This window comes from Mauremys mutica, chromosome 22 (assembly GCF_020497125.1).
Source record: "Mauremys mutica isolate MM-2020 ecotype Southern chromosome 22, ASM2049712v1, whole genome shotgun sequence".
Taxonomy (NCBI): Eukaryota; Metazoa; Chordata; order Testudines; family Geoemydidae; genus Mauremys; species Mauremys mutica.
In genome coordinates, this window is record NC_059093.1 from 1,616,931 (window position 1) to 1,725,321 (window position 108,391).

The window sequence follows — 108,391 nt, forward strand, 5'->3', positions numbered from 1 at the left end:
ACACCTTTGGGGGCGTTACTGAGGGCAAGGAGCCGACATCCTTATGTGTCATCGGGACCTGCTCCGAACAGAGTTACACGGTACAGGGCTTCAAACATTAGCGCTCTCTCTGGCTGCCCCTGGTGGCGCTGCGTGGGTGCTGTGAGGGGGCAAGGAGATGGTATGGAAAAGGCTAGTGTAGACACACCTCTAATGGCCACGGAAGCCAGACCAGGGGATGTATCATAGCATCAGGGGCACAGAGACCAGTTCACAATCTCCTCTCGCAGCCCGTTCCTGTATCTGGCTTTGCTCCTTCTCCCAGCAGATATGCCCAGGCTCCAGCCCCAGCTGGCTGGGGAAATCCAGCTCAGATTCTTCTTTTTTCCTGGAAATTCATTATTTAAAGGCTTCAGGTAACTATGACTATGTTGGACTTGCACTACATGTAATGAGATGCTATTTGTAGCTAGTGGACATTTTATTTATGTCATCTTCTTTCGAAAGAGCACTCAGGGCTTCTCTTTAACCAGCAGTGCCTGGGGCATGGTCCTGATCAGACATGCCGAGCCAGCGAAGGGTTAGACAGGAGACATTGCAGATTAAGAACTGACTCTTCCCATAAGCTTCCAGCCAGGCCCGGCCGCCCCCATTGGCCCAGGGTGGCTGTCTGTGATACTAACACTGTGAATTGCCTGTATTGCGAGTACAGACAGGGGAGCTAAACTCCTGGCTTTCAGCCCTCTGGACACTGCGCAGGCCAGGGGCGGCTCTATGTTTTTTGCTGCCCCAAGCACAGCAGTCAGGCGGCTTTCGGCAGTGCACCTGCGGGCGGTCCGCGGTCACGTGGATTCAGTGGTGTTTCTGTGGGTGATCTGCCAGTCCCGCGGCTTTGGCGCACTGGCTGCCGAATTGCCGCCGAAACCGTGGGACTGGCGGACCTCCTGCAGGCATGCCGCCAAAGGTTGCCTGACTGCCACCCTCATGGCGACTGGCAGGCTGCCCCCCGTGGCTTCCGCCCCCTGTAGCTTCCGCCCCAGGCACACGCTTGCTGCGCTGGTGCCTGGAGCCGCCCCTGGTGCAGGCTGTTGGAGATTAATAAAAGTACTGCAAGAGTCAGAGTTTAAGGCCAGAAGGAACCACCAGATCATCTAGTCACCTCCAGTATGTGACAGGCCACCAGCACCACCCAGCACCCGCACGCTGAACCCAACAACTGAAATAAGACCAAGGTATTACAGCCCTCAGGAAACTAGACTATTACATGCCACGGGCAGCGAACAGGAGGGACTGAAGTGCACCAGTGCCCAAGGCCTCTGCAATGGCAGGGAAATGGGATACACACAGATAATTCTGGCAAGTGACCCGCATCCACACTCTGCAGAAGGCGAACCCCCGCCACAAGGTGCTTGCCAATCTGACCCAGGGGAACATTCCTTCCTGACCCCTGCTATAGGGATCAGTTAGACCCTGAGCGTGTGAGCAGGAACCAGCCAGCTGAGCACCTGACAGAGGATGCTCAACGCCACCTCAGAGCCCCGGCCCTCCCTGTTCTATATCCTACCTCCAGCCATGGCCACCCTTGATGCATCAGAGGAAGGAGATAAAACAAACAACAATATCCAGAATATAGTGGAAGTGGGGGGAAATCCCTTCCTGACCCTTGCAGGTGGCCAGCTGAAGCCCTGAAGCATGAGCTTTTAGGCACATGAGACATAAACTGGAAGTAAGCCCCAGGACGGCTGAGCCCCACCCCGACCACCACAAGCAAACCTGTCATACAATCACACTCATAAATTTGTCCAGCTCTTTCTTAAAACTAATCCAGTTGTTTCCTCCAACAACTCCTATTGGGAGGCAGTCCAGAACCTCACCTCTCTGATGGTAAGAAAGCTTATAATTTCCAGCCTGCGTTTGTTCATGGCCAGTTTATATCCATTTTGTTTCTGTACCAGCACTGTCCTTTAGCTTAAATTGCTCTCAGTCTCTCTGGTATTCACCTCCCTAATGTATTTATAGAGAGCAATCACATCCTCTCGGAGCCTTCTTTTTTCTAGGCTAAACAAGCCGAGCTCTTCCAGGCTCCTCTCATAAGACAGATCCTCCATTCCCCTCATCATCCTTGTAGCTCTTCTTCACACCTGTTCTAGTTTAAATTCTTCTTTCTTGAGCATGGGTGATCAGCACTGTGTGCAGGACTCCAGAGGAGGTCTCACCAGTCTTGTGCAATACTCTTCTAGCTCTACTGGAAATGCCTCACCTGATACAGCCTCACATCACATTTGCCTTTTTCAAAGCCGCCTCACACTGGTGGCTCATAGCCATCCTGGGATTGACCTTGTGATGGGGTGTGTAGCCCGCACAGGCCCTGAAGGGGTTAATGTGGGCCTGAGAGGCCAATTAATGTACCTGGTTGGAGAGAACAGTTAATTGATGGTGAAGCCAGCTGGGGAGGGGCTGGGTCATAGTCATTATAAAGCCAGGAAGTTTGCAGTAGGAAGGAGCTGTATGATGAGGCTGCTGCATCAAACATCAGCCGAAGACAAAGACAGGGGTTGCAGTCACTCTGCGGGGAACAGAAGAGGTGGAAGCAGCCTAGGGAGGTACCAAGGTGTCAGGAGGAGACTTTAACTGCCAGCTATAGGGTCCCTGGGATGGACCCCAGCGTAGAGGGAGGGCCTGAGCTCCCCTGCCAGCCTCTGAGGCATGTGGGGTCAAACCCAGGGTGGTAAGGGGTGTGAGACCCATGAGACAGAGGCAGGACTTGCTGTAAGGTCATTGGACTAGCGCTTGCTTGGCCTCTTTGTTAGACTGAAGTGTGATCTACAAAGGGCCACGTTGTGGGAAGAGAGGCCACCGCAATGATGGAGTGACGGTCAGCAGGGGGTGCCATACAGCGAGGCAGCTGCTATGCCACTCCTGGCCCCAAGGAGACCTCGCTCTGGTGGTGAGTGAGCACCTTTACCCTCACACCCCTGCACTGACGAGCCCCCAACTCGTAGCAGCAATTCTTACAGTTACGCCCCAAGTGCCTGACCTTGTGCATCCCATTTCTGCCCCCCCGCAGGCCCTCCAGACTTCCCACTGCAATATGCTCATCCTCCTCGGATCCTCCCACCGTGGTATGATCAGCAAACTTTGTTAGCATGTGCCCACTTCTTGGGCCGAGGCCATGAATGCAAATATTGAATCAGCTGGGTCCCAACACCGTTCCTTGAGGAACTGCCCCAGCAACCCCCTCCAGTCTGATCATTCACCTTTCAGCACACCCCCTGCCCTCGTCCCCTTTACGGTTCTTGTACTGATGGTCTCTGACAGACTGGGTGAGTGTCAGGTGATGGGGTCAAAGGCTGGCAGTGAGAGGACACACTACTGTCAGTCATTAGGCCCAGATTGTCAAAGGTCACTGATTCTGGGAGCCCAGTTTGAGGCCTCCTTGGGCTTGGCTGTCAGAGGTGCTGCGCACCCACAGCTCCCATTAATCTCAGCTGGAGCTGTGGGTGCTCAGCACCTGACGGGTGGCACCCCAGACCAGGGTCTGCTTTGGAACTGGAAAGAGCTATATGGATGCTATCTATTAAGGGATAGAGAGCCCTGTTGGACTCTGGGGCGGGAAGCAACTCAGAGTAGAACGAGGAAGAGAACCCCGGAGTCCTGCTTTACAATTCCCTGATTTCATCACAAGACCCTGCTCCCGTTTGAAAATGATTCATGTGGCTGATCCCATGTGGAGTTCCTCCGACCTGCGCTTGCTAAGTGAGCAAAGAGACACACCCTAGCACTGGAAATGTATGGCTGAGTCCCACCCACCTCTCAGGAAATACAGGAAGAGCAGGCCTTGACTTTCACGGTCTGCAGAAAAGGTTAATTAATGTTGGGGCTTTTGTGCTTCTCCCTCAAAGTGTGAATGAAACACTTAAGGGCTGGCCAACAAGGGCTGCTGCCCAGGAACAGAAGCTGAGAGGGGGTGAGGAGTGGGTTAATCATCTGCCATTGTCCAGCCTTCTCTGAAGGCTCTTTGTTGGGTTTGAAATTCAGTCTCTTGACTAGTCATTGTCTCATAATCTGCCTTGCACTCTATCTGTGGGACATGCCCTGCCTGCTGGAGACCTGCCTGGACACAGTGCCAGGGTTTCCCTACTCTGTTTTAAAGGACCTTTAATGTCTCAGTCAAAGGCTATGGAGTCCAGTTGCTTCAAGGAGCAGGGAACCAGGAATGAGGATTCCTGGGCTCTGTTCCCAGCCATGGGAGGGCAGCAGGGCTGACTTTTTTGAGCAGGAGCTGATGGGTTATCTGCATGGACATTAAAGATTCCACTGGGCAGTATTCATAAGAAGAGAAGGGGTCTTGCACCAGGATCCTAGGTCAAAACATCCCATCCTTCCCACTACTGTGTTCCTAGCTGCTACACCACACCCCAGAGGTGGCTGGATTTCTGTGGTGCTGTCTTTATAGGGTTTGTAAAGTGCTTGGATGTAAGGTGCTATAGAAATATAACCCACCACTGATAATCAAGGCACTAGTATGTTTTTCTTTCTCTAGAAAGAAAAAGCTAGAAAAAGCTACATTTCCAGGGACATGGTGCAAAAGCATCAATTCCCAAAGGGAGCGTGGCCTCTAAGAGACGTTGTCACGGATTATCTCATGCTGTCCACACCGTGGTTCTGTTCCTGCCCTGCCCAGTGCTCCTCCGTGAACCCCAACATCTACACTGAACCACTACCCTGGGATCCCCATGGGTCAGCACCCCCCAAAACGGGAAGCCAGAGTGTCTGTGGAATAGGAGTGGACTAGCTGCCTCTGCCTGGCAAAAGTGAAGGGTTAAAAACAGATGCCTGTTGCCAAACTGCTGCAAGTTCAGGCCTGAGTTCAAGCCACATTCCTCCTCACAGTAATTCTAGACCAACCTGCAGAGATATCAGGAGCCTAGGTGCTGGGGGTTCTGCAGAACAAACACGAATGATAACGACTGGCCCCCTCTGGCACGTCCTGTCCCATGAGGTGTCCCTGCAGTAAGCAGCTCACCCACTAGGCTGGTCGCTCCAGGTTGGGGCAGGGCGGCAGGTGTGTTCAGTTCCCCTGCTGCTGCCTAGCTGTGAATTGATGACTTGGGTCTGCAAGAACAAACTTGCATGCACATGGGTAAAGCTGGGCCTCTTCCTATGCCCTGGCACACACTTCCTCACACTGGGGAGGGCTATGCAACACCTATCAAATTTCCTCCTCTGGCACAACACCCTGGGCACAGCTGTGAGGCCCTGCATGGGGGCTGCTGAGGAGAGCCATACGTGTACCTGAGACAGACACAGAGCTGGAAGGGCTCCTGGGGACTGCACCTCAAACAGCAGGTGGGGCACAGCCTGCCCTCTCTGACCCAGTAGCGAGCGGAGCATGTTTAGGGTCATAAATAACCCTTGGCACTAATATAGCATCTTTCCTCCAGGGATCTCCAGGCATTTCACAAATAGTAATCAACTCCCACAATCCCCAGAGGCAAGTCAACATGATCTCCCACTGGAGAGGGGAAACTGAGGCACAGAGGAGGGGAGTGGCTTCCCTAGGTCATACCCTCAGCTGCAGTGCAGGAAATAGGACCCAGGAGTTTTAGTGCCTGGCCCCTTGCTCTAAGCAGTAGATGTGCTCTCCATAGTGCATTGGAGCTAGGGAAAGGGTTTCCCTGTTGCCGGTTGTCATCTTTCCTGCCCTGTTTCTGCTCATGCTCATTTTCATTTCACCTTCTCCAAGGCCTTGCAGAAACTTTCCCCCAGCTTTGCAGCTCATTATAAAATCACTACTCTGTATTTCACTTGAGTTCTCTTGAAAATGACTCCCTTTCCACTTCCTATGGCAAACAGGAGCCAAGCCATTTTCATGGACCCTTTGCCTTCCAGCTTGCTTCTGCCCAAAACACTCCTGTGCGCTCTGTCCCAGGACATAACTCGTGGCTGTTGTGTGTGTGATGCAGCTGTTCAGCCACACACCACCTTCAGCACATTTTCTGACAGTGACCTAAACTGAGTGTTTGCACTGCAGCAAGGATGGTGGCAGGAAACAAATGTCCCATCATACAAACAAACAAAAAACCACCAATAAATGTGGTTTGTAGAAGTGAGAGAAAGGGAGAGAATATTCTCAGAATAGCAACTGAGGGAAGTCTGGTGACATGCTGTGCAGAGTGGACTGGACAGGGACGGGGCTCTTTGAACTAGAAATGTACTCTGCTTTTGGACTGAGGACCTCTAGACCAGCTATGCTGTTGGTCTGCAGAGAGCAGCTGGGCACACGATGCTGGGATTCTCCCTTTGGTTCCAGATGTTCAGTTTCACAAAAGGTTCAGTCATTTCCAGCAAGGATGCTTGGGGATGTTGATGGGGAGGTGTCCCCAAGAGAACCTCTTGATGAGGATGTGGTTCCTACTATGGAAAAATCTGAGAGCCCCTGCTCCAGCCCTCTCATTATCAGCCTGCCTAGTCTCCTGTCTCTTGCCTCTAGTGCTGTCCTTTTGGGGAATGAGTACGTTATGGCACAGGCACCAGGCGGGCAAGGTTTCCCTCATGCTGCCTCTGGCAATGTGCCAGAGCACTGAGTTAAAGGGGCTCCCCCCTGGAGCGAGAGGGGAGTTTGGTCTCACGGTCCATTCAGTCCTGTGCCTGTCAGCAAGTCAGTGCCAGTCGTGACTGAGATTTCCTCCTGCCGTATGCAGGACTGGGCACTGGGAACTGGACTGAGACATCCAATTGACTTCACACAGGCTGTAGAACATCAGACAGTAACAACTTCTGGTCCCAACCGCTGTGAGCTGGAAAGTGATTTACATTTCTCTAATACTGACAAGGGGGGAATTAGTGTTTGTGTCTGTCACGCTTCCTTGAGATGTTGCTGGGAAAAAAATCTCTTCCTGTTACCTTGTGTTTGTTGAGTGCCAGGGAAGGATGCCAGAGCCCTGTCCATGCAAGCCCTGGGCTGGGGTGGTTTGGAAAATGGTGTAATCTCTGGTTTAATGAGAACGCTTTTGGCTAAGGATCTCAAAGCCCTTTACAAACATTAACGAACTCAGCTTCACAGCCCCTAGTACAAAAGTTTGAGAACCAGAGGCCTAGTGGGATGGGTACACATAGACCCGTTTTGTAGAGGGACCCAATCCCTCTGAGCAAAAGGAACAGTGGCAGGTCTTGCGGGGCTCTGTATTGCTGCCATGGAGACTGCACCCTGTATATTGACTCTGCTTTGCCAGGGACGCGCTCTCCTGCTCTATGCTGTATGTAAATATCCTGGGGCAGACTTTCTTCTAGGAGCAATCTGCCTAAGAAAACAAAACAACAACCAAAAAAAAATAAGAGGGCTGGTTCCCAGTGGGAGGAGGAGGGAAGCTGGGCGGAGTGATGATTGCTACACAGAGGGGAAAGGAAAATCCGCCTGGTTTGTGCACAGAGGTGTGGTGGCTCCACTTTTAGTTCCCAGGCTGGGGCCACTCTGGGAGTGACTCAGGCAGGAGCAGCACCCCGTGTTGAGAGCCTGCCCTGGCAGGGAGGGAAGGGCAGGACAAGGAGTTCTCGCTAGTGGCGTGTCTGGCTGTAGAACTCCTGGGAGCTCCCTTCTCCCCCAGTTCGGAGAAGTTCCCTTATCTCCCTGCTCAGTCTCTGGACTATGGACTTGCCTCCCCCTGTGCATGGCCCCAGCTGGATGGGGGCTGTGCTCTTCCTTGGAGGACAGCTCCTAGGTAAGGAATTATGCGGGCATTTCCCCCCTTGGCCTCAACTGCCTCCTTTGCTTTACCCTCCTGTTCTTCCCGTTCCCTCCCTCCTAAAGTCAGGGCCTGTAGAATTCTGGCATTTCTTCCCGTGGCTGGGTGTCTTTTGGGGCTGATTTTGCTGAGAGCTACATGGGGTGACTGTGCTTATGGACACAGGTCCTGGACAAACAGGTTCAGGTGTGTTCCAGCTAGAGACGGAGGCCTGAGCATTCTGAGATCGGGTTACACGCTCTTTCCTCTCCTCTGGCCTCTCAGTCCCTGCCCCAGCCAGGACAGAGGACTTTACGCTTTGAATTGCCCTGCTGCTTTCACCACTTTTGTTAAAAAGAGGATTATTAAAGAGACAGGTCAGGTTTCAGATCCACTGCAGCAATGTAACTCTGGAATAGATACCTCGACTTCAGTGGAATTTTACAGGGTTTACATTCGCATAAGAGATCCAGAATTTGGTACATAGACCCTGGTTTTACATTGCTTCTGTCACTTCACTTCCAGCACTCGTGCATGCACACAGGCTTTTCTGTGATCTGTTGTGAAAAACATTTACACTTATTACAGCCCAAGTTTGCATTAAGGTGTTTTTTCAAAATGGTGGTTTTCACTTTGTTGCGAAAACTGATCTTTGCCAAAAAGAGATTAGCAAATGCAAAACCATGAACAAATCTTTGAGGTGTTCCTTCTTTTGAATGAGGTCCTGGTTTCAAGAAGAGGAACATCGCTGTGAAATGGCATGGGATTTTTTAGGCAATTGAGTGAGGAGGCTGCCAAGAGCACAGATTCCAGGGTTTTGAATTACATGCTGGATATTTCAGAGCCCCACCAGATTCTGCCGAATACGGTAGCGTAGAGGGTAACAGGAAACAAGCCCATAAGGCAAGGTGAGTCTGGGTGACCAGCTGCAGGTAAAGGCCGTTGCTGTGTGAAGCCCGCTGAGTTGTGCTGTATGGGCATTCCGGGTGCGTAACGCCTCTTTCCCTCAGCTCTAGTCTCGCCCATCTCTGGGCATTTTCCCATGCTGCCCACTTTGGGGGGGAGGAGTCTCTGTTCCTCCTCACAAGCCACTGTCTGCCCTCACTCAAACCCTCTTCTTCCAAGGTGCCCATAACAAGAGTGTATCATTGTTACGTAAAGATGTAAAGCAAACTCAACCCCCCCGAACCCCGGACTTCTGGATTCCCCAGTCTGTCACAGCATTGCCAACCACATGCATGTCAGGCCTCGGGGAGAAGATCAGAAGTTTGGGGTGCTTTTACCTGCCTTCTGGTGCTGGGGCAGAAGGGATGGTGTTTGTCAGGCTTCTCTCTGAAACCACAAGGGCTGGAAACTTTTCTTGTCAATGAAAGCCGAGATTTTCAGGTAATAACCTGATTCCAGCAGTTGGGCCTTTTCCAGAAACCGCCCCCCCCCATGTATAATGAGCCTTGAAATAACATTTCAAGAGTTGGCAGCACCGTGTCCTGCCTGCTCAGGGTCTGTCCTTTGTGTTCTCCGGGGCAGGGACTGACTTTCTTTGTACCCTGTGCAGGGCAGAGCATAGTGTTGGCACTACATGAATTTAAGACGGGAGTAACAATGGCCCCACAGTTCTCTCACATTTCCCCCAATGCTGTGTGTGCTGTGTCCTCAAGCGATGGGATAAATCGGAGGCGGGGGTTGATGTCAGCCTTAACCCGGAGTTTCCTGATTGGTTTCATTGATGTCACCCTGCTGTCAGGGAGGTGTATTTAGGGAAGGGGTCTATTACAGGAGTAGGTGGGCGAGGTTCACGGCCTGCAATATGCAGGAGGTGTCTGAGTGACCAGTCACTAAAGTCCTCTCTCCATGGGCCAAAAACGGTGGTTTTTTGCTTTTTCAATTGTTAAGCTAAACCTATTGAGCTAACTCAAGTGCAATCTCCCTTAACACCTCTATTGACATAGCTTAACCCTTTTAGCTTTGATTCTAGCAACTAGCTTGATTAGATTTTGATATCACACTGGTGTAAATTAGAAGTAATGTCACTTGGGCCTGGTCTACGCTTAAGGGTTAGGTCAGCATAGCTCCAGTGCTCCAGGCTATGGAAAAATTCACATACCTGAGCACTGTGCAATACAGACCTAACCCCGGTGTAGATGTGGCTAGGTCATGAATGGTGTGGAGAAAGTGAATAGGAAAGTGTTCTTTACCCCTTCACATAACACAAGAACCAGCTGTCATGCGATGAAATGAATAGGCAGCAGGCTGAAAACAAACATAAGGAAGTACTAATTCACACAATGCACAGTCAACCTGTGGAACTCCTTGCTGTGGGATGTTGTGAAGGCCAAAAATATAACTGAGTTCAAAAAGGAATGACATAATATCAATGAGGATCATTTTATCGATGGCTACTAGCTAAGATGGTCAGGGTCACAGCCCCACACTCCAGGTGTCCCTAAGCCTCTGACTGCTAGAAGCTGGGACTAGACAACAGGGGTTGGATCACTCAATAATTGCTCTGTTCTGTTCATTCCCTTTGAAGCACCTGACACTGGCCACTGTTGGAAGACCAGATAGTAGGTTAAATGGACAATTGGTTGGATCCAATATGGCCATTCTTATGTTCTTAGGTAAGCGGAAGAATTCTTCTGTTGACTTAGCTGAATGATGGAAAACCCTCCTGTCATTGTAGGAGGTGCCTCCTACCACGTCGCTGCGGTGCTGTAGCTGTGGAGCGGTAGTTCATGTAGTGTAGACATAGTGAGGCTGTGTCTACACCACAAACATTACAGTGGCACAGCTGCTGTAGTGCGGACAGTTGCTACAGCAACAGAAGGGGTTTTCTGTCACTGTACTGACGCCATCCCCTTGAGATGCAGTTGCAAGATCAATGGAACAATTCTTCTGTAGACCTTCTTTTAAAATGTCTGTCATGGAGTTGCAGTGCTGTATATTGGTGCTCCGCAAACAGATGCTGTGCACACACACAAGTCTCTCTGACTTTAGGCACTGCTGGGCGAGCATTGTTGTCTATAAATGTGGAAAAAGGGACCATTTCCAGTGCTCTCAACTACAGCAGCCCATGCCTCTTCAGTACAAAGCACTGGGGACCCAAAGCCATGTCTGGATCAAGCTCTCCTGCATTCCCGTACAGAAGTGCCGCCAAGCCCTACCCAAGGACAGAGGGAACCCTGAAGTCATCCTTGTGCAGTGTTTGTGTATCAGCTGATTAAGTCTGTGAAGCACTTTGGGATCCTTCAGGTTCCATACACACAAGATCATTGTCAATTAAATCTATCCCTTGGTGTAATTTATTAACAGGAGCTGATAGGGCAGGCACTAGCCCAGATTGAGTGGACAGGGCTTCTGGTTTTTGTTTTTAACTGATAAACTTTGATAAAAGACCCCTGACACACACACAATGAAACTGGTGTTTATTCACAAACATGGAAACACACTGGAAATGGTTACCTGTATCTAGAGGCAGTTACTTGTATCTACTTGTATTACTTGTTACTTGTATTAATGGGCAGCAGGTTTAAAACAAATAAAAGGAATTTCTTCTTCATGCAGCGCACAGTCAACCTGTGGAACTCCTCGCCTGAGGAGATTGTGAAGGCTAGCACTGTAATAGGGTTTAAAAGACAACTAGATAAATTCATGGTGGCTAAGTCCATAAATGGCTATTAGCCAGGATGGGTAAGGAATGGTGTCCCTAGCCTCTGTTTGTCAGAGGGTGGAGCTGGATGGCAGGAGAGAGATCACTTGATCATTACCTGTTAGGTTCACTCCCTCTGGGACACCTGGCATTGGTCACGGTCGTAGACAGGATACTGGGCAGGATCAGGGCCGGTACTACCATTAAGGCGAACGAGGTGGTTGCCTAGGGTGCCAAGATTTGGGGGCGCCAAAAAGCGGTGCCCCCAATTTTTTTTACAGCGGTTCCTCCCCGAGCGCGTGTTTGCTGCTCCACTTCTCCCGCCTCCCAGGCTTGCAATCAGCTGTTTGGCGCCGCAAGCCTGGGAGGAGAATTAGAGCGGGGCAGCGTGCTCGGGGAGGATGTGGAGCAGAGGTGAGCTGGGGTCGGGAGGTGCTGCACGGCTCCCGGGGGCAGGGGGGGAGCTGCCGCGGGGGTGGGGGCGCTTCAGGGTGGAGGGGGGGTGGGGTGGGGAGCTGCCGCAGGGCTGGAGGAGGGGGCGGGGGGACGCAAGGCGGAAGTTTCGCCTAGGGAACGAAACTTCCTTGCACCGGCCCTGGGCAGGATGGACCTTTGGTCTGACCCAGTACGGCCGTTCTTATGTGAGGGCTCGTCTGCACAGTAGGGTAGTGCGCTCTACACAGGGGTGCTTTCTAAAGAACATCAGTGTGTTGCACATCATTAGACCCTGCCGGGGCACACTAAAGGTTTCCTAGTGTGCTTTAATGTAATGCTGTTTAACTGTATTAAATTAAAGTGCACTAGGGAACATTACAAAGATTACTGGTTATAGTATATACACACTAAGAGAGCCCTGAAACCCCTCCCCGCAATTTTTGGACATCTACATAAAACTCAAATTGCTAAAAATACGCCCCCCCATGAAATTAATAAGCCCCCCAAAACAGAAGCCCTAAGTGTGGACCAGAAAGGGTGAGGCGCTATCTTCTAGACTGTACCTGCTTTTTAAAATTTCCATCCCCTGTTTTTCCTGCAGCACTCTGGCCTGTGGCAGCTGTGGAAGTTCACACTTCCAGGGAAGTAGAGGCTCTGAATGGGACCAATGTGCGCTTAAAATGCACCTTTACCAGCTCCAGCCCTGTTAGCCAGCGTGTGACGGTGACCTGGAACTTCCGGCCCCAGGGAATGAACTCTCCTGAGTCTGTAAGTGGGACCTTTATGCTCCAGTTGAGCGATAAGGTATTGCTCATACAAGCCTCTCCCCATGCATAGAATCTGCTGCAGTGGGAGTGTAACAAACAATAGAGGGCGTGAGTGTGGGTGGGGACTACAGATTAGCAGAGGCATGTGGGGTAGGTGACTCTGACTAATCCCCTCTGCAGTGAATGTTGGTTTCAGGTCCTATCTTTGCTGGCCATCGAACCTGGCTGGAGGAACCATTTTTAGGTCGCTCCGGCGTGTATGGTTAAACACCGGGGGCAAGCGCAGCTGCACCTGCTCACATCGCAGCCTGCTTTGGTCCTGTGTCCCTGCCGAAGTCACAGGTCTGGCTTGTGACTTTGCCTGGCCCACAGTGGGAGGGGAAGTACGTCAGCAAGGGCCATGGTTCAATGCACGTAACACTGCTTCAGCACTGGTGTCAGGAGAGGGCCAGCCTGACCTGGTGTGCCCCAGGAGGGATCCCCCCCAGGGGTCAGACGGCCTCTGAGCTCTGCTGGGAGTGGCTGACGCAGCACAGCTCCTGCCCGCCTGAGCCATGCACCTTCTCCAGCCTGTGCTAGCTTGGGGCCTTGCTGGCTCCCTACAGGCCCCTGGTGGATGTGAAGTTGCAGCTGCTTTCAGAGGTGAGAAAATGGGGTCAGGGTGCAGGGCACCTGCAGCCACGGTGAAGGAGATATCAACAGGGGAGGGAGAATTTAAGGGGGACGTATCCCCTCAGTCCCATCCCACCATCAGGGCCGGCTCCAGGGTTTTTGCCGCCCCAAGCATCCCCTCCCATGCAAAAAAAAAAGCCGCGGGAGCTCTACTGCCGCCGCTTCAGTCTTCGACGGCGGGTTCTTCGCTCCAAGAGGGAGTGAGGGACTTGCCGCCGAAGAGCCGGACGTGCCACCCCTTCCCCGTGGCCGCCCCAAGCACCTGCTTGCTGGGCTGGTGCCTGGAGCCGGCCCTGCCCACCATGCTTGTCGAGGCTTCTTTGCATGGCTGCTTTCCATCCATGCTGCCTCTCTTGCCCCCCAGCCTGAGATGGAGACACCAGGATCACTGTCCTGCCCGTATTATAAATGCTTTGAGCACTTGCAGAATGGGCTTGAGCACAATTCCAGACAGGCAGGTTCCTCCTCTGCAGGGCAGGCGCAGCCTCACGCTGCACAGTAATGATGAAGCTTCCTCTCACTCTGACCCTCTAGGTGCTCTACTACTATGAGGAGCCCTATCCCCCAACCAGTGGGCGGTTTAAAGAGCGAGTCACCTGGGACGGGAACATCGACCGGAACGATGCTTCCATCGTCGTCTGGAACTTGAATCCCACTGACAATGGGACGTTCACTTGCCAGGTGAAGAACCCGCCAGATGTTGATGGCACGATTGGCGAAATCCAACTCCGTGTTGTGCAGCAAGGTACGTGGCCTGGGGCACTGTCGTGGTCAATATGAAGGTAGCTGTACAGGGAACTGGCACAAGGGGATGATCTCCCCCCATGTGTGGGGGAATGCACGAAGGGAAAGGGATTACCAAGGTATCAGGAAAGTAAATTAATGCAATAAGGGATGTGGGTGAGGGAGTTCCCGACTCCAAGCCCCCCTCTCTTTCACCTGTTTCTCTTCTGTGCAGTGCATTTCTCGGAAATCCACATCCTGGCTCTGGTTATAGGGTCTGCCTGTGCTCTGATGATCATTGTGGTGATAATGGTAGTTGTCTGGCGACACTATCGGAACAGACGAGGGCAAGAGAAGAGCATTGAGATGGTGGAGACAGAACTGTAAGGACAGGGGCTTCTGGGAAACCTCAAAATGTCTTCGTAGGGGTCTGGCCAGTGCCTAGTATGGGGCAGCCAGGAGTCTCTAGTGCAAAACCTACCATCAACTGGCAATAATGGGCCCCTTTGTTGGTAGTCACACCAGGGAGCTCACAGAGTAAATGAGCTCCTCTTACCCCTGGAGCGGGTCCATCAAGTCAGGATAGAAGCCAAGTGTGGCGGTGTCTGTGTGGGGGAAGCCTGCTCTGCGTGTTCTAAGGGTAAGCACAGCAGTGGAGTGGTGGCAGAGGATATGACCTGTGTGATTAGGAGAAACACTAGCTTCTGTTTGCTAAACCAAGGGGTACATCAAACACTCATTACTTTCTGATCAAGTGTAACTACAGCTCTGAATGAATTTAACTAGCTTCTTTGCTAGAAGGGAGCAGGAAAGCTTTACAGCCACTTAGAACAGAACAGCTACAGGTTGGTAGGAAGGCTCAGTTTCAGAATGCTGTGAAAATGAGCCGGTGGCCACAGCATTTGCTTGTCTCATGGCTATCAAGATATTCTGTAGTTAAAGGTTTCAGGGCTTGCCTACATTCGAAACTCCAAAGCGCTGCCGCGGGAGCGTTTTGAAGTGCGAGTGTGGTTGCGGCGCCAGCGCTGGGAGAAAGCTCTCCCAGCGCTGCAGGTACTCCACCTCCCCAAGGGGATTAGCTTACAGCACTGGGGCACTGTTTACACTGGGGCTTTACAGCGCTGTAACTGGCTGCGCTCAGGGGGGGTGTTGTTTCACACCCCTGAGCGAAGAAGTTGCAGCGCTGTAAAGCACCAGTGTAGCCAAGGCCTCAGAGTGGGAGCCGTGTTCGTCTGTATCAGCAAAAACAACGAGGAGTCCTTTTCATGGGCTATAATATATATTCTGCTTACTGTATTTTTCACTTCATGCATCTGAAGAAGTGGGTTTTAGCCAGGGCCGGCTCTAGACCCCAGCGCGCCAAGCGCGCACTTGGGGCGGTATGCCGCCGGGAGGGAGGCAGGCGGCTGCGGTGGACCTCCCGCAGGCATGCCTGCAGATGCTCCCCCGAAGCCGTGGGACCAGCGGACCTTCCACAGGCACGTCTGCAGGAGGTCCACCCGAGCCGCGGGACCGGCGACTGCCAGAGCGCCTCCCGCAGCGTGCCGCCCTGCTTGGGGCGGCGAAATTCCTAGAGCCGCCCCTGGTTTTAGCCCATGAAAGCTTATGCCCAAATACATTTGTTAGGCTCTAAGGTGCCACAAGGATTCCTCATTGTTTCTGTAGTTAAAGGCATTGCAGCTGGGTGATGTGTTGGGGTTTAGTGAGCAGTTTGTAGGGGGACCAGAGTGAAGGCTGAATGCAGAACAGACAATGTTACGGGTAATGGCATTAAAAGACTAGATCACAATGGAGCCATTGTCCAAAAGGTTTAGATGGTGAAAGTGGGGCAGTGATTGGGACCGTGTCTAACCAGTTGTGATTGAGCTACTGTGCAATTTACAGGAACATACAGCTATGTTGTAGCCTAAACACATGTAACTAACTAATGTAATGAACTTGCCATGCAAATAAAGGAGCCTACAGGAAACCATGTCTTCTAGTGTATAGAGTTAACGTACCCTGTGCACTCCCCGGCTGGCTAGCCAGCTGGGGCACCTTGGCAGATGCGTTGGGAAAAAATTTGGGGCACCAGTGGAGATGAGTGCTGTTCTGTATCTCCAGGGGTTGTTGACTACATCCCCGCTATTCACCTCCATCCCTCTGGACCTTTGGGTGGGTCATGTACTGCTACAACTGGTATTTTCTTTTCCAGCCAAACACAAGCTGGTGTTTAGCAGAGTGCAAATGGGTCAAAGATGCATCAAGGGGGCTGCTGTGCTGACGGTGGGACTGAGGGATGAGTGTCACCTATTCAGGGATACCGCTGGGGAAGGGGTCACAGCCAATTAAAATCCAAATGATAGATTCTCCCTTCTGCCCTAGTGCAGACCCCAGGAGCTGTCTGTGGACCTTCCACTTAACAGGCTTATGGACAGGGAGTCTAGTTTTCAGTGATAAACCCCCCAGAATTCTCCTATTTAAAAAAAATATAAAAATCCGTACTTTTCTGTGCTTACAATGAAACGCCCTGGGCAGCGGGGCTCCTGCTGTCACTTCACTAAAATTTAATTAATAGTTTTTATTTTTTTTTAAATGTAAAAACTAGAGATTGTTTTAAAAACAAACAAACAAACCAAACTTCATGTTTTTCCAAGGCAAATGGATTTCTAGAATCCCTGCTTATTACCTCCTTGTGACTCAGAACCCAGGGCAGCTGGGCAGGGGGTCTGATGGCTGCTTTTGGCTTTTCTAGAACAGAAAAGGAGAAGCTGAAGAGTACAGAAGAGAAGGTAGCTGTCCCGTTAGAAGACTAAGGCTCTCTGACTAAAGAGCACATACAGTGCAGGTAAGTGCTTTCCAACAGCTTTCTGACCCGCTGCAGGTTTTGAAGAGGGTTTTTTACGTGGCTGTTCCATGGCCTGTGTGAAATGAGTGGGTAAGTCTCAGGTAAGTGCCTAGCGGACAGGTCATGGTATCCACATTACAAAAACTGCTACTGCCGTAGTCACCGTTAGTACTGACTGGCTTCCTCGTTGGCAGCCTCAGAGACAGAACAAGGACTGAATGGGTCATGGAGACAACTTCCCTCTCAACCCTACAGGAGGCTTCTCCAGGTCAGGGTTGATGCTCATTGGTAAGGAAGCTTGAACAGTTGCTACCCAGTATGTAGCTGTTTTGTGGATAAATAAGAGTGCCATTTTCATCTATGCTTTTAGATTCACTTTGTCTTCCTTGTTTTAAGGCCACTCCAGGAAGAACATTCCTGCTGCTACTAATAGGCTCTGCTGGTGCATTCATACATCATTTTACCTTCCCACTTCTTGATATTGTCATCTGCCTTCACTATTTTAAGGCCCAAGAATGTTGTAGTAATATGTTGTCTTTTTTCCTTCCCGTAGCTTCTCCCCTGCAGAAGTTTCAGAAGCAGGTGGCTAATCTTGTGATTTCAGACGTTAGAACAAAGCTGAATTACAGATGTCTGATGCTGCAACTGTGGTATCCCTGTTCACCTTAACATTTGTGCCACGGCAAGATGGTGGGATTAAAATAAGTGTGAGATCTTATTTCCTGCCATTGAAACAATGCAGGGGAAACTTGGCCTATCAACAGTGAAGTTGTCTTTGGTCTTCAGTCCAGATGTAGCTATTGGAGAAATGTACGTCCTTTGCAGAATTTCATTTGATTCACTCTGTTGAAGAAGAAAAATCCCAAATTCAAAGATTCAGGAACAGATTTTTCAAAATTCTCATCTTGGCCTGTGGAAGAACTTTGGAAAAAATGCCTTTAATTTTTTTGAACTGTTTTTTCCTGTTTTTCCTTCCCTCCTTTACAAAACAACCCCCTCGCCCGCCACCATATTTGTAGAAAAGAAAAGGGGGGGGGGGAAGAATGATAGTCTCTCTGAATGAAAATGGGCAATGGTTAACCCATTCCTATTGCAAACTGTCTGTGCTTGCAACACTCTGATTGGTTCTTGCTTTAATTCTTAAATTTGGTTTGCACTATTTTTCCTCTCTCAAAGAAGCTCTTTAAATCTTTCTAAAAAGAAGAATGATGAGACGGTTTGATCACAGGGACAGCTTATTGCAAGAACGGGGTTTTGATCCCATTGTTACGCGAAGTGGAAAGTGTTACAGTTTTGGACTGTGTGGCCGTTTCTTTGGCTGGAATTGTATTTAGAAGTGGATGCATTTTTCAGTTTGACTTTTGACATTTTAGGTGACTTAGTGTGTCTGAAAGTGACAGACTGAGAACCCTGCCTATTATCAGCTGCAGTGTGGGCAGATTCTATGGTGGTCTCTGCCCATTCCTATTCTACTGATGCACCAAAATCCTGACTTCCCTTTGCTGATTCAGACCTGGTCCCCCCCTCCACTGATTTCTATTGATTCATCTCAGTCCTGACCTTCAGCACCCCTTGTTGTTTCCCAGGACCTAGGCACAGTTTGCAGATGCCCCTCAACTTTGGCTTGCAACAGTCACTTCTGTTCCAGCCTAGAGTTTCTCCTAAATAAACACTACCAGCTGTGCCTAATCACAGTACAGTTTTATTTCATATCAAAGTTCGATGGCTTGGTTCCATTGTATCAAGATTCTGGGAGGTCCAAAGCAGCACTGATACCTCTCAGTGATGCAAGTAGCTCTCTTTTAGATATGCAAATTGCTGCACAAGGAATTTGTCTCAATGCTAATTACTGCTCCAGGTTACTAGTAGCACATCTTCTTATTAAATATGTGGTGAGCACATCAGATTCAGTGCTGCTGCAAATCTCAGTTTAAAATCAAGAACACAAATCAATACCTCAGAGCTGTTTCTGTATTTAATTGGCAATAACTCAAAATATGAGCTTGTTTGTTTAACAAGTATTTTTGTTTTTATGGCCCTGCCTGTGAAATGCTTACTATATTATCTCAGTTCATTTGTTTTCTTTTCTTATCATGGGTATCATAAATAAATTTGTTTTGTGGACATTCAGAAGCTATGACAGTATAACTACCACAATGTAAGCCTAGGGAAACTGCAAACCAGCCTGTCCTCAACACAGTTGTTCTGGTTTTTGACACAATGGAATAGGTGCCCCCATATCATGACAATGAGTAATTATTTGGATAAAAGAGGAGTTTAACATGCGCCCCTAAGTGACTGAATGATAACATTTTGTTGCAATATAAGTATGTTTGTGTGCAGCACAATGCTGTGGCACTGGAATGCGTATAAGGAGCAGCAACTAATGCAGAAATGAATTGCGAACAGCTTCTTCCTGCTGTAGCTGCTGCTCTTCTCTCAGATCTTATACCCTTTCAGGTGCAGACACATATGCCCTCATTGAACAACCCTAAATTGGAACTGAGATCCACATACAATTCCAGCAGGATTCCAAGGAGGAACATTCCAAAGCGGTCCTGCAAAGCTCCCACTGACTTCAGTGAAAGAAGGATTGGAGCAGTTGGGGAAGGAGCATATTTGTACAGTGTCCAGTCTCACTTCAAACTAAACACAAAACATTGGACACAAGACCTTAATATAGGTAAACCCAGCTTATCCAAACTCCAAATTTCACTTGACCCAAAATTTGTTTCTGTCCTCCAAGGCCCCAAATCATATAGAGGGTCTAGTGCAAGTCACAGCTATGGAGTCTGTACTGTTACTATTTTGAATCTTCAAATGAACTGGCTGCAGGTTAAATTGAATTATCAGACACTGCTGTGCTGTGGAAACCCACATCCTATAGTTCAACATACCATCCGTATTCAGCTACCCATTTTAGTAGCAATTTTTAGAGCAGTATTCCTTCATTCTGTGTTTTATAGTTTCTCTACTTCCTCTTCTGCAAACATAATTGTCTAATTCTGCATGTCAATTTCAAGGCCCTGATCCTGCCAGCTGTTCTGCTTGGGCAGACCCCTTCAATAGAGAGGAGACCCATTTACTTCAACAGGGTTCTGGTTGGGTGCAGGAGTCTGCTCACATGGAACAACTTGTAGGATCAAGACTCATGGGAAGTATCTAGATGATGTGCATGAGCATTTTTATACTAGTCAAACAGCTGCTTAGTTATAGACAAGTTTGATATTTTAATTTTTTTGCTGTAAAACTTGTTTCAGCACAGACAAACTACAGTAAGTAAGGGGCTGTGTCCCATCTGTGCAGACAGGTATTCTTTTGTACTGTAACTTATTTTAAATGAGCTTTTCAAGTCATTGTATGTAAATAAACCATTTTTAGTATTAAAGCATGTCCTACTTGCCTGTTGTTTTTTAATTGAAAAACTAGACGGTTTACTGTACAAGTTCATTATGGCAAGAAAACGATGGATGCCACAATACATAGTGGAGAGACAAGGTGGCTAAGATAAATATATTTTATTGGACCGACTTCTGTTGGTGAGAGACAAGAGTCCAATAAAAGATTACCTCACCCAGCTTGTCTCTCTAATATCTTGGGACCAGCATGCTACAATTACACTGCATAGTGCATATGTTTAGTATGAACTTTCCACAATGCCAGAAGAAAGTGTTTTTTTACAAGACTCTACCATAGATAGACCTTGAACTGAATGATTTTCTTTGGGAGACTGGACTAGTTAACTGTGCAGAGCACTGACATGCAGGAGTCCCTGGCTTGCTTGCTTATAGGAGGCAGAAATGCATTAATTTCCTTTGGAAGGGAGCACTTTGCTTTGCTCAGTAATGATCCCTTTCGTAAGTGGTGATTGTGATAGGCACCTGGGGCCACCATACCAGACTGGGCTGTTCCTGTATAGTAATTTTCCAGAGCTCAGTTGAAAGTTGATGGCCAAGGGCATCTCTCAGCTACTTCCTGTGTCTATTACCATGTGCTGACTTGCACAGTGCCTCCTATATCAGGACCAGCTTCTTATCCGCTAAGTAACCTTCCTCAGACCCCTTTGTATAATACACTTACTTTGCAGGGCCTTCCTGCTGATATCCAGTCCTGACAGAGTGCACTCATTAGGTCTTCCTGCGACTGATGGGCTGAAAAAGGCACAAACTAAAACTCTTGGACTGGGTTCTAGAACAAGTCTATAACAGGGTGGTTCTGAAGGAAGGGTGGCTTGAGGCATGAGATTAGAAAGCTACTGACCCTCAAATACTTAAATAAATTGAACTCCCAAGGGAAGGTGGTGCAGGTTTAGGGCAAACAGATCTTCAAAATAGTATTGTAAGGCCTAGGCAAATTAAGTGATTATCAATACATGTAGAATCTATCTACCTACCTTGCTTAATCTCAGAATCCAGCTAGTGCTATTTTATTTGATGAGTGGGGAAGGTAGATGCTACATTTCTCCTTATCTTCCCTCCCTACTCATATGCCCTGCCTCCTGGCAAATCTTCCTCTAGAATCCAGCAGTCAAGCTCCAATGTTTGCAAAGACTAGGTTACTTGTGAGGGATACCTGAGCACATTTATTTTGCTGTCAGTGACTGCCATCTCATGGAAGTAAGTAAATCCAGAGGCATCTTTAAAGAAATACTGTTTGCCTTTCATCTCACTGTATCCATTTCAATCCAACATTCCTTTCCTGTCCTACCTACCTTACCAGTTGCATTACAAACTGGTTTATCCTAGATGCTTTCTCATTTGAATCATAGCTACACGCTGTCCAGCATATAATAATTTCCTCTGCTGAGGACCCAAACTAATTTATAACTTTATGTCCCTAGTTTTGAGAACACCAGCTGCACCTCAGAATATATTTCTGCACAGGGAAAGGCACAGTTTATTGTACATGGTTGCCACTTGTTTTGTGCTTGTGAGAGGCTCAAAAATCAGCTTTGGAGGCCTATGAAAACACATCATATTGTGACACTACATTGCCAGATGACATTTTGATGCAGTGATGTCATTTAATGAAACTATGCAATGAGGTTTTTGACACAATGCAGTCAATGCCCCCACCTCATGATGGTGAGAAAGCGTTGGATAAAAGAAGAGTATTAACGCACTAACCTAAGGGTATGTCTACACTACGAAATCAGGTCAATTTTATAGCAGTCGATTTTTAGAAATCGATTTTATACAGCCAATTGCGTATGTCCACACTAAGCGCATTAAGCTGGCAGAGTGTGTCCTTGCTACTGTGGCTAGCATTGACTGTGGGTAGCTATCTCACAGTTCCCACAGTATCCACCACCCATTGGAATCCTGGGCTAAGCTCCCAATGCTTGATGGAACAAAAACATTGTCGCAGGTGGTTTTGGGTACATGTTATCAGTCGTCCCTCCCTCCATGAAAGCGATGGCAGACAATCATTTTGTGCCTTTTTTCCTGGGTTTCCCATGCAGATGCCATACCACAGCAAGCATGAGCAAGTACAGAATGGTGGTAGAATGTGCCTTTGGACATTTAAAAGCTTGCTGGCACTGTTGGTCAGACCTTGGTGCAACCAACATTCCCATTGTTATTGCTGCTTGCTGTGTGCTCCATAATATCTGTGAGAGTAAGGGGGAGACGTTTATGGTGGGGTGGGACATTGTAGCAAGTCACCTGGTGTCCGATTTTGAGCAGCCACACACCAGTGCGATTAGAAGAGCACAGCAAGGCGCACTGTGCATCAGAGTGGCTTTGAAAACCAGTTTCATGACTGGTCAGGCTTCGATGTGACAGTTGTGTGTGTTTCTCCTTGATGCAAACCTGTCCCCTTTGTTGATTTTAATTCCCTGTAAGCCAACCACCCTCCCCCTTCGAAATAAAGTAACTATTGTTTTGAAACCATGCAGTCTTTCTTTATTAATTAAAAAATATATGAGATAATGGACAAGGTAGCCAGGGTGGGGTGGGAGAGGAGGGAAGGCCAATGCCGCATTGCTTATTGTAGCCACGCTAAAAATTAAACTGTTTGAATGACAGCCTTCTGTTGCTTGGGCCATCCTCTGGAGTGGAGTGGCTGGGTGCCCAGAGCCTCCCCCCGTCCCGCGTTCTTGGGTGTCTGGGTGAGGAGGCTGTGGAACATGGGGAAGAGGGTAGGTTCTTATACAGCAGGGGTCTGTGCTCTTGTTGGCTTTCCTGCAGCTCCAACAGATGCTTCATCATGCCTGTTTGCTCCCCGCAACAGATGCTTCATCACGTCCATTGGCCTCAGCATCGTGTCCTGTCTCTGATCTTCGCACTCACTTAATTCTTTCCTGGCCTCTGCCACTGAATGCCTCCGTGCATTAAGCTGTGCCCTATCAGTGCGGGAGGACTGCATGAACTCGGAAAACACGTCATCGCGAGTGCATTTTTTTGCCTTTTAATCTGCAATAACCTCAGGGGCGGAGATGATAGGGGGAGCATAGAAACATTCTGCGCTCTAAGATCCTGGGGGGACTGCATGATCACCTGTGCTGCTGAGTTCACCACGCTGACCAAACAGGAAACTAAATTAAAAAGTTCCCGGGGCTTTTCCTGTGCACCTGGCTAGTGCATCGGAGTGCAAAGTGCTGTCCAGAGCGGTCACAATGGAGCACTCTGGGATAGCTCCCAGAGGCCAATACCGTCGATTTGCGTCTGCACTACCCCAAATTCGACCCAGCAAGGTCGATTTTAGCGCTACTCCCCTTGCCGGGGAGGAGTACAGAAGTCAATTTTAAGAGCCCTTTAGGTCGACGGAATGGGGTTGCTTGTGTAGACGCATTCATTATAAAATTGACCTAACGCGGCTAAATTCGACCTAACCCTGTAGTGTAGACCAGGGCTAAGTCACGGAACGAGACGCTTTAGTTGCAACATAATGACTGTGTACAGCACAAAGACGTCCTGGCGTGGGCTGTGTGTCATCGCACTGACAATGATGTTGTGAGGCAATGTTGTGTTACGTCTGGAGATGGGTCCCCCGCCTCGAACTTCCGGCTACTTGGCTGGGGGCAGCTGCCCCCGTCCCTACCAGGGACCAGCCCAGAGCCCGGGGTGTCTGGGCACATGCTCCGAGGCGTGACGATGTCCTGCTGGGGTGAGGGAGCCCCTGGCCAGCACTATCGGGGGCTTGTACGTGGGTGGTGGTGCTGCCCCTTCCCCCCCCGCCCCGCAAAGAGCCGGTGCTGGGTAAGGAGAGGGCAGAGCTGGGGCCAGGCCCATTGCCATGGAAACATCCTGAGCGGCCATCTTGGGCCTGCACGCCCGGCCCTTCGGGGCGCCTCACTTCCGGTTTGGCCTCACCTGGGCCTTGCCCTCCCTTCCGCCAGGTAGGCCCGTGCTGGCTGCGCCGTAAACACCGCGAGCGGCTGCCGGGATGCGGGGCCGGGCGGCCGGCGGCCTCCTGCTTCTGTACGGTGAGCGCGGGCCGGGGTCGGGGCCGCCTCTTCCGGCTGGGGGTCCGGGCGGGTCTGCGGGGCTGGGGCAGGAGGACCGGGGTTATTGGGGAACTGGTGGTGGGGCTGGGGGTTATGGGGAACTGGGGGTGACTCTGGGATTGGGGGTGATTGGGGCCCTGGGGAACTGGGGGTGACTCAGTGGGGTTGGGGGTGGATGGGGGTCCAGAGGAACGGGGTAATTGGGGGAGCTGGTGGTGACTGAGCGGCTGGGGGCAGATGGGGGGCCCAGAGGAACTGGGGGTGACTCTGTGGTGTTGGGGGTGGATGGGGGAACTGGGGTGACTCTGTGGGGCTGGGGGTGGATGGGGGAACTGGGGTGACTCTGTGGGGCTGGGGGTGGATGGGGGAACTGGGGAACTGGGGGTGGGTCTGTGGGATTGGAGGTGATTGGGGCCATAGGGAACTGTGGGTGACTCTGGGGTTGGGGGTAATTGGGGACCTGGGGGTGACTCTGTGGGTTTGGGGGGTGATTGGGGAACTGGGGGTGACTGATGGGGCCCTGGGGAACTGGGGGTGACTCTGTGGGGCTGGGGGTGGATGGGGGTCCAGAGGAACTGGGGGTGACTGTGGGATTGGGGGTGTTGGGGGGTGGATGAGGAGTCGGGGGACCAGGAGTGAGTCTGTGAGATTGGGGATGATGGGGTGGAACTGGGGGAGGTCTGTAGGACTGGGGGTTGTGGATGGAGGGCCATGGTGACCTGTGGGGTTGGGGCTGTGTCTAGTGGTCCAGGTTGGAGGTGGAAAGACCAGACATGGGGGCAGGGGCCGGACTGGTGGGACAGATTAAAGGGGTTTGGTTGAGGCATGCAGGAATTTGGGAGGGGTGTGTCTATGGGATTAATTGAAAGAGGATTACATGTGGGGTTGGCAGCATGTTTAGGGGCAGCTGATGGAGGGTATGTCTGTGGTTTGTACTTTTAGGGGGTTCTGTTTTGGTGGAGGGTGGGACTAGTCCCCCCAGACCCCCCATTGTTTTAGGGGCAGAGAGGGTATGGGGGCAGTTAAAGAGAAGAGGGAGACATTTGGGGTGGGGAGCATAAGTAGCTTCAGATGGGGTGTCCCAGAAGTGATTGAGTAACAGTGACCCAGCTGCACCCCAGCAAGCTTTCTGAGTCACCCGGACACACCAGTTCCCAGCTCGGATCCATCAGCAGTAGGTGGGGGCGAGTGAGGGCCTTGCATCAGGTGCAGCCTTAGCATTTGAAATGGTGCATAAGTGCCGTTGAAATGTCCAGGCTTTGTCTAGGGAGCAGAGCTTCCCCTGATGCCTGTGTTTGGGCCCTGGCTCTACACACACCATCATTTAGAGGTATTTGTAGCAATAGAAATGGATACGGGGTTGGGGAGCACTAGAATGGGAGTCAGGCCATCTGGGTTCGATCCTTGACTCTGTCAATGACTTGTTTGGGCAAATCACTTCACCTGTCTGGGCCTCAGTTTCCTCATCTGTAAACTGTGCCGAGTGATTCCCATTCACCTTTGTATAGCTCTTAGAGATGTTTGCATGAAAAGTGCTATATGGTCTAAGTGTTAATTTTTAGTGTCTTCTGATGACTCGTTACTACTTCACACAACAGTCAACCTGTGGAACTCATCACTGGGAATGTTGCTAAAAGTATAAGAAGATTAAAAAAAGAGGTAGATAAGTTCATGGAGGACAGGTCCATCGATGGCTATTAGCCTGGATGGTCAGGGATGCAACCCCATGCTCTGAGTGACCCTAGCCTCTGAGTGCCAGAAGCTGGGGGTGGATGACAGGGGATGGATCACTTGATGATTGCTTGTTCTGTTCATTCCCTCTGAAGTACCTGGCATTGGCCACTGTCAGAAGACGGGATACTGGGCTGCATGGACCATTAGTCTGAGCCAGTAATGCCATTCTTATCTTCTTACTGTTTTTATGATGATGAAACAAATCCCTTTTTGAGTACTTTGATAAACTCACTTGCCAGTGGTTTTTCCCCATCAGACTTTCTGAGACCCTGGCTACAATTCTTGACAGTTGTGACTTTTTCCCACCTCCCTTCGCTTCCTTCGCTCTAAAATGGAGGCAGTTGGGCTAAGACTTGTTTACATTTGTGGAAAAAATACTGTAATTTGTTTTCAGGTCTCCGTATTTTGTATTTATTACTGCACAACACTTCTGTAATGCCATAAACTTACATAGCGCTTTACAAACTTAAGAAGCAGCATGTTTTCAGCACCAAAGAGCTTACAAAATAAAGAAGACAGGCATGAGCAAATGCAGGACAGAACTTCAGGAGAGGGACTGTATGTTGATTTATTAATGAGAAGAAGAGCCCTGAAGTTGGCACTTTTGATCTTCTCTCTGGTCCAGTTGTGTTCGATTACCTACTCTTTGACTTGTTTATCCCCATAACTGGGTAATGGAGGGCTTTGGCAGTGACCTCCGAACAAATACTCTGTTTGTGAGCTAAGGATGAAACAGTGCTGAATTCCTGCCACCATTAGAGGAATCCCCGGGTCTGCAGTCCCTGCATATCTTGGAGTTGGGTGGGTGCAAGGGGATGGGATAGATGTATGTGCAGATTCAGACAGCCATCAGTTCTTCACTGGGGCAGCTTTGCTATCTCACTTGTGTCCCTTACAAAAATTCCCTTCTAATCTTTCTCTTTGGGGCTTGTTTCCTCAGGTGTCTGCAATGCTCTTTCATTGGAAATTAACGTGGATCCTGAAGTACAAGCTTTTGTTGATGAGCAGGTGACCCTGAAATGCTCATTCAGATCCTTGTCTCCCATAACTCAGAAGCTGACTGTAGACTGGACTTACCAGCCCCTCACAGGTGGTCATATGGAGACAGTAAGTGCTTGCAGATGAGTGTCCCAAAGAATTTTTCTTGCAGCTGGGCAGAAGCTTGAAGATCCCATGGCATTTTGTGTAAAAAGTCGGTGTTCGTGTCAGTGTGCTTCTCTGCTGTGTGGTGGGCTCGTCGGTTGTCACCCTCCACTCCAGAGGTGGCTGCATTTCAGTGCTGCTGTATATACATTGGTTGAATTTCTTTAAAATCCTTTGGGCCGAATGGTACCATGTAAATGCCAAGTATTATAACCCTAAGAGATGACTGTCCCATTGCACACTAGACAGCCATATAAATGCACTGGGGATCATGTGGTTTGGAAAGCTCCCCGTGCAGAATGTACTGTGGCAGCTTTGCCATGTGGCAGAATGCAGGTATAATTTATCTTGGAGTGGCAGTGGTGTGTGTGGAGAGCCAGTCTGCAGGCATTGATGATGACAGATGGTCCTAAAGGATTTATGGGCTCTTACCAGTTATTGTTGGCAGTGGTATGAAATCCAGTCACAGGTGCATAGATGTAAAATACATTCATAAATGGCTCATTCTCTGTGTAAATCATCAGTGATTTCCTCTGCTCAGCTGAGGTTGAGCTCTTGGGAATGGTAGGTTGCAGCTGGAAGGAAGTAGTGGTGTCTGTGTGAAATAGGCTCTGGTAAGTCCCCTGTTGCCAGCCAGCAGGAGTGAACTGAAGGGAAGTTAGCACTATTGTGTGAACTAAAGTCAGATCTGCTGAGCTGCAGCATTCAGTTAATGCCATGCCTGTGACAGGGTTCCAGTGCTTTACAGGGAGCAGGGGAAGGGAACACTACAATTCCGGACTGGCACTGCCAGATGACCAAGGAACTGAGTGCATGTGGTGTATTTGTATCTGTGACCTGCAGAAGAGCTCCGTGTGGCTCGAAAGCTTGTGTCTCTCACCACCGACAGTTGATTCAGTAAAAGATTACCTCACCCACCTTGTTGCTTTAACTGATTATCTTGAAAAGCTGTCTGTCTAAGGTATTACCATAGTGTCTCACAATCTTAATGTATTTATACCCACAACACCCCCAAGAGGTAGTGATGTGCTCTTATCCCTACTTGATAGATAGGAAACCGAGGCAGAGAATAACTAAGTGACTTGCCCACGGTCACATAGTTGCAGGATAGTACCCTAACCTCCAGAGCAGTGGTTCTCAACCTATTTACCATTGTGGGCTGCTTATGTAGCTTTCTATGTGTTATGTGGGCACATCCACACACAGTATATATTACTTGTATGGCCCTGAGGATGTCACATGGGCCACAGCTGTGTGCTGATTGGGCTGTAAGCAGGCTGCAGGTCGAGAACCACTGCACCAGAGCATCCTCTTCTGTCTTAGATCCTCCATGGCCAGAAAGATGATGGTGACTCTGATGCGAGCCCTGGAGACTGGTGGGCAAGAAGGGAGATCCTCAGGGCAGTATCATGGATATGGGAGACCCAGACATGCATTTCCACCCTCTCTTCCCCCTTGGTAAAAATATAAAAAAAGATCTGAAAAGCTGGTGCAATGGTGCCCAGTGTTGTAGGTTTGTGAGCCCCTGGTGTATCTGAGGTGGGATGCCTGTGAAAGGGTGGTTCTTTCTCATTCTGTTACTCTCCTAAAGGAGTTTTTCTCTCTCCCCTTTTTGGAGAATGACTTATTGGAACAATTATTGTCTTTCCCCTTTCAGATTTTTCATTATCAGTCTGTTGCATACCCAGCTGTAGTGGGAACATTCAGAGACAGAATTTCATGGGTTGGGAACGTTGCCAAGGGTGATGCCTCCATTGCTATCCAAAACCCGACGATGAATGACAATGGGACGTTCACCTGTGCCGTGAAGAATCCCCCAGATGTGCACCACAACATCCCCCAGACCAAGCTGACAGTCACACACAGGGGTAAGTTTCTAGCATGGCAATATTCTCCCTATTTATTTATCATGAGTGCATTCCTGTTTTGCCAGAAATCTTTGGAGTCTAAGCACCAGATCTGGTGTCTAGCTTTCCTAGAACTACAGGTTTAAATGCAACCAGGGCATCAGCTCAGCCCCTCTCCTTTCCAGCTAGATAAATTGAGATCCATGCAGTTTGGTGTGTGTTCTTTTGGCGAAAATTTAAGGTTGTGTCTGTCCTGCATGGAGACAGAAGATGCCAGCAGCATTTTCCTAAGAGCAGGCATCTACCCTGGTGTCTGTCTTAGGAGTTCAGATCATCCCAAACTTCATTGGGGGTCAGCTCATGTACAGTGGAACAGGAGGTGGTAGTGGAGGTGATGGGCATCCCTGAGCAGAGGCTCAGTACATAAGATTGGCAGTCTCGGGTTCCCACCTAAGAGGGTACAGCATTAATCAGGTAGCATTGCTGGGAGCTGATATCTTAACACTGAGTTGACATTTCACAGACATTAAGGAATAGCTGCCTTAGGCAAATGCCTCATCTACCCTGTATGAGAGAGCAGTCCCTGGGCTTGCAGATTGGGTATGTCCATCAGTTTGATGTGATCCCCTCTCACTTAGCTTTGAATGTGCTGCTCTCAGGCTAGGTCTACGCTACACAGCTTTTACACAGCAACTGTGTTGCTTCAGCCGGGCTGCTAAAAGTCACACTGTGTACCCGCTGTTTGTTGGTTCTCCTGCTGACAAAAAACTTCTAACCCCACCGAACAGGGTTAGCTTTGTCGGCAGAAAAGCGCTGTTCACACCGGTGCTTGTCGTTGGCAAAACTTTTGTCTTTCAGGGATGTGGTTTTTTTTTTTTAACACCTCTGAAAAACAAAAGTTTTGTCATTCAGTTGCCATTGTAGACATAGGCTAAGTTGTGCTCCTTCACTGCAGCCAGATAGATTTAATCTTTGTCCTCCCCTCCATGGGAGGAGTCTAGTTCTGAATTTGAGTTCCCTGACAGGACTTTGTCACAAGTTCCTTTAACCCCAGCAAGCGCTGTGCTTTTTATAAAAAGGGCTGGGATGCTGTGTGCTGGATTAATATTTGCCATAGAGATAAAACAAAGCCATATTTACTGCTATTCTCTCTCTCTCTCTCTCCTGCAGGCTTTTCTTTCCAGCTAACTTCAGCAGTGTTGCTATCCATCTTAGTGTTCCTCCCCTCTGTCATTGTGGTCATTCTGCTGCTGGTGAGGATGGGAAGGAAATTTGGAGTCCTAAAGCATAGAAAAAAATCTGGCTATAAGAAATCATCCATTGAAGTCTCTGATGAGTAAGTTTTACATGGAACCTAATCCCCATTTCCCTTCTGGTTTGGGGTTGTGGGTGGGTTTTTTCTGTCCTCCACATCTCATAACCCACAACATCTGGGGTTCTGTCAGTGAGACTTCATTGTCAATGAGCACAAGTCAGCTGGTGGTCAGTCTCTGAAAACACCTTGTGGGAATGTAACTGAGTGAAATGCTTCACATCCTCTTTGTGGGGCAGCTGAGCTAAACTGTTGTTGGGATAGAGAGCCTTTCACCTCCATCGCCAGACTCAATCCAGTCCACGTCAGTACGCCCTGGGGAGGGGTTCAGTCCAAATGTCTGTGTCACAAAACCCACTATTCTAACGTTAACTGGCTCCCTTGGAAATGCACCACTTTGTTCTTCTGGGATGTCAAGTCACAATTAAATTCACAATCTTTTTAACTAAAATATTTTGGTTAATGGCAGCTGAAACTTTCCAGCCAAACAGAAATTTCTGTGGTTAATAGCGTGATGAAAAGACAGCTGGAGGAGTTTGCATGGCAAAGCTAAATCAAATGGCCAAACCTTTGAAATAAGGAGCCAAACATTCTGGTCTTCTGCTTTGCTAGTTGAAACATAATTACAAAGAAGGCATTTCTGATGAATTAGTGAAAGGGACTGGGAAAGTGACCTGTGTGTTAGAAAACAATCCCAGTCTCGGGGCTGTATTGGGGTGTGAGCAGGAGACACGTTGACCTAACACTGTGCTCTTTCTGCAGGCCTGAGCACACTGAGCAGGGCACCTGCCTGGGGAGGATGGGCACATGGTGTTTGCAGTGTGTGGTAAGTGCAAGTAAACGTTCCTGTAAGTGTTTGTATCATTGTTAGCTCTCATAAGAGTGAGGGCTGAGAGCAGTAGCTAGAGCCAGGGATAGTGCCCAAGAGCTTGGTGTGAGCTCCTCACAGAGCTCAGCTGATGCCTCTTAGTGCTTTCCATGTCTGGTCTTTTTTGGGTAGAAAGTGCTGTATTATTGGGTGCGTGTGATTAGCTTGAGACCCACCAAATTCATTTCATGTGAGACTTAATCCAGATCAAACACCAGGTTTCTAGTGGTGAAAAGCCAGTGCTTTAACCTCTTAACTCACTCAGCTGCCCTTTTCCTGCAGAGACTGTGGTGAGTCTCTTTACTCCAAAGGTGGAGCAGGGCTAGTAGGCTGTGTCTGCTGGGTAAGCAGTGCGGAGAGGGAGAGGCTGGAGACAGAAACATATACCTGCATTTTACTTTCTTCCAAAGGTGGTAGCATGCAAACTTGGGTTAGCTTGGGTATTTTTTACTAGAAATCTCCATACTCATGCTGTTCTGGTCACAACAGAACCCTGTTTAAACTCTCTGATTTCTGTGCTTCTATTGCTTCTATTTCTGTTCATCTGCTATCACCCCATCACCAACCTCTTCTAGCACCTGCAGTGGCTTTGGTGTTAAACTTATTGTACTGGAACTTCTAAACTCTCCTTCCACCCTCTGCACTTGCCTTGTTGGAAAGCATATCCAAGCTTCCCCGTGCTGCACTGAACAAGCAGAGCCAAAGGCACGTTACACCCCAGTACACATGCCCTGATGTGCGTGATTAGAGGGAGCATTCTCATCGTGTCCTTCCCAGTGTGCTACAGGCCTGGGGAATAAGTCTACAACCCTCACTGCCATGTCTCTGTCTCATGTAGTCGCTTAATCTGCTCCACTTACCATGGGTCAAACCAGGGGCATATGGGAAGAAAGCAGAAAGTTTTTGTTTTTTGAAAAAAGTTGGTGTTGATGTGGGAGATGGAGGCTATTGCAGATGATGGGTGAAGTAGTAGAGAAGGTTCCCTCGCACACAGTGGTGAGATTGTGTACAGGGATAGGACTGAAGCAGGTGGTATTTGCTGGAAGCAGCAGGCAAAGGAATGGAGACAGATGGGATCAATGAGAGAGGCTTGATCAAATGTGTAGAGTTTTAAAACAAGGAGGGATTAATCTGATAGTTTCCTCTGATCGCTCAGTAAAGTTTAGTTAGGTTGATTTAATCCTGTTAATTTCATGTTGAATGTTTCATCAGTCATTTGAGACATTGTTCTTCGCTGACAATGGAATATTTAGCACTCTAGGAGGCACCTTGTCTCAGTGATGCTGATGCAGCAGCATGTGGCGCTGCTGTGACGTGTTTTTCTGTTCATCTTTAAATACATCATAAAAATATTTTCAATTGTAAAATCAGTTGCACACAGCAAAACCAAGGAAGCTGCTTGGACTTGGGTCATGAAAGGGGTGGGAAACCAGTGGAGGTGTTTGCTGATAAGGCAGGTACGTTTGTGCCTCCTATTCTGGCAGAGCAATGACCTGAGGTCACCATAAGGCGAGAGTGCCAGATTATCGTGGTCACTAACGTAAGATATTGGGGATCTGAAGGCATGGGGTTGCTAGGAGCAGAGTCAGACTTGAGCAGTAGGATTTAAATACATTAACAGTGCCGTGTGGCCGCCCACAAGCCTGTTTGCAGGCACTCTGAGTGCATGTGCTTTTCTTCTAAACGCACCAGGCTGGGGGCTCTCCAGTCTCATGTGGAGATTTTGCAGGAAGGAAATGGCTGCTTGAGCTGTTCTGGATCAGCTCTCTGTAGGGAGTGGTGCTTTCAAAGTAAGCGAGTGTTTGGGGGTTGGTGTGGCAGGTGCCTTGTGCTTGAGGTTTGGCTGTTACTCCTCTTAAACCTGCTCTGCACGAATTTCTTGCAGTGCCAGTGTAACTGGGCTCCTCAGTGACGTGCAAGGATTGGACTGCAGACTTCGCAGGAGTGCTGGCCTTTTCAAAATGAGCAGTTTCTGGGAAACACTTAATCTCTTCTCTGAACTGGCCCAACTCATGTCTGTGCTGAACATCTGAATTGTTTCAGGTCTTCGTGCCTAATCTTGCTCTCCCAATACTTTCTGTCCAGGACACAGATGACGAGGAACCGTACTGATGGAAGGCCAAAGCTGCAGATGAAGGGAGAATGTGCAGTATTGAAAATCCCTTCCAGAAGGCCACAAGAACCCTGGATACCCAGTGGCTCTTGGCGCGTTGGGAGAAGAATTCTGAGATGGGAGAATCAACTTTTATTCAGCCATAGGAATGATGGTTTTAAAATCTTGTTATTTATTGAAAAAAAGCAAGTCTTTTGTATGCAAAACCCACTTGGCAATATCTTAAGGCAGAGGCAGATAAACCTGAAATATAGCTTTCAATTTAATGAAACCACAGTGCTTCCAGTTAAACAAGCTCATTCTCTCCTAACAATTGACTCAGCACATTCTCTGGTGTAGAGTTTGTGTCTGTCGGATTGTTCCCTATATCACATGACTGTCTTCCAGTTTGCTTAAGTTGAAATTGCCTAAAGCACAGGCTGGTTAGGAGTGAGAGGTAGCGCTTTAAGTAGGTGGTCCTGAGACACATCTAGCGAAAGTGGCTTGTGTTACACTGGTGCATCCTTGCTGAAGTGTTACACCAGCATGACAGGGCTGGATTTGGCCCACTGGCAAAGGACATATCTGAGTGTGGGCTAAAAGGAGTTTGCTGCTTTTTCATTGCTTGCTGGTATCATCTGCCTTATAATGATGGGATAACCAGCTTGTGCCTCCCATCCTTTCAGTTAAAGTTTAAAAAAGCTGCCAGCTGCATTGTAATGAAACACTGGTATTATTTGCTTTGAATCTTCATTACCCAGCAGTCTGCGGCACCAGATAATTCTGTGCCTAGAATGAAGTTCTTTGTAAACAATGAAGTGTGACTCATTTGTGGCTCTTTCCCCTCTGATAATGGCAAATAGTGGCTAGAGTGCCCCCCGCTCCGTCTGCCTTGGACCGTCATCTCAGGGCAATGTCTAGGGGAAAGAACCCTTTGGACTGTATTGTAAAAACCACCACATTCCTCCCCTTTTCATAGGCTCGGACGTTGAGAAAGCAGCTGAACAAACTTCTGCTGAGTGGGCTTCAAAATGGCAAAAGTGACCATTAATAATGCTGCAGTGTCTGACTCTGTTGTGCTAAGCAGGGCAGACAGCATCTGCATGAGCTGAACATTGATAGCCGTCACATGTGTCACATTGTATTTTCTCTTCTACAAGTGTTACAGAGCTGAGAGTGGGGGAGAATGGTGCAGAGAGCTTCCCTGGTCCATAAAGTGAAATGCCTCCATATGTAGCTGCCTTCATCATAGACAGGCCAGGAGGTGTCTAGCGAGTCGTGTGAGGTTCATGGGCAGATAGAGGAAACTACCGAGAGGCTCTGAAGTTGCAGAATGAGGTGAACAGTGCATCAGTATATTAGCAAATATTAAAGCACATTACAGAGGGAGGGCTCAGTGCATTGCTTGGCTGGGTAATCACTGAACACTTCAAGGGGTGACTTTTCCTCCACCCATAGCTCCAACAATAAATATTGTGAGGACAGAGGTGCTATGCTCAGAGTATTGTCTCCTGTTTTAGTTCTGACCTGTCTCTGTAGTGAGCAGCGGAGTCCTGTGGGACAAGGAGCAGTGTGGATAACATACGAGGCTCTGTATTCTTATGTTTCCAGGACAGGCTGAGCAATACTTACCACTTACTGCCATCTCAGGAAGTCCATTTTATAGCTTCCATCCATTGAGGGCTGCATGGGATTCCCAGTACAGCTCCCAGACTGACCAACAGAGGCAGGAGTCTTCCTGTGTGCTTCCCCCTCTGCAGGGACTGCACCTCAGAACACAACTCTGATATTGCCTTTGCAACTCTTAAGTTTCTGGGTGCCCCTCCCGCTTCTGTGCAAGTCTGGGAGTGTTACCAGAGTTACAGTGTTACAGAGTTGTATCTTGTCCTAGCCCTCCCTTTGCTGTTCAACTGAAAAGTAGCTTGCCTCATTCTGGCAGTCGTCCTGTGCCTCTGGTTGCCTGTAAGCCTCAGCATTTGGTGCCTTCATTTACACAACAGCAGGCAGGTGTGGAGATCCCAGTCTCTCGTTAAATGAGAGTATTGTCAAGAGCCTTCTCCCACCTGCTATGACCCGTTGGGCTGGCGTCTGGCAGACTTGCCATAATACTCTGCAGCTCAAAACTTGCTGTAACTCCAGGAGTGAGTTTGAACTTTTACATGTGCAAGTGCTGAATGGGGAATTACGAAGCTACCAGCAGGCTGGCCATCTAACTGCTGCCCCGTGGGCTGCAAGGGGTGGAGTATTTTTCACCAACGCTCCCCAATAAGGAAGAGAGAGGAGCGAGGGAAGCAGTGACATTCATCACCACTGTCCCACTTGCTTTCTCCATGTGGCATTAACTGGCTGATCCCTTTTGCTGCAGATGCACTGCTGTGTCGTGGCCAATATAGCATTTTGTTTCATTCCAGGCCACGTTTTTCTTTCTTTGGCTAGAAACAGGCAGACACATGGCTGAGTTTGAAGAGGAGCTTGTGAAACTATCTGGCCTGACTGATCGCTGTGAGCTTAAGAAAGATTGATGGTGATGATGGGAAATATGCCTAGGAGCAGATTTAAATAGGAGAGAGACCACATACCCCAATCCCCATCCACAAACTTTGGCATGGGTGTCTCATTGCCAGCATGGTGCTATGTGCCCTGTCAATGGGGTGTAAGCTGTAGTGCCATATGAATCTGACTGTCTAGTCCAGAGGCTGTGTCTTTAATTGCAACATGGTATTCAGGGCCGGCTGCTGGTAGCTGCTTTGACCACAACGCACAATGATAAGAATTTCCCCTTTCCACAGCTAAAGGGTTTTCATAAGTTTGCACTTACTGGTGACACAGTGACTGTCCAAACCAAAAGTTACTGGCAGGCTAGAGGGAACTGGTTTTATGGTCTGGGCAGTAGCTAACTGCTCAGTGCTTTGCAGAAATAACCTCTGGTTTCTACAGAACTTTCAACTCCAAGGGAGGCCAAAGCATTTACAAACAATGGCCAAATCCTGTGCTTGATTACGCTGGTACAAAGTGATACTAACTTCCTGAAGCTCATGGCTTTGCTCTGAATTTAGAATGTGTGTCAGAGTACAATTTGGCTCTTACTTTGTCAGCTATGTGGAAATCCAGCTCTGTATGGATCACACCAGCAGTGTAACAGCGCCCGTGTAGGGAAAGAAGTGAAGCAGGATATATGCTTGCGACGCATGGCCAGAAAGGGTTAAACATCCTGCAAAATAAATAACTCAAAAGACAGGTGGGGAGATAATGTTTGTGTTTTTGTGTATTTACATATGTGTGAGTAGGGTCAAGATGTAATCAACAGTCCCTGTCTATGCTGTATTCTGATAGTTCAGAAGTCAAAAGAACACCCTATCATTTAAATAAATTGTAAACACAGGATATCTCTGTATTAATATCTCTTTGAAATGTATAGAAAATAATCTGCGAATGGTGGAGGAACAAGCAAATGGCCGTATGTTAATTCTACAGCTAAGTACTGGTGATGGACCTCCTTCAAAGTCATGCTAATTATCTTTTGAACTCCAACTTGTCAAAAGACATGAAATTGTATAAAGATCCTTGGGTCCTGATTCTGTCATCTCAGATCTGCTTAGGCTTCATCAGGGGAAGTTTGAGGCACAAGATTGAGGTCCCAATTATGCTGGTACGCCCCGAATATCATATTTTGACATTGTACTATAACCTATGAACTATTTCTGAAAGAACTCTTTGCAACTACAAAGCTCACCATCTCTGCTATGAATCTGAACCTCAATGAATTGAACTCATGTCTGTATGCATATTGAACTTTTAACTAGATCTCTCTCGTTTTTTAATAAAGTTTAGTTTAATTAATAAGAGTGGGCTGCAGCATGTATTTGGGTAAGATCTGGAATATTCATTAACCTGGGATCCTTTGGGATTGGTAGATTGTGTCCGATCCTTTGGGATTGGTAGAATCCTTTTTTTATATGAGGAAATAAGATTTACAGAAATTTTTACCATACTTAACGTATGTACCTGGATGGAGGCCTAAGGGAACGGTGTTGTTTGAACTTCTGAGTAACCAGTGCGGTAATAAAGAAGCTGTTTTGTGCTGGTTGGTAAATCAAGTATTGGAATATCCACCAGCTTTATGCGGATTGTCTGCCCCATTCTTTGCAGTTCCCCCTAATGGAGTGACCACAGGCGGCTCCCCACTAGGACCCTGATCACAATGCTGTTGAAATTGGGAGTCACAGTGGGGAAGGTAATTGTTAACAGAGCAGATAACTGTGTATGCCAAGTATCCTGCCTTTCCATTCAGAGTCCAAACAGTAAAGCTAGTGGCATGACATCAGACACATGACTTGATAAAGGTTAGCATTTAAATAGCAGCTTCTTGGCACAAAGACATAAGCTGGGCTATACTGCTCCTACAGCGACCGTATGCGTGGGGTTCTGAGCCTCATCGCTCCTTGAGCTGGTTATTTTATAACTTACTTTGTCCCAGGAGCTCAGGCTAAGAGTGAGGGGAGACTGGGGAGCTGAATTTTGAGAATGTGACCCCATTTAGGAGGAAATGTATAGTAGATTTGATTGGAGCAGTCTGCTGTGATTCAAAGTTTGGGGTTCAGGCATGTTCTAAGTGTGTGATTAGCAGCTTTTCCCATGGTAATGTGAGTGCCGTGTGTATCTACAAGTATCTGTATACAATCCTCTTCCCCTTTGTTCACCAAAACCCTATCTGCCTTCTGATTCTTAGCACCTTCCCCTTTTAACTTAAAGTGACTATCTCCCTGCGAATGGGACAAATAAAAGATCTGAAACAGACTACGTTGTAAATCCCGCACGTGCAACCTCAAGCATCTGATTCGCTTAGGCCATTGTAGAGGCTCTGTAGGTCTCTGAATTAGTCAGCGGAGAACACTTTGCGTGAAAAGCTGGAGGTCTGCTACAAACTCTGGTGAGTGTCTGAATAATTTGTATTCATTTTCTTTCTGAGAGCAGAGCTCGGGAATGTTTAAATGCTCTGAGCTCAGCTACCTAGCAGCTGAAAGCTCCCAGTGCTCAATAGCAGGAGAACAGAAGGGCACTGTTGGTTCCAAATCCATTGAGTTAAGGTTCTCGCGAGGGACAATTATACCATGGCAGGATTGTGATATCTTAGTGTCATAATATACTTGACAGAACCCCAAGGAGCTAACCCCATTGTCAGTTGCAACACACACAGCACCTGCTGCCAGATTTGCTGTGCGGAAATACTTAAAGTGAGTCAGTGATGAGACTCTGAGTAATAAGATAATAAATACATGGAGGATTTAGTGATGCTAAGAGTCAGATTCTCCAAGGAGCTCAGTGGTTGGGGGCCAGTGGGGTGCTGCGGTGTTTTGAAACTCTGGCCATACGTGTCATGTTAAGAGCGGACCTGGATAGTGAGCACTTCTGAAATCTTGCCCCCTATTTAAGTGCCTAACTGGAGATGCTGTTCTGACAGTCTAGCCCCACTTGAGAATTAGGAGGAGCCCGACCAACCTGCCTTGGGAATGCTGCAGCCAGGGATTTTGGAGCTGTGTGCATGGAGCTTTGCTTTATCATACGTATGTACAACACACGCTCCAAGCAAGCCCTGAGTGCAGCCTAGACCACTCAGGCAGAACTGTAATGGGCAGATTCTAAATACTTAGTTGTTTTTACAAACATTTCTTTACTGAGAAGCACAAGCAAGGAGAATTACAGAGATCCTTGCTACTGCTAGCTGGACTTTGATTCTACAAACACACAGAGGGCAATGGAAGGCAGGGTCCATTTTATACCATTGTATTTAGCCAAGCACTCGAGCAGCTTGGAAAGTCTTCATTTCTCAATCTCAAAAACAAATTTGCATCTGGTAGCTGGTGATGGCTCTGGATTCCATTCCGGGAGCCCCAGGCGCTTTATCAGTTTCCACAGAGCTGTGCAACTACAATTGCATGAGGAAAAGAAATCTGCAGCCATGTCGGTCTGTGAGAAGAGATGAAATTCTTTGTAGTGAGGATCCCCAGACTTGGTGTGGAATTTTCCTCTCCCAATTGGTTTTATACTATCCCAGCATTTTATCATTTCAGACCATTCCATAGCACAAGAATCCAGCCAGCACACTCTCTTACATCCCTAGATGTGTGCCATCCATTTTCACTGGTTACTGTTGTTTGGGTGTTCAGCTCTGCAGAGCACAAAGGAGACAGTCTCTGCCTCATGGAACTTGCCATCTAAATACCCCAGACTGGTCGCTCATTGCTTCGTACTGCGCCAGTGCTGAAAGCAGTGATTTTTATTCTCAGAGCGGTCAGGAATAAACACGACTTTACTTTAAACCAACTACACGAGGCAGGTTTACTCTAGCTCCTTTTCATTAGCATCCTTGTTTCTTGGGGATTGATAAACCCCATCTCAAAATCGTATTGAAATTTGTTTTAGGGGCACTGGTTTTTCCAGGGCCGCAGGAATGAGAGACAGACAGAAAGGCAGAAGAGTTTCAAAATAAAAAACAGGATGATTTAGTGGTGACAGTTTTTAGAGAAACAAAATTCTCTCACAAAAGACTGTGCTTGTGTTGTATGTGTATAGTTTGCTACTCTTGCTATTGCCAGCTTTGGATTCAACAGTGACACTCATGTATTTCAGACTGGAGGATTTTTTCCCAAGAACTTCTTGTTCTTAAAGAGTTGATCATCAGATGCTGAGCAAAAGCACAGCTCTGAGTGTACCTGCATTCATTCAGCTTTTCCCTTCGCTTGGAACACAGTGTCACACTGAATGCTTCTTCCACTGATTTGTTCCTGTAAACACAGAGCTAATTCTGTCTGGTGCAGAAATGCAGCTGGAACAAACTTTCAGTCATTATTACAATTTTTTATTCATTTAGTAAAAAATGGGACATTGCAGGTGTCCCAAAAGAAGTTCTCCTTATAGAGGTTTCCACTGTTTGAAATCCAGCCCTTGTTGCTAGTGACTAAAGGTGTTACTGTGTGACCAGACCGCATTGAGGGGGGCTCAGACTTTTCCGGAGCACTCTTTCACAGGGAGATTGTCTGAAGATTAAGGCGTCTGGATTGTTAATATCAGCATAAACATTTACTTCCTATCACCTGCCTCAGCATCTGTGAACGAACCCAACCTAACCACCTCCCATTTCTACAGAAACCTTAGGCCTCAAACCAAGCTCAAAGTTTATTACACAAAAGGAAATTTTAAAACCAGAGCATGAGCTCTCGTCAACTTCCCCTTCACGTAGCTCAGAGTTGTCTCAAACCAGAAACGTATCAGACAGCTGCCTCTTGGTTTTCAAAGAGTGTTGTAATGGCTGGGACTTGATGGATTCATTAAACTAAATCCCCGAGGCTCTGAGGGAGTATAGGTCAAATCCATCTCAGTGAGAGCAAAGGAATTGTCAGCCCAGCAACCCAGTCCGCCTCTGAATCGCCTTCTTGTGGGCGATAGAATGGGATGTGGGTGTGATATAATTACTGGACAGTGATGGAGGGAACTGCTCCCTGAAGGTGGGAGCTCTGCTCTCTGGGGTTTCACTAGGGTTGATTCCAGCCCTGCCTGTTACCTGAAGGGAGTTTGTACCAACGCAATAGCACAGTCACCAGAAAGTCCCCTGCCACCTGGCCCCTGTTTTGCCATGGTTTGGGTGTGCGTCTTGTTAAAGCTTGGGCCAAGGCTGTGACTAAGGTGCTGTGCATCCCCGGGGCAGAGCAGGGCCCCATGCAGCCTGTGTTAACTTGTCTCTCCCCTTTTTAGAGCAAAATGAGAATGGTACCTGCCCTGACTCTCATGCGGATACTGATGTCACTGGGTAAGCGGAGATCCTGCTTTTGCCCCCCTCGCCTGCACCCCTGAAAACACTGCCTGCTTTCCCCTCCCTTTGCTTAGAGACCCACCATCCCTCCTCCACAAGACGTTACTGACAGTGAATTTCAGAGCCCAGGCCATCCACTGTGCGGGAGCTCATGGGTTTGGGAGCCCGGAACTCTTCTAGGCCTGCTGCTGAGTCACTGTGGCCTGGGGCAAGTCACATACCCCTCCTGTGCCTCAGGTCTCCAGCTTGCACTTGGTGCCAGCGTAGGCCAGGACATGTGGACGCGGCTCTATTCGTTTCCTCTGCCAGGGTTCTCCAGCAGCCTCCTGAGCAATAGCTGTGTCAGGGCTTGTGCAAACAAGCGAGGACTCAACCAGCTGGGTCAGAGCTTCAGGGCCAGCGGTGGGGAAGGAACAGGGAAGGGCTGTGAGAACTGACATTCACGCACTAAATGCAGCCCCTGCCCCGGTGCTATGCCAGGCTGAGGGTGCTAGAATGACCCTTGCCACAAGGATGCAAGGCCAGTCCGATGGTCAGGGCACTAGTTTAAGACCTAGGGACCTGGGGTCAAATCCCTGCTCTGCCACAGACTTCCTATGTGATCTTGGGTCAGTCACTTAGTCTCTGTGTCAGTTTCCCATCTGCACAATGGAGATAATAGCCCTGCCCTGGCGCCCCGGGGGGCTGGGAGGGGAACTGCTCAGATACTCTGGTGATGGGCAGTGGTAGACGAAAGCCATTCATGAGGAGCCAGAACCTTCTGCTTCCAAAGAGCACCAGGGCTGGGGCTCGTGCGAGGAGCGCTCCCCCCCTTTCTATTCCATGCAGACGTGCCTCCACCAACAGGAAGTGAGGCCGGGATTCCCCTGCTGGGAGAACCGGCACTGTGAGGCTGCTCTGCCCGGCTTAGCCGGAACGTCTGGACTGGCAGCGCTAAGGCTGCCGCCGGGGAGCAGAGCGAAGCGGCCTCGTCCTGTCCCAGCTGAGAATCTTGGGGTGCAGTTTTTGACAACCCCTCCATCCCTAAGACGTGGTAAAAGGGATCTTCCCATGTCGTGATGCCAGGGCAGCAGTGCTAGGGGCTCACGGCCATGACCCTGTCCTGAGGAATGGCTGGGCCAGAAGCATTTAGTTTGTGTCTTGGCTGCACCACGGGCCCCTGCCATGGAGGGTAGGAGGCGTGAATCGGAAGCATGGCCCTAGGGGAGACCGTGCCCATACGCGGGGGCAATAGCAGACCTAGCACTTCACCCTCAGCTCTGCCCACCTCCCAGAGGCCAGGCTAGCAGCAGCCCATCACGGCATCACCCTGGCTTCAGGCTGTGGCGGGACAAGCTGTGACGTGTGGAAAGCAGTGGGTCTGCATGTGGCGTTGCTTCCAGTCCTTGGCAATGCCGCTCACCTCCACCGAGCTGGTCCGAGGGCTCCCTCTCCGGTGCTGCGGGGAGGCAGAGAAGGAAAGCCCGCTCTGCTGGCTCTGATGTCTCGGTCGGGAGGCTCTGTGACTCTGCCAGCAGTCTGGGGAGACTTGGCCCCAGGGCTGGTTCTGGCAGTGGGACAGCTGCATGGACCCTCCCTCTGGCAGGAAGGAACTGCCCTGGCTCCCCATGCCTTGGTGTTGTGTGAAGGAGCTGGTTCAGGGGGTGCAGCATTTTGGGCAGTCAGAGGGTGGGGGAGGGCCCTGCCTGTGTGAAGGGAGCAGGGTCTGCCAGGCTGGATGTGGGGAGGGGGTTGGTCTCTTTGGGTTGGAAGGGATGTCTCAAGGGTGAGCAGGCCCCTGGCAGACACAGGTGGATCTAGGCAGCACTGCTGTTCTCTGCACCGTGCTGGATTCTTCAGTTCCAGGCTCATCCCTCTTCCTTCCTTGGTGCCTGCAGAGAATGGTGGGGTGTTGGCTGGCCTGGTCATCACTCGCCCGGAGCTGAAGGCTCGCCTAGGGGACTCTGTCATGCTGGAATGTTTCTTCCAAAGCCTGGTGCCAGGGGACTGGAACGTGACCAAAGTGGACTGGCTACATACGCCGGAAAACAATACTCAGGCGGTGAGTCCAATCACTGGGAAGGGACCAGGGTAGCACCACAGGTCCAGGGCAAATAGGCCGCCTGGGGGCAGAGATAGCATTCAGCAGGGCCGGCTTTAGGCCTATTCCACGAATTCCCCCGAATCGGGCCCCGCGCCTAAGAGGGCCCCGTGCCCAGTGAGAATCCCTTCCCCGGCTAGAGGCGCCTTTTTAATTTTTACTCACCGGGGGGCGCTTTGGGTCTTCGACGGCACTTCAGCAGCGGGTCCTTCGCTTACACTGGGTCTTCGGCGACACTTCGGCAACGGGTCCTTCAGTGCCGCTGAAGACCTGGACGAGTGAAGGACCCACCGCTGAAGTGCCGCCAAAGACTCAGAGCACCGCCCGGTGAATACAAGCCCAATGTGGTGTTTTTGGGTTTTTTTAAGTCATCCCTGCTAGGGCCCCGTCAAAATGGTTTGAATGGGGCCCTGCACTTCCTAAAGCCGACCCTGCCCTTAGGAACCCTAACACTAGCGTGGGAAGCCCTACCCATAGGAACCCTAACCCTAGCTCCAAGTGCCCTACCCATAGGAACCCTAACCCTAGCACCAAGTGCCCTACGCTTAGTAACCCTAACCCTAGGGTGGGAAGCCCTACCCATAGGAACCCTAACCCCAGCTCCCAGTGCCCTACGCTTAGTAACCCTAACCCTAGGGTGGGAAGCCCTACCAATAGGAACCCTAACCCTAGCTCGGGGGGCCCTACCCATAGGAACCCTAACCCTCGCTCCGGGTACCCTACCCATAGGAACCTTAACCCTAGCTCCAATTTCCATCCCATAGGCACCCGAACCCTAGCTCGGGGTGCCTTAACCATAGGAACCCGAACCCTAGATCGGGGTGCCCTACCCATAGGCACCCTAACTCTAGCTCAGGGTCCCCTAAGATAGGAATCCTAACCCTAGCTCCAAGTACCCTACTCATAGGAACTCCACCCCTAGCGCCGGGAGCCCTAGCCATAGGAACCCTAACCCTAGCTCGGGGTGCCATACCCATAGAAATCCTAACCCTAGCTCTAAGTGCTCTACCCATAGGAACCCTAACCCTAGGGATGAGTGCCCTTCTCATAGGAACCCTAACCCTAGCTCCAAGTGCCCTATCCTTAATAACCCTAACCCTAGTTCGGGGTTCCCTACCCATAAGAACCCTAAGCCTAGCTCCAAGTGCCCTACGCATAGGAACCCTAACCCTAGGTCCAAGTGCCCGACCCATAGGAACCCTAACCCTAGCTCGGGGTGCCCTATCCATTGGAACCCTAACCCTAGGTCCAAGTGCCCTACGCATAGGAACCCTAACCCTAGGTCCAAGTGCCCTACCCTTAGGAACCCTAACCCTAGCGCCGGGAGACCTACCCATAGGAACCCTAACCCTAGCTCGGGGGGCCCTACCATAGGAACCCTAACCCTAGGTCCAAGTACCCTACTGTTGTGGAAAATTGACCACACGGTTGATTTTAGATCAGACAGCCTGAGGCACCTTTATTGTTATACAAGTATGCATACAGGGAGGGTCAGCGTGGCCCCACGCAAGGGGTTAACTGCCCTCCTTTGGAAATATTTTACCAAGCTTATAAAGGCTAAAACCGCAAAACGTAGATTCACAGGTAGCACGCATATCACACTTCATTACCTTATTTGTATTATAATTTGTATCATAAGCAAGCTAATCAATGCCTTTGCCATTTTGGGTTTTTCCTGTTATTGTTCTAGTTGGTAGTTTGACTGTTCCGTGCACCCCTACTTGCGGTTACATTTTGCAAAAGTCCTTGCCAAAGCACTTCAGTTACCGAGGTTGGCACACACTGGGGGCTCCTTTGCAATACTCCCCACCTAGTTCCCTTTCCCCCACTCCTCCTTTCCCCAGTGGTCAGCCTGCTGTGATAAACATGCCCATATAAGTATATTGCTTAGCTTCTGCTTTTGCAGGCCCAGGCCAACAGCCTGAGCAAAACAGCCTGAGCAAAGGTTAGCTAAAATCAGCCTGCCTAGGCCTGAGTAATAGTGTGTGACCCCTCAAAATTCCCTATCACTACCCATAGGAACCCTCACCCTAGCTTGCGGTGCCCTATCCATTGGAACCCTAACCCTAGCAACAAGTGCCCTACCCATAGGAACCTTAACCCTAGCTCCAAGTGCCCTACCCATAGGAACCTTAACCCTAGCTCCAAGTGCCCTACCCATAGGAACCCTAACCCTAGCTCGGGGGGCCCTACCCATAGGAACCTTAAACCTAGCTCAGGGTTCCCTATCCATTGGAACCCTAACCCTAGAGCTGGGAGCACTACCATAGGAACCCTAACCCTAGCTCGGAGGGCCCTACCCATAGGAACCCTAACCCTAGCTCGGGGGGCCCTACCAATAGAAACCCTATCCATAGCTCAGGGTGACCTAGCCATAGGAACCCTAACCTTAGCTACAAGTACCCTACTCATAGGAACCCTAACCCTAGCGCCGGAAACCCTACCCGTAGGTACTTTAACCCTAGATCGGGGGGCCCTACCCATAGGAATCCAAACCCTAGCTCGCGGTGCCCTACCCATTGGAACCCTAACCCTAGCGCCGGGAGCCCTACCCATAGGAACCCTAACCCTACTTCTAAGTGCCCTACCCATAGGAACCCTAACCCCTGCGCCGGGAGCCCTACGGATAGGAACCCTAACCCTAGCTCCAAGTGCCCTACCTTGAGGAACCATAACCATAGGTCCAAGTGCCCTACCCTTAGGAAACCTAACCCTAGGGCGGGAATCCCTACCCATAGGAACCCTAAGCCTAGCTCCCAAGTGCCCTACCCATAGGAACCATAACCCTAGCTCCAAGTACCCTACTCATAGGAACCCTACCCCTAGCGCCGGGAGCCCTACCCATAGGAACCCTAACCCTAGCTCGGGGTGGCCTACCCATGGGAACCCTAACCCTAGCTCCAAGAGCCCTACCAAAAGGAACCTTAACCCTAGTTCGGGGTGCCCTACCCATAGGAACCCTAACCCTAGCACTGGCAGCCCTACCCATAGGAACCCTAACCCTAGCACCGGGAGCCCTACCGATAGGAACCCTAACCCTATGTCCAAGTGCCTTACCCATAGGAACCCTAACCGTAGCTCGGGGTGCCCTACCGATAGAAACCCTCACCCTAGCTCGGGGTGTCCTACCCATTAGAACCCTAACCCTAGCTCCATGTATGCATCTCATAGGAATCCTAATCCTAGCGCCAGGAGCCCTGCCCATAGGTACCCTAACCCTAGCTTGGGGTGCCCTACCCATAGGAACCCTAACCCTAGCTTGGGGTGCCCTTTCCATTGGAACCCTAACCCTAGCACCAAGTGCCCTACCCATAAGAACCCTAACTCTTGCTCTGGGTGCCCTACCCATAGGAACCCTAACCCTGGCTTGGGGTGCCCTATCCATTGGAACCCTAGGTCCAAGTACCCTACCCATAGGAACCCTAACCCTAGCTCCAAGTGCCCGACCCATAGGAACCCTAACCCTAGCTCCCGGTGCCCTACCAATAGGACCCTTAACCTTAGGGTGGGGGACCCTACCCATAGAAACCCTAACCCTAGCGCCGGGAGCCCTACCCATAGGAACCCTAACCCTAGGTCTAAGTGCCCTACCCTTAGGAACTCTAACCCTAGTTTCAAGTGCCCTACCCATAGGAACCCTAACCCTAGGGTGGGGCGCCCTACCTATAGGAATCCTAATCCTAGGGCTTGAAACCCTAGCCATAGGAACCCTATTCCTAGCTCCAAGTGCCCTACCCTTAATATTCCTAACCCTAGGACGGGAAGCCCTACCCATAGGAACCCGAACCCTTGGGCAGGAAGACCTACCCTTAGGAACCCTAGCCCTAGGGCTGGAAGCCCTACCTATAGGAACCCTAACCCTAGCTCCAAGTGCCCTAGCCTTAGGGCTGGCTTTAGGCCTATTCCACCAATTCCCCCGAATCGGGCCCTGCGCCTAACAGGGCCCCGCGCCCAGTGAGAATCCCTTCCCTGGGTCGAGGCGCCTTTTTAATTTTTACTCACCTGTCACCGCTTTGGGTCGTCAGCGGCACTTTAGTGGTGGGTCCTTCACTCGCTCTGGGTCTTCGATGGCACTTCAGCTGTGGGTCCTTCGCTTATTCTCCGTCTTCAGCGACAGTTCGGCAGCGGGTCCTTCGTGGCCGCTGAAGACCTGGAGCGAGTGAAGGACCCACTGCCCAAGTGCCACCAATCACTCAGAGCACTGCCCAGTGAATACAAGCCCCATGTGGTTTTTTTCCATGTGGTGTTTTTTTAAGTCATCCCTGCCAGGGCCCCGTCGAAACTTTTTGAATTGGGGCCCGCACTCCCCAAAGCCGACCCTGGTGTTCAGCATATGCAGCTGAGAGAGAGCAGCAATCTCTAAGGGAGCTGGAAATCCAAGTCAGCCAGCGCTGCGGGGAGGCTGTTCCCAGCCGACAGCTGTGCCGAGGTCGCTGGGTGAGGCGATTTTGATGCACCTCAGCCCAGTTCTTAGGTGCTCAAGTCACAGAATCCACCATATCAACTGGGACTGACTGACCCCTTGTGGGGCCTTTCAGCAGAGAGCCAGTGGGGCCTAGGCTGCGATACCGCTCCCCCGGCAGAGCGTCCTGCCAGGGCAGGATGAGACGTAGGGGTGAGGGGCTGGGCGGAGCAGCAGAGGGGGAGGATATTCAAGGAACTAAGTTCACCCTTGCGAGTGTCTTGGCATCCAGTCATATGCACCCTTGGTCACATGACGAGCCATGTTCGCTTGCAGGAGGAGATGGTCTTCTACTACTACAGTAACCACAGCGTTCCTGTGGGACGCTTCCGGCCCCGAGTGCAGTGGTTGGGGGATGTGGCCCGCAAGGACGGCTCTGTGAGGCTGCAGGATGTACGGGCGGACGACAGCGGGACGTACACCTGCGAGATCCGGGTGTTTGGGCGGAGCAGTGTCTTCAAAAACTACACTGTGCTGCACGTGGCCTCTGCCGGACGGAGAGGTATGCGCCCTCCATTGCTAGCTTATGCCTCCCCTTGGCTAGCGGTCAATTTCACAGCAGCCTCACCGGTTCACCCCTTCGCTTGGGGCAGCCTCCCTCCCCTTTCCCTGAGCCGAGTGTCTCCCTGCCCTTCCGTCTCTAGTGCCAGCTACGCCTGTCTGGTCTGGCCCCAGGATGGGGCTGGGTTGGCTTGAGGGCCCCGTGGTCATGCCATCTGCAGCCCTATGCAGTCACAATGATGTGCAAGCAGGAGTGTGGTTCTGGCTCACCAGGGCAGGTTTGCCACCAAGTGTGAGAAGTGGGGCAGAAATCCCAGGTTTGGGAAGCCCCTAGGCTCTATGCTGTGCTCCCTGGGGACGGATCTCTGCCCCAGTCCTGTGGGAACTCACCAATCTGTTACAAAGAGGAGGAGACAGCCACCTCCCCTGGATGCCTTTGGGGGTGATGTGCCCCTCCCCAGGTATTGGGCACCCGTCAGCATGGGCTGGGCAGAGACTGACTCCTGGTGGCTAGTGTGCCGGGTCAGAGACACCGCTAACCCTGCTGCATGTGTCTCTCACTCCCAAGGGTCCGGATTTGCAGGGGCCCAGTACTCTGAGAGCACCGGTAGCAGTGGCTGGGGGGCCATCCTGGGCTATGTCTGTGCGACCACCTTCCTGGCCCTCCTCTTGGGATTGGGGCTGAAGAAGTTTCTCCAGAAGCAGAGGTAACAGGCCCTGGCTCCAGGGCCACAGGCCAGGACGGGAGAGGGGGACGCTGGCGGGATGTGGGTGAATTTCAGCACCTGGGGAATCCTGGCCTGTGACAGCTTGGGGTGACCACACACACTATCCTCTGCTGCCCCCTGGTGGCTCAATTGTGTCTGATGGGCTTGCCCTGCCCTCTCCTCTCTCATCAGCGCAGGGCTGCTCCCGGGGTTCCACACCGTGCTCCTCTCCCCGTCCCTGCCGAACCCGCCTGTCCTGGGAGCGCTCCTGGCAGGGAGGGTGGGGGGTGTCCTCTTCTTGACATGCCTGATCCCGCATTGCCCTGGTTCGACAGACAGATCTCCTGCCTGGTAGGGACGGGAGGCAGAGTGCTGGGGTCCCAGATATCCTGGCCCATGTGCCCCCGCATGGCCCAGGTGGATGGGGAGGAGCTGCATCCCTGGCTGTAGCACTCCTGTGCACCACAGGTTGCAGCGAGGCCAAGGGGTATGGGGTGGATGCAAGGCCAGTCACTCAGAGTGAGAGTCACTCTGCACCTGAGCATGGGCAGAGACCCAGACTCACCGGTATGAAATGGCTGAGCAGTGGACTTGGTCTTTCCTTGCTCCTTTCTGTCGCCAGGGGTTCCTGAGCAACGGGAAGGCCAGAGTGTCAGGGGAAATGCAGGCAGAGCCAGGCACTAGCTCTGGAATTAACACCCTCGGGTATGGAGGGGAGGGGTGGAGATGATGGCTCCTGGGGGACCAGGCACAGCTCTTCACCTGCATGCAATTGATATTCCTTCCAGACCGCTGGAGAGCGGGCCCCTGTCGAGGAGTCGGGATGACGGCAGCCGGGATAAAGCAGAGGTGAGAGCTCAGTCTCTGCTTGCCAAGCTAGTGGGGCTAATGTTGCCAGACCCTGTAACAGGGAAACGCCAGAATCCAGGGGATAGTCCTGGAATAAAAGGAGGATTCGGGACAGCCGAGCTGCTATCCAGCCTGCCCCAGGCACTGAATGCGCCTGTTCACACACGCCTAGGGCCAGGCAGGAAAGCCTGGCATTTGTTTTGCTGTATCATTGGCCTAGGGTAGGAGGTGATTGGAATAAACCCCAGATAATTCCATCCTGCCGGGACTCCTAATTAGGAGATAATGTCCACGGAGCAGAGTGAGCTAATGGGCTCCTGCTGCTCCCTAAATGCCCAGGCAGAGGCGAGAGCTTTATTTTCAGGTGTGGGGCCTGTGACAATGTTCTGTCCCAGCTACTTTGTTGCTGTTGCAGCCCAGGACCGATGCAGGATTTATCGTGGTATCGGAGGGACGTGGGAGAAGAGCTGCTATGTTCTAGAGCAGACGACGGTGTGCGATATAACTAATGGAAGGGCAGTGCCGTAAGCTAGTGGTTGGGCCGGGGCAATGGGAACCAGGGCTCTGGAATTCTAGTTCCACTTTAGCCACCTTGGCAAGTCACTTCACTTCTGTGCCTCAGTTTCCCTGTCTTCAAAATGGGGATCATGATCCTGCCTTAACATGCATGGGGCTTCGTTAATGAATGCCTTCAAAGTGCTTTGATGTCCTCAGATGACAAACACCAGAGAAGGGTAAAGTGTTGTTGTGGCCTTAAAGGTACAGAGGCCCTGACCACTCACAGCTGAATAGACTTCAGTGGGAGGTGGGGACTTTGCATTCCCAGGATTTGTGGGGATCTGTTGTCCCATTAGAAATAAAGAGGCCCTTTACTTTGTCTAACAGCGTATCAGTTTGTTCAGCTTTCATCAGAGGATACAAGGGTTTTTTGACACTAGGTACTATGAAGGCAAGGGGTTTAGTATGAATCCCAGGCAGCACAAGAGTCGCCTCTGCAGTGACACTAGCTAGGATAAGCTGATCAATGTGCTCAATCCTCATGCTTCAGAGCATTAGCTGCTCACTGGGGTCAGGAAGGTGTTTCCCCCAGAGGAGAGGACTGCCCCATTGGATGTGTTATGGGGGCTTTACACAGCTCCCTCTGCAGCATCTGGTGGTGGTGGTTGTCACAAGTTAGTGGGCATCAGTCTGCCCAGGCTGGGAACTCCGCTGGCCAGCATGCACTGTATTTACTGTAATGTAGGTTATCCGGGTGGCTACTTTGCTACAGCTGTGTTGGTAAGTGCCCCCCTCGCCCAGCATGTCTGAGGGGGTGGGGAGGGGACCAGGCTGAGGAGTTTGGAGCAGAGCTGGGCCCTCCGGTGAGCTATTCAGCATTTGTCTATCATCCTGCCCACCAGAAGCTGGGAACTCTCAAAACAGAGGCTGCCTGGTCCTGCTCTGGAGAGCTCACCAGCTGAAATGAGCCTCTGGAAATACTCTCTGGAACGGGCACGCCGTGAGTGGATCCAACTCACACAGTGCCTGAGTCTCTTTCTGATCTTCCTGGCAGGAAGGCATTTACTCCCTCATACCCTGTGCTGAGACGCTTCAGGCTGGGCAGGAGGCAGAGCTGTGGAGCAGAACCGACGCGACCTACGTTACCATGGTGAGCTCTGTGTCAGGAGGTCCAAGCAGCTGGGGCAGGAGAAGAGACCAGGGTCTCCTCAAAACACAGGGCCTGCCACGCACTGGCATGACCCCACTGATACCCACTGCAGGGCACAGCGCGGGCCGTTTGCCTCCAGCCCACCTCTCTGGAGGTGATGGGGGGTTGGGGATGCAATGCCAAGGGTGACTTCTGGATGCACACGCAATAGAACTCTCTGTGTAAGGCAGGAGCTGCTCCCTCTGCAAGGCAAAGCAAAGGGGACCTGACCGATGTCGTGAGTGGATCCAACTTTTTAGTATAGCTCAGGCCTAACACAGCCCTCTGGCTCTGACAGCGCTGATGGCTTTGCACCTTGTCCCCTACAGCACCCCTCTGCCGCTTTCCATGGGGCGGGCACTGCACCGCTGGAGAACAACGTGTACATCCAGCTGCAGAGGAAGAAGATCCCAGTGGAATGGCTGGATGAGGGGAGACTGGGCACTGAAGGAGCCCAAGAAAGCAAGAAAACCTGTGAAAAGTCCAACTGCCCAGAGGAGGAATTCCCTTGTGCCCTGGATCGGGGGGAAGCACCTCTGAGCCCAGTCTGGCACGACAGCCAGGGACGTTGACCTCCCGCAGGGACAAACCCTACCCACTCCGTCAGCGTGCCGCAGGGCTGCCTCTCAGCCTGCACAGGGCATGGGCCGTGTCACTCTCGCTGTCCGGGTTATAATCGATTTGTGCAGCACCTGCCAGCCCCCACCAGGTTGGGCCCCATTGTGCCCAGCGCTGTGTAGACTTGCTGCTCCTTGAGGACATTTTCGAAAGGGTCATTTCACGCTCTGATGGGGCTGCTGCTGCTTTCGCGTCTGCACCATGAGCCCAGCGCGGCCTGGCTTGCGCACAGGGCGGTGGGAGGATGCTCCTTGCTAACTGGGGCGGGCCAGGAGTGCGGCACATGAGGGCAGTGAAGGTAAATGGACTTTGCTCTGGTTTCACCCTCATTCTGCGGGCGGGACAGTGCCCCGTGGCAGAGCTTCCACTCTCCGGCTGGGATATTGGCCGATGCCGTCAAAACCCAGTGAGAGAGAACTCCAGGGAGAGTCCCACCTCCAGACAGGGAGGAGGGGCTGGTCGGGTGTTGGGTGCCCTGCAGCTGCCTGGGCTGGCCTGCTGCATGGGCACCGAGCGGGCTCTGGGCTGCCCGCCTGGCACCTTCCGCCAGAGCCGCCTGGGAAACAAGCAACCTGACCTCCTGGGGAAATAGTTCAGTTGAACTGTAGCAACCCCAGTGCTGTGTGTGTATAAACAGACGTGCAGCACCACCCCCTGCATGTGTTTGTGTCTCCATCTATACACTTGCAATAACTAGGAATATTCTAGATCCGTAACGCCAGGGCCGGGGGCTTTTACTCTCTTCTACCTGGACAAAATCTGCATCTGAGGTTCCAAGTTGCTGGTAAACAACGGGACTGATTCAGCCCCTTATTTCTGAGCGGGTCGGAGCCCTGCCCTGGTCTCTTTCCTTGCGCTGGGGCTAGAACCCTTCCCCCAGAGCGCAGCCTCTGGCTCAGCCCCTGCTGGGGCCGCTCTCCCGCCCCAGGCGCTATCTATAGCTGTTTGACACCTCCACGTGCAGTGACCTGAGATGGGCTCGCTCCATTCCTGGAAAGGATGGGGGACCACTCCCTGCTCCTAGCCTGAGCGCTGGCACATGGGCCAATGCAGCAAAAGTTGCTCTATGCTGCAGTCGTTTGTTTCACATTGCCACCCCACTCGTTTTTTGTTGGTGAGGTGGACTAACCAGCGTGAGTGGCTTAAAAATATGCCAACACGTTTTTATTGACGTTGAAACAAATATAAGGCTGTAAGTAATGACTAAGGGCCTGTTAGGTCAGAGCTAACAGTGCCCCAGCCAGGAATGCCTGGGGCTATTCAGTGTAGCCGGGAGACCTCATGCTACGCAAGCAATAGATCTGCTTAGTGATTTAGTATATAACAATCCTGTACTTTAATGAACAGTCTGATACTTCAGGTGCCTTCTCTCTGGCAGGGTCACGAGGCCCTTTACAAACTATACGCAGTGCTCAGCGCGTCCGTCCGTCCGTCCGTCCCCCACAGTTCTGCTAACCTGATTCCAGGGCGAGTCTCATGCTATTTGGTTTGTCTTGAAGCCCCGGCTCTGGGAGTCCTGTCGCTGTGTGAGAATCTCAGCTCTTGTTTAACAAGAGAGACGCTTCTAGCCCTCATGGTTGCAAGGAAAAGCTTGAAAATGTGACCCAGGTGCAACCTAAAGGCTTAGACATTTGAAAGCAAAGAAAGCAAAACCCAACCCCAAATCTCACAACTTTTAAGCCAATCTCATGATTTTGGGGGTCCGATTTGTGATTTTCGACTGCCTGGGCCTGGCACCACTGGCCGATGTTGCCAGCGTCTCAGTTCATGGCAGTTCCCTGCCTTCCTAGCTGAGCAATGGACTGTTGCCAGCATAAGGGCAAGGAAGGAGGTGCTGAGCACAGCTGGGAGCCTGATCCTGCACGAGTGCTGCTGTCCGCCAAGTCCTGCCTGGCAGGAGGGAACAGCTGAGCACCTCACTCGCCTGACGAGGAGCCTGCTCCTCAGACACGTGTGCTCCCTGTCCTCTTTATTCCCTGAGCTACTGTGAGTAAAGGACTGACCGTGCAAGTGGCTGGCCCTCTCCCCTGCTCAGTGGAGGTGGCCTCTGCTCGGATGGCCTTAACCTGTTCCCCTTTTTGACCCAGCATGGTTCAGAGGGGTGTAGTAGGGAACGCATGGGCTCACGCTCCCACATCCTGGGGACCAGCACCCCTGTGCTCCCTACTGCACAGGGATCAACGCCACCCCGCGAACTGTGCTGTGTGGGAAAGGGGAACAGGTTAAGGCTGTCCACGGAGCAAAGGCCACGTGCTTGCATCTCACAGGCTGGTTTTCATGTCACAGTTGACACATGCTGTCTGCAGGGATTCCCATGCCCTGGCTTCGCCCAACACACGCATTCCACGGCTGATGTATGAACTCTCCCCAGCGTCAGCCGACTAAAGCCCTTTCCCGTGTTCCTGCAGGCTAGAGCCCCTTTCAGTTCAGAGGCACAGGAGGGGGGCAGCCATGTGATACACAAGTGATACACTGCCGGGGGCTGCCCAGCAAGCCTCACTCATCCACGGGGTGCCGGGGATTCACCAAGCTGGGCCCGCATGGTGGGGACTGTGTTCTGTGGGGGTGTTCCCGCCGCTCCCCGGCTGACGAGCCAAAGTACAGGGCGTTACTTGTGGGTCCTGCAGCATCAATTCCCTCCCCAGCCGTACTCATTTGCCCCTGGGCGTTAGATTAGATCCCATTCCCTCATCCCACCCATCAGTGAATTCAGTGCTGGTGAAAAACTGAGGGGCTGGCAGGGTGGGCTACTTCCAGGTATGGTGGAGGCAGGTGCTGGGTGAATGTCCCTATGCTGCTCCCTACCGAGGGAGTGAATGTCCCAATGGAGCACCAAGGCCCTGGAGAGCCCATCAGCCTGTTGGAGGTCGAGGTGCAGAGTCAGTCTGGGACACACCCAATGGCATGAGCCATGGAGTAGCTGGGAATATCTTGTAGCCATTCAGGTCGGATGCTCGCCCTGCTCCTGAGCCCTCACTGCCTGCCCCCTCTGCAGCGACTGGGAAGAACAGCTGTGAGTGTCATGCTGTCTGGGATGGGGGAAGTGAGCGCGCACCCTTTGCTGCAGCCAGAGCTGTTCTCAGAGGCCACACGGAGCTGTGAATTCCCTCTGTCCGGGCTGAGGCTGGTCTCAGCACCGCCCGGCGTCTGCTGCACACGGAGAGCCAGGGCAGGCTGTGCTCTGCAGGAGAGAAAGGCCAGAGATGGGCAAGCTCCATCCATGGGGCTGGAGGAGAATTCTGCCCCCAGAGCCTAGGAGAGGAGCTCATTGCTGCATGGCCTGTCAGTGCGGCAGCCCCAGACGGGTGTGGCTGATGCTCCCCGGGGTGGGGGATGAACAGAGTTCAGATGTGGGCTTGGGCCACAAGAAAAGCGACACAGGTAGCATGCACCTAACTGACCCGTTAGAGCAGGAGGCCTACGCAGGCGAGGCCCAGGGCTGCAATAGCAAGGGGGCTGCTAGTCAGCACTGGGGCACGGGCAGAGCCGTGTGTGGCGAGCCTGGATGCTAATGGCAGCGTCGTTTCTCTGGTCAGGCTACGTTTTCCCCAACGCTCTGCAGAACAGGGCTCTGAGTCCCAGGCTGGGTCCTGGCTGGGGGGGAGGGGGGGAAACTGAGTTCCCATCTGTGTTTCAGTCTCCACTAGGCCGTGAGAGATTTTCCTGGCATGTCTTCATGCCAGTGGGCGATGATCGCAGCGCTCATGTTCCTCTCCAGCCCTTAGCAAAGGGAACTGCATTAGCCCCAGAACTTTCTTCCAGGAAAGCTGCCCCCACCTCCTGCTCTTAGTAAGAGCCCGTACCATGGCTCTGCGCTGGAGATGGCTGCATTGCCTTGGCTGGCTGGTAGGGCCCAGTGTCTGGTGGTTTATTGACTCCTGGGACAGCAGTGCTCAGGGAGTTAGCAGCAGGGTGTGGAGATGTTAAGGAGGGTGGGTGGTGGTTTGCAGCCTACGGCCTGGATGTCACACCTTCATAAGGGGAGATGCTGGCTCAGCAAAGAGCCCATTTCCTTCTCCTTTTGTAGGGAAACCCAAGCCTGGCCCTGTCAGAGCCCAGGGCAGCATTTGCCCTACCAGGGCATCTTCTCCTCACTCCACTGCCAAGCAGCTGTTATTCCAAAGCTCTGGCATTCCCCAGGAAAGCATGATTGGCAATCAGCCCCTTGCCCATCTCCTGCCTCCAACTCAACACACCTGCGCAAGGTCTAGCAGGAAGTAACTCTCTGTTGCAGGGAAGCCAGGCGGGGCTTTGGAAGCTGCGAGATAACACCCAAGGTAACAGAGCCACTACAATGTAAGGGGCAGGCCTGCTGGGGGTTAAACTGAGCCAGAACACAGGCCCCATTGCTCAGGTATGTGCTTAGCTAACGCGCTGGGTCACCAGAGCACAGTGGGAGTCTCTGCAGGAGAAATAAACCCTGCAGATTACTTAGGCCAGAAGGTGAAGAGAGACTAACAGTTTGCAGTAATACAGCCCTTCCTGCCCTCACCACAGGCACTAACTGGCTCAGAGGAAACCCACTCTGCTCTTTGATAAGGTGGCAATTTTAAACAGGATCAGGCACCAGAACCACCTCCCAGAGTGCAGAGCAGGAGAGAAGCTGAGAGCATGTTCCTTTGCTTCTGAGGAAATTTTGATGCCCTCCCATGTTCTTTGATGAAATCCACCAACCATAAAATTTACTGCTTTTTTTTAAAATAGCAGCAACCCTCCAGCCGGCCATATTGGAGGTTGGGAAATAAAGCTGCTCTAAAATTATGTGTGTCTTGGAAATAACCCCCTGCACTTGAAAAAAACAAAGCCAAACAACAGCAACAAAAACCAGCCACAACAAACACCACAATCTTCGCCCTACACAAAGGTCCTTGAAAATGAGCAAGGAGCCTTGGGTTCTCCGGCCCACCTTGTGCCTCACTGGGCTCAGCCTGCTTGTCTCTCTGGGTAAGTGTCTATTGCACATCTTGCATGCAGGCATCCGACAGGGACCCAGCAGCCCACAGCTGGGGAGCACCATCCTCATTAACGCAGCTTGATCACCCGCAAACATACTCCTGGGAGCGCGAGGGACGTGGGGCCGGCTGCTGCCGGCGTGAGAACTGGGGACAGAGAGGGGCTAATGTGCAGGTTTTATTGACCTTACAGAGGAGAAAGTAACCTTTTTGAAAAGTAGGCTCTGTGGCTGTGCCTGCATCTCTGAGCTAGCCTGCGTGGCTCTCTGCCTCTCGCCAAGGCTGCCTGCTGTAGGTGGGTAGCGCCTGGCGCAGGTGGAACGGCTGGGGATGTTGCTCCTTTGCTCAGATCTGGCAGGTTGAAAAGCAAAGTCTCTAACGTGTGTGGTATGTGTTCTAATGCAATCGAGGGGCTGCCCCTCGTTTTGTTGGCTGCTGGTGGGGAGCAGGGTGTGCGGCATGTTGGGCTCTGTTCCTTGCTTTTCTGCCCTGCCATGGAGCCAGGAATGTGTGTCAGCAGCTTTTTGTTTGTAGTGATTCCCTGCAGGCAGGAGACGGTCGGATTAAAACATAAGTCGTGTTCGGGGGGCGGGGGGGGGCTGTGCTTTCAGACAGATTGGGACATGGAGGAGAAAAACGACAGCAACTCCCCATCTTCAGCGACTGGGAATCCTGCCTGTCGTTTGCTTTGGAGAGGCTGCGTGTAATGCTACCCCCAAGACTGGGGAAAGGGGTGTAAGGGGACAGGGTATGTGGGGCAGGGTGGAGATCCGGGAAGGAAGCAGTCCAAAGCTGTCTGCAATGGACCCCGCATTAGCAGGGCTCCCGGCAGTGCCCATCCGCTCTGGGGAAGCAGCCCACGTTGCGTGCTCTGATGTTTGCATGGAGAGGAATACAAGTATTTACACTGAGGAGCTGACTGTGCCACGTGGTGTCCCCTGGATCTTCTCCCAGGAGCCCTTAGCTGTGACGCTGTCAGACCTCAGCCAGGTGACTAGCGCGGATGTCGCAACCCCCTCTGACTTCACCGAGAGAGCCCCAAGGAGACTGCATGGCGTCGTCTTTCCCACGGTCCCGGGAGGGGGGGGTCCCTGGGGGTCGTGCCTCTGAGAACCCCATGGCCTGATGTGCCCACAGACCTGTGGGGCAGGTCTCCGTGTCCCAGCAGGGCAGGTCGCCCTCAGGGTTATCGGACAGGGAAAGGCACCAGCCAGTCTCAGTTTAGGATTTTCCACCTCCCTTACTGAGCTCGTCACCATCGTTTAGTGACAGTGTTGACAGGCTGGTCAGAGCGTCGGGCTGGGCCCGCCTGAGCTGAGTCTGCAGCCATGGCCTGGCCAGAGCCTTAAGCGCTGAATGCACCTGGCAAGGTTTTTTCTGACTGAGCCTAAGCCCATGTGGCAAACGCTGCCCAAGCCCCAGTGCTGGCGGTGCTGGCCAGGTCAGCTCAGCGCCCCCCTAGAGCCGAGTGGGGTGGAAGCCTGTCTGACAACTGCTGCAGTAGCTGGAGTGGTGCAGGATGCTCTGTTGTCAGGTGCATACTTTACCATCTCCAGCTTCCCCCTCCCACTCAACATGGATCCCCCGGGCCTGGGGCTAGGGATTCTTTCCTCCCGCCCTCTCTCCAAGAGGCTGGGCTGAGGCTCTTCCCACAGCCTGGCATTCAGCCAGCAGGAATCACTCCCCAGGGCACACCTACTGCCCGGGCTGGCTTTCGCCAGCACTCACCATGGTGCTCTCTGAGCATCCCTCTGGCAGCATGGCCTGTCGCAGCAGTCCTGACCTGGACTGGCCCGGGCTGGCTTTGTACGTGGTGTGTGCTGTAGGGTATTTAGTTATGGAACTGCTATGGCTTCATTCTTCGTGTACAGCCCCTTTAAATCCTTAAAAGCACCATCTGCAGAAGCAGGAAGAGTTTCCAAAGGCATAGGCACAGAGGAGAGTCCCCGCCCCACGGTGCTCAGCTCTTTCCGATCTCCCCTTCGTTGCAATCCGTCAGCTCTAGGGCTGCTCTTCACATGTGGGATTGAGGTGCCAGGGCTTAGGTTTGGATCTCACTTTTCCAAGCTCTGTTCGAAGGAGCGGCTCAGCCCTCCCCAGAGCAGTAACCTGGAAGGACGCTACAGGGCTGCTGCTTTGGTATCTCATAATGATCAAATGTGCTCCGCTTACAAGACAAAAGGTTTCCTAGCTGCCACTGCTGCAAACCCAGCTGTGCGCCTGCCTCTCCCCCAGCACCAGAAACTAACGGGCAGGGAGCAAATTAGCTGGCTCAGCTACACCAGCGTCTCGGTCAGCAGGTTCCCGCCACACGCTTTCAAGCCGAAGCCAAGACGGTCCTGCATTGTCAGACAGGCCCTGCTCAGCTAGGCCAGCCAGCTGTCTGCTACGCACATGCAGCCTGCTCCCAGGAAGCCTGGCCTGGTTCTGGGTTCCAAGGACGACTCCTAGCCGCACTGCCCTGGCCCCCTGTGTGAGGTCAGGCCCGCGTGCCATGGCAGCCCGTAGGGGGGTGCTGATGGGGCTGGGCGCAGAGACCCAGCTTTCCGTGGGGCTGAGCAGTGCAGTTCCCCGCTGCCAAGCACAGCCCAGGAGGGCCAAAGCGCGTTGGCAGAAATGCCTGGCAGAAGCCTGCGGCTGCAGGTGCCGAGCGGCTCCTGTCCTGCACCAGCCATGAACGCAGTGAGTCAGACCCTCCTGCTGGGGCTGTGTCCTGGGGGAAGGGGCCCCTGCTTCTGCTCGCACAGGGTCTCCAGCCCCTGACTGTGATGGGGCACTGATCTGGCTGCCTCAAGCATTGCAAGTGGGGGGTGGGGGTGTATGAATCTGCTGCTGGCTCGGCTGTGCTCGAGACCGGCATGTGTGTCAGTCTCCATAGAGCAGGGCTCTGCAGCGCCAGGCCAGGCTCCAGGCTGCAGCAGGGAAGGGGAACGTGGGCCTGGTGGCCCGTTCAGCCCTGGGCCTGTGCTGAGTGGGTTGGGGGTGCGTTTCTGTGACCCAGATGCTGAACCAGGACCCACCTGCTCATTACACCAAACCCCTCCCATTGTGCACTGCATTGGGGTGCTCTGCCCAGTGGGGAGAGGCCTGGGGGTGCCCCCCCCACTTTAGCTCCTTGGCCCCTTTCCTGCAGCCTCTTACCCTCTGCTTGACTTCTCAGTGTTCATGTAGCTCGTCCCGGTGGGGAACTGCCAGCTGGGCTCTGCCCCACAGCACAGCCGGGCTCACTCCCCCACCAGAGCTGAGAACAGCAGAGAGAGGGGGACCCACGTGGTCCCAGAGCCGTCAGCCCTCGGGTTTCCCAGAACAGTCCGGGACCTGCGGGCGCTCTGGGGAATCCTGCCCTTACAGGCCTGGCAGGGGGGGCAGGGGAGAGTCAGAAAGGAGGAGTGAGCGAGCAGAGGGGAGACGCGCAGATCTGGCATTGCATGAGCCTCTCTGCTCTCCCCAGTTCTGGATTTGGCCCACAGAGTGGGTGGGAGCCAGGGTGGGGCTTGGCGAGGCGATTGGGGTGGGGGGCGCAGGGGGAGGGGGATGTGTGGGGAGCGGGAGGCAGAGGGAGTGCCATGCCGTGCTGCCCCAGAGCTGTGTGTGTGAGTCCCTCCATTTCTGCGCTGCAGCGTGGGCTCTGCTGCAGAAACCAGCTCTGTCCCCTTCTGCCTGCAGGAGCACCTGGCAGCTTGGCCGCTTGACTTCCAGCCGGAGAGTGTTGCTCAAACACCAGCTAAGGGGGAAAATAAAGTGAATCTACATTTTCCCCGCAGCCCCCAGAGGCCAGTGCTGGCAGGGGCTGGTCACTCCCCCAGTGCGTCCTGCCGGGAATGAAATCTGATGAGCGCAGCCATAAATTTCCCCAGCAGATGTGGCACTGAGCCCTGCACAGCTGATGCTGCATCCAGGCCTCTGCATAGCAAACCTGATTTAAGCGGCGTGAAGAGCATTCACCTGCAGTCAGTGCTGAGTGGGGAAGGGCCAGGAGAGATCCCAACGCCTGCAACGCAGTCAGCAGGCAGGGGGGCAGTGGAGCATGGGGCAGTGACAGGTTGCTAAACCAGGCAAGAGGCTTGTGTTCCAATCCCATGTAGATGGGTTATCCCACTATCCCATACACACAGCCCTCTCTCTAGCCAGGGGCTAAGGCAGGTCCTTTCAGCTCAGCTCTCCCTAAGGGGCAGACGGGCCAGTCTGGGATCAAGCTGGGTCTGTCTTTTGTGTCCGAGGCAGCAGGTACGTTACACCCTGCCGCTGGCGAGGGGGAGCGGAGAGGTCAGTGCACTGCTGTGGGCTGATTAGCGTCCCTTGGAAAAGCCTCTTTTCCTATGACCGTGTCCAGAGTGCCACAGTGTCCGGAGTGCCACAGCAGCCGTGATGTGTGTGTGCTGTGTACCTGCCGGTCTCTCCGCCCCCTGGACAGCTCCACCAGCAGGCCAGGCCCACAGCCCCCAAGGGGTGGAACTGACATTAGCGCTTGCAATTTTCTGTATTTGTTCACTTCTTCCTTTCTTCTCCTCCCTCCTGTTTCATTCCTGTCTTCTCACCAGCGCCCTGTGGGCTGGGCATGGAAATCACGGCACAACCTACCGTCAGTGCTTTGAATGGCTCTTCCGTGCGCCTCTCTTGCACCTTCAACTCCTGCTACAAAGTGGAGAACAAACAGTTCTCCCTGAACTGGACTTACCAGGAATGTGAGAACTGCACCGAGGAGATGGTAAGTACCTCCTGCAGTCCAGCCCTGAACCATCAAACATCATGAGCCAGGCCCCCCACCCCCCCAAAAATCATGAGACTGGCTTAAAATCATTGGATTTACCAAAGTACTAACTTGGGGCTCTCGTCTGCTTTCAGAGCCAGCAGGTTCTCATTTTCAAACTTTTCTGTGCTCCGGGCGGGCTGGGAACTTCCTACCTTAACAAAAGGGAAAGAAAGCTGAGATTCTCCTGCCCCGGCGACTCTGGGAGCTGGGCTTTAAGGAAAACCCCGAATGTCAATTGGCTTGTTATAAAATGTCAAGAGTTGATGACCCAGATTCGAGTCCCACAACCCTGTTTGCGGGTCCTGCTGCTGACTGGGCTCGCTCTGAGGCTGTCTCAGTGTGTGCTCAGGGGAGGCTCCAGCTACAGTACCGTCCTGTGTAGACACTGTCTGCGCTGACGGGAGGCGCTCTCCCCGAGAGGCAGCAGCCAGGTTGATGGAATAATTCTTCTGTCCCCCTAGTGCTGTCTACACCAGGGTCAGGTCGGTGTAGCTACGTCTCTCGGGGGGGAGGGGGAGGAATTTTCACACCGCTTAGAGACGTAGCTATGCCGATGTCAGTTCGTAGTGTAGTCCAGGCCTGAGTAAGGACTGAATAGAAAGAGAGCAAGGCCCCAGGCTTTGGTCCTGAGAGTGTTCCCTGGGGGCGAAGGGGAAGGAAGGAGACACTGAGTGGGGGAAGGTATGGGAGGACGGGGATCACTGACCCAACACTGGGTCTGTGCAGGTACCCAGATCCCACTCCCATGTGAGTAGTAAAGCCCCCTGTGTCCAGAAGGAATGTCCCATTTCCCGGGATGTGGCCACTGCTCAGGCCAGCCGTGGGTGAGACTAACTGGAAACGAGGCAGAAGAGGGTTGTAGGCCAGAGATGAAGGATTCTTTCCAGGTGCTGAGCAGCTGGCTGGACCCTTGGGTTTGCTTAAACTTTCCTGTTACGGCCGGGGCAAAGCCCAGGCAGGAGACAGTCATGAGTGACCAATGCCCTGGCCCTGGCTGGCAGCCTAGCTCCCAATGCCCTGGCCCAGGGTGGCCACTCGCAGCCTGTGATACCAAAGGGATCCCTCCCGTTCCCGCTGGCAGGCCCAGGACACTGTAGCTCTCGGGGGAGCTGTGTGATTGTCCCAGGGCAGGGTGATCCCAGCGAGGCTGGGGAGCGGAGCTCTGAGCGGCGGGTGCCTCAGGGAAAGCAGGCGAGGTGCTGTGGTCTCTGACTGGCCCCCCAGGTCTGGCCAGCTGAGCTCTGTGGGCACCAGCATGGGGGTAGCACCCGCTGCGTTCTCACTGCCCCGCCCCCGTCTCTGCCCAGTTCCTGCAGTTCCGGATGAAGATCGTGCACTGGCGGCTGGATCGCTTCGGGAACAGGGTGGAGTTCACCGGCAACCCCAGCAAGAACGACGTGTCCTTCACCCTCCACCAGGTGCAGCTGGAGGACGAGGGCACCTACAACTGCTACGTGATGAACCCCCCCGACAGGCACCGGGGCCACGCCCGCATCTTCCTGAAGGTGATCACCGAAGGTGGGTGCGCAGCAGGCTCGGCGGCAGGGGGCTGCTGGGCGGGGGGCAGACGGGGAGGGAGCTGCTGTTTTATATTGAACGATGGTGGAGACAGCAGAGGCAAGAGCTGGCACAGTGTAGGCGGCTGCTCTGACCCACGCTGCCCTGCCCCTCCGCCCCAGCCCACATCCCGCGCCCGCTCCAGCTCGCCAGGCCGACGTGGGCAGGGGCGGTTCAGTGGGGGCTTGGGCTCGGCTGGCTGGTGACCCCCGGCCTTCCCTGCCCGCGGGCCGAGCTGCCTTGTGCCACTCCCTGCCTGTCTCTGGGGCGGTGTGACAGGTCAGGGCCATGGTCCCAGAGCCGGGCTCCTCACCGGCCAGGAGCGACGATGAGAGGAGGGAGGGGGTCTCCGGGGCCTCCCGTAGTTCCCCTTCTCTGTCTGGAGTAGCGTGGACACAGGCACAAATCAGCGTCCGCGGTGCCCCAGTTCCCTCCCAGCCCCAGGGAGCTCTCTGCAGCAGCTGGACGACTGGCGTTCGAATCGCAGGGGATGGGGGCAGGCGCAGGATGTCAGCCGGCCTGAGCGAAGGGCTGGGAGCCCCTGAGTCCTGGTCTGGGCTCTGACACTGACTCCTGCAGCGAGGGGCAAGGTGGGGATCGCCCGGCTCTGAGGATCTGCAGCCTGCTTGGGCAGCACTGTCCCTCCCCAGACACTTACTTCAGGATCTCCAATCAAGGAAACTACGCCCCCTTCCAGCATCAGCTGGCTGTGGGCTGGTCCCAGTGTGCCCTCCCCCCACAGGCCCAGGGGCAATGCCAGCCGTGACCCGTGTGATTTACGTGGCTATGTAGGGCCTTGTCCTCCCATCTCCAGGCCATGCCTCTCAGCACATCCCACTCCCACCCATGGCCTGTCTGTGTGTGGGGCCCTGCACGCCTTTTCTCCCATCAGACCCCACGTAAGGTAGGGCAGGGCCTGGATTTGCCAACGTGGTCCCATTGGTGCTGGCAGGAGCTGCCTGGTTTCCCTGCGGCTCAGACTCCCTCGTCCCCCCGGCCTCCCTCCTCACCTGCCCTGCTCTCTCTCCGCAGTGCCCCCGGAGCGCGACTCCACGGTGGCTGTTATCGTGGGGGCCTCAGTGGGGGGCTTCCTAGCCGTGGTGATCCTGGTGCTGGTAATCGTCAAGTGCGTGCGGAGGAAAAAGCAGCAGAAACTGAACACAGACGACCAGAAAACGGAGGAGGAAGGGAAGACAGATGGCGAAGGGAACCCCGAGGAGGGCACCAAGTAACGGCCCCCTCTCCTTTCCCCCTGTACAGTGTGACCCCTTGTGTGCTTCTCCAGAGAATGGATTTCAGACTCCCCAGAATTACTGAGCATCCCTCATCTACGTAGCCAGCCCCGACCGCCGGGAATCCAGGCTTCAGCAGGGCCTGGGCAGAAGACTGCTGTGCACCTGGGCTGGGCTAGGGCTTGGCGGAGGTGCGTGGATAACCTAAGCCTACCGAGCCCGTCCCCTGCACCAGACTGCTGCCTGCTCCCGCCTCTCTCTCCCTATGAGCCGGGAAGAGCCCGCCCCTGAGTGCCAAGGTGCTGCCCAGGGCGGGGGCTGGAGCAATGCAGAGGCTGTGGCTGAGAGGGAGGCAGGACCTCCCCTGAGGACGGTGGAGGCGGGGAGGGAGAGAGGGCTGCAGCCTCTCAGCGTGATGGGCAATGGGGACGGGGGGCTAGCGAGCCCTTCTGCCCTAGGCCCTGGCACCGGTGTGAGACGTTAGTGTGCTGGCCAGGGGTAGATTCCTGGGAAGGCCAGAGGGTTCTCCTGTGCCTTGCACTCATGGCAGAGCCTCGAGCACAGGGGACCCTTTTCTATGTCAAGTAATCCGATCGGTCTCCCTGGAACCCCTCGAGCTCCGTCCCCACAGGCCAGTCTGCTCCCCAGGCCCTTCTGATCTGGGCCCATCCACAAAGGCACCCGGCTCCTATCCGAAATTTGTAATGGGCATTAGCAGGGCACCAGTGTTACGGGAAGGCAGGGGGCGCGGCGGCGCCTCTGTCGGGCAGAGGGACGGAGGGCAGGGGGCGCGGCGCCTCTGTCGGGCAGGGGGACGGAGGGCAGGGGGCGCGGCGCCTCTGTCGGGCAGGGGACGGGAGGCAGGGGGCGCGGCGCCTCTGTCGGGCAGGAGACGGGAGGGCAGGGGGCGCGGCGCCTCTGTCGGGCAGGGGACGGGAGGGCAGGGGGCGCGGCGGCGCCTCTGTCGGGCAGGGGACGGGAAGGCAGGGGGCGCGGCGGCGCCTCTGTCGGGCAGGGGACGGGAAGGCAGGGGGCGCGGCGGCGCCTCTGTCGGGCAGGGGCATGGGAGGGCAGGGCGCGGCGGCGCCTCTGTCGGGCAGGAGACGGGAAGGCAGGGGGTGCGGCGCCTCTGTCGGGCAGGGGACGGGGAGGGCAGGGGGTGCGGCGGCGCCTCTGTCGGGCAGGGGACGGGAAGGCAGGGGGCGCAGCGCCTCTGTCGGGCAGGGGACGGGAAGGCAGGGGGCGCGGCGCCTCTGTTGGGCAGGGGACGGGAGGCAGGGGGTGCGGCGCCTCTGTCGGGCAGGGGGACGGAGGGCAGGGGGCGCGGTGCCTCTGTCGGGCAGGGGACGGGAGGGCAGGGGGCGCGGCAGCGCCTCTATCGGGCAGGGGACGGGAGGGCAGGGGGCGCGGCGCCTCTGTCGGGCAGGGGCCGGGAAGTTGACAATTGGATGCAGGTGCCTGTGTTTTCTAGCTGGTTATTTTCTCATCCTTGGCGGGGATTGACACAGTCTAATTTTTGCCTCGTCTCCATCCCGGCCAAGGCCCATAAAGGAGAGCAGGGAAGTGTGGGCGTGGGACAGTTTGGCACTTGCTGCTGCAGGATGATCCCAGGCACCCTGCCATGAGGCCTTGCCATTGGGAGAGGCCTGTCCCCCGGGGACTCCTGAGCCAAGGGGACCCCTTGCCGCCTCCTCTTAGCCAGCATCTCCCTCTTGGAAGCAAGTGGGCAACTCTGGGCAAATGCCAGGTCTGATTCTTGTGGCCCAGGAAATGAATTCTGAGCAGGCCTTGCCTTCCTGTCACGCGCTGGTGGGCGAAGAGCCACTGCCGAATTGCCAGGAATATAGTGACTGCAGCAGCCCCCTGCGGAGAGATTGTTCCGCAGCTAAGCAGAGCCATGGAAGCATTACAGACAGGGACCTCTGGGAGGGGGGGGCTGTCCATGTCTTTCTCCTCTGCCCCCCTCCCCCCCAATATTGCAGATGTAACCCTGCACCTGGGTTCCCTCATAGGTGAACAGAGAGTCTGGGCTGCCCCCCAGGGAGGGAGTGGGATTGCGCCAGGGGTGTGATTGGAGACTAGTGTCCCCGGGCTGGGCACTGGCAGGGGTTTCGTGTTTTAAACGTTCATGTGATAGGCGGGGTAGGGCCTGGCTTGGGTCCCTCAGGCTGTGAGTGCCAGAGCTGGCCACAGGGGACTTACCCCAGGGATACAGACATGACTACCTGGAGCGCCAGTGAAGCCTCTTCATGCACAGACCCTGCTGAGCACCCCGCGCTGCGGCATGCTGGCCTGGGGCTGTTTCTGGTCGAGGGAGAAAGGCAACCATGCCAGGCTGCACAGGGCGGCTGGGTTAACATCAGGTCTTGGAGAAGAGGGGAGCCGTATCTTTGCCAGCGTTCATGCTCGTTACCAGCCCTTCACAGACCATCCAGCATCCCAGGGCCCGGCCCCTGACCCTGCAACTGATTTTCCATGGCCTGGATCCCAAGGGCCTGATTCTCTGCCCGCGCAAGGACTGGAAACAAAGCTGTCAGGCCCTGGGTTTGTTTCCCAGGAGGAAATACTGACCCATTTTGTTTGCAGTTGGTGCGTGGAGAGGACTCTGCAGGGGTTGGCATGGGCTGAGCGTGGGCCAGGGAGCCAGGAACTCCTGCATGGCAACCCTGGCTCTGGCAGATGCCCTCTGTAGCCCTGTCTCTCTGCCTCAGCTTCCCTGTCTGTTACACGGGTAACAGCCCTGCCTCCCTGGGGGCTGTGGGGCCCCGTCAGCAGCACTGCTGCTGTCGAGACGTTTACTCCTCGTGTTAACGTCACCTGAACACACTGCCATGACTGTGCCTTTGCCTTCTCCTGCAGGGATATACAGTGCGAGGAGAAGCAGGGGCTTTCTGGGCTGGGCTGTCCCCAGTTGTTGCTAGCCGGATGATGACCATCAGCCTGTGCATTGGTGCAGAACTCTGCTGCTTTGGGGAACCTTTTAATGGCTTGCTGCAGGCCTGCTGAGCGTGCAGTGGAGGAAGTGTGTATCCGCATGCGTCCGAGTCCATATTTGGGCCCAGGCAGCTAAGCCAAAGTTACTGGCTTTGTTACTTTTCCCGGGGTGGGTATGTCTGGTGGAAAATCTCATGCTGGTGCCTGTAAAATTGAACTCGCTGAGTGGGTGGGGGTGGGGGGACTCTGGGCTGCTGTTGGGAAGGTTTCAAGGGAAACAATGGGGCCAGGGTGGGGCTGGCCTCTGCTTTCCTTGAGCAACAATGTGATGCAAAACCTGCCTCTTCCAAACATTCTTAGGAGCAAAGGACAACATGCCACTGCCAAGTCAATACACTGCCAGTCAGCCCAGCGGGGCGGCATCTCTGCAGGTCCCTCGGGAACCTGCCCTGCTCTGCTTTCCCTGCCAACCTCCGCAAGTGGGGGGGGGTGGGCTCAGCCCCCAGAATTTCTACAGCTTGCTGGAACGGAGCCTGTTCCTATTCCTCCACAGCAGCTGCACAGCTGGGGGCCTTTGCTACGGGGGCTGTTTGTTTATTAAAGATCTTACTTACCCACTGGCCTGGGTAGCACAGGTGCTGTGAATGGACAGATTCACTTCCCCAGTGGCCCATTCTAAGTGCACTGGATTGCGGGAGGTAATGTGGGCTCGAACAGGGGCTGGGGGGACCAGAACTCCTGGGCTTTAGGCCTGGCTCTGCCGCTCTCCCTGTTACCGTGGGTCTCTGTGCCTCCGTCCAAGCGGGATTAGGAGGCCTGCATCATGGGTGGTTGGGGGCTGCGTCTGGATTGTGTGCGAAGGTCCTGGGACCCCTCCACGAGAGGGACTAGAGAACGGCAGCATTGGAGCAGTCGCTGGAGGATAACCTGGTGGTTGGAACTCCAGCCCGTTAGGGATGCTGGACACAGGTGTGAGGAACTGGCTTGGGACTCTCCCCCTGCCAGCTCAGACGGGCGGGGGGCGGGGGGGGGACCTGTCTCTTCATTAGAGGGGCCTCTTCTCCTTGCCCACCTAAGTTTGCTCCCCTCTAGCTGCCAGTCCCCGTCACGCGTGCTTGGTCCCTGCCAAGGCAGTAGCAATGCATGGAACCCCCTGGGCTGCTGCTGCACGACTTGGGACCAGGGTCACTACGCTTCCCTGGGGCAGGGGCTTGGGGGAGCTCAGAGCTCCTCTCGGAGGCTCTGCAATGCTGCCCACGCAGCCCTTGGCCCTCCGCCAGCCTTCCTGGCACCCCCCTCTAGAGCCCAGACCGGTACGGTGCTGTATTGATGCTGCAGGAGATGCTGGAAATGAAGGGACAGAGATGTATTTGCAGTGGGGAAGTCACCTCCTAAAAGCCTGTGTCCGTTTCCTGGCTCTGAACCCTCATGGCTTTGCAGCAGGGATTTTGCATTTCCTCCCTCTGTCCCCGTTCCCTGCCTTGCTGTTCATTATCATCAGTTATGTATACAGTCTGAATGTGCTATTTATCTCCAGACTGTTGGGTGGCTTCCCAATCCCTGTGGGGCTTCCACTTCCGTGGAGGGCTGGGCACAAGCCACACAACCACCCAGGTCTCATCATCTCTGGCCCAGTTAAAAAGGTACACAGAGGAGAGCCAACCAGAAGGCAGGTTCTCCTGGGACCGGCGCCTGCTCCAAATTTGGGACGAGAGGCTCCTCATGGGACAGAGAGTGACTCGTGTGGCCAAAGAGCTTTGACTTTGGAAAACATCTCACTACTGACCTTGTTTGTGCCTTTTACGTCCTGCACACATTGTCCTTGGATTGCAATTTGCCAATGAGTTTGCACAGAATACACAGTGTAAGTCTATCGCTGTATAAATATATACACAGGAAGGTGTTGTTATAGGTAATGTCTCTTTCGTTTTGGTTTTGTATCTTCTGATCTAGTTGGACAGATCTGAAGATGTTCTCATCAAAGCCTGCCTGCGGAATGTTTCTATTGCTCTTTGTACATTTCAAACAAAATAAACCCCACCCCCCAAAAATCCGACTCTGCCCTGAACATTTTTGGGTGCTGTTTGTTGGGGGCAGGGTGCAGGGATGTGTGTTTGCCACTGTCTCTGCTGATGCTTTGACCCAGATGAGTCGGCTCAGCTGAGCCTTCAGCATTACTGTCTGGCAACAGGAATAAAAACAAAACACACACGTGTCTCCTGACAGTATGAGGCTGGTCGCCTTCCTTGGGATGTGGGTTGCCGAGGGAAGAGGGATGACTGGGCCGTTCATACGTCCACACTTGGGAGCTCCTTAACAGCAAGGCCCAGAGACAGGATGGAGAGGGACGTATGTAGAGAGTTGCTTGCACCATCTGACAGTCACGTGTTGGGGTTTAAATGGCATTTCACTGGTGCCCCTCTGCACGGGGGGGTGAACCTCACCCTAAGCTCCGAAGTCTTGTCCCTGGAGGCATTCAGCAAAATGCTTAAGCACGTGCTTAGGTCCATCGCTATTCAGCAAAGCACGGGCTCATATGCTTGCCTTTAAGCATGACCTTGCGTCTCATTGACATCAATGGGAATTAGGAAGGTGCTTAAAGTAAGTATGGGCGTATGTGCTTTGCTGAGGCAGGGCTACCCCCAGCAGGTGCAGCGGCAGGACAGAACGAGATGGATTGCCCTCCCTGGCAAGGCCCGGGCAAGCTCTGCTAGCGGGCAGCATTAGCACTGGCTTGTCTGCAATCGACCAGGTGTGGAGACACACGCTGACACTGACGCAAGGGGCATGGGCCTGTGGTCTGGGCTTCAGTGCTGACAGAGGGCTTGTAAGAATCCCACCAGCCCCCTCCTGCTCTCGCCTCTTCGCCTTTGGAAAGGCACCACGGCCCCTGGGCTTTGCTAAGCAGGGTTACTGGTAAGGAGAGGCCGGGCGTGACCACCCAGAGCCCTGATCCTGCCTGCTGCTCCGCTCTCCTTGCAGTGGGTCCAAACCCGTGCGGCGCTGCACACCCCGAGCCCCAGGGCCGCCCAGAGAATTCCGGGGGCCCGGGGTCTTCGGCGGCGGGGGGCCCTTCCGTTCCAGGACCCGCCGCCAAAGTGCCCCGAAGACCCGTGGCGGGAGCCCCCCGCCGCGGGTCTTCGGAGCACTTCGGCGGCGGGTCCCGGAACAGAAGGGGCCCCCCGCCGTCGAAGACCGGGCTGCGCTTCGGCGGCGGGTCCCGCTTCTCCCCCCCGGCCCCGGCTTCGCCTGCCCGGCCGCGGCCCCGGCTTCGCCCGCCCGGCCGCGGCCCCGGCCCCGGCTTCTCCCGCCCGCCCGCGGCCCCGGCCCCGGCTTCTCCCGCCCGCCCAGCCGCGGCCCCGGCTTCTCCCGCCCGCCCGGCCGCGGCCCCGGCCCTGGCTTCTCCCGCCCCCCCCGCCGCGGCTTCGCCCGCCTGCCCGGCCCCGGCCCCGGCCCCTTACCGAGCGCGTCGCCCGCGGGGCCTGAGCTCCGTCCCGCTCAGAGCCGCGTGGTGAGGGGGCGGGGCTGTGAACCCCACGCCGAGCGGAGGCAGCTGCCCCGCCTCCTCCCCACGCCGCTCTGAGCGGGGCGGGGCTCAGGCCCCGTTGGAGCTCCCAGCCCCGCCCCCTCACCATGCGGCTCGGGGCGGGGATCAGGGGCTCGGCCGGAGTCTCGGCGCTTGATGCGCCGAGGCTCCAGGAGAGGGGCGGAGGCGGGAGCCTCCGCTCTTCTCTTGGGGGCCCCTGCGGAGCCCGGGGCCTGGGGCAAATTGCCCCCTTTGCCCCCCCCTCTGGGCGGCCCTGCCGAGCCCACTGATAGTGCTGGCACTCAGCACCCGCCACAGCAAGACCCGTTTTACAATGGGGCACTTGTTTTTTAACCCTCACGTAGAGCCGTCGGGTGAGGGGTGAGTTAGGCAGAGGGTCACCCCCCCACGCTGGGCCTGGGGCAGGGAGAGGCAGTCGCAAAAGGGCGCTAGCCCACCCTCTGCAGCGCTGCTGGGAAGGACAGACCCGCCCCTTGGAATGGAGACAGGCAGCCTCCGCTGGGCTTTAAAATACGTTAACCAATAAAAGTGCAGCGACAGGCGGAGCCGCGGGAGGGACAGTGCCACTGGAGGAAGACAAATGTCATGTGCTAGTCTGATGTCAGGAATCAATCTGCTCCTCTCTGCGCCCTCCTGCTGGGCTGCTGAGTCCCAGGGGCAGGCAGTGCGACTGCACCTGACTTGTTAGCACTTGGACAGGAGGTGTCAGGCATGGCCTGTGCCTCCCACACCAACGCGCTTGTGCGTCTGCAGCCAGGGGGTAGACGTGCACTTGCACCTAAAGGCGTCTGTAGGATAGTGTGTGTGTGTGTATGTGTGACACTGTGGGGTTGTGTGATTGTATGTACATGCATGATTTTGTGTGTTCATTTGCACATGATATGTTTGTGGGTATGATAGGGCGTGCACACACATGATAGGGTGCATATCATGGCATGGGTTTTGTAGCTAATGCCTGAAGTTGGCATGATACAAACCCTTCCCAAATGCCCTGATTTCAGCCTCTCCTGCAGCTAGGGGCAGGGGATTTATCTGCTAACAGGCCAGCGGCACTAGAGCACAGCCTGTGTGCATGCCATGCTCCCCTGTGCTATTACTGCCAGCCACTGGCTTCCTCCACCACAGAGCCACACTGCTTCTGCTGTCCCACAAGCCAGGGAGTGAGCAAGGGCAGGGCGGGTAGCTGACCAGCCATGGGAGCTCCCCTGCCATCCAGGAGGCCATCCCACATGCTGGCAGCTGCTGTTGTGCCAGTGCTGGCAGGGGACACTGCACAGTGGCTGGGTTGCACTGCGGGGAGCCGTGCGGATGCCTGCTCTGGGCTGGGGGGCCCGAAGGCCACAGTCATCTCCAAAGCCCTGCACGACAGCACCACGCTCCCGCCTCCCCTTGTCTGGCTGGGTGCAGCGTCCAGACACAGCAGTGCTGCTCCCCCTCCGCGCTGCTGGGCCAGGCTTTGCTGCAGAATGGCTGCTGCCTGCTCGCCCCACCCGCCGAGCTAGCCATTGCCTGTGAAGTGTGCTGGGCGGACACTAAGGAGGTCCCTGTTCCCTTGCTCCTGGCTGTGCAGGCAGAGCCCAGTGAAGGCTGCTCCATGGGGTGTGACCCTCCCTGGCTCCCATGGGAGCCCCTTTGCGAGGTGGTTGGTGGCTGCGCTAGGCTCGCCCTGAGTGGTGAGGGCCCTGGCTGTCCCCGTGCTCACCTGTGCTGAGGTGCAACCCGCTTGGTACGGATCCCACCATCAGGCTTCCCACTGCACTGTGCATCCCAGCCCCTGCCACCCTCTCCATGGTTCAACACCCCTCGAAGGCGCTGGGGTTTAGGATCCCTGCCAGTTCGTGGCTTGGAGGCGTTTGAAATGGCCACTGGTGTGGCAAGACTGGGCTGTGGGCGGTAGCTTGGGGTTAGTTGTTGTTATCTCGATAGCGAAGGTGAGGAAAAACAATCAGAACAACGTGAATGGAATCAGCCTCCCTCAGAGCCGGAGCCAGAGCCTGGCCCAGGAACCCTGCTTCAAGCCAGGCAGGGCACGCTCAGGCCCCTCTGCTGCATGCAGGCCTGGGCCACCATGGGCTCTGTGGGACCCCAGGGCGCACACACACCAGGCCTGCTATGTGCTTGGCATGCAGGGAGTGCCAGGCTGGAGCGTGTGAGGGAGTCATGCTGGCCAGGAGCTTCCCTCTGACAGCGGCCAGATGCCTCTGCGGGCAGTGCAGAACCCTGAGCTGAAAGCAGCCCCTGATGCAGAGCGTATGTCATGCCAGACTATCCGTCATGCCCTCTGCCTTGGCCATCACTTTTCTCCCTGGTCTCTGACGTTCCCCACCAATTATCCATGGAGCAGCTTTTCTCTCGGTTGCTGAATCAGCATCAGCAAGATACTGAGACAGGATGCAGCCCAAGGAGCTGAGCTGCTTCTGCCATGCTGCCTGCCTCCGGTGGGCTCAGGGACTCCCTGGTGCCTCCGTGCCCTGGGGGCCTGCAGCCACCCAGCAAAGCCCAGGCCAGGGACATGCGGTTTCTTGTGAGTGCATTGTCCCCGCGCCCCGCAGAGCCCCAGCAGGGAGGCCAGGCTCTGTAAGAGGCAGGGAAGTGTGAAAGCCGCAGCCATGAACCTGGCTAGCAGCAGAGGGAGAAGTGGTGACTAGACACTTTGCTAACGGCCCCTTGCTCATTTTGGCAGCTTTGAAAGCAGGTGCACTGGTGTCTGTGCAGACGGTGTGCCAGTCCCTGCAGCTGCCCCTTGCCTCGCCCGAGCTCCCTCCTTCCCTTTCCTGGCCATTTCTGACCTTGAGAACCAGTCTTGGCAAGTCTAGGAGGAGACAAGGGGACAGGACTGCTGCTCTCTGCGTTACAGCTAGAAATTCAGGCCTGGTTAAATTATGAGGATGGGGGTACAGGGGGGCTCCCACCCCAGGTACAGAGAATTCATGCCCCTCTTCCCCTCCCCGACTCCAGCCCTCAGCAGAGAATTAATTGGTTATTATTTAAACTGGAAACCTCCATTATTAGCTGGAGCAGAATTAAAGGGTCATCCCATGTTCTGGCTACAAAAGCAGGTTGTAAGAGCAGAGCTATCCCAGGCTGACTGGCCCCTTTAAGAGGGAGCAGGGTTCAGTGCACCTGTGACTGATTACCTGCTACCCAGCTGGGCTGAAGGGACGGCACCTGGGCCCTATGCCGGGGCAGCAGGAGAGGAGAAAAGTGCTCACTGCTGTCCAGTAGCCCAGGGAGCGGAGGATGCTGTAGAGAACAAAGAGGCCCTGAGTAACCAGTGGAGGGCTGGTAAACAGAGCAGGGGAAGGATGTTTACATGTAGACCTCAGCCCACAGAGGTGAGCAAAAGAATTACACAGAGATGCTTAAATGAAGGAAGCAGCTGAGAGCCCAGAAATGCAGGCCCCAGGAGAGGAGGGTTGAGCACCCCCCTGAACTGAAGGGGAGAAGCTGGGGGCCAGAGATTTTATTTCAACTTTTTTTGGACTTAATGAAGTAGAAATTGAGTAGGGGGATTTTCTTGTTGTCTTTGCACTGTGTGGAGTTCTTAAGTGGCCCTGCAAGTGGTAGGGTGGTGCAGAGCCCTCCTTACTTGGCTGGGGGTTCCTTTGGTCAGTGGGATCTGATCCATGGCCCCTCTGGGCCTGGCACTGGAAGAGTTCCCATTCCTATGTCCCCGTGATGATCTGGCCAGGCTGGGGAATGCAGTGGGGCAGAAGAGTGGATTCCCTCTCGACCCCTGCAGTCAGTAGTTAGCTTGTGCCCTGAAACATGAGGCCTGATTTTTAGCATAACTACACACTTTATTAATACTGGTCACAAAATTGCACAACTCCTCAGTCCCAGCTATATCTGCAACTTGCATGTCTATAGCACCTTTCATCTGCTAGGGTCCCAAATGGCACAGATCTGGGGCTTACTTCACCTGCCAGTGAAATGCAGCTGCCCCCAGGGCAGAACATGGCAGCTAGAATGACAAAGCCCCCCCCCCCCCCACAGATTGGGACAGGAGGAGAAGGGAATGCTGTATCCGGGTGACGCTGCAGGGGGAGTTTAATTAGGCTGAGGGTAATTCTCTGAGCTGGGATTGGTCTAGGACAGCAGGTTCTGGGAAATCTCTTGGTTTCATGTACGGCTGAGGGCTGAAGTTCTGCATCTCGCCCCATGGGTGGGGCCTCTAGCACCAGCCTGAGGCATTAGGTGGCCTGGAGCATGGTTGGGTTCTGCCCCTGGGGGAAGATCACGGACAATCAGCTCAGTCAGGCTTCCATCAGCACCTGGGTTTCCCTTGGCGAGCTCCCATCAAGCCCCGTTTAGCTTAGATGAGCAGGGAATGCCACTCTGCCCTGTGTGCAACCTGCTTGTGGCTCACAGAGCACGTTTCGGAACCCGCTTCCCCCGCCACAGGGCAGAGAGGCTGCATTTAACTTCCCCTCCACCCTGCTGCTCCAGCACAACAAAACAAGGTCTGTGATCATTTGCAGTGTGTGTGGATGGGGATGACTGACCCGCTGACGTGCAGGGTTTGTGACTGATCGATCCGGTCATGCCTGGTTTGCACACACCTTTCCAGACTGCACAGTCTGGTTACAGGGTGGGTTCAATGTGTGCAGTCTGCCCATTGACTTGTCAATGTAAACATGACGCTAACCTGACTGGAAACAGCTTTCCTGTTCAGCATGTCGGTGGGTAAATGAAAATTGCCCTTGGAAACATTTACACCTTCCAGTCCCCATGAAATGGGGGAAGGTGATCACATGGCTACAATACACCCGTGGAAACGACACATTCCATGGTGTAAAACTGACCCTAGTCCATACTCTGTCCCCCTCGTTACTGCCCTGCCTCACACCTCTTAGTGGTACCTAGGTGCCAATAATAATAGCATTTAGCACTGTCACACAGTCCTGGCCCTTTCCACTACCTCTCGCCTAGGCTACTTTCATTCTCGTACTGCAGCCAAAGCCGTGGTATCTGAGTACCTGCCTGATTCATTCCATTCACCGATTCCAAGGCCAGAAGGGACCGTTGGGATCATCTCGTCTGACCCCCTGAATCGCACAGGCCAGAGACCAGCCCCAGAATCATTCCCAGAGCAGAGCTTGTAGAGAAACATCCAATCTGGATTTCAAAACCGAATTGTTCCAGCGGTTAATCACGCCATGTGCCTTACTTCCTGTCTGCCTTTGTCTAGCTTCAACTTCCAGCCACGGGATCTCACCCCTTAACTTTCTCTTTGTTAAGCTAAATAGATTGAGCTCTTTGAGTCTATCGCTACAAGGCATCTCTTCGGCTCTCAGCCTTTCCAGGCTACTGTGCCCCTTCCCGGAGTCTGATTTGTCTTGCCTACCCCCAGCTTCCACCTCCCTTAAAAACTCCTTGCTTACAAAATCAGACCTAAGACTACAAAAGCGACACAGCCCACTAGTACTGACCAGTGGCTGCCGTTCTCATTTCAACCGTATAATTATAAATCAGTTGGAATATAAACGTTGTACTTGCATTTCAGTGTATAGTATCTAGTGCCGTATAAACAACTCATTGTCTGTATGACATTTGCGTTTGTATTGATTTCGCTAGGGCTGTTGTAAAACTAGGCAAATATCTCAAAGCGTTGATGTGCCCCTTGGAAGACCGTGGTGTCCACCGAGTGAGAGGTACATGTACCCCTGGTTAAGAGCCACTGCTTTAATCATTCTTGTGGCTCTGCTCTGACCCTCCAATTTATCACCATCCTTATTGAATTGTGGACACCAGAACTGGACACAGGATTCCAGCAGCAGTCGCACCAGTGCCAAACACAGAGGTGAAAAATCCTCTCTGCTCCTACTGGAGATTCCCCTGTTTATGCAGCCCACAGGGGCGGCTCCAGGCCCCAGCACGCCAAGCGTGTGCTTGGGGCGGCATGCCGTGGGGGGTGCTCTGCCGGTCGCCAGGAGGGCGGCAGGCAGGCACGCCTGTGGGAGGTCCACCGGCGCCGCGGGACCGGCAACCGGCAGAGCACCCCCCGTGGCATGCCGCCGTGCTTGGGGTGGCGAAATGTCTAGAGCCGCCCCTGCAACCCAGAATCGCATTTCACAGCATCACACTGGTAGCTCACATTCAGCTGATATCCACCACAGCCCCCAAATTTTTTTCAGTCACTCCTTCCCAGGCCCCCATCCTGTCTGTATGGCCTACATTCTTTGTTCCTAGATGTACACATTTACATTTAGCTGTATTTAAAATGCATATTGTTCGGTGCACCCAGCTTACCAAGTGATATAGACTGGTCTGAATCAGTGACCCATCGTCCTCTTCTTTATTTACCACTCCCCCAACTTCTGTGTCCTCTGCAAACTTTCAGTGATGCTAAATAGGAAACAGAAAGCAGGAATAAATGGTCAATTTTCATTACCACCAGCATCATTAATGGATTTTAATGGCAATTCCCATCCTGCTAGGAAGGAGAATTTTGTACAAAGACTCAGAAATTGGTTCTTGGCCCTATGCTATTTAACATCTTTATCAGCAGCCTGGAAGATTCATTAACAATCTGGAAAAGGGGTTAAGCTAGGGTGACCAGATGTCATGATTTTATAGGGACAGTCCTGATATTTGGGGCTTTTATTTATATGGGCTCCTATTACCTCTCCCCACCATCCAGATTTTTCACCCTTGCTATTTGGTCACCCTAGGTTAAGCAGAGAGGTGGCAACGTTTGCAGATGACACCATTCTGACCTGCTGAAGAGCTCTACGGAGCTCTAAGGCTTGTGTCTCACCACCGGAAGTTGGTCCAATAAAAGATGTTACCTCCCCCTGCCTTGTCATGTTAATGCCCTGGGACCCACACCTCCGCAGCAACATTGTCAACAACATTCTTTAGCTTAGACGAGACCCAAAGAGATTTTAAGGACTCTGGAAGAAACTAACCAAAATAGGTGAATTGTGGCAACACGCTGTCATATAAAAATGAGTGGTGTTAAATGCAAAGTGGTGCATGTTTAGAGGGAATAATCTGAATTACTCCTACATCTAATTAACAGTATCAGCTCCGGAAAGGGGTGGGGCATGAGGTGAACGTATTGATGGAGAGCTCTGTCCAATGGGCACCTGTGGTGGTGGTGGTGGTGGGCGGGGGAGGTTAGGGTACACCAAGAACAGGGGGCAGAATCTAATGCTGCTCTGTAAATCAAAGTGACAACCCATCTCAAGAAGGCTACAGTGGAATTAGAGGGGTTCAGAGAAAGGTCACAGAATGATCAGGGGCCTGGAAAAACATTCATAATGGGAGACTCAATAGACTGGGCTTGTTTACCTGAGAGGCAAATAAGAGGGAACTTGACAAAAGTCTATTTAAAATAATGAGCAGGGTGAAGACGGCAGCTCAGGCACTTGTGTTCACCATGTTTCAATGCACAGGAACCGGGGGACAGTCGATGCACTCAAAGGGGGGACGTTCCAATCTGATGAGTGGGAACACGTTTTCACACAATGCACAGCTGACCTGTGGGACTCTGCCACACTCTGTTTGGGGACACCCAGAGCATGGGGTGCAGACCTGACCACCTTGGCTAATACCCACCGATGGACCTATCCTCCAGGAACTTTTTTTGAGCCCAGTTATAGTTTTGGCCTTCACGACATCCCCTGGCAATGAGTTCCACAGGTTGACTGTGCATTGTTAGAAGTATTTCCTTTTGTTTTATACCTGCTGCCAATTACGTTCATTGGGAGACCCCTGGTTCTTGTGTTATGTGAAAGGGAAATAACGCTCCCCTGTTCACTTTCTCCATCTCATTCATGATTTTATAGACCTCCCTCATAGCCCCCCTCAGTTGTCTCTCTCCTAAGCTGACTAGTACCAATCGTTTTAATCTCTCCTTTCATATGGAAGCTGTTCCATACCCCAAATAATTTTTCTTGCCCTTCTCTGTATGTTTTCCAATTGTAATATGTTTTTTTAGTGCTGGGGCGACCAGAACTGCACACAGTATTCAAGGAGTGAGAGTCCCGGGGTGGCATTATGATATTTTCTGTCTTATCCCTTTCCTCATGGTTCCTAACTTGGTTAGCTTTTTTGAGCTCCGCTGCATATTGAGTGGATGTTCTCAGAGAACTGTCCATGATCTCTTTCTTGAGTGATAACAGCTAATGGAGACCCATCATTTTATATGTATAGTTGGGATTATGTTTTCCAATGTGCCTTACTTTGCATTTATCAACATTGAATTTCATCTGACATTGTGTTGCTTTGTCATCCAGTTTTGTGAGATCCCTTTGTAACTCTCTGCAGTCAGCTTTGGACTTAACTATCTTGAGTAATTTTGTATCATTTGCAAATTTTGTCACCTCAGTATTTGCTCCCTTTTTTTCAGATATTTTCTGAATATGTTGAACAACACTGGTTCCAGTACAGATCCTTGGGAGACACTCTCTCCCTTGTGAAAACTGACCCTTTGTTTCCTGTGTTTTAACCAGTTACTGATCCAGGAGAGAACCTTCCCTCTTAATGCATGACTGCTTACTTTGCTTAAGAGCCTGTGGCCTGAGGCCAAGAGCTCAGCAAGAATCAAATAAGAGATGAGGCATTTCTATGAGTACTAAGCAGGGCCGGTGCAAGGAAGTTTCGCGCCCTAGGTGAAAGTTCCACCTTGTGCCCCCCACACCCCCAGCCCTGCGGCAGCTCCCCCCCTGCCCTGAGGTGCCCCCTCCAGGGAGCCGTGCAGCACCTCCCCACCCCAGCTCACCTCTGCTCCGCGTTCTCCCCGAGCACGCCGCCCCGATCTAATTCTCCTTCCCTCCCAGGCTTGCGTGGGAGAAGTGGAGCAGCGACTGCACGCTCGGGGAGGAACTGCTGTTTAAAAAAAAACAAAAAACTGGGGGCACCACTTTTTGGCGCCCCCAAATCTTGGCGCCCTAGGCAACCGCCTAGTTCGCCTTAATGGTAGCACCAGCCCTGGTACTAAGAATAGCCAGAAGCATAATAGTAAATACAAGAAACTAACCAAGAGTTTGGGAAGGGCTGTTAATCATCCTGCTTCAGAGCATGAGCCAACCGGTAACTACTGGGGGTCAGGAAGGAACTTTCCCTGGGGGCAGATTAGCCCATAACTGGTGCGGCTGCTGAATGTCCTGCACCTTCCTCTGGAACAGCTGGCTCTGGACTCTGATGGGGCAGGACCCTGGACTAGACTGACCCTGGTCTGATCCAGACAGGCAACCCCCATATTCCAAAGAGTTTTAAGGGGCCAACTTCTATGGTCCTGTGACATTACTGCTGGAGGAGAACAGTGGGATTTGATGGCAAAGGACTTTCCTAGGACTAATAAGTGACAAATCTTTGCTCTGAGCAGGAAGGGAGGCAGCAGAAGCAGAAGGACACTGCGCTGAAGAAGGGAAAGGAAAGGGTTAGAATGGGAAAAGCTGCCAAGCACTCACCGCAGTCTGCTGCATTCAGTCCTTGTTCAGGTTTCTAGGTGCTCGGTCTGTCTCTGTGTCTCTCTCACTTGGGACTGCAGGGCAGAGCATCTGATCAGAGAGTTTTTCTCCCTCCCACTTCCCCCACCTCCTGCTCACTGGCTGACAGGCTTGAATTGAAAGGTCGTTCGACAGGACCTTGCAGGAACTATATGGTGCTGACATTTCAGCATCTCCTCTCTCCCCAGCCGAGGAGTTCTGACTTTCCCAGAAAAGTGCTCTGTGGCCCTGGCACCCCAGCTCCATCTGCCTCCAGAGGGATTGGAGTGCTGGGATGTGCCCAGCTTGGGGAGCAGTGGTGGGAAGGGGAGTAGAGCAGGGTGGTTACCTAGCTGGGAACTGGGGCTCAGATCTGTCCCAGGGGCTTTATTCCCCCCCCTTCTGGTCTGCTCCTGGCACCTGTGCTACAAAGAGGGAGTATGCGGGAGCTGGGTGCTGTCTCAGGAGGATCCACAGGGATCTGCCTGCCCTGCTTAGTGCAAACCTGCTTTGTTATCCAAATGGCAGTGGGACAGGAATGTGTCGGTACAGCCTGGGCTTGGGAACCCTTCTGTGCCTCAGGGATGTAGCAACACCATGGCAGCCTCCTCACCCATGTGCCTCGTGTGGGGAAGGCGTGGCCTGGGGCCCTGGGGGTGGGGGGAATGACAAGCATGAGCAGGGGGCACAGAGGCCTGGCCTGTGGGACACAGGGGCATGGAGGCAGAGGAGGTGGGAGGTGCAGGGGGCACAAGGGGGGATGGCTGGGTGGACATGGGGGCCGATTATTGTGTGTTAACTTTGCTAATAAATGGCAGTGTATTGTCAGAAGCACGGGCTGGCCTTTGAATTTGGACACAGACTCAGGGCCTGGGCTACCACTGCCTGCACCCGGGAGCTGTGCCTGCAGCACTTTGTGTGATGATGCTACCGACCGTGGGACTTGAAAACATCCAACATGTGTTGGAAACCGCTGGGGTTTCCCTAGATCTGCATGAGCCCCTGGGAAAGGGTAGAACAGTCGAGTCTGGATCCACTGAGCCCCTCCAGAGACAAGAGGGCAAACCTCACGCACACCGACACGGGTTGAGCTTGCCCCATGCACCCAGGAGAACTGTGCCTGCGTCATGGGAGATGCTCTGGCACTCAGCACTGCAGTACCCAGGTGAGACTCCAGACAGACCCCACTGGCACAGGCGCGTGGTGGGACACTCTCTCCAGGGACAAGGGGAAGGTGGGTGGAAGATAAGATCCCGGCGCACTTAGGAGTGCAGTCTGTGCGCGTTAGGTGCGGGGCTGGGGTGGGTGAAAGCCGCAGGCCAGTTCTGCTCTCACGGGCCTTTCAAAGAGGTTGAAGATCAAGAGCATAACTTATCCTTGCTGCCAGGACCACGAGGGGGCACAGGGATATGGGAGCAAGCCCATAATAATCATGGGAAAAACACCTGCCTGCCACCACTGGGAATCGGGGGTCCTGCAAAGAATAATCCTGGGAATTGGGAAACCAGAATCCGGAGGGCTTTAGTGCCAAGAAACCAGGAGAGCTGCAGAAATTAATGGGGGGGGGGGGAGTACATAACAAAGGCAAGGGAGAAGAGAAGGGGCAGACGGCCAGGCCTGTTTGTGCGCCAGGGCCATGTCCGTTCGGAGGCTGTTGGCTCAGTCTCCATCCTTCTCTCAGAATAACTCTAAAGCCCCTGAAATATGAGTCTCCCTCTTTCCCCTGGGCAGGTTTCCCTGTGACTAAGTGTTTGCACATGCCAGCGGGAAGGAGCCCTTGAGCTCTCCCTGCCTGCCATGCTGAGAAGGTGACACCGTCCAGTCTAGGACTGCTTGGCTTTTCCTGTAATCGGACACAACTAGACTCTGCAGAAAAGGGACCTGGCTAGGCAGCAGGTGAGAGTCTTCCAGGTCTCAACACCCCTTGGGTCACTTGAGCAAAGCTGGAAGGGGACCCAGGTTACACAAATGGGACCAAAGCGGGGAGACACCTGCTGCTGTGTGGCACCCCCAATGGCATGGACAAATGGGGTGTGAACAGCTCACCCTGTTCTTGGAGAGAATGGGACAGCTCTGCATGTGCTGGGACAGTCCTTTTGGAATGCTCTCCGAACCTGGACTGGGCCCCTGGCTGTTTGGGTGGGTCAGCAGAACTGGCCACGGGCTTGTGTTCTCATCTGCCCCTGGTGTGAGTGGGGGCGGGCATCCGAATGGGTAGTGTGCTACACCCACGTGGGCAAGGTGCAAGGCAGAATGCCAGAGAACAGGGGTGGGAGAAGACGTGGGGAGCCAGCGTCTCTGGATGCTGAGGCCGTTCCAGGAGGAATAGGAGTTCTCCGAACCTCTGGGGCCTGCTGCACTGGCCTGAATGTCTCTGGGGAGATTTGACCGAGTTGCCAACTGTTGTGATTGGATCAGGAGTCTTGTGACAGTTGATGTTTTACTTAAAGGTTGAGTTCCTGGAGGCCTGTAATTGCAAGAGAATTTCAGCTGTCATGAAAAAGGGAGTTCCCAGCTCTCCTGGCTGCAGAGAAATGCTAGGAAACGCAACCCCCACAGGCTCAGAAACAAGAGGACAAATACCAAAGTTATTCCTGTTTAAATCTTGTAGTTTTAATGCCAGTCTCATGGGTTTTGACCACCAGGATTGGCAGTGCTGGATTCTGGCACTTCCTTTTTCCTACTGGAAGCAGGGGTGTGTAGGCAGCACCAGCACAAAAATAACGGAAACACAAAAGGAGATCAAACATTTCTGAATCCTAGAAAAGGTTCAGTTCAGGAGTGGTGGAGGGGAAGGGTCAGGGGGATCCTAGTTCTGCCATGCCCAGGCACTCGCCACAGCTGCTGTCCCTTCGCACTCCACAGACCGGCCTCTGGACAGGTTCCTTTTCTCACTTCAGAAAGCTGCTAGATACCAAACACTCACATTCAGACCTCAGTGCAGCCCCCCTCCAAGGCTGTGACACCCCCCATCCCCTTGGGGTGACATTTCTGCCTCTCTTCCCCCATCCTCCCTTGCTATGTCTTTGCTCTCCTGAACAGCTGGTCTCCCGGCACATGTTCTCAGGCTCATTCAGTTTCTATTTTAACACTCAATGATTGATCACGTGGCTGTGTATAGAGGGCACCTGCGCTCGTGTCCCCTGCCTGCCACTGCACTTGGCCTGGACCATGTAGCAACCTCCACTTCCCACCTTTTCTCTTCCTGTGCAAATCAGTTTCCAAGAATAGCTAAGTAAGTACAGCCTGGTGATGTGCAGAACCATGGTGCCTGCTCTCTGCAGAATGCCCCCCACACACCCAGGCGGTGCAATCCCACTCCATGCCCCAGGCGAACAACGTGGCCTTGGTACCAGCTGCAATGTTCTTTGTGGTCCAACATGTGCCTTTTCTTGGACCGCTAATCATCCAACGTGCTGCTGCTTTGGTTTGAGGTGATCACCTAATTCTCCTTCCTACCCGATGGTGCATATTTCTAAAAGCCTCCTGCTTAAATCTTCCATTATTCTTTCCTCACTGCTCAGCCATAGCAGCCTGAGGTTCAGCCAGGATGAATTTCTATTGCCAGCTCCCTGAACTTTTTCTCAAACATTTCCCACCTTCCCACAGCTCCAATCAGGAGCCATCTGGGCTTTGCAAGCTGCCTCAAAATCAGCTTCCTCAAAGCCAAAAAGTTTGGTGTTAGTGAGTGTTTAACCATGTCGAATCTCTGAAATCCTGCTCACTTGGGCCCCAAGAATCAGCTTCAGTCTTATTTATCGCTCCTGCTCTGTTCTCTGAGATGAGGCCCAGCAGAGCCGCTGACTGTGTTCGTTGTTCAACAAACTGCATCAAACAGGAATTGTGCTATTGCAAGTCTCTTCCCTCCCTCCCTCCCTCTGTTTGTGCAGAGCTGTGACGCAGAATTTTCTGAGATCCTAATTAATGCATCTCTGGCCGGTACACAGCTCCTCCTTACTTCACAAACCATTCCCTGATGCACGTTCTCTAAAACCTCCAGGGCAGGCCAAGGAGCATCCGTGACTCACCTCACCTAACTACCTTCACTGTCCTCAGCTTCCATCCAAACTGCCTTCTGCTGCATCAGCAGAACAAACTGCAGACTCTGGTGAACACGTGAATGGTAGCTCCTCCCCAGCCTACAGGGATGGGTCAGCCCCTCAAATCTTCCAGGCTGGGGCCCCAGTCCAGCAGCTGAATCACCCAGACCCGAGTCCTCCCAGTGAAGGGACAATTCACACGACTATGGGGTCAGCCTGGCGTTCTATATTCAGTGAGCTATTCATGAGCTATGGTCTTTCCAAGCTCCCCAGTGAATTTGGGTTAGATCCTGAGCATGTAACTTAGGAACTGCTCCATCCTGTATCCCATCATCCATTTCAGGAATAATCATTGTTCTGTTATTGCACCTCTCATGGCCTTGGTATTTTCAAAAATCTCCTCTCCCTTCCCACCAAGGCTTTCCTCGGGAGCCAAGAAGTTTTAAGCTCCAAAGAAGCAGTGCCCTGTAAAGGAGAGTGATTCTCTAATGCAGTTGAGAGGAAGGTAATGCACCACAATAGCACAATTGCATTATCAGAGGCCCCCCGTAAGAAAGCTCTTCCTTGCTCCGGCTTGGATGTGGGCCGCAGAAGGTGAGGGCTAATGGATGCAGCTATTAGGAAGAGGTTGTTGATGTTCAGGCAATTATCCTGAAACAAACGCTCAGGGCATGAATATAGGCTCCAAAGTCTTCTCTCTGGCTTCTCTACCATCCCCTCTTTATTCTCCCACCTGCACTCTGGGCCTCGGTAGCCATGTGCTGCTATTTGTGGTTTCAGAGACTGGAAGGAAATAGTTGCTGTCCGGAGCACTGGGTGGATGCCTCCCAGTCATACACCAGAGGGATTTGCTTTGTTTATCCTGCCAATGTGGATTCAGGCATGGAGAGATCAGGGATTGCCATAGCCTGGGGTCATGGTCATCTGCAGTGACATGGGGGATACCTAGGCTCCATGTCTGGCTTGCTTCCACTGCGCTCAGGCCTGCAGAGCTCTGCTGATAATTAATTAGGAGCTTAAATTCTGGGCTGGATTTTACCCCATGGTTGTCTACTAGCTGCATGAGAGAAACATTTGAATGGCTTCTCTCATTTGCCAGGTCCCTGTTCCCTACGGGGTCCCAGCCTGTGAGGTGCTGAGGGAGGACGCCAGTGCACCACAGGAGGTGCTCAGCACCTTGCAGGGTCAGGCATTCTGTTACTGGATGCCACAGGGACAGGCATGCTGGAAAGAGCTGGTTGAGCTAGACTGAAGCCTTCCTTACGCAGAGGTTTTAATTCCATGAACCAGTTGTTCCTTTATCAGCCTTCATGCCCCTTCATCGCTGGTTTTACAGCCAGAAGGGTGTCTTAGCTCCTTTGGTCTGACCCGTAAACCCTAGGCTCTCGCATGTCACCCAGGGAGCAGGCCCTGCTCTGAGAACTTCTGCTTGACTAAAGCATCTTTGCCAGAAAGGCAGCACTCTCTATTTGAGGACAGCAGGCGCCTGAGAAGCCACCACTTTCCCAGCTAGTCTGTTCCAATGGTTATGTTCTTCAAGCAGGTGAGTGGGGCCAGTTAAAATCAGTGGATGCCCATTACCTCTCAGAATGAGAACTGAGCTGTCAGGCCGGGCCCTCCAAAACAGAGACACCCCAAACCAGTAGCCACTGTTGAACATTTTGGCTTCAGTGTATATAGGAGCAGGTGCCATTCTTAGTTCCAGATGTGGATTTTCTAGTCAAATTAATAGCACTTCCCTCCTGTTGAATGATAACTTTCCTTGCAATTACACAACCCCTATACACCTCTCTTGCACATGATCACTGTGCCAACTATACACAGAGATTCTCTCACCCACCAAGGCGTGTGTAAGCAAAACATAAACTCGGTGAGAATGCACAGTGGATTATAAAAGGTTCTAGTCAATTGCAATTTCAGGTGAGCTGATGATGCCTTGGGACTGGAGAAAACCCAAGAATCTCTTTCATGGCAGTCACAACTTTGCCAATAAAATTATGTCACTATTCCTTAACCCCCCGCCCCACCAACAATATGTGTTTGCTTAACTTGACCGAGAAACAAAGCGCCCTATGAGTGAAGGGGAATCTGATGAAACCAGACTAGAAGTAAAAGTATACACAATCACATGGGAAAAGGCCCACAGGGGTCCTCACCAAAAGCCTAGCAGGGGAGTGTTGTCTAGTGGTTACAGTAGCGCTTCTTTACCCAGCTACACACGCTTCTATCTGGCTCCTACCAGTGGTGTGAGAATGACGGGGTGTTAATTGCTTTACTATTTTAAGACGAAAGCTGCTCTAGAAACACACATTGTTTCAGTGCTGAGGAAAAGGAGCAGTGATTTCCCAGGAGGCAGCTACCCACAGTAACCCTGTAATACAGGGTCCGGTGCTTGTGTGGCTCCGCTGATGGGTGGATTCCGCACGGCTGGGCTGTGTCTCATAGACTCGATGCTGCTGGTAGCTACGGGAGAGTCTCCTTGAGCTGAAGGGGCAGGGCCCTGGGATTTGGAAGCCAGGGGCGATAAGGCAGCGGGGGGCCGGGTGGGGCCCGCTAGGCTGAGCTCGGCCCTGGGGGGGCTCCTGCCTGCAGCCGGGGAGCCACGTGTCCCTGGCACAGCGCGCACCGCACCGCAGAGCTGCAGCCGGGCCGGTTTGACGCCCGCCCCCCGGTGCTGCGGGATGCCCGGCAGGCGCCTCCCCGGCTGCAGCTCTCCGCAGCATCCTCAGCCGGCCCCTGGCAGTGCGCCCGCCCCGCCCCGCCCCCGGCCCCGCCCGGCTGCGGGCGCCGCGTCCCTCCGACTTGGCTGCGCGGAGCCCGGGCCGGATGCTGCAGCCGCTGCGGGGACCAGCCGGACTTGGGCTCGAGCCTCCTGCCCTGCCCCTTGCGCCGGCGGCCGCTTGCCCCCAGGGGCCCGGCCCAGAGGATGGCGCAGGCGGACGGGAGCGGCGCCCGGCTCGGCCGGAGCTGGCCGGCGGCGGCTCTGCTGGGTAAGCGGCTGCGAGGGGACCCGGACCCGGGCACGGGCTGGGAGCGCGTAGCCCAGGCATCGCTGTGCTGCCCCCGGGATCAGCGAGACACCTCGGGCCGAGGGCTCCGCTTTTCGGGGCTCCCCCCCCCGGGCACAGAGCGCGTCTTCTGCGCGACCCGCTTGGCGCCCCAGGCTCCGGCTCGAGGCTGGGGACTCGCCCCCCGCATGGGGGACAAGGCTGCTCTGCCCTAGGGGAGACTGCGGAGCAGAAACCGCTGCTGCAGTGCGCGGGGGCGAGGCAGGGCTTAGCTCCTGGGGCCGGTCCTAACCCGTAACTACGGGGTGACGGTTCGGTTATTCCCCGGTGACTAAGTGCCAGCCACGTCCTGCCGCTAGTCGCCCGAGTTTCTTCATTGCTGGAGCCTCAGACAGCAGCAAGGCCAAATCCGGCCGGGGGGGGAGGGGCAAGTGGGGCAATTTGCCCCAGGTCCCGGGCTCGGCAGGGACCCCCACGAGAATATACTATTCTATAGTATTGCAACTTTTTGTCTGGAAGGGGCTCCTGAAATTGCTTTGCCTCAGGCCCCCTGAATGCTCTGGGCAGCCCTGGGCCAAATTCTGCTCTTCTGGCCAAAGGAGACGGCCAGAGTCCAGTGACGGCAGCAGAGTGACTCTGGACTTGCACCCTGTCAGCGAGGGTGCCCTGTGTTGAGGGGTGGGGAAGGAACTTGCTGTTGGTAACTAGTCCAAGGGAGTTGTGTCTGGAGGCTGGAGCGCATGGTCGTCAGGGCTTGGAGACGGGCACCGGTTTGGAGCAATGGTTCACAGTGTGGCCAAAGCCAAGGGCCCCCCAAATCAGGAGACTTTTACAAAATACTAAATGTTGGGCTCTTTCTTTGATGGCTGGTTTCTCAGCCTTTCGGGAGCTCTCAGGCCACGTGTTCAGGCTTTTCTCTGCAGTCTGGAGGGCTGGAACTTACTTTTGTTCTAAAGGAAATCCGAGAGTCTCATGTAATCACAAGACTCCAGGAGCTGGTGCTTTAGGAAGAACATCAAATGTAACAAGGCTCCCGAATAAATAGAGAGAGTCAATTAATTCTGGACAGTTTGCACTATCCCACCCACTGTTGTAATGCTATGGTCCTGTATGACAGTGTGTATCTTTCTACACACTAGACCCCTCTGAGCCTCTGTTCCTATGTTACTGTAATTTAGTAGCTTTAATCATTTCTGTAAGTCCCATAAACACTGAAGTTATTGTTTCTTCCTCCTCGAAAAATATTTACATTTTAAAAGTAAACTCTATGTTTCCATGAGGAAAGATCAACCCCCAGCAAATAGCTTGCTTTGATTGCCGCTGCTCTGCAGCGAGTCGTAGGTACTCGGCATTGCACTTTCATCCATAATCTCCCAGGGCTTCACTCAGGACTGGGGCGGATGATCTCCGTTTTGCAGATGTGCAATCTGAGGCACTGAGGATAAGTGACTTGCCAAGGTCGCTCCAGGAATAGAACCCCGGCTCCCAGGCCTTTGCCCTACCTGCGTCAAATACTAATATACACGCAGTGGTGTCTCCTTTGGTGTTTTCTCTCATAGGCGCCATCATTCTCGCTTTGCTGATCTGCTAGCAGGGGGCACAGCCAGCTAACGGCTAAAATTAAATGGGGAAAATACGTGTCAGGGACTAGAGGAAACAATTGTGAGTGTTTAATGCAGCTGAGAATATTCATAGTTATGGATTTAAAAATATTTGTCAGACCTTCCTTCCCAGCAGAGGAAAGAAATGCACATCTGGGGCCCTGCTTGGAGCATAACACCCAAATCTGAGCCTGGGGGAGGTTCCGTAAAGTGCCCTGGCTACAGCCGGGGGCTAGGAGCCAAGGCACGCCGGGGTGCTGTTTTCTCTGTCCCAGCAGGCCCCACGTATGGCTGGTTCGGAGTGTCCTGGACCTGCCCAGGGGGTCGCTATCTGCGAGGCAGTTGTCCTAGTCTGGGTAGGGGGTTGTTCTTTGAACCAGGGCCGGCTCTAGGTTTTTTGTCGCCCCAAGCAAAATTTTGGCTGCCCCCCACCTCAGCCCTGGGCTCCTCCAGCGCTCCCCTGCCGCCCCAGCCCTGGGTTCTCCCCCCACCCCACCTGCACTCCCTGCTGCCCCAGCCCTGGGTTCTCTCCCCCCACCCCCACCCCCTTCCGCCCCAGCCCTGGGTTCTCCCCCCACCCCCACCTGCCCCAGCCCTGGGTTCTCCCCCCCACCCCCACCCCCTGCCGCCCCAGCCCTGGGTTCTCCCCCCACCCCCACCCCCTTCCGCCCCAGCCCTGGGCTCTCCCCGCCCCCCCGCACTCCCTGCCGCCCCAGCCCTGGGTTCTCCCCCCCACCCCACCTGCACTCCCTGCCGCCCCAGCCCTGGGTTCTCCCCCCACCCCCACCCTCACCCGCCCCAGCCCTGGGCTCTCCCCCCCACCCCACCTGCACTCCCTGCCGCCCCCGCCCTGGGCTCTCCCCCCCCACCCCACCTGCACTCCCTGCCGCCCCAGCCCTGGGTTCTCCCCCCCCACCCCACCCCCAGCCGCCCCAGCCCTGGGCTCTCCCCCCCACCCCACCTGCACTCCCTGCTGCCCCTGCCCTGGGTTCTCCCCCCCCACCCCACCTGCACTCCCTGCCGCCCCAGCCCTGGGCTCTCCCCCCCCACCCCACCTGAACTCCCTGCTGCCCCAGCCCTGGTGTCTCCCCCCACCCCCACCCGCCCCAGCCCTGGGCTCTCCCCCCCACCACACCTGCACTCCCTGCCGCCCCAGCCCTGGGTTCTCCCCCCACCCCCACCCGCCCCAGCCCTGGGCTCTCCCCCCCACCCCACCTGCACTCCCTGCCGCCCCAGCCCTGGGCTCTCTCCCCCCCCCCACACTCCCTGCTGCCCCAGCCCTGGGCTTCCCCCCGCACCACACCTGCACTCCCTGCTGCCCCAGCCCTGGGTTCTCCCCCCACCCCCACCCGCCCCAGCCCTGGGCTCTCCCCCCCACCACACCTGCACTCCCTGCTGCCCCAGCCCTGGGTTCTCCCCCCACCCCCACCCCCTTCCGCCCCAGCCCTGGGCTCTCCCCGCCCCCCGCACTCCCTACTGCCCCAGCCCTGGGCTTCCCCCCACCAGTGCTGACTCCGCCTGCTTCCCCCCCTCGCCTCCAGCTGGTCCGGCGCTGGCAGGGTCGGGATAAGCAGTGAGGCTCCTGGGCCACGCGTCAGCCCAGGGTCCCTGCAGCCGGGGCTCCTGTCTCCAGGACTGGCCAGGACCTGGGATGGCAGAGCCGGGGGACCGTCTGGCAGAGGGCTGAGGAGCCAGGGCAGGGCAGCCCCAGAGAGAGCGGAGCCCTGGAGAGTGGGACGCGGGCCCCGCACGGCAGCGCCCGGGGCACTGGTCCCCACTATGGCCCAGCTGCTGCTCCTGGCTGCCCTGCCACAGTCCCTGGGTGGCTCGGGCCGCTTCGCCCAGCCCCGGCTGTGGTGCTGGGGGGCGGCCGCCCTGTGGCACCTGCAGGCGGCCCCGTGCACCCCATGGGGCGGCCCCTAGCCCGAGTATCCTGTGCTCAGAGCCCGCCCGGCCATACGCCCGGCCATACGCAAACCGCAGCAGCCCCAGGGCACCCCCCGTGCAGGACGTGCTGCTGCCAGGGCCGGCTCTAGCTTTTGTAGCCACAAGTGCAAAAAAAAAAAAAGGCTGTCTGTGGAATGCCACCCCTGAAAATGTGCCGCCCCAAGCACCTGCTTGGTTTGCTGGTGCCTGGAGCTGGCCCTGCTTTGAACAGAGAACCTGAAAACAAGAATTTAATTGAATTTTCAGTACTTAAAACCCACTGCCTGTTGGAAAACTCCAGTGAGGGGCTTCTGGTCGGGCAAGGAGCTGTTGGTTCTCAAGATAATTTTAAATGAGTTGGAGAAATTAGAGAGAGAGGGACTGGGATTTCAAAGGAGCTTGGAGTCCAGTGAGATTTAGGTGCCTAATTCCCTTGAAAATCCCAGCCCAGATAATCCAAGGGCAGCCTCATTTTAAGAAGGAAAAACTGGCCATGTGTTGTCATAGTTAGAACACAGGCTCAGACGTTTTAAGCTGGAGTCATCTTGAGTTCTAAAACCAGGTGCTGGTTCTTTTGATCTCAGGAAGGAAATCGGACCCCTTTGTACCTCAGGCAACTCAGCCAGGCTTAAAAAAGGTTGGGGGGAGGAATCTCAGTGCAAATTGTCTGCAGCTGAGTAATTTAATTCTGCTTTTCCGTGGCTGCGGCTGTGAGGCTCATTGCACGGTCAGGTCTGGTTAGCCAGAGCCACCACCAAGCAGGACTCTGGGGCAGAGAGGGCGTGGTACCTCGATACTACAACAAAGGAAGTGCTATCAGCTCTGCTCTCCTTCAGGGACCCTCATAGACTGTCCATCTCCTGTACCTCAAAGGGGTGGTTGTGGCCACCCCCCCGCCCTCCCCCCAGCATGCTGAGGTACCTAGGAAAAGGGCTGACATGTAAAGGTTCTTTTAAGATGGCAAAGCTGGATTCTGCTCCATGCGGACTGTGATCTCTTCCCTCCTTGGTGCTGTGTGGCAGGGGGTGGAGCCCATCTAGCCTGGGGAAGGGGTTCTGTCCCAGTGAGCTGTCTGTGGGAGGGGGCCAGGTTGATTGCTGTTAGTGATAGAAGTGCTCTTCTGCAGCCCTTTCGTAAAACAACAGAGGCCTCCAGTGGCCATTTAGGTGAATCCCAGCCGCCCATTGCACTAGGCCCTCGCTGGCGGCTCCAGTCGATTTCAGGTGCTGTGCTGACCTGTCCCAGGGCTGGGTGGGTTGTTTCAGGTGCAGTGTGCTCGGGCAAGCCCAGTGCAATGCGGACGGGGTTACGTGAGGGTTGTTTTCAGTGATTAGAGCAGGCCAGGGAATGAGGAGTTAGAGCTCCTGCCTGGGTTCCAGTCCCACTTCTGCCACTGACTGTGGGGCCCCCCTGGGAACTCAGCCAAGCTGCAGGGCACGGGGAAGTTTAATGTTAGCAAAGGGCTTTGAGAGTTTTGGTTGATGGTGCTGTAGCTGGGCATTGTTATTCCATGGGAACGTGCCAGCTCTTTCCTCCCCAGGCCAGTCCAGTGGGTGTTCCCCTGACCAGTAGTTCCCTGTGGAGAAGAAATGGGACAATGCTGCAAAAACCTCGCTGCTCCTGGCTTAGTGTTTCCTGCTGCCCTGCTCGGTGTGTGTGTGTGTCAGTGTCAGTCATGCCCGGGTGGGCAGAGGATTTAAAATGCCGCCAGTGGCCAGAGCGAGCGGAGAATTCCGCTTTGTTAATGTTCTACGCCCGCTCTGCGGCGGTGGGACTAAGCGCTGTCCCCCAGTGCAGAGCAGTGGGGATTGGGCCCTGCAGCGTGTCTGAACAACCCTTCTGATGTCTCAAGCAACCACCCTTGATCTTGGCAACACGGGGCAACTCACATTTCTTGATCTCAGAGCAGCAAAGAGAAGTCTTCTAAAGCTGCTGCATTAGCAACGGAGGCAGGGGCAGAAAGGACACACGGCTACACAGGCCTCCTCTGTTTTGGTGCCTTTGATTGGTTGCTGCCACGGGACTTGGCAAAGAGCTCAGCACATGTCACAATGTAGGAATTTTTTACCTTGGTTTTAAAACGTGTTTTGTGTTTGCTCCGGTTTGCTTTGCTCGGAGGGCTTGGGCTCAAGGACGTTTTTGGAAGAAGCCAGTGACAGCCATAGCAAACAGTCACTAATTTCTGTAGATCGCGTGCGCCTGTCTGGACAGACCCTGCGAAGCAGCCCTGCCCTGCCCGTTCCCTCAGGAAGGGGAGGCCCAGCTGCACTGAGTGAGGGTGTGGGGCTGAGGGGGGTGGCTCCTCTGGAGGGAGCATCTCTGCTCAGGTGCCCCACCCCACCCCACCCCACCCCCCTGCCTCCTTGTGGGGCGCAGGCAGCACTGGACAATGCTGCGCTGAGGGTGAGGAGTTGACTGATGACCCCAGGGGAGCCTGTTGCTCCTGGAGCCTGATGGGCCAGCAATCCTGCTCCCCAGCAGCGATGGGTGGCTGGGGGGGTTGGTGAGAAGGGGCAGATCTAACCAGACAGACCCTCTCTCCCCCAGGATGGTCACAGGGAAATCGCCCTGGAGAGTCGAACTCCTCGTAAATATTCTCTGGCACTGCCACTCTCCTTTGGCTCCTCTGGGCCTGGCTGGCTCAGACCCCTCCAGGGAGCACCTAACCCCTGGGCTGCTCTCCAGTGTTAAACATGAGAACAGGTTCACCCCAGTGTCATTTATCAAAGGTCCCATAATCCCTCTGTCTGGCTTGAGGGTGGGGTTGGCCTCATGACTAATGTCTCCTTTCTCACCCTCCAGAACAGCTCCCCCTTGCGGCCCTACCCTGGTCTGGGCCATGGCCCAGATGCCAGGACACATCCAGCCTGGATTATGGGGGTGGTAGACACCTGAGCAGGACTGAGAGCTCCAGGGTGGGGAGGTGAAAGGCCAAAGTTGGGAGACGCTCCCTTCCCTGCTGAATGGTGACGCTGCTGCTGGCCAGGCTACTCGCAGTTGCCTTTTCCCAGGGCGTGGTCCTGAGGCTCTGTCCTGCTCTGTGTCCTCTAGGAAGGCAGCGCGGGGACTGGCTAGGTTAGTCTGAGGCATGTGGTGCCTCCAGGGAGCCCAATGAATGGAGCAGCAATCTCATCTCGTTACCAGGGGACTGCATGGCTGTAGCCTCTGGGCATGCCCCAGGAGATGCTGTTTCTGAATGGGAATCGGGTATTGGGCGCTGCCCCTGTGGAAACTGACGTGTCTTTGTTCTCTCTTGCCCCGGGCAGGTTTCCATCTCTTCTCCATGGCTGTCACCTTGGAGGTCTCAGTGGGGAAAAACAACCTTGTGATGGCTCTGAACGGCTCAGAAGTGCAGCTGCCCTGCATCTTCACCACCTGCATGGGCTTCAAGGACCTTGACTTCACTTGGTATTACAACAGCACTGAACTGGTGCGTGGCACGCTCTGCTCCTCGCCGGGTTTGATTGCCAGTCCTCCCGGGTCCCCCCGGCACAGAGCGGCGGCTAGCGCTTCAAACAGTATTTTGGATCCCATTTCTCCTGCTTTAGGACACCCTGCTGGCCACGGGGGATCTAGTTTGGCAATTGCCCTCTCAGAGCCCACTGCACCCTGTTGGCTGGGCACCATAACTGCCCACAGGAGACACCGCTAGGTGGAGCAGTTTCTCCCACTCGGTTTGGCCACTAAGTCACCATTTCATTTCCTGTAGGCATGTCTGTGAGCTTCGGCTCGGAAATGTCCCATTTCACTCAGGAGCAGGTCAGCACTGAGCAAAACACAGTGAATTTTCCAGCTAAACAGGCCCCTACTCGTGCTCGCCATGAGATGCCAAAGGGCCATTGGTTCTGAGAGGCGTCACCTTTCGCCCCCTGCTCGTTAGTGTGAGGCATTGCTTCCTCCTGCAGCCTTGGCCAGCTGGGAGAGGACCTTGGAGCCTGCCTCTCTGGCCAGGTATGCACAGCACTAGCTGCTGGAATGCACAGCTCCTCTGCAATGGCCTTGACGCGGCTGTGTGCGCGTATGAGACAGGCACGCTTGCGGCTGACTGCAGCTCATGGATTCCTAGGGCAGAAGGTGGCCGATGCAGCCACCTGGCAACTGAGACAGGCCGGCAGCTTTCATGGGGGCCTGTTGACTGGACTGCCCCATTCCTTGCCCCAAGCATTCAGCTGCTTCGCCCTTTCATGTGGGAGGCAGGAGGCGGTGGGTATGTGTGTGCGTGTGCAGAAACGAGGGAGGGGAAGAGTTCTGGGGCCCAACAGGCACTAAACAAAGTCGTCATTTCAGACACATGTGGCTTAATAAGGAGACGAGCCCCCCCCCAGCATTTGGCCAGATGCAGGTGAGGAGTGGGGGAGTTAACCTCGTGCTGAAGGGCAGTATGCATGGAGTATGGTTCTGCTCTGCCTCCATTAAAAGACCCCCCTCCACTCTGCTCAGCCCCTTGAGTTTCCCTGTTGATGACTGTTGCATTTCACTGGTGCATACCTAGCATGCAGGAGACATCTCGGGGGTGGGGAAGGGATGTGCTGAGAGGAATAACTGGCTTTGGGAGCCCTGGCCAAAAGCCAAGCATTTAGAGTGATTCTATCCCTAGCCCGGAGGAGACAAAATCCTTGGAAAGCAAGGGAGGGATGGAAAGAGAATTTCTCGTCCCCTGGTAACCCACGTCTACACTACAGCTGTCGCTGACCCATGGCACTGTTACAGCGTGCTTGTCCCTGACCTGGATGCGACATGGTTGCAAACTGTCATGTAGACGGGCCCCAACCCTCAGCCTTGGTAGTTCTGTGCCTGTACCACCCCTGGGTTGTGTCTGACTCAGCCGGCAGAGCTCTCAAGGCCTTCTCTTGTCTGGGGCTTGCTGAGTTTGTGGCCTGGTTGTGCTGTTTGCTTGCTCAGCATCCTGCTGCGTTCCCTCCCACTGCAGATATATCACGGGAATATAAAGAACAAAGCATCCGAGCCGACGATGCTGTACGCAGACCCTCGGGTTCGGTTAATTGGCACAACCACTGGGAAGGAAAACAACATCTCCATCTCCATGTTTGTGGACTTTGAGGACGCTGGGAAGTACACCTGCCATGTCAAGAACCCAAAGGAAATGCATGCTGAACACAATGCCACCATCATCCTCAAGGTGGTCCAGGAGAGTAAGTGTCTGCCAGGAGGAGCCCTCCCACCCTCACTCTGCTGGTGCCGATAGACAAAGGTTCCCCTGAGTGACCAGCAGGATCGGGCAAAGCTAAAACAAGATATGCTGCTAAGGGTCATACCAGGGGACTGGGACTCAGGACTGCTGGGTTCTGTTGGGTTTCCATCCGTGTAAAGGAAAGTAGAGTCTGCTCCCAGGAGTTCTAGTCTGGCTCGGGTGACCAGTGTATATTCTAGTTAGTCTTCAGCAAATGGCCGCGTCTACCTCAGAAAAGAGCCCCAGGAGAGGCACCTGTTTAGGAGAGGATCAAGGCTGGATTGGCCGAGGGGCATTGGCAGAATTGGGGGTCTTTCACTTCACACCCCTCCGCCTGCCAAGAAGTAAGGCCGACCTCACAGAGTGGGCTCTGGCTTTTAGCTCCCTTGATCTATTTTGGGTGCCTAACTTGAGACCCCTCACGCTGAGCACCCACAACCTGAGACACCTACAATCCCTCCAGGAGACGATGGCTAAGATAAAGATACGGGCCATCCCCTGTGGGCCCTGCTACAGACCAGTAGCCAGGGGCACAAGGAGGGCATTCATGGGGCAAGCTCCCTCCATGGCCTACGGTCAAGTTGAACCATGAGCTGTGCAGTTGTTGGAGAAGGCTTGGGGCAGCAGAGACTAGAGGGTGACACCCATGGCTGTTCGACTTTAAAGACCTGAACTGTTCTGTGGAGCAGAGGCAGCTGAGGGGCCCCTGCAGCTCCGGTGATGGCCGAGGGCTGAGTGTCCGTCTCCTGCTGCTCAGGGCCAGAGACACCGTGCTGGTGGGACTCTTCTGGCTGGCACCCACTAACATCTCCTCTGGTGCTCTCTCCTGCAGTGGTACCAGTGGACAACACGCTGACGCGCATCATCGTGGGAACCGTGGGCGGGCTTGTTGGCCTCCTCATCCTCATCTTTGTCATCAAGAAAATCGTCCTGCTCATCCTCAAAAAGTCTCAGGACAAGAAGTGAGTACGGATGGGCTTCCCTCTCCCAGCCCCCGCTGCGTCCGGCTGGGGGGTGCGGTGCGTAATCCTGGGCTGGGGTTGTGCTGGGTGCCGCGTCATGCGCACCACATGCATGGACGTTTGTGCTCTTTCTCCCCAGCCCAGACACCTGGGTGTTCACAAGGAGAAGGCAGGAGGCAGCATGACCCAGCAAGCTGGGCCCAGGACTGGAAACTGGGCTCTTCTGAGTTCTCTTCCCAGCTCTGCCTCTAGCTGGCTTTTCACTTCCCCATTCCCCCAGCTGTAAAACTGGGCCAGGGACACTGAGCTAACAGGTCATGGGGCCGGCACGAGGATTTGTCTAACCGGTGCAGACATGCACGGAAGCCTGCTGCTGCCCTGTGGCCGGACAGTTCCCTGTGACCTGCCTTGCCCAGTCCTATTGTTAGTGCCCGAAGCACAGGGCTTCCCTTGGACAGTGTGGCACAAACTCTGTGTTGGGGTTGTAGTCCTGAGTCCTCTGCCCAGCATGGGGAAGGCATCGGAACCCTAACCCTAGGGTGGGAAGCCCTACCCATCGGAACCCTAACCCTAGGGTGGGAAGCCCTACCCATCGGAACCCTAACCCTAGGGTGGGAAGCCCTACCCATCGGAACCCTAACCCTAGGGTGGGAAGCCCTACCCATCGGAACCCTAACCCTAGGTGGGAAGCCCTACCCATCGGAACCCTAACCCTAGGGTGGGAAGCCCTACCCATCGGAACCCTAACCCTAGGGTGGGAAGCCCTACCCATCGGAACCCTAACCCTAGGGTGGGAAGCCCTACCCATCGGAACCCTAACCCTAGGGTGGGAAGCCCTACCCATCGGAACCCTAACCCTAGGGTGGGAAGCCCTACCCATCGGAACCCTAACCCTAGGGCGGTTAGTGTGAGCCAGGGACTCCTGGCGTCTGCTGCCCACTCCCTCTGTGCCCTGCAATGTGTCACTTGACCGTGGGAATGAGAGTGCCTCTTGGCAGGCAGGGAGGATCCAGGCACTAGTGCCAGTCTAGTGTTTGGAGCCATGCCTGCACGTCTCTCCCTCCATGGCTGCAGTGGGGGGCGAGCTTCCTCCCAGCTCTGGGTGCGTACACCCCGCGGCCTGGTCTCTGACAGGTGGGGAGGGGCAGGGGGGGCCAGGTGCATGTTCAGGCCGAGGGCGGCTGCAGGCGCCAGCCACGTGCTGTTCTCTCTCCTAGGAAGGAGTGCCTCGTGAGCTCCTCTGGGGTCGACAACACTGAGAATGGTCTGGCGGGCTCCAAGGCGGAACAGAAAGCTCCACCAAAGGCATGAAGCAAACTCAGTCTGACCCACGAGGCAGCAAAACTCTAATGGCGGGGGGAGGGGAAATCTATTGTATTTTGAAACTAACCATCCTTGAGCCATCTCTGTATTACGCACAGGCCTGCTCCTCAGCCCAGACTTGGAATGCTGTGTGGCCTGGGAGCAGGCCAGCTCCATCCTCTCTGGGAGGAGGGGGGCACTCCCTGCGATGGAGCTTGAGCTGGGGTGGGTGCGTGCGTGAGAGCGGCTGGGTTGTCACACAAAGGCGACGTGAGGGCGCTGAGCAGACACGGTGCCTTGCGAAGCTGAGAGGGTGGCGGGGGGGGGGGTTGCCTGCCTGGCTCCCGGGGGTGCTAACCGCTGGGAGGAGGCTGTGCATCAGGCAGAGGGCAGCTCGTTCCTGGAGCAGAGCCCGCTGGAGCGCAAGGCTGCGTGGAACGCCAGCAGCAGAGAGAGATGCCCCTGTCCCTGCCTGAGCATGGGGCTGGCCAAGGAGGAAGGGGGCTCTGCTGCCAAGCACACTTCTGAACCAAATGCCCAGTGCCACCTTTACCAAGCCTGGCTTTAGTCTCTTTCCCTAACTGGTTAAGGTGGCAGCGGGGGCTCCTGGGACGAGCTCTCCCTCCCCTGCCACTTCCATTCCACCCCAGCAGGTGAGCTGCCCACTCGGTCAGTCTGGGCTTGTGCAGCTCGGTGGTATCGTCACCAGCCGCGGTTGGTGCCAAGGATGGAATACGCTGCGGCCAGGGGTCGCTGTAGTCACGGGGGGCTGTGTCCGTTAGTTACATACAGCAGCCATTCACCTGCTACCCTGTGTGATTGCTATGGGCCTGGATCTCTACTGCCCTGCCCCTGGTGTCCTCACTTGCACTAGTGCAAGGGGAGTGCAGAGCACTGCCAGTCCGACTTCCTTTGCACATGGCAGCACAAGGTGCAGGGGTCCTGTGTCTGGCTGCCTGGCAAACCTGCCCTGTGAGCTCCGCGTGGAAAAGCTGGGTCAATAGTAAAGTGTTGGGGGGAGTCGGGGGAAGGATTCATTCCTCTGCCTGCACTTTGTCACTAGCACTCGCCTGGCTCACGGTGAGGGCACTTGTTCTGCTCTGGGGTGTTCCCTGTCCTGCTGGCAGCAGTGCTGCTTGTGGGGGAAGGGCAGCTGGGACACTCGTGTCATTCTTGTTCTCTCCCTTCTGGAGGGTCCTTGTGACTCTGCCAAGACACCGTGGCGACGGGCGCGCACCTGGAAGGAGGCAGCTGGGGTGACAAGCTTCAGGTTTCTGACTGTCCTCCTGGGACAGAGGAAATAGTGACAAAGTGGGTCCGAGCCCACAAGCTGAGGGCAGTGGCTGCTTCTGTGTCCAGTGCTGGCTGTGCTTTTACTTTCAGAAATCTTGACTCCCCTGCCCCCTGAGCAGCGTTCAGGGGAAAGGAGTCCAGAGCCCGCGTTGGGTCCTAGCTGGGCTCTGGAGCCTGGCACGGCGATCCCCACCAGGCTGCATTAGCAATGTTCCCAAACAGCCAGGCCCACATTCTGCCGTCTGGTATGTGTGCCCAGACCCAGTGACGCCCGTGAGCTGCACGGGAGCAGCCCCTTGCTGTCCCAGAGTGACAGGGTGGTGGTGAGGATATTGTCACTCTTCCCGGTCTGGTACAACCCCCCCGGCACGGCCACTCCTTCTGGAGCACTGGAGCTTTCTGTGGAACGACCAGAGCATCCTTTCTTCTTCCCAATGCTGATTGGCTGCTGCAGCCCCATGCTCTCACTGGGTGTGCTGGTGCAGAACTGGTGCCACGCTTTGTGACATCTGCCCCGGGAGGTTTTGTCTCCCACACGTGCTGGTGAGGTACCAAACACGTCCTCTCCCCGAGCCGTCTGTCACCCCAGTCCCAGCTGCACTGACAGTCCCTTTGGGGCTCAGCCATCTCCCGGAGCTCTGCCCTATGACGCTGGTCACGTCTCCACCAAACACAGCCTTGTCTCATCCCAGGGAACACAGGGCTTTACCAAAGAGTTGCCGTGTTGCTTGGTAACACCCGCAGTGCTGGGAATATTTTTGTTTTAGCAGCGAGCGCCTTATGGGCCTGGGTGCTGCCTGCCTGTCCCTGCAGTGCTGCAGAACCAAGCAGAGCTGCAGGTACTTTGCATTGTTCAGCCCCACGGGGGTAGGGAGCACCAGATTGTAAAGAACAGGTTTGCACATCCCTGCCACGTCCAGGTGCTTTGTGCCATAGGGAGCAGCATGAATGGAGCTGGGGATTGTACGAAGCACCGTATCTTCCGAAGGAGCCAATCCAGGCGGACTGGGGAATCCTTCCGGAATTTGTTTAAATAGCACCAGCCCCGCAGGGGATTTTCCTGCCAGCGGAAGTTGGGGGGATGTGCTGGGAAGTGCACCTCATGGAACGGAACCAGGCGGGGGAACCCCGAGAGAAGCCAGCGTGGCTGCCGTGTCCTTGGAGAGGAGCTGGGGGCGCTGGTTGCCTGGGGGCTTTGGCTGCGAGAGGGCTGTGTATTAACGAGGAACTCCAGCGATGGGACTGGAGAGCCCGGGAGGCCAATGCTAGGTGAGGACAGCCTTGAGCGATGCAGGACGCCCACCGAAGTCTTTCTCTTGATGTCGCTGGGCTTCGGGTCAGTGCCTCAGTGGCCATGATCATGAGAGTTAGTGCTGCAGAAAATGAAAACGTCCAATCGCGGGGAGAGTGGCCAGAGGCTGGCTGGGGACGAGGCCGTGGCTCCAGACTGACGTGCTGGCGTGTGTAAACCCGGGCCGCGAGATGATTGCTGTAGGGCACTGGGCCTGGTTCTCCTGCTTTACGCTGGTTTCAGTGGAGTCACTCCTGATGCCCAGGAAGTGAGTGATGGGGTGTGAAAGGCCAGAGAACTGGTGCCCGTGACTGCTGGTGAATGGGTCTGCCTCCCTTCTCACGTGTACACCTGCCTGCCCCACCAGGCGCTTCCTTCAGGGGAGATTGGGAAATGGGTGGGCGCGGTTCACACCGAATGCTACATTTCCTTTGTGTTGCAGACCTCTCAGCTGCCTGTCTCATTTATGTGGCTGTAAATCAGGAGTAACGCCACGGGAGTCAGTGGAGTAAGCCCAGTGTAAACCTGGTGTACGTGGGAGAAGAACTGGGCCCAAAGTTCTGTCCCTGCTCCCGTTGCCCCAGTTGCGAGGGGCTGCTCAGGCAGCAGGACAGAGGCCGGGGAGAGGGGCTGCTGGAACGCAGCTTCAGACAGCAAAGCGAGTGGGGAAGGCGGCAGCTTGGGGAGTGAGAGCAGATGATGGAGCTACATTTCTAGGCTGCATGTTTAAACCCGGTGAGCTGTGGTGGTTGTCAGTGGCGCCTGTGAGTCGTGAGTTTCAGCCCCATCCCCGACGGACTGAGGTCCGCATCCAAGTCTGCACCAACTGCTTGAGTCTGTAGAGAGAACCAGGCAGCGGAGTTCCTAGCTCCGCCTTAGGGGCAGGGTGGAGCACGACACCGAGGCTAAGTTCACATGCAGGATTTCTGAGGGCGTTCAGCCAGGAACTACCCCAGGGTGGGGTGGGATTGCCTGTTTTTATGCTGTGGAAGTGCCGCATGGCTCCTTGTGTTCTGCGCTGTGGACATGCTTAGGCATCTTCCCAGGCCGTGCCCCACAGCCACGAAAAGACGAGGTTGTCAAAGTTGCTGCCTCTGCCCAATGGCAGAAGAGACCACCGTGAAATGCATCTGAACAAAGGTGTTGTGTAGGCCTGTGAGCAGGGCCCGTGCTCTGTGCTGCCTGCCTGCGCTCATGCCAGGCGGAGCAGCCTGGAATACACGCCTTGACTTCACTGGCTCACCCTGTCCTGTGTCCTGCTGTGGCTGATGTACATTCAGTTGCTCTCCCCACTGCATGGCATGTACCTGGCCGGTTTTCTAGGGAAAAGTTGCCGTATTTTTTCCATCAGTTCCGGTTTTAGTCTTTAAAGCTTGGCGCTTACAGTAACAGACATGGAAGAAGCTGACCTACCCAAAGCTTTAATTAGTTACGCAAATCATTTGTATAATGGATTTAAATGGGAAAAACGGCTCATTCGGTTTCCCTTTCACTTAAGAAAGAATGTGGAGCTCCATTCGCTATGCAGGGTATGGTCTAGTCATGGTTAGAGGACTTGGATTCAGGACTCAGGTTCTGTTCCTGGTTCTGCTGCTGATTCACTGTGTGACCTCAGGCAAGTCGCTTTGCTGCTCTGTGCCTCAGTTTCCCCATCTGTAAAATGGGGATAATAATACTGACATACCTCACAGGTGAGTACCATTTGTAAAGTGCTTTGAAATCCTTGGATGACAAGTGCTATAGACGGGCACAGTGTCATTAGGCGAGAGCTACTTGGAAGGGTAGAAACTGATCAGGTGAAACATACATGTTGTATTTCACTGTCAATGTGGAAATCGGATTTCTCTCTGGACACTTACACCTTCTGTTGGTACAGCTGGCGAGACCTGAGAGACCTTTTCAGTTCTGTTCTGTTTGTGACTTTGTCCACACTCTAGAGTCAGCCTGGCTGATTCATGGCTGATCGATGGCGCGTCCTGTCTCATGCTCTAGCCTGATGACAGGAAGCTGCCATGCACACTGTTCCCCAGTCCTGCAAAGAGGCTCCTCTCAGTAACAGCAGCAGCAATATTGACACTGAAGAGAGAGCAGGCAGGTGTTCAGGGAGAGGTGCCAGGGACATGACGGAGTCTGCCAGGGACATTGCAGTGATGGGTGGCCACACAAACCCTGAGACAGAACCAGGAGGGGGAGCAGAGACAGGCCTGAGATAGTTGGGGTTGTTCTCTGACTTTAAACCCTTGAGTACATGGGGAGCTAGAAAATCCTTCTCCATATAAACGAAAGGGATTAAAAACAGCCCCAGACATGCTATTCCCAGGTGCTGTAGCTGAAAATGGAAATTTAAAAAATTCTCCATCTAAAATAATTCTAGTTGACTGTGACCCTTTTAATGTGATTTGTTGTTTGAATGTCACAGGCGAACTTCTTCATTACTCGTGTGGGCTGTATCTTTGCCTTTGTTCATGAGGCTAAGGAACTAAACTCTGCTGTTCTCCCCTGTAGGAATCCGAGCTGGGTCTTGGCTTTTCAGGAGCGGGGTGGGGGTGGGAGCGAGAACAGCTTTCCGGCTTTGTAATGGAATGGGAGCCCGTTCTGGAGGTAAGAACATTGAACTGCAGGGGACTCTTTGGGAGTCGGTTTCTGACCCAGCCTGACCCAGCTAATGAACAGGCTTGCCAAAGCAGTGCAGGGGGGTTACTGGAGAAGAGGGGGATGTGGTGAACCTCATCTGCAGACAGGAGTATGATGGCCATTTGAATCCGAGCGTGATTGACACGGCGTCCCACCTGCCTGCTTGTAACTGTGCTCAAGTCTGCAAACACCTGCAGGAGCTGCTGGAATAGAGGAACCCCAAGAAGCACCCTGTGCTGGTGCGTCTGTGGCTGTGCCTTTCAAGAGGGGAGTGATTCGCGGCTGTGCTGCACCTGCCCTAGTTGCTTACACCAGGGCACAGACCTTCACAAGGTGCAGGGCAAAGGTGACGTGATCTGGAAGGGTAGGCTTTGTGGCGGACAGGCTTGTCCACCGGTTAGAGTAGGCAGCTAGGACTCCTGGGTTCTGTTCCCAGCGCTGCTGCTGCTGCGTCTCTTTGGGTAAACATGGGCAAATCATTTGAATCTCTCTGTGCTTCAGTTTCCCCATCTATAAAATGGGGCTGATAACACTGACCTGTCTCAGGGGTTGTTTGTAAAGTGCTCTAAGATCCTTGGATGAAAGGTGCTGTATAAATGCAAAGTATTATTAATGTATCATCATCGCTCATGACGTTTTAGACCAAAAGACATAAAATCTTCCAGTTGCCCCATGAAATCCCCAATCCAGCCTTTGTGAAGAACTTCCATAGACAAGTAAAGTTTGGGGAGGAAAATATTTTTTTTTAAGTATTATTTTTAGCTGTCATAACCTGTTAGTCTTTTTTAGAAGTGGTATCTGGACATTGTTTCACTTACCACATGATATGCAATGCCGTTCTATGCATGGATTATTCCTCGGACTTGAGTAGAGAAAACATAACAATCAATTTTTGAGATACATTTCTGTACCTGTATGGATTTAGATATGCTGTACAATGAGCATGCTTAGAAGGTTCCACTGGCTTGAAAAATTCAACCAATTCTTGAGCTATTCCCTCTCTTTAAAATGGGGTGTCCCACTAGAACCTTTCAAACAGAGGGGATGTTAAGGATGAGTGTATACTGTAGACACACACATGTATATGTGTATATAAATACATATAGTATATAGTTGTAAATAAACTCAGAATGTAGAGGAACATTCTGTCTGTTGCCTTTAAAACACATTTTGCACTATAGAATTTTATTTAGCTTTGCCTTGAATGAAATAAAAGTTTGTTTAATAGAGAAACTCTCCCTCGCCTGGGTTCTTTCTGATGTTGATTTGGGATCTTTGCAAAGCTTGGTGTGAATGCACGTGTGGATGTGCGGAGTGCAGCAGAAGTAGCAAGCACAAGATTTATTCCACGTGCTGATCCTTCAGAGCTGATAGCCTCCCGCCCCGAGTGGCCAAAACCAGAGACACCATCTCCCAATTACCCATGCAGTGCTAAACAGGTGTGTGTGTGCGTCCGTCCGTCCTGACCCTGGAGCCATTGGACTGTGCCATGAATCATGAGGCCTGACTGCGCTGGGTGAGTGCATTGTGCGGCGCTGAACCTTTCCAGGGAGCTATAGGGATTATTAGTGTCACTATTTTGGTGGGTTTTTTGTTCCAGATGATTCAGCTGCATGAGCCGAGTACCATGTTAATCTTCATCAGGTACGTCCGTTGGGCAAATCCTGTTCTCAGCTCAGCAGTGTGATACCCCCATGTTCTGCTCTCCCTGTGTGCTCAGCCATACCCCTGGCATTAGTGAGGGCGGAGAAAACCCTGCACTCTTTCTGCCTTCCTCGGCTGAGCCCATGGGACACTCTTTGGGCATGTGCGCCGCATAGCAAAGCCGAGAATCACCTGACCTTTAAAGCACCCCCGTGAAAGTGAGAAACCCTCTGTCCGCTGCCTGGGTGACTAGCGGAGCCTGGAGCATCAGCACGCTCGGAGTGATGCACCAAGGGGGAATGGTTCCGGAACTGAGGCCCCACTGCAGACTGGGAGACACTATTGATTTTGAAGTGCTTTACGTCAGGCTCTAAGAGGGGAGCCTGCCTTTAGAAACACCTCTCTCTCTCTCTCTCTCTCCTTCTGCCCTCCAGGTCAGGGTTGGCTCTGGAATAAAACTGCAGCCACTTTGGAACAATACGATACCCAAAGGAATGGGGAGGGGTGGAGCAATCGCCTCCCCTGGGGGCCACAAGAAACCATTGGTGCCACAAGCAATGCCGTGCGACATCCTTGGCATGCTGTCCCCGGTTCCGCTGGGTCACCTTAAATCACATTAAGTGTGGCAAGGGTTTATACAGGGCCTTGCACGTTCAGGCTGCTTTGCTCTCCTTTTATTCACGAAAGAACATGGAATTCCAGCCAGGGTACTGAATGGTGATCATAGCAGGAGAGTTGGACTTGGGACTCCTGGGTTCTGTTCCTGGCCCTTACTGCCTCAGGCTGTAGCCAAAGGTAAGTCTCTTCACCGCTCTGTAAACCGGGGAGTCTGCTGCTGCCCTCTTTTAAAGGGGTGTTGTAAGAATTAATGACGTCAGGTGTGTTGAGATCCAGATGAAAAGTGCTGTAGAAGGGCAAAGTGTTTCTAACAGAAGGTTAATTAGAATGCTGGACACCCTCATGATGAAGTTCAAGGTGAATAGGCCTGATCCTCGTTAGACTAAGGATATATCAGAAAGTTGATTTAAAAAGCCCAAACAAATTAGTCATTTAAGATAATTCAAGATGACAGTATCCCTCGAGACTAATGCAGTTTGCTAGCGAATGTCACAAGGCATTTTCTTCATTACTTCTGCACAATAAAGCTTTGTTCATGAGAGGAAGGGAAGCAACTCCGATTGTTCTCCCCCCTCCCTTTTCCCATGGGAATCCGGAACAATGGCGAGGTGAGAGTAATCTTGGCATCTCAGAGGAATCATCGTTATTAGCGGAGGGTTAACGAGAGCGTTGTAACCCACTAGGATTTGCCTAAACACAAATGAACTTTTAAAGGGTATTTTTGTTTTTCCTTTCCCGGCTGTTCTCAGAATCGGGTCTCTTTGTTCACCAAATCTCTCTTCTTCTGAAGAGCTACTCATTCACCCTCTCTCTGCTACGCAGTGACACCTGGCTACTGTGGTTCCCATGGCGCGATGTTCCCCTCTCGAGCAGCCAGTCCCACCAGCAGCAGGCTGACTAGGAGTTTGGAGAAGGGGCAGCAGCCGCAGTGGGGCCTGGAGCAGAGACACTGCCTCAGATTTTCAGAAATGGGAGATATAAAGTAGGCTCCTAAATCGTTTTGTAGACACTGAAATTAGTGGCCTGATTTGGGGAGCTGCTGGGGGCTCACCCCTCTGAAATTTGGAGCCCTTCTGCTTAGATGCCTGGCTGTGGACTCAGGAACCTGCCTGAAAGCCTTCGCTGTTGAAGATCTTGCGCTGAGCCTGGAGGAGCTGATGCGGGGGCTGGAGGCCTGCAGAAGGCACAGAGCGGGGGCTGAGGCTACTAGTGTTTGGAAGCCTGTGGCTTTGAGAGGTTGTGGGAAATGCAGCATTTAAAAGAGCTCAGATGGCTAGTACAGGCTGAGACAGGTACAAGAGGCCAGATCCCTCCCTGGGGCAACCCCTCTGACTTCACTGGAGTATGATGCCAGGCCTGAACTGGGCCCAGAGTGCTCTGGGACCTGTGGTCGTGCCTAGGCGTGCCTCGGTACTAGGAGCTGCACTGCCATGGGGGTACGGGCTGTGTGAAGTGCTGGAGCCTGGAAGGGCAGGGAATGATCACGAGTGATTCCCTTTTGAGGCAGGACTTGTCAGTGGGGTCAGGGAACATGCTGCTTGAGAGACACGGCGACCCCGTTCCTGGGGCTGTGTGTGCGCCAAGCTTTACAGAGGGGAAGGGTGGCTGGCTCCAGCCCCTAGCTGCTAAAGCCAATGGTGAGTCGCTCCATCTAGCACCCGCAGGAACTTGGCTCCTGAAATGGACTCAGGTGTGTGATTTGCAGGCAATGATGAGAAAACGTGGCACTTCCATGACACCTGCTGCCCTGAGGGCTGCAGGCACTTCACAGGCACTAGCTGATTCTCCCTCCTGACACCCCAGAGAGGCAGATATTGTCCCCATTTCACAGATGGGAAACTGAGGCACAGAGCAGTGACATGACTTGCTCAAGGCCAATGAGGGAGCCTGTGCCAGAGCTGGGAGTAGGACACATGTGGATCCCACTGCAGGGTGCTCTGGGGAAACTCACTGGGGCACAATCGTTAATGAATGAGACGCTGTGTGATTGCTGGTTTTGCTTCTAAACTGCTGTAGCGTCTGTCACACTCCCCCGGGCCCCAGTGCTCACCAGGACCCCGTGCAGCAGAGAGCGCCGCGGGTCCAGTTATTTGCTGCCTCTGGCATTGCACTCTTGCTCTCCAGCCCACTTGCTTGGAATTCTTTCCTGAAATACAATTTGCTCTGTGTCTTTCCTCCCTCCCGCCTTCCCCACGGGTTCAGTCTCCGAGCCCCTGGCACCAGCCTGCAGCCTTGCTCAGAAGCGTCACTTTCAGCCTGTTGATTTGTGTCTCATGCACCCTGGAGAGGGACTTGCTCTTTGTTTCTGCCTCACAGGCTCATTGCAGCAGCCACGGGACGGGGAAGTGCCGAGTCTTGGCCCGAGAGCCCAGCGGATCATTGTCACCGAACGGTTTGTGTCAGATTTCAGATTTCTCATGCGGCCAATTGTCCTCTCGTTCCAACCACTTTTACGCTATGCTCACCCTCCTGGAGTTGCACCAGAGGCGCTCTGGTTATCTCCGTTGTCCTGACAAGGTAAGTGGCAAACTCAGGTTTG

The 108,391-nt window shown here is 53.7% G+C and overlaps 5 protein-coding genes across 8 annotated transcripts; all 5 read left to right on the top strand.

Annotated features, from left to right (window-relative positions):
• The first annotated feature begins 7,419 nt into the window (after positions 1–7,419).
• MPZL2 (myelin protein zero like 2) lies at positions 7,420–20,161 on the top strand. Its single transcript, XM_044996693.1, has 6 exons — positions 7,420–7,700; positions 12,386–12,552; positions 13,758–13,968; positions 14,182–14,329; positions 16,681–16,773; positions 17,327–20,161. Exons 1-5 carry the CDS (start codon positions 7,628–7,630, stop codon positions 16,739–16,741), a joined length of 660 nt encoding a protein of 219 aa, XP_044852628.1. The 5' UTR covers positions 7,420–7,627; the 3' UTR covers positions 16,742–16,773; positions 17,327–20,161.
• Positions 20,162–24,044: 3,883 nt separating this feature from the next.
• MPZL3 (myelin protein zero like 3) lies at positions 24,045–37,059 on the top strand. Of its 2 annotated transcripts, none has more exons than XM_044997224.1 (6): positions 24,045–24,199; positions 26,895–27,061; positions 28,755–28,965; positions 30,115–30,280; positions 31,019–31,082; positions 33,210–37,059. In XM_044997224.1, exons 1-6 carry the CDS (start codon positions 24,160–24,162, stop codon positions 33,234–33,236), a joined length of 675 nt encoding a protein of 224 aa, XP_044853159.1. In that variant the 5' UTR covers positions 24,045–24,159; the 3' UTR covers positions 33,237–37,059. The 2 variants fall into 2 exon arrangements, with proteins under 2 accessions (XP_044853159.1, XP_044853158.1); XM_044997223.1 differs by lacking the exon at positions 24,045–24,199 and adding an exon at positions 25,383–25,550.
• Positions 37,060–40,974: 3,915 nt separating this feature from the next.
• On the top strand, positions 40,975–52,560 carry JAML (junction adhesion molecule like). Its single transcript, XM_044997229.1, has 7 exons — positions 40,975–41,023; positions 42,904–43,067; positions 47,845–48,070; positions 48,638–48,776; positions 49,565–49,625; positions 51,178–51,273; positions 51,642–52,560. Exons 1-7 carry the CDS (start codon positions 40,975–40,977, stop codon positions 51,882–51,884), a joined length of 978 nt encoding a protein of 325 aa, XP_044853164.1. The 3' UTR covers positions 51,885–52,560.
• A 3,400-nt stretch (positions 52,561–55,960) lies between these two features.
• On the top strand, positions 55,961–65,206 carry SCN2B (sodium voltage-gated channel beta subunit 2). Of its 3 annotated transcripts, none has more exons than XM_044997217.1 (4): positions 55,961–56,284; positions 61,424–61,590; positions 62,943–63,153; positions 64,225–65,206. In XM_044997217.1, exons 2-4 carry the CDS (start codon positions 61,441–61,443, stop codon positions 64,422–64,424), a joined length of 561 nt encoding a protein of 186 aa, XP_044853152.1. In that variant the 5' UTR covers positions 55,961–56,284; positions 61,424–61,440; the 3' UTR covers positions 64,425–65,206. The 3 variants fall into 3 exon arrangements, with proteins under 3 accessions (XP_044853152.1, XP_044853151.1, XP_044853150.1); XM_044997216.1 differs by having other exon boundaries at positions 55,961–56,207; XM_044997215.1 differs by lacking the exon at positions 55,961–56,284 and adding an exon at positions 56,333–56,874.
• A 22,022-nt stretch (positions 65,207–87,228) lies between these two features.
• Positions 87,229–104,817, top strand: SCN4B (sodium voltage-gated channel beta subunit 4). The gene is made up of 5 exons (XM_044997292.1): positions 87,229–87,372; positions 94,184–94,347; positions 95,848–96,070; positions 96,941–97,070; positions 98,288–104,817. The coding sequence occupies exons 1-5, from the start codon at positions 87,309–87,311 to the stop codon at positions 98,379–98,381; spliced, it is 675 nt and encodes a 224-aa protein (XP_044853227.1). The 5' UTR covers positions 87,229–87,308; the 3' UTR covers positions 98,382–104,817.
• Positions 104,818–108,391: the final 3,574 nt, after the last annotated feature.

Bases quoted from the DNA above. Each gene is read 5' to 3' on its own strand.
- MPZL2 (XM_044996693.1), top strand. From the start codon at position 7,628: ATGGACTTGCCTCCCCCTGTGCATGGCCCCAGCTGGATGGGGGCTGTG. The intron at 7,701-12,385 runs GTAAGGAATTAT...TTTTTCCTGCAG, and splicing joins CCTTGGAGGACAGCTCCTAG to CACTCTGGCCTGTGGCAGCT. The intron at 14,330-16,680 runs GTAAGGACAGGG...TGGCTTTTCTAG, and splicing joins GAGATGGTGGAGACAGAACT to AACAGAAAAGGAGAAGCTGA.
- MPZL3 (XM_044997223.1), top strand. From the start codon at position 25,469: ATGTCCAGGCTTTGTCTAGGGAGCAGAGCTTCCCCTGATGCCTGTGTT. The intron at 27,062-28,754 runs GTAAGTGCTTGC...TTCCCCTTTCAG, and splicing joins CAGGTGGTCATATGGAGACA to ATTTTTCATTATCAGTCTGT. The intron at 28,966-30,114 runs GTAAGTTTCTAG...TCTCTCCTGCAG, and splicing joins GCTGACAGTCACACACAGGG to GCTTTTCTTTCCAGCTAACT.
- JAML (XM_044997229.1), top strand. From the start codon at position 40,975: ATGAGAATGGTACCTGCCCTGACTCTCATGCGGATACTGATGTCACTG. The intron at 41,024-42,903 runs GTAAGCGGAGAT...TGGTGCCTGCAG, and splicing joins GCGGATACTGATGTCACTGG to AGAATGGTGGGGTGTTGGCT. The intron at 48,777-49,564 runs GTAACAGGCCCT...TATTCCTTCCAG, and splicing joins AAGTTTCTCCAGAAGCAGAG to ACCGCTGGAGAGCGGGCCCC.
- SCN2B (XM_044997215.1), top strand. From the start codon at position 56,805: ATGAGCAAGGAGCCTTGGGTTCTCCGGCCCACCTTGTGCCTCACTGGG. The intron at 56,875-61,423 runs GTAAGTGTCTAT...TCTTCTCACCAG, and splicing joins CAGCCTGCTTGTCTCTCTGG to CGCCCTGTGGGCTGGGCATG. The intron at 61,591-62,942 runs GTAAGTACCTCC...GTCTCTGCCCAG, and splicing joins AGAACTGCACCGAGGAGATG to TTCCTGCAGTTCCGGATGAA.
- SCN4B (XM_044997292.1), top strand. From the start codon at position 87,309: ATGGCGCAGGCGGACGGGAGCGGCGCCCGGCTCGGCCGGAGCTGGCCG. The intron at 94,348-95,847 runs GTGCGTGGCACG...CTCCCACTGCAG, and splicing joins ATTACAACAGCACTGAACTG to ATATATCACGGGAATATAAA. The intron at 96,071-96,940 runs GTAAGTGTCTGC...TCTCTCCTGCAG, and splicing joins CCTCAAGGTGGTCCAGGAGA to TGGTACCAGTGGACAACACG.